General features: G+C 42.0%; 2 protein-coding genes across 2 annotated transcripts in view; both read right to left on the bottom strand.

The window, feature by feature from the left end:
* Positions 1-14,708: 14,708 nt before the first annotated feature.
* Positions 14,709-117,347, bottom strand: col6a1 (collagen, type VI, alpha 1). Its single transcript, XM_034182703.1, has 35 exons — positions 117,068-117,347; positions 116,537-116,666; positions 107,577-107,777; positions 107,329-107,488; positions 105,533-105,646; positions 105,422-105,442; positions 102,700-102,720; positions 102,493-102,537; positions 102,309-102,362; positions 102,163-102,207; positions 100,733-100,759; positions 100,572-100,598; positions 99,876-99,920; positions 99,725-99,778; positions 99,126-99,188; positions 85,163-85,225; positions 85,026-85,079; positions 84,891-84,926; positions 84,743-84,805; positions 78,340-78,402; positions 73,520-73,582; positions 72,996-73,058; positions 72,855-72,905; positions 67,786-67,821; positions 46,949-47,011; positions 35,211-35,276; positions 24,475-24,510; positions 24,162-24,198; positions 23,961-23,969; positions 23,731-23,864; positions 21,105-21,214; positions 18,410-18,596; positions 17,259-17,430; positions 17,145-17,174; positions 14,709-16,129 (listed from the first exon to the last, which is right to left on the bottom strand). Exons 1-35 carry the CDS (start codon positions 117,147-117,149, stop codon positions 15,525-15,527), a joined length of 3,030 nt encoding a protein of 1,009 aa, XP_034038594.1. The 5' UTR covers positions 117,150-117,347; the 3' UTR covers positions 14,709-15,524.
* A 10,503-nt stretch (positions 117,348-127,850) lies between these two features.
* LOC117521900 (zinc finger protein 345-like) overlaps positions 127,851-133,655 on the bottom strand; it is a 12,949-nt gene continuing 7,144 nt past the window's right edge. The window contains exons 5-7 of the mRNA XM_034183259.1: positions 132,454-132,564; positions 130,349-130,478; positions 127,851-130,272 (exon numbers count right to left, since the gene is read on the bottom strand). Coding sequence (XP_034039150.1) covers positions 128,399-130,272; positions 130,349-130,478; positions 132,454-132,564 — 2,115 coding nt within the window. The 3' untranslated portion in view covers positions 127,851-128,398. The remainder of the gene's footprint in view (positions 130,273-130,348; positions 130,479-132,453; positions 132,565-133,655) is intronic.

The raw sequence follows: 133,655 nt of genomic DNA, 5'->3' as shown, positions 1-133,655 counted from the left end.
AGGCTAAGTCTCTACCTCCGCATCGGGATTATGACTGTGCCATCGATCTTCTCCCCGGGCGACCCCTCCCCGGGGAAAATTGTTTTCTCTTTCAGCTCCAGAAAGAGCAGCTACGTCCAGGAATCAATGGATGCTGGGTTGATTAGTCCTCATCATCCCCCGCTGGAGCAGGGTTTTTCTTTGTTGAAAAGAAAGATAAGTCACTTCGTCCATGTATTGACTATTGGGGTTTAAATGACATCACAGTAAAAAATTGCTATCCTCTGCCACTGATTTCGTCAGCTTTTGAGCTGTTAGAGGGCGCTAAAGTGTTCACGAAATTGGATCTTTGTAATGCCTACCATTTGGTCAGAATTAGAGAAAGAGATGAGTGGAAGACTGATTTTAAAACTCCAACTGGGCACTATGAGTATCTGGTGATGCCTTTCGGGCTCAAAAATGCCCCATCAGTCTTCCAAAACTTAGTAAATGACGTGTTGCGCGAGTACCTGAATAAATTCGTTTTTGTTTACTTGGATGACATCCTGAGCTTCTCTCCCGACCTACACACTCACACCCAGCATGTCCGTTCTGTTTTGCAGACCCTATTACATAATGATTTCTTTGTCAAGGCAGAAAAATACGAATTCCACAGGGCCGCGATATCATTTCTGGGATTTGTCATCTCAGACGGAGAGATTCAAATGGACCCGAACAAGGTGGCGGCAGTGTGTCAGTGGGCAGTCCCCAACAATCGTAAGGATGTTCAAAGATTTCTAGGATTTGCTAACTTTTATCGCAAATTTATTAGGAATTTCAGTACCATTGCTGCTCCTCTCCATAACACCACCTCGTCTCTTTAGGCATTCAAATGGATGCCTGAGTGCGATGAGGCATTCAGGGTCCTAAAGCAACGCTTTACTGCTGCCCCTGTGCTGCACCTTCCTGACCCCACCCGGCAGTTCGTGGTTGAGGTAGATGCTTCTGATATCGGTGTGGGAGCTATTCTGTCACAAATAAGTCCCAATGACAAGAAATTGCATCCATGTGCCTTTCTGTTGCGTAAGTTGACTACAGCAGAGCGAAATTACTCCATCGGCGATCGTGAACTGCTGGCGGTTAAAGTGGCCTTGGAGGAGTGGCGTCACTGGCTCGAGGGGACACAGTTGCCTTTTTTAGTGTATACTGATCATAAAAACCTTTCTTATCTTCGCACTGCCAAGCGCTTAAATGCTCGTCAGGCCCGTTGGGCAATCTTTTACAGCCGCTTCAATTTTGTCATCTCATACCGGCCCGGTTCAAAAAATGGAAAGCCCGATACATTGTTCAGACAATATGATAAGCCCGATACTCCTTATGACCCCGGCAATATCCTGCCCTCGGGGGGTAATTGAGTGGGCCCACAATAGCCAGTTTTCTTGTCATCCAGGAATAAAAAACTGTTTATGTAGTTCAACAACGATTTTGGTGGCCACATATGGTTGCGGATGTTACGGAATATGTCAATGCCTGTCATATATGTGCTATGCATAAGTCCTAGTCACGCCCTCCTGTGGGCTCTTTACTGCCTCTTGCACTTCCCAAACAGCCATGGACTCATATTACTATGGACTTTGTCACTGGTCTTCCCCTCTCACGTGGCAACACTGTGATCTTAACTGTGGTGGACAGATTATCCAAAATTTGTCATTTTGTGCCTTTGCCCAAATTGCCTTCTGAGATTATGTTAACACATGCATTTCGTATGCATGGTTTTCCCAGGATATTGTCTCCGACCGGGTTTCCACATTTTGGAGGGAGTTCTGCCGCTTACTCGGGGCCACCTCCAGTCTCACTTCCAGCTATCATCCCCAAGCAAATGGTCAGACCGAACGATTTAATCACGAGTTATAAAAATGTCTTAGAATTCTGTGTTCTCAGCATCCTTCTACCTGGTCCACCCAACTGCCTTGGATTGAACTAGCCCACAACAGTCTGCCCTCTGCTTCTTCTGGTTTTTCCCCTTTTCATGTTGTGTTTGGTCACCCCCCCTCTCTATTTTCTTCCTCCACCCTTCGGTCCCCGGTCCCGTCTGCTCTTAGTCTGGTTGTCAGGCGCTAACGAACCTGGGAGCGGGCACATCGTGCCCTATGTCATCCCTCGGCTTCTGTCTACACACCTGGTCAAAAAGTCTGGCTCTCTACACGGCATTTGCCACTACGAGGTGTTTCTCGGAAACTGGCTCCCAGGTTCATTGGTCCCTTCCCCGTGTCCAAGATCATTAACCCTAATTCTGTCCATCTTTGTTTGCCTGGTTCCATGCATGTTCACCCCACCTTTCATGTCAGTCATGTCAAACCCTTTAAGTCCTGCCCTTTTAGGGCCTCCGGCCGTTCTCCCGCCGTCCGCCCGGTTCGTGGGGGGGTTGTCAGTCTTCTCTGTGCATCGGCTTCTGGCTTCGCGTCGGAGGGGCTGTGGTTTCCAGTATTTGGTGGATTGGGAGGGGTACGGCTCAGAAGAGCGGTCTTGGATTCCCTCCCTCTTTATCCTGGACCCCTCTCTCGTTCGGGATTTTCATGCCTCTCACCCTGCCGCTCCTGGGCCATCGGGAGCCGGCCTCATCACCTGGGTGTATTTAAGCTCCCCATTGTGGTTTACTCCCTCGCCAGATTGTAGCGCCTTGTGCCTCTTTCCAGCTCAGTATCTTGTATTTCCTTGCCTTGCTTCATTTGCCTCCTCGTGTTTTTTGACTACCTGCCTGTGTACTTCGACCAAACCTAAGCCTGATGTTTTTATTACTGTTGCTCTTTTTGGACTGCCTTTCTGTGTACTGACTCCAGCTTGTTAACCGAGTAAACGCCTTGACTCCACTGAGCTGTGTACCTCCATCCTGCATTTGTGTCCAGCCCATCTTGCCTGTCAAACCTGATACGGCGTGTATGAAGGACAGGACCAATTAAAGTTTCTAGTGCACACAATTAAATACATTCAAAAATACCAGTGCTAATATATATATATATTATATAAATAGCAGAGTATGTCATTGTACAATAGTTCAAAAATACGAGGTCTGTTAGAAAACTATCCGACCTTTTAATTTTTTTTTTAAAACTATATGGATTTGAATCATGTGCGCTTGCATCAGCCAAGCTTGAACGTTCCTGCGCATGCGTGAGTTTTTTCACACCTGTCGGTTGTGTCATTCGCCTGTGGGCAGGCTTTGAGTGAGCACTGGTCCACCCCCCTCGTCGGATTTTCATTGTCAGGGAAATGGCTGAGCGATTGGAGCAGCACTGAATCAAATTTTTCCAGAAAATGTGAGAGACAGCCAGGTGGAAACCATTCGGAAGATTCAGACGGCTTTCGGTGAGGATACTCTGGGCGTCACACAGATTAAGGAGCGTTACAACCGGATTAAAGACGGCCCACAGCGGCGGAGGGCACGCCGCGCTCCGAGTGGCCATCGACAGGCTGAAACAACCAGATCATTTCCAAAGTGAAGGCTGTGTTGATCTGGGACGTCATCTGACTACCAGAGAAATTGCAGAAGGGTTGGACATCAGCACTTTTGCGGCACATTCCACTGTTACAGAAGATTTTGCAATGAAAGACGTGCGAAGGAATTCGCACGTTGGGAGAGAGTCGCAATGGCGTGCAACAAAAAGCACGTCCATGTTGGAAGTCTCACAGGACAAGTTGTGACATGCCCAGCTGTTACACAATTTCTCGGATACTCACTCGACTGAAAAGCCACCGAAAGCCGTCGGAATCTTCCGAATGGTTTCCAACACAGACATGCTTTTTGTTCCGCCATTGCGGCTCCGTCCCGACATGCGAATTCCTCCGCACGTCGATGCAAGTGCACGATTCAAATCCATATAGTTTTTTAAATAAAAATAAAAAGGTCGGATAGTTTTCTAACAGACCTCGTACATACTCTATTCTAATAAATAATATAACATTTGTCATATCAAAACATTCATCTTAACTCCAGTCAATAATAAGAAATTAACATCCACAGATAAAGTGCCTTGCAGCTCCAATGATTAACTGAACCACAGATAATGTGCAATGGATGCATATCAAATCAATCCAACATGCAGTTAAAGTGCATTAGACAAAGGCAGTACGATAAATAAACACACTTCTCAAAAAATTTGTTTCATTAACAGGCATCATATTCAAGAAAACGTGCATACAAGATCATGCTAACCGCTCTATAACAAACAAAGGCAGCAGCTAGGCTAGGCTAAGCAATAGAAACCAGTGAGACGCTAAGCTAACGTTAGCATTAATTACCGATTCCATAGATTATCAACAATCTACACCCAGTTGTTTCAGATCGATGACACCGATAGAAGGCTCCTGCATTCCGAAAGTATACACTTTAGTTTCAGAGGTTTAGAATATTTAGAAAAAGCGCAAACGTTAAACATACCTGCAGTCTACCCACAATGCACGCGCCCCACACACTCCTAACGGAAGCAAGTCACTTCCGTATCTTTATGCCAACACAATTGGCTGCACTAGGTCACATGACCATGTGACGTAGTAACATAAGGGCAAGCATGTAAGGTAATATGGGAAAGACGCAAAATACACTCAACAAAAATATAAATGCAACACTTTTGGTTTTGCTCCCATTTTGTATGAGATGAACTCAAAGATCTAAAACTTTTTCCACATACACAATATCACCATTTCCCTCAAATATTGTTCACAAACCAGTCTAAATCTGTGATAGTGAGCACTTCTCCTTTGCTGAGATAATCCATCCCACCTCACAGGTGTGCCATACCAAGATGCTGATTAGACACCATGATTAGTGCACAGGTGTGCCTTAGACTGTCCACAATAAAAGGCCACTCTGAAAGGTGCAGTTTTGTTTTATTGGGGGGGGGATACCAGTCAGTATCTGGTGTGACCACCATTTGCCTCATGCAGTGCTACACATCTCCTTCGCATAGAGTTGATCAGGTTGTCAATTGTGGCCTGTGCAATGATCCTCTTCAATGGCTGTGCGAAGTTGCTGGATATTGGCAGGAACTGGTACACACTGTCATATACACCGGTCCAGAGCATCCCAAACATGCTCAATGGGTGACATGTCCGGTGAGTATGCCGGCCATGCAAGAACTGGGACATTTTCAGCTTCCAAGAATTGTGTACAGATCCTTGCAACATGGGGCCGTGCATTATCCTGCTGCAACATGAGGTGATGTTCTTGGATGTACAGTATGGCACAACAATGGGCCTCAGGATCTCGTCACGGTATCTCTGTGCATTCAAAATGCCATCAATAAAATGCACCTGTGTTGTTCGTCCATAACAGACGCCTGCCCATACCATAACTCCACCGCCACCATGGGCCACTCGATCCACAATATTGACATCAGAAAACCGCTCACCCACACGACGCCACACACGCTGTCTGCCATCTGCCCTGGACAGTGTGAACAGGGATTCATTTGTGAAGAGAACACCTCTCCAACGTGCCAAACGCCAGCGAATGTGAGCATTTGCCCACTCAAGTCGGATACGACGAACTGGAGTCAGGTTGAGACCCCGATGAGGACGACGAGCATGCAGATGAGCTTCCCTGAGATGGTTTCTGACAGTTTGTGCAGAAATTCTTTGGTTATGCAAACCGACTGTTTCAGCAGCTGTCCGAGTGGCTGGTCCCAGACGATCTTGGAGGTGAACATGCTGGATGTGGAGGTCCTGGGCTGGTGTGGTTACACGTGCTCTGCGGTTGTGAGACTGGTTGGATGTACTGCCAAATTCTCTGAAACACCTTTGGAGATGGCTTATGGTAGAGAAATGAACATTCAATACACGAGCAACAGCTCTGGTTGACATTCCTGCTGTCAGCATGCCAATTGCACGCTCCCTCAAATCTTGCGACATCTGTGGCATTGTGCTGTGTGATAAAACTGCACCTTTCAGAGTGGCCTTTTATTGTGGGCAGTCTAAGGCACACCTGTGCACTAATCATGGTGTCTAATCAGCATCTTGATATGGCACACCTGTGAGGTGGGATGGATTATCTCAGCAAAGGAGAAGTGCTCACTATCACAGATTTAGACTGGTTTGTAAACAATATTTGAGGGAAATGTTGTATATAAAATATTAAATATTGTGTATGTGGAAAAAGTTTTAGATCTTTGAGTTCATCTCATACAAAATGGGAGCAAAACCAAAAGTGTTGCGTTTATATTTTTGTTGAGTGTAAAAATGACAGGATTTGTGACCCAGGTTACAATTTGCTCATTTTGAAATGGATGCCCACAACACATTAAAAAAAAAGCTGGGACAGTGGTATGTTTACCACTGTGTTACAGCACCTTTCCTTCTAACAACACTCAATAAGCGTTTAGGAACTGAGGACACCAATTGTTGAAACTTTTTAGGTGGAATTCTGTCCCATTCTTGCTTGATGTATGACTTCAGTTGTTCAACAGTCCATGGTCTCTGTTGTCGTATTTTGCGCTTCATAATGCACCACACATTTTCAACAGGTCTGGACTGCAGGCAGACCAGTCTAGTACCTGCACTCTTTTACTATGAAGCCACACTGTTGTAACATGTGCAGAATGTGGCTTGGCATTGTGTTGCTGAAATAAGCAGGGACGTCCCTGAAAAAAAAACATTGCTTAGATGGCAGCATGTGTTGCTCCAAAACCTGGATGTACCTTTCAGCATTGATGGTACCATCACAGATGTGTAAGTTGGTCATGTCATGGGCACTAACACACATCCATACCATCACAGATGCTGGCTTTTGAACTTTGCACTGGTAACAATCTGGTCTTTTTCCTCTTTTGTCCAGAGGACACGACGTCCATGGTTTCCAAAAACAATCTGAAATGTGGACTCATCAGACCACAGCACACCTTTCCACTTTGTGTCTGTCCATTTCAAATGAGCTCAGGCCCAGAGAAGGCGGCGGTGTTTCTGGATGTTGTTGATGTATGGCTTTCGCTTTGCATGGTAGAGTTTTAACTTGCACTTGTAGATGTAGCGATGAACTGTGTTACCTGACAATGGTTTTCTGCAGTGTTCCTGAGCCCATGAGGTAAGATCCTTTACACAATGATGTTGGTTTTTAATGCAGTGCCACCTGAGGGATCGAAGGTCACAGGAATTCAATGTTGGTTTTCAGCCTTGCTTCTTACGTGTAGAAAGTTCTCCAGATTCTCTGAATCTTCTGATTATATTATGGACTGTAGATGATGGAATCCCTAAGTTCCTTGCAATTGAACGTTGAGAAACATTGTTCTTAAACTGTTGGACTATTTTTTTCACGCAGTTGTTCACAAAGTGGTGATCCTCGTGATTGTTGTTTTTGTGATTATTAACTATCAGATGACAAAGTAAAACCTCTTAAATCATTCTAAAGTCAGTTTTAAGCAGAAACGAGGCCATAATCTGTGAATCACTACTGATACTAAATGGTAAATGGACTGCATTTATATAGTGCTTTTCCATCTGCATCAGACGCTCAAAGCGCTTTACAATTATGCCTCACATTCACCCCCATGTTAGGGTGCTGCCATACAAGGCTCTCACTACACACCGGGAGCAATAGGGGATTAACCCCTTAACGCCTGAATTTATATAGCTGTATATAAAAAAATGTTTTGTGTGTGTTTTTGCTTTTAAGTAGATGGTAAATAATGTTGAGATTATTAATTTCACTTTTGCACAAAAACTAGATAGTAATATTGGGTATTCTGGTAATGACTTTATGTTATAATGTTATAATAATAATGATGGTATGTTGCAAATTTGCGACAACGGGCATACAGGTCAATCTGGTAAATTGCATATTTGAGTCAGAGATTGTAGCATATATGCGACGATCGGCGTTGAGGGGTTAAAGGCCTTGCCCAAGGGCCTTTAGTGATTTTCCAGTCAGGTGGGGATACGCCCGCTACGCCTGACTGTTATGCCTACGTCATGCTCTGAAATGACGTAGGTGTAGCAGCAACACATCTGAGTCAGATGTTCATGACTCAGATTTGCTGCTGTGGTGTTCTGATTGGTCCCCCGTCTTCTATTATGAAATCATGCTGATTTGAATGCCGAAGGCAGCAGCAGTTGTGGCGAGACTATGCCACAGAGTCTGGAACAACTCCAGCCTCACTGAGAAAACAAAACTGAGTGTCTACCAGTCCTGCGTGATGAGCACACTCCTCTACGGAGCGAGGCATGGACCGTCTATGCCAGACATGAGAAAAAGCTCAACAGCTACCATCTGAAGTGCCTTAGGTGAATTTTGCACATCGGATGGCAGGACAAGGTGCCCAACACAGAGGTCTTGGAATGTGCCAACATGAACAGCATGTTCACCATTCTTGGCAAAAGGTGCCTTAGTTGGCTTGGCCACGTCAGGAGAATGGATCCGCGCCACATTCCTAAAGATGTACTGTACGGTGAGCTGGCAGAGGGCACTCGCTTGGCTGGTCCACCACAGCTACACTTCAAGGATGTCTGCAAGAAGGACTTGAAAATGTGCAGTCTCAATGTCACCACAGGGGAGCAGTGTGCAGAGGACCGTGCAGCCTGGCGCCTTGCTGTCAGAACAGGTGCACAGAGGGCTGAGCAGGAGAGGAACCAAGGCCTTGCTGAGCAACGAACTAGGAGGAAGGAGTGACAGCGGCAGCCTCAGTAGGCATCACAGCACATGTGCAACAAATGCAGCAGAGATTGTCACTCGTGCATTGGACTGATAAGTCATTCGCGCAGGTGCAGCTAGAAACAAAAGACAAAAATTTCCTGTATATTTGTCTTATCAGCTGTGCCGTTAGCATGACCCAAGCAGAGGGTCAGCCCTTTGAGTCTGGTCTGCTTGAGGTTTCTTCCTCAAATCATCAGAGGGAGTTTTTCTTTGCCTCCGTCGCCTGTGTGCTTGCTCTAGGGGTTGGTAAAGTTAGACCTTAGTTATGTGAAGTGCCTTGAGGCAATTTTGTTGTGATTTGACACTATATAAATTAAATAAACTGAAAGTGAATTGGAAAAGTAAAAAAAAACAAACAAACAAAAAACAAATGAAAAAGCAAAACAAACAAAAAAAAAAACTGGACGCTACACCATTGTCTACTGCAGACGGACGGATGTCAGGACGAGGAATGCTGAATTCATGTGGAAATGATTGCTGTACAAAAGCTTCATATATCTGTCGCTGAGATAGATGATGACTGGAGTGCAGTTTTAAGCAGAAGCGAGGTGATCATTGACGAAATGCTGCTGACGCTCAGAAATGACATGAGTAGTGAAGGCAGGGTGGACCAATTTTTAGGGGGGACCGTTCAATCAGCGATACTCACTGGAGGCCGCCATATTGGCCAAATCCAAGATGGCTATCAGCTGATCTGCGATTATAACATAGCTTCATAACTGAAAGTCATAGAATTATGAATAAAGGCACTTTTTGTAGGCTTTTGACCTCAAGGATTCCAAATCTGATGTTTGGTTTGACATTCACGGTCAGGATAACCCTCCAAGGGCATATAGAGAGTACATTTTATAGCTTTAGGTGTCAAATCTGGGCATCTGCAACAACAATGTATTCACCTTATTCAGGAAGTCAAGGTGGGCGACTCCATTTTGTCAATCAACTTCCGGTTTGTCACTGCGTCGATGATTAACTACGTGGGAACACAGTACGCTAGAAGTGTACGAACATGAGCAGCATTAATTATTCAGTTTGTGGGTGCCACAACTGGAAGAAGAGGAAACTATCACTTTCAGAAAGATGTTTTTGAACATGGAGAGAGAACTGAGTGCTGTGGACCAGCATTTAACCTCCTCCATTGAAAGATGAGGATCTCCAGTGCTAGCTAAAGGCGATGAATTTGAAAAATCCACCCAGACGTCCTTATGTCTATTCTTTTCATTTTATGGAGAAAAAACTCACACCATTGGATCTTTACCCAGAGAAATGATTGGACTATAACACTCCATTGCAGAAGCCACGGCGGATGTTGTGAGACAAACGGGTAAGCTGTTTGTAGCGTTAGCTGCTATCTAATTTACTCATTTTCTGGCGTTTGATACAACCAAACACTGCATGAAATAACACCATACATATTATCAGTTATCAAGCTGTTCACCAATACACCCTTCAGAAAACCATACACCCAGGGTGTATGGTTTTCTGAAGGGTTTATAAAGCCATATTCATTGGTAAAACAACTTGATAACGATTTTATCATATACCTATAAATGATAAATGCACACAGAACACAATGCGTGTGCTCTCCCTTCTCTCACTGCCTCTGGGGGTACGGATGCGGGACCTGCAAAGAATCCAAGTCGTGGCCACGGAGCTCTGCGGCTGTGGTTACCAAGACCATGCAGCGGGCGCTGCGAATCAAAACAGCGAGCATAGTCTCTGGACCTGGTGCTGGAGTTGGATGCAGCTCTGCACAGCAGACAGGGGGCGGTGTGAGTGGCCCGCTGCGGCGCTTACCGAGCCCGCAGAGTCAGTAAGCGTATCGGAGGCAGTGAGAGCAATTGTGGTGATGCCGACGGGCCCGCCTGATAAGGACGCAGAACACAATGCAGTTTAAAAAAAAAAGCATGCAAAATTGCACTAAAAAAAATCCACGAAACTGCGAGGCTGCAAAAGGGAGTTACGTTCTTAAAATAACTCGCGATAGGCGAAATCCGCGAAGTAGTCAGCGTTATTTTTTACAATTATTATAGATGTTTTAAGGCTGTAAAACCCTTCACTACACAATTTATACATTTTTCTCAAACAGGCATTAACATTTTCTCACTTTTCTCTCCTGTGTAAACACTCAAAGTTCAAACCTTAATAGAAAAAAAATAGAATGTTTTCCTATAATAATTACGGTGGCTTTTATAACTAACAAATTTAATTTTAACGATCAACCTACGAGGTTGGACACGTAAGAAATTGTTAATAGTGACTCACCAGTATTTCACAGTTCCTCTGACCACGCCTCTTCGTCGTGGCGCTGCTCCGCTGTCCGGATTGGCTGATTACTCGGGTGGTATGAAAAATATTACCCGTCCGCGAAAGGGTCTATTATTATTTATTCTTTAGTGTTTTATCCAATCATATTGGCATATCATTTATAGGTATATGATAAATTAACATTATGTAATGTTGGCATTACGGTGGTACTACGTGTCAGGTAGTATTTTAACTTGATTGTGCTTTTATGAGCTTCAGCGGTGCCGTGCAGTGCAAAGCCAAACCGTCTGCGCCAAATGACAACACAAAGTAGTTAAAAATGATCGAGGGCCACTTTTTCATGTCATCTTCCCACTCTGTTATGACCCGTGGGTGAGCCAGAGTTGATCCCTTTGAGCTTTTCAAAAAGGTTTTTGTTTCTACCCATGTAATATCTTTGTTGTTCCATACTGAAAACACCGCTCACCGGAAGTCCCAAGACAAAACGGAAATGCCTCTGTTGTAAAAGTGGGCGGGGCTGAATAAGGTGAATACATGCTTGTTTTTCTGTGTTTTTCAGGTCTGAGAATTTGTAGTTGTAGTTGCACTGTTTGGATGGTTAAAGGTCTGTGAGCTCATAAAGGCCACAGACATAATTTATGCTTGTTTGACATAATTACGAAATCATTTTTATTTGTCTTTTCAGGGATGCAAGTATGGGTTCTGTAATTTTTAATCTGGTAATTTATATTTTCTTTTACCCTATGACCTGCACTGTTCATTTGATTGGGATAAAACTACCCTCAAATTAACGCTTCACGTTTGTACATTTAGCTCATTATTTGCTTCCAACTCAAACATACTGTGGCAAACATCTAACAAGATGAATTTACTGTACATGAGTACAAAAGTGAGTTGAGGCACTTTGGTGTAACAACCTTTATTGAAGGAGCTCTTACAACACCACTGAGGGGACATGTCCTCAGGTAAAAATATCTTCTTTAAAAACATGGGTAAAGGCTGATACACTGAGACTAATAGCACCACAGATAATGACGGTAAGTGACTCTGGAAGAGTGCTGACAACAAAACCAACAGCTGACTTTGAGGAGCTCTAAAAAAGGCATGTGTGCGAGTGCGAGCTTTTCTTCGAGTTCTTCAGCTTGGTTAATGTTAAACAGATGTTTGTCTCACCTCACTGATGAAGTCCTACGGTGTAAAGAATGTGTGTCTGGCAACGGCTGCTCCGGTGCCGACACAAAACAGGTTGGTGTCATCGTTTGAACCACTAACCCTGACTGTTTATAGAACAAATCCCGCCTAAGGCAGCACATAAAAAAACCTCTCATCCCTCAAACATATGAAAATGTGCACAAACAGCCACGATGAGCTGCTCACACATACACACGCACACACACACACACCAGAATGTCACGTTTGGTCCTGATTAGTACCAGCTTAAGTGTTGGTGTGTTTTGTTTCTGTCTACCTGATGTCACTTCCTGTTTTTTCCTCCCTGTTGTTTTTATTGATCTAACAGAACTTTCAAGTGATGTTGGGTTGTTTGTGCAGCACTGGGAACGTATTACAGTTTGGCCAACTGGTGTGTTCACATTCACATGATTTATGGCTGTGAAAGGAAGAAAAAAGTAAATTGGCCAATCGTCAAGCTTCAATAAGCAATCATCAGCTGTCACTTATTTGTTTAATTATTCCTGTATTGCGTAAAGCTTTCCCGTTATGCAGCCTTATGAAGCGTGTCCAACAGGTGTAGCATCTCAAAGATGGGGATGGGAATCAAGAACTAGTTCCAGCTGAGAAACTGTTTCAAATTTTTCGATCCATTGGAATCGTACACGTCAGACATCATCAGTTCAAGAACCCAAGCATCATGATGACAATCTCTACATACAGCAACAAGAAAAACAGCTACATTGATACATGTTTACACCTACATTTATCTACGCAGACAATTGATCAAGATTTGAAAAGGGAATTGGTCAAGAATGAGGCCGATAAGCAGACTTGATAATGACATCGATATTAAGAGAGAAGCCTTCAAAACTGTCCAATCACGCACTGTGGTGTTGCTTTTATATCAAAGATGATGCAAGTCCGAAATAGACCCTGAGGTCCATCTGTGCTGATGTTTGTCTCTGGATACCATCACATAAAGGGAATGAGACTCTACAACTGCACTTGAACAGGACACCAGGCCATCACAGGTTACTTTTCCTGCCAAGGCCAGTACCCATTTACAGCAGGGTGGGCCGAGACAATGCAGATGAAGTGTCACTTCCAAAGACACATATACGAGGGCTGTCCGTAAAGTATAGGTCCTTTTTATTTTTTTCAAAAACTATATGGATTTCATTCATATGTTTTTACGTCAGACATGCTTGAACCCTCGTGCGCATGCGTGTTTTTCCACGCCTGTCGGTGACGTCATTCGCCTGTGACCACTCCTTGTGGGAGGAGTCGTCCAGCCCCTCGTCGGAATTCCTTTGTCTGAGAAGTTGCTGAGAGACTGGCGCTTTGTTTGATCAAAAATTTTTTTAAGCCTGTGAGACACATCGAAGTGGACATGGTTCGAAAAATTAAGCTGGTTTTCAGTGAAAATTTTAACAGCTGATGAGAGATTTTGAGGTGATTCTGTCGCTTTAAGGACCCTTCACGGTGCGAGACGTCGTGCAGCGCTCTCAGGCAGTGTCATCAGCCTGTTTCAAGCTTAAAACCTCCACATTTCAGGCTCTATTGATCCAGGATGTCGTGAGAGAACAGAGACATTTCAGAAGAAGTCGGTTTCAGCATTTTATCCGGATATTCCACTGTTAAAGATTTTTTTAATGAAAGACGTGCGGACGGGTCCGCGCATCGGGACGCAGCCGACGTGGCGCGGCGGCACAGGAAAAACACCTCCGTGTTGATAACCATTTGTTAAAATCCAGTTGGCTTTTGATGGCTTTCAGTGGAGTGAGTATATGAGAAATTGTTTATCAGCTGGAGATGTTCCAACTTGTCCTCAAGGCTTCCAACAGAGGTGTTTTTCCTGTGACGGAGTGTCGCAGCGGCTGCGAGCCGACGCTGCAATCCGCCCGCACGTCTTTCATTAAAAAAATCTCCTTTAACAGTGGAATATCCGGATAAAATGCTGAAACCGACTTCTTCTGAAACTTCTCTGTTCTCTCACGACGTCCTGGATCAATAGAGCCTGAAATGTGGAGGTTTTAAGCTTGAAACAGGCTGATGACGCTGCCTGAGAGTGCTGCGTGACGTCTCGCACCGTGAAAAGTCCTTAAAGCAACAGAATCACCTCAAAATCTCTCATCAGCTGTTAAAATTTTCACTGAAGACCAGCTTAATTTTTCGAACCATGTCCACTTCGATGTGTCTCACAGGTTTAGAAAAAAATTTTGATCAAACAAAGCGCCAGTCTCTCAGCAACTTCTCAGACAAAGGAATTCCGACGAGGGGCTGGACGACTCCTCCCACAAGGAGTGCTCACAGGCGAATGACGTCACCGACAGGCGTGGAAAAACTCACGCATGCGCATGAGGGTTCAAGCAAGTCTGACGTAAAAACATATGAATGAAATCCATATAGTTTTTGAAAAAAATAAAAAGGACCTATACTTTACGGACAGACCTCGTACAGGTAGCATGATCAGGAATCAAATCCAGGTCTACATATTAGTATCCCAACTCCTTATCCCAATGACCTACCCACTCTACTTTGTATCAAAAGTAGAGCAAGAGCTTCCATAACAAATTCAGCCCCTATTCACCATTTCACCATAAAAGCAATACCACAGGATTGAAAACAAGGATTTTCTTTTTTTTTTTTTTTTTTTTTTTTTTTTTGGTGGTGGTGGTGGTGGTTGGGGGGGGGGGGGGGTAATGATGTTTTGTGCTTGAGTTATTTAAATCCTGGTGTTCCTACTTTGGCCGTCTGATGTAATACATTCAGAAGGCACTTTTTCATGGAAAATTCATCCAAACTGTAAATCCGACACCACTTGGAAGGTAAGAACAACAAAACTGAGCCAACAGTAGAACTTAAACACAATCCTTCAGACGGAGGGATGCCGGGTCCTGCAGAGCCAACATAGAGCAGCCTTATGTGCAATGTTCAACTCACACCTGTAAGCCAAAGGAAGCCAAAGTTAGTGTCCAAAGAAGGTGATGACAAATTCAGAATACCTGAGTAGAATTCAGCCCAATGAAGAAGCAAAGGAGAAATGAATTCAGCTCACTGAAGATTCTCCAGGACCACAGCATCCCGTTTTCACTTGAAGCTTTTTTATCCTGATGTCTGAGGGGGTGGGGTGGGTGGGGGCGGTACCACTGGCAAGGCTAAATTGCAATACATTTAAGTGAAGCTTTGGTGTGATAATCTTGGATGTTTTTTTTGTGATCCCAGGAAAGAAGACAGGATCAGTCTTGAAAACTACCTTATAAACATAACTCAGGACAAAAAAGTTCCACAGCCATTTTTGTTTGACAGCCACACAATCATTTGTCTTCTTGTGACACGTATTTTTTTAAAGCGTTTGAACACAGTGTGTGGTAAATGAGTGAGACTGAATATTCAAAATGAGACTAAAAATCTAAAGCGTGTTGGTCCGTTTGGAAGGGGCCTGCACTCAGGGCTGGGCCACCCTGCGGGAGACGGTTTGGTAGAAAACCCCTCGGAGCAGAGATGCGTAGTCTGGGACACGGAACAGATGGCGCTGAGCGTAGCTGACATCATCCAGTCGCCCCCTGCTCACCAGCGTGCGCAGGTTGACTTCATTAACCTGGCTGCCGACGGCGATGGCGAAGAGCTCCACCTCGGCGTCCGCCACTTCACGGACGCGCTTCTCTAACACAGCCTCGGTGACGGCCTGAGATCTGCCATCAGAAAACAGGATCAGCTTCTTCTTGTTTGGGCTGGAGTCCCCACGGCTTTCCAAATGCTTTATGGCAAAGCTCATGGCTTCAAGCACGTTGGTGCCGTCATTTTGGAAGGCGGCATCGTCAATGCGATGAGAGAGCAGAGTCAGATTGGAGGTCAGGTCCTGCTCCATGCGAGGTGTGCGGCTATACTGGCCAACTCCCACTTTGACAGAGACTCCAACGTTCTTCTCAGCTGTCAGGAAGCGGTCAGCCAGCCGATGCACAAACTTCTTGCTTATTTCAAAGTTCTTCTGGCCTACGCTGGCTGAGCTGTCCATCATTATAATGATGTCGGTGTTACTTCCAAAAGAGACTGCAAAGCACAAATGATACATCTGATCATCAGGATATACATGCTCGATTTCCCGCTCATTCATTCTTTTAGTTTTAATTGTGACTCATTATAATTATGTAATTGTGTTACACCACAGTTTCATTTATTGAAATCCAGTGGTGGGCACAGCTAACCGAAAAGTTAGCTTTTATAACTGCTAATCCACGAACTGAAAAGTTAAGTTTTATAACGCTAAACCAATAAACCGCTAAAAAATTTAGCAGAAGTTACCGCTAACCGCTACCTTTTAGTATTGACTCGGCACACTGTCGGCTACTGATAAGCCAGTTTCAAGTTTAAGCGCCGCAGGGGCTTCTGAATAAATTCAAAGGCGATCACAAACCCAAAACAAACAACAAGCCAAAGCTTTTGTCTTTATGCAGCCTGCCTACTGCCCGCTGCTGTAAAGAAATATCACTTACTTTTCACACACAACAACAACAGAGTGGCAGAGGAGATCAAACAGAAGGCACTTTTCACTCATGGTTTCATTTATAAAAAACCTAATTCCAGACAGCTTATCAACATTAACGTTAACTGTAATTTTTACAAAGTGTTCTATGCATTTTGAAGGGGGGGGGGGGGGGGTCAGATGAGACTCATTTCTCATAATGCCTCTTAGTGCATGTGTCGGTTAATGGTCAAACCTTCAGAATTAGCGCATTACTTTAAAAGATATGTGCAATATTTTCACTGTTATTATTATATGGTTATTTTCACATATTTTCACTACAGTACGTGCTTGCTCAGTGGTGTGGGTAAGTTTAGACTTCTGTGAAGTGCTTTGCTGGAACTTATGTTGTTATTTGACACTATATAAATAAACTGAATTGAAAATAAGAACTTTTAAAATGCATTTTTCATTAAACTATGATTTGAACTTCTTTAATGTGAGGCTTAGAGGTAGGCTTCATAATTTACAGATGTCAGAAATGATAAATCTGATCATTCAGATTAAAGACTGAGATGTGTATATATTATAAATCACACTTACTGGGACATTTGTAGTCTGGACATCTCTTATCTGGTGGTGAGAAAAGTATTAATTCATGTTAGTAGAGTTACAAGAATAATCAGCATCAAAGAATATGTGTGTTGTGTGTGTTACCTTGGCAGATTCTCGAGGTGAGGTTCTGTAGGAAGGTGTCTTCCAGCAGCTCGGCAAAGTTGTCCAGGACGATTGAAAATCCAGGTTTGGGGTCACTCTCACACACCACATCTCCAAGCTGTTCCTGGTTGGGGCGACGGCCTGAGTAATCCTTTACTCCCAAACCACCGACCTGGAAATAAGCAGTTAAGTGTTTAGTTTAGTATCTGTACATTTCAGTCTGATTTAAATTGATATACTGATGCAGGCTAAACAGGTGGTAGAAGGCAATCTGAACAGAGTCAGGTGACCAGCATTAATGACTCTGCTACTGATATTTGAATATGATAACTAATGCAGATCTTGACTGCTGGAGTTTATTGGCACATGTGGCCCATTCCATGGACTCCATGGACTGCTGAATTGCTCCATACATGGTTTCATAATGCAAATGTACAGTGTGTTATGATTCCATTCCGTTTATGCTTAACATAAACCCTAGGGCATAATCTGCAAAGTGTCTGAAGTCATATAACTTGTGTGTAAATATGACATAACCTATTAAGAATAAACTAATTTATTTTGACGGGTCCCGATTTGCTCAGGGTCACCACAGAGGAACCAGTATGCATCTACACTGATTTGTCACAGGTTTTTACATCGGATGTCCTTCAAAACACAATTCCAGATGGACATGGAAACTGGGCGCAGGTTGGTCTTGAACTGGGGACCTTCTGTTTGGGAGGAAAGTGTGATGGCCATGAGAATGGTTCCAAAATGTAGCCCATGTGACTACAGATGTGCCTGTGTAATACAGAAGATATGGAAAATGGTCCCCCAACAATTAAAGGTTGTTAAATTACTGTATTACAAGTAATTTAACATGCATTTACATTCTCCAGTGTATATGTGTAAATATAATCTAAAGTACTTTATATGGAAATTAATTTCACTGAGCTGGGACAAACTGAGGCCTCACAAGTACAGGATGCTGACATGGCCAGTTTAACAAGCATCCAACACTGTGATCCCAATGGATCTTACTCATGTTCAGAACTGGGTGCCACCAAAAAGACATAAAAGCTAAATGTGTGTAATAACTTTTCACATCAGTTTCACTTTTCCTCATTCAGGTGAATGTACAGTTTACTGTGCAGGTGCACTCTGCTCACCACGATGCCTTTTCCGCAGAGTACATTGAGAGGAACTTTGTCCCGAATAATGTCAGAACGTCCATCGGTGAGAACGAGAACAACTCGATTTGGGTGCTTCATGAGCATGATCATGTTGTTCAGAGAGTAATCAAGGGCCTCGCCTGTGTACGTGGCCTCAGCCAGCCATTTCAGCTCTCTGACTTTCCTGTGCACACACAGACATTTCACACAATAAACCAACACTGTCAGTAAAGAAATTAATGACAATTAATGCTGCAGTCATAATGTGACTTGTTTCTGTGACAAGCCAGTGACTAGCTTATAATGTGTATGGTGATAAAAACACTCACCCTCAGCATGAACACAGTGTCTGTCCAATAGGCTATCACAGAAAAGGTTTTTTTGTCTCTATTGTGATAGATTTTGTATGACATATTAGGGGACTGCAGACAGAAATGGCAAAAACAGGCCTCTCCTTCTGTGAAGGTGACATGTTTTTCTCTACCTGATTGGTTGCCTGAAAAATCACTGCAGTGTTTTACTCCACCTGATTGGTTGCCTGAAAAGGCACTGCATTGGTGATACAGCACCGTTCTAAAAAGTGTAGAGATTTTCAACTTAAAATGTTCAAGACTTTTGCTACTGTATGGCTAGCACACTGGCATAGTATGGTTCTATGCTTCCTATCCTTTTAATTTAATTTTATTAGCAACAGAACAGGTCTCGACCTCAACTTCATCTAAATTCTGGGTCTGTTAGTGAAGCTTAGGGCTAGCGGCCGGCAATCACCTTAGTATTTTTTCTGCTTTCCTGTCTATTTACTGCTGATGAATTATACCTTAGGTGTACTTTTTCCACTGTACAGATTCTGCTCTTTTTCTCTCTGTCCGAGGTACAGATAACATCACGCAAGATTGACAGCTGCAGATCACAAGATGCTGGACTCACAATGAGATGCCATGCCTGAAGCTAATACAGAACAACGCAGTCTGCATTTGGAATGGATGTTGCTGCAGTGACAGGCCCACTGACAGCATGAGGAATGAACACTGGCCCTGCACTCCATGGCGCTGGATGACCCCTGCCTCTGGCATAAATGCTTGCATGGTTATCTCAATAATTGCACCTTGTTTTTAAAGTCTTTTTTTAAATGTTGTTTTCTGTTAATTCACCTCTGTAAAACTTTGTAAAAACCTTATAAATGTTAGAATGGCCTAAGCAGAGGGTCACCCCTTTCAGTCTGGTCTGCTTGAGGTTTCTTCGTCATATCATCAGAGGGACTTTTTGCTTACCACTGTTGTCAGTCTGCTTGCTCTAGAGGTTGATAAGATTAGACCTTATTTGTGTGAAGCGCTTTAAGGCAGCTTTGTTGTGATTTGGCACTATATAAATGAAAATAAACTGAAACTGAAATGGCTGTGCATAAAAAGCAGAGTGCTCTGAAAAAAAAAAGTTTTTGTTTTTTTTTCCCCCTCAAAGCAGCTACATGTGGCCACATATGCTCTGTTCTCATTCATAGCAATTGTAATAAGATAGAATTACAGAAATACAGGCTATAACAGTATGTGGATACGGGTCCTTAAGAAGTTGACAAAGTTACCATTACTGTTAAGTGTACTACTACTACCACCAAGGAGTCTCATCAGGACAGTTTATCAGCTTTGTTGACAATTGTGATGATAAAGAAACTATGTCAATGAGCAAAGATAAATTACAGTAGCAAGGTAAATTCTGAGTGTTTTATGTGGTCTGTGCAGCTGCATGTTTAGAGATTAACAGGCTTGTTAGTGGCCTATCACATGTGCAGAATTTAGAAGAGATAGTTTCATCGATTATTAACAAATTCTTATTTTTGAGTTGCATCAATGCATGACTGCATGTGTCACAAAAAAACCTACATACATATGATTACATGACATTAGGTTAATTAATCACAAGTATCTTTATCAATTAGATTATTTTTAATTAAACGACAGCATTAATATTAAGAATAAATAAATACATAAATAAATGTGTGTGCGTGAGTGTAAATACTACATTTCAACATCTTAGTTTCATGTGTCTTACGTCTGCCATGGACATAATAAAATCATCTGTGTTTATTTGTCTGTCTGTCTGCCTGCTAGCAGGATTACGTCAAAACTACTGCACGGATTTTGACAACATTTTCACCACAGATAGATATTAGGCCATGGAAGAACCCATTAAATTTTGTGATCTGGATCTGGATTCTGGATCAAGTTTCACTTTATATATTCTTTGAAGGATTACGTCAAAACTACTTCTCACCAGATTTGCACCACAGATAGATATTAGGACATGGAAGACTCCACTGAATTTTGGAGGTGATCTGGATCCATATTGGCGGATGTCAGAAATCTCTGTTTGCTCTTGTTTAAAATTGTGATCAACCCGTTAATGCCCAGATTTTTTTCTTATAAGTGGAAAAAGTTGCATTAGTACCTTTGAGATCTTTTATTGTGAGTAGAAAATGACAGTGATACATTTTGGCAACAATTGTTGCCAGTGGGGCAAAACGGGTTAAAGGTGTGGGTGGGCTGCCGCTGATTTTTGGGTTTTCATGAGGACTGTGGCATTCTTAATCAGTTTGGGAATGGCTGCTTTAGGGAGTCTCCTGTACATCTGAACAGTCAAACAGGAGCTGAGAGGAAACTCGTCAGGCAGGAGTCTGCCAGTGTGCATGCAGACTCACTGTTTGAAGTCGGTGAGGGTTGTGGCATTGGGGTCACCGAGTCGGACAGCTTCTTGAGCTCTTTCTCCACTGTACTGGACTACACCCACCCTGGAGTCATTAAGTGAAAACTGGAAAGAGAAACATCGCATGGGCACACTGTGCTTTTTTATGTTACGTCTACAACTATGTGTTGTCTCCTGTAAACATTTTTGAGCTACACCCATCCTGACTAATTATACCCAAACTGGAAGAGGACACTCACTGCAGAGACTTAAAAGTGAGTTTTAAACCCAAAGAAAATATCTTACATTCACACATTTTATTTTGAGGTCTGTTGTCATAGTAGTGTTTTCTAATATCTTTTCAGTAAAACCTATGGTAATATGTGATAAAGTATTCAATCTAAATGTCAAGCAGTACTTCTTTCACAAATGTTTCACCAAGTTTAACAGGATCATAATGTCTCACATCAGTTTGAATCTACCTTTTACAGTTGCATATGGTTGGGCTTTCCTATTAAACACCCATGTGACTGTGCAGGTAGAAGGTCTTGTGCTATAAGGAAACATTTGGCCTGAAACAGCTACTTTTCTATTCTCAGCTTTTATCCATCTTATGTTTGTTCAGTGAGACATGTCCATTACATGCAAAGAAATACTTTATTTCTTATAGACCTTAAAACTCGTTACTTTATGGATACAATACCTTTGTGGCTACAAACTTAAAAAAACAAATCAGTAAAGGACAAGATCCTATTTTCACAAACCTTTTAAATCATTGTTTTCAATAGAGCATCTGAGTGCTTGTCTCGCCTTTGACAGTTGACAATGCACCAGCTACAGGTATGAGACTCCCAAGTTGGAGTAGCAATGCTGAACTATTCCAGAATTAGTCCTGGACCATACTGGAATTGTCCAAACAAAAGACTTCTGAAAATGCACGAAGTCACAGTCTGGAAGTGGAAGTATTGAGATGAGATGAGATGAGCTTTACTGTCATTGTCATTACACGAGTGCAACAACAATGAAATTACATTTACACTCCAATTACCTCATACAAAATACAGCAATTAATCCACAATTATTACTAGTTGAAAGTAATAATGGCACACATCAGAATTAAAGACAACACATATACATTTGGGATTGTTTATGTGCACTAAACTTGAAGCAGTCTGTCATCCGAATTGAGGCAAAGTGGGTGAAGGCCGCAGCAGGAGGGCCTGTGCCGCCCAGCTTGGGGAGTTGAAGGCTGCAGCAGTAAAAACTGCGCTGCCTCCAGGGTGGCAGGGAGGAGGACAGGGTGAGGGGAGAGGAGAGACACGGGGGGGGGGGAGTAATAGGGATGGAGGGAGGGAGACATGCGTCATGTGCAGATGAGTTAAGTTTGTGTCAGTTTCTGTCTGTGTGTGCGTAAAGTCTGAAATTGCTAGGCAGCAGCAGGCTGGGGAGGGGGTAGATAGATAAGAAGGGGGAGCCAAATTCCTTCACCAAGGCCATAGATCCTTCTGTATTGCTTAAATTTCAAAACCTTTGTTTCATTTCACAAAAGTTGAACCCTAAACCAAACCCTTATCCTAATTATATCCACATTCTGTGAATGGGAGTTTGAGCCCAGAGAAATGGTGCAATGCAGGTTACATTCATATTTTGTTGCTACAGTGCTTTGATTGTAAAGTGATATTTAAAACCGAGTGCAGCTGGCCTTGAATTTACCATAAACTAAAGACATTATCACAGTGCTTACATTTCCTATTATTAATATATTACTTCTACTCATGCATGCACACGTACATTAATATGTATACATATTTTATTTGTTGATTTGTTTATTTGTCTGGTTGATTGTAGGTGTTATAGAATAGTCGCTGCTCCATGTTGTGCATGACGGGCACAAGTTGAACTTCTCCATTACTTTTTCCTCATTCAGTATCTTCTTTTTTTTGTGTCTGACACAAACAGGTTGTATAAATAAATGACTGTTTGAGAAAGTGGGTCTACATCCATTTATGGCTAAAGATGGGAGCAGACAGCAGGCCTGTAACATATTCACACACCTCCATGATGATAAAGGAGAATTACACGTACACATGGTTTTATAAGTCTGGCAAAAAGAACACAAATGCACACTACTGTGTTTCTGTGTAGACACAGTTTCACTTGTGGCTGTGCAGGCTCATTTATGCTCAATGTTAAATATGGATACAGATATAACTTTCTGTCCACCCTCTGTGTTCATTTCTTTCATACTTCATTCCTTTTTCTGGAAGATTACGGATACAGATGAAATGTAGTACTGCCACTGGAAATGTTAGGGGGCAGTGTAACCAAACTTTAAAGGCAACACAATCCGAAGCAAAAAGACACAAAGAGGTCTGATAAAAATGGTGGAATATTTTGACAAGAGTTTTATCAACATAAAATATTGTTGTGAAGTATTCACACGGCATAGCAGACCACTCCCATCTACAGAATTGCCTACACTCATCTATTTTGCGGTTGAAACGTTATTACGACTTCTCTAACCGTTACCAAGTTTGATGTTATCAGAAACTTTTGATCAAGTGCAGTGCCCTCTAGTGGTTGTGGTGTGAAACATCGGTGACAAGAATGTCCCTTAGGAAGAGTTCAGTGAAATGTCGTACCTTCACTTGCTGGTCTTTGATCAGTCTGTCTATGATGGTGATGATAAAATCTTTAGCGAGAGCAAAGTTCGATGCGCCGATACTTTCTGAGCTGTCCACAATGAACGCCAGGTCCAGAGTTGCACACTTGCACTCTGAAGATACAAACACACGCATGAGCCAACATGATAAACATCACGTCGGCCATACAGGATGGGACATAATTAACTGATAACTCAGCAAAAACTCACCACAACAAGCTGTGATGGGATCAGAAGATGACGGGGAAGACAAGAAGCACAACAAAGCAAAACAAACTTAATCAACTGTGCTTAACAAAAACAAGCAAAAATAACCCGACTAACCTCTTTTCATACTTCAGGTTTCATTTTACATGGCTGTCTACTCAGTTTAAAATGGCAAAGTGTTTCACGTGCAAACTCAAAACTTACAGCAGAGCTTCATGATGATATCCAGGATTTCACATTCCTGAAGGAAGAAGCAGAATGCATGTCAGAGAACCGAAAGGCAACATTAATTTTCACAGCGATGCATATGTTAGATGCACTGCTCGCTCAGGGATGCTTGGTGAAAGGTTACAGTTTTCACATTCAGGAAACTGGACGTGTAGTTTGGACTGAACGCACACTATCAGGTTAGAACTCTACCACTCTGTACTATCACAGCTTTCAGGTAAAATTAAGTCGACAGCCCTAATCCAGACCTACTGCTGAAATCAAGGACAATTAAAATTTTTACACTCACATCAGTTCCTTGTGGTCCAGGAGGTCCAGGAGGCCCCTGAAGGCAGTGAGAGGAAGAGAAAGAGGGGGGAGAGAGAGTGGGTCGTTGCCCTGATGACTATGGATGTTTATCTAAGTTCAAATAGTATCCAGATAACTTGTTTATCAGCTCCCAACCATTGGCAAAGTGATGAGAGAGCAAATACTGGAAAAGTCTTTTCATTTTACAGTAGATTAAAATGTTTTGGCCTGTGAACTGAATCCCACAGTCACAGAACCCACATCCACACTCACACGTCGACTATGTTGCTGCAACAACGCGTGAATCTTCTGAAATGTCACTGCCGCAGCATTTTGTTTTTTTTGTTTTTTTTTTTTTCCCCTCGGTTGCAGAAAACCCATCTGCTTTGTTTTAAAGGGCGCTAAACTCAGTTTAAGAGCATTTTTTTCCCCCCTCTGACACACTAAGAAAGCATGCGCGTGCACACACAAATGCACAGACGGAGAGAATGCAAGACGGCTGTGAAGTGTAGATGATGGAAACTCCCAAAAATGCAAAAGCATTAAAAAAAAATGGAGAAGACACACGAACAGCAGGATGAGGATGGTGGAAGTGTACACGTAGAATCATTAACACTGTATTTCTTACTTACAATAACACAAAGTCACGGATTCAGTTGTTATGTCTTTGCAAGCAGTTTACATGAATGCAAATGTAAAATTAGCTTGTTTTTAAAAATCAGCTGATTGATGAACAGGAAGTTCCACCCCTGTTCCCACAGCGGCCAGAATCTAACACACCAACATTATTTACTACTCACACTACGAGCTTTTTGAATGGATTTTAGCTGCTGCAACCAGACGTAATTAATTATGGACTGATTTTACTGATGTTTTTTGGGCACAAAGAGGTACTTTATCATCAAGATGCGGACAGCAAGAACTCCAGTATTCTTTAGAGGATGATATGCAATGTGAAACTTACAAACGTGAGGACAGCATTTTGGTCACAGAGGAATTAAGTGAAAAACAACAATCCCTGTCATCATTAATTGATTGCACAGTACTGTGCTGTATAATCTATTATACAGTACTGTGCTGTACTGTGTGTTTGTAAATAAATTAAAATATAAAAATTCTACACACACACACAGTTTTATATATATATATGTATATATTATTTTTTCTGTGTGTGTATTTATGCATTTATGTATTTATATTTATGTAGAGGTTCCACCTCTATTTTCTTTCACTAAGGTACTTATATCATGTCTCCATATACATTTCAGCATGCTTTAACTTTCTCTCTTTTTTTTAGATTTTTATATTAATGATAAAAATGGAAGACGGGGGTACAATTAGTTTCAGCTAACAGCTAAAGTTAGCTTATCTAGCCGACTGTAGCATTGTTTATCATAGCTAAGACTATAGTCGGTTATGTTCTGTTTGGGAAGCTAACGTTAATACACACTTTTGTTTACATTTGTTTTTATATGTATTTGTTAATACCGTTATTTTAGGGTTAAACTAGGTACTTTATACACTAGTTACTGGCTTTTTTTTTTTACCTTGTTGGCTAGCAAGGTATGGTTGGCTTATTAACGGCTATTTTAACGGTAGCTCATCTAGCTATAGTTAGCTTATTTTCGTGATTTACAAATTTATTTTACATGGTGTACATTTTTAATATTCTTCAGTTTATGGGTTCTTTAATAGCAGTCTCACGTTTTTTTTTCGTGCTCCCCATAACCATCCCCCCCTCCGCTTCACTTTTAATTTCGTGCAGCCATCATGGAATGAATTAGAATGAATTTGTGCTGCCATGACAAAAATAAGGCGCTTTTCGTCACAATATCACAAACCAATAGATTAATGTATATTTCGTGCTGCTGATTCATGACTTGCCATGAGACCAGGCTGTTAATAGCTATCAATGTATAGTATCCTATTTTGGGGTTTCCATTAGCTAGCATATAGAATATGCATTTTGTCTTCCTATAGTAAGATAGTAGGGTGAACTTTAGATTCATAGCTTCTGTTTCTATAATAAATTTATCATATTTATAGCTTAGCCTACAAGCTATAATTTATTTTACTACTAGTCTACAGACTAGGTATACGTATAATACAATCTTCTCTTGTATGAATATTTAGGTTTTAGAAGCTAACTCCTATATATTATGTAGTACTATATTTCTTGTATATGTTGCTTATTACCCTTATTGTGTAAATATCACTTATATACATGATGTCAATTTTCCTGAGCTGCTTGGGTGGGTAGGGAGAGTTCCCATGGGATAAAAAAGCTTTTCAACCTACCATCCCTGGTTCTCAAGACCAGGCACCTAAGTGGCTCTACTCTACTCTATTCTTCTCTTTTATTCTACTCTTCTTTTTTAGACATTTAGATATACCTTAGTATACACTAGTAGAGTTCTACTTTAGAACTGGAATATATTATAGAAGACATACCTTAATGAATTTTCATGTAGAGATTAGATTAGAATAGATTAGATACAACTTTACTGATCCCATGGGAAGACTCCAAATTGAGGTTCCAGCAGCATTGTATAACAGCACACAGGGTAAGAAATAAATACACAAATATAAATACCAGACATATTGATCAATAATGGTTTACTGGCTACTATGATAGAATAGAATAGAAACTTCATTGTCATTGCACATATATACATTCAACAACACTTGTCCTCTGCATTTAACCCATCCTAATTACAGTTAGACACAATCTAACCACTAGGAGCAGTGGGCAGCCACAGTCCAGCCCCCAGGGGCCAACTCCAGATGTTGATGCTGCCTTGGTCAGGGGCAGAGAAGGAGCAGACCCTAAAAATGATGTACTGTATGTATTTAGTAGGGTTGATTGAAAGATTCTGCCTCCTAGTATATGATAATTTCAACAATAAGCAATATATTCACATGAATTACATATCTACTTGGAATGTTCTCTGTCAGGCAGTGTCATGATTTTTCCACATAGTCAACTTTGATTTCCGCACACTTACACCAACCCCAGATAAGTTTTGTTGTCCTGTAGTGAAGAAATTGGGTGTCTTCTCTTTGCACACAACTGTTTGCACCTCTGCAAAAATGAGCGTAACAGGGAGGGTATCTACAGGGGTTATTTCAGCTTGTGAAAAAAGGAAGTTAGAGAGTGTGAGATGCCGTCTGTACAGCGGGTGCAGTAAGATTTGTGCCACTGCAATGCATCCTGTGTTTGTCAACTCTTGTGTGGACGAATATAGTCATGCTGAAGAACTGCATCTTTTCCAGGGCAAAACTGTTTCAAGCATGCATGCAGCTTTTGAAAAGTGTCCATATATTGGTCAGAGTTGACAGTGTTGCCATGATCCCAAAATTCTAAGGACGGTCTGGTCACAGTGGTTTGCCCACTATGGGCCTGGTCATGCAGACTTGTCATGGTTAAATTTTCACCTTTCAAACTCGTTGCCCAACTCCTGACTGTACTGACATCCACACAGGTGTCGCCATAGACAACACTCATCTGTCTATAAATATCCACGGTTGCACAACTCTCCAGATAAGATAAGATAATTCTTTAATAGGCCCACGATGGGGAAATTTAAGAAAGCCATCAGTAGGAAGTTTACTGCAAACAGCAAAGGTATTCCACACAGCTATTTTTCCCTCAAAATGTGAGACGGCCCCTTCACACATAACACGAAAGATGCAGAAACTGGGAGAAAATCCGCAAACCAAACACAAAATGGGGAACCACAAAATATTCCACCTGCTGTTGTGAGGGACAACACGGTCGCACAGGCATGCACGACACACCGGCGACGGTTTCGTGCACACTCCTGCGTGTGTATGAAAACAGTGCGAGCAGCTGGAACGTGTTGCTCCACATCACGCTGCTGCTGTGGAGAAAAAAATAAATAAATAAAAACCACACACCATAAAAAAACTACACCATATGTTATTGAATCTTATCGAGTGGACAATAGAAGTATGAACCGTCTGTTCCTCTGTAGCTGACCCATGGTCATAGGCGTACAGTCATGACATGCCATGAATGAAGCAGTGCGCCCTCATCATGTCCACATCTGCTGGCCTGGCATGTCCAGCTGGCCCTGCGTGCATGTCCGGACCAACATGCGTGTCCTGTGGGCAGTGTGCCACAGGACAGACACCGCGTCATGTGGAACAGAGCTCACATGGGTGACGTGACATTCAGATCAGCTGCTGCGTGATCACATGACCTGACTGACCATTTCACCTGGGACAGCCTGTCAATGTGTGCGCCGTGCGCTTGCTCACTGCAGCCTATCACAACAGCGATATGTTTTTATGTATGTTCACATGAGGACAGCAAGCAGACACACGCGCGTCACAGTGGACAGTTGTAAGGCCATGTCCATCAAAATACGGTACGTGTTCCCAGCCGTGACGTCCAGAACCAGAGATCTCAACAGCTGCTGCTGTCAGCGGCCACACCCCCAGTTCATTCGACATACACACCAACGTGTCACTCTGTTTCTGTATGTGATCATTGTTTTTAGTTATTTGTTATGTAATTGGGTATACAGTTTGTGTAGTACTTATTAATATACCTGTCGTGGCTGTGGTCTCTGTGTTTTTAATGTGACAAATCATGTGCACTGAGCCATAGCTGTCAGTGAGTCTCTGGCTGGTGATCAGCTGGGAGGCGGATCGTGGTGCTATGTGCGCTCTGACGTGGCTGGCCGCTCCCCATCCGTACATACGTATCAGCAGCACTCCCACCTCCCTCCTCATGTTTGGGGTGGGGGGGAGCGCAACATACACACATACACATGCATGGCACATGTGTTGAGGGGGAAGCCTACATTCTGGCACACTACATGTATGTTGCTTTGCAACGCCACACTTGTGAGGGCACTTAGACAAATTTCACATCTAGTTCAAAAGTGATCGTCTGCTCTCTATTTTCATGCTGACAGAGCAAATGACCACACATTTCCTAAGTGCTGTGGGAGCGGTGTTGGATGTCCATGTGTGTCACCTGGAATTTCACCGACACCTGCTGCAAGAGGGACCGAATGGACTCTCACAGGACACTCTCTCTCTTTCCGCCGCTGGTGTGCGCCAGGTGTACGTGGCGTTAGAGGCAGCTCTGATTTTTCACAAAAGGCATGCAATTCCTTCTTCATGCGCTAGTCGGCTTCAATCGTGTTATGTGTGAAGGGGCCCTTAATTATGGACTGGTCCATCGCCATGCCAGTCTTGAGTTCTTGAATGGCCAATTACTGGATGTCTACTGAATTAGTGCAAGTGCACTCAAGGGTAGTTAAAAGTACAATAGTGAAGGCTTCAAAGAGATAAGCTCCAGCAGCGTTCATTAAGTGCCCACCTCTGCCACGGTCTGACAATCCAGTGCCTCCCCAGTTGTACAACATATCAGCTGTACAACACCTAACTGCAACACTTTTTCAGTTACTCGCTCCATCTCACAGTGTTAAAGAAAATCTCAGTCAGTGTCATCATCTAATTGTAATGGGTTCTTCTATATGAAACACATAAAAAAATGCATTATTTTTTATTTTTTAACCAACAATGCTGACAGACAAACATATAAACAGGCAGACGCACAGGCAAAGACAAAACTTCCTAGCAGAAAGTAATCAAGACAAATTCCTAACAAGTACCTCATTATCTAGATTTCTTGTTTCCGCTGTTATGGTTGTGCACCATCTGATATTTGATATAATCTCACTGTAAACTGGAATTGAGATTGCGTTTTTAAACAGCAGCCTGTAGTGTTGTTAGGGATGGTTAAAGTGCTGCTGTAGACCAACATTTTACAGGTTTTTATTCTAACCACCTCTGCAGTCATTCCGCTGAATACTTTCCATGTATTTAGTGGAGGATGAAACAGTTAACTGCTAAAGTGACGGGAATAAAAAGTAGACAAACTACTTCTAAACCCACAGGCATCCAATGGCTAAACTGTGCTAACATGACACTTAGCATGCCTTGAAACTACAACAAATCATCACAAAAATGTTGTTTGTATTTTAATATATATATATATATATATATATATATATATATATATCTTCAGGGGTGGTGGCCAAGTGGTTAATGCGCTTGGTTTCAGTTCAGAAGGTTCCGGGTTCAAATCCCACCCCTGCCACATTTCTCCATGTAATGTGGAGTTGCGTCAGGAAGGGCATCCGGCGTAAAACTTGTGCCAATTCAACATGCAGATCCACCTTGGATTTGCTGTGGCGACCCCAAGTGCAAACAAGGGAGCAGCCGAAGGGACTTACTTACTATATATATATATATATATATATATATATATATATATATATATATATATATATTATATATATGTTGTTGTTGTTGTTGTTGGCAGTTTCCTCGCTTGCAAGGATAGTGGGAAGACCTTTTTTTTTTATTATTATTATTATTTTTATTTTCTACAAGCCCTCTGGTGGCTGAAAAGTCTGATGCGGGATGCACAAGACCTGTTACACTTGGGGCAAATGAACACTTGAGTAGGCTGGGCTTGTGCTGCTGCCCGCTCTTTCTGTCTTTGACGCTTCTGGCGTGAGGCTTCACTTCTTTCTGCCTCAAACTTCAGGCTGGCGGATTTGATGCTGGAACGCCAGCTGAGTCTATCTGTAGCTAGATGCTGCCATGACTGATGCTGAATGCCTGCAAGGGAGAGCTGTTTCTTCAGCTGGTCCTTATAGCACTTTTTGGGGGCCCCTTGGTTTTGTCTCCCTTCCTTGAGCTCGCCAAAGAGAATTAATTTTGGCATGCGTGTATCATCCATCCTGGCTACGTGGCCTGCCCAACGAAGCTCTTGTTTGAGTATAATAGACTCCATGCTGGGCAATTTGGCTCTGGTAAGGATGTCCTCATTTGAGACGTAGTCCTGCCACTTGATCCCGAAGATGTTTCGGAGACAACGATGATGAAAGCGTTCCAGTAATCTGATCTGCTGGCGATACAGAACCCAGGTTTCAGCTCCATACAGGAGGGTAGGGACCACAATGGCTCTGTAGACCTGCACTTTTGTTGGAAAGGCACAGTGCATGATTTCTGCCAGACTTTCTTTGAGAGTCGACCAAAAGAACTGCTGGCCTTGGCAAGGCGACTGTCTAGGTCCTTGGCAACAGATGCGTCGTTTGAGATAACACTACCGAGATACGTGAAGGCTCTACTGCATTCACGCTGGTACCCTCGATGTTGATTTGGGATGGGTATATGCTGTATGGGGGACCGGTTGATATAGCACTTCTGTCTTTCTCAGGCTGATGGTGAGGCCGAAGGCTCTTGCTGCTTCAGCAAAACAGTTGACAATGTGCTGCAAGGCTTGCTCCGTATGGGCGACGAGGGCGCAGTCATCTGCGAAGAGCAGCTCCATGATTAGCTGTTTTGTGATCTTAGTGTGGGACAGAAGGCGCCGCAAGTTAAACAGACTTCAGTCGGTTCTGAAGCGGATATAGATGCCGTCTGTCAAGTCTTCTTTGGCCTCATGAAGCATCATGCTGAAGAAGATGGAGAACAGAATGGGCGTGAGGATGCAACCTTGTTTGACGCCATTTGAGATGGGGAAGCTGCCGGACAGAGTCCCGTTGTACTTCATTTGTCCCATCTGGCCTTCATGCAGCTGGCGGATGATGGTGAGGAGCTTTGGAGGGCAGCCAAAATGTGCAAGAATCTTCCACAAACCCTCACGACTGACCGTGTCAAAAGCCTTGGTTAGGTCTATGAAGGCTGCATAAAGGGCCATGTTCTGTTCTCTGCACTTCTCCTGGATCTGTCTCAGGACGAAGATCATGTCGGTGGTTCCCCTGTTGGCCCGAAATCCGCACTGACTCTCGGGAGTATTTTCATGCGCTATGGTAGGGGTAAGCCTGTTGAGCAGCACTCGAGCCAAAATCTTACCTGCTACTGAGAGGAGAGTGATGCCCCGGTAATTAGAACAGTCAGTCCTGTCGCCCTTGTTCTTGTACAGGGAGACAATGACCGCATCCCGAAGGTCATGTGGAACCATTTCCTTTTCCCAGCAACTGGAGAAGAGAATCTGAAGCTTGTCGAGGACTGCCGCACCTCCATTTTGGTACACTTCTGCTGGGATGCCATCTATGCCAGGAGACTTCCTTGGATTCAGCTGCGTGGTGGCCTTTCGGATCTCTTCAAGTGTTGGGGGTCATCAAGTTCCCATTTCACATCCACCTGGGGAAAATTCTCGATTGATGACTCTTGCACAGTGCGCTTGTCACTGAAGAGGTTTTCAAAGTGTTCTGACCAACGCTGCATAATGGTTTCCCTGTCCGTCAGAAGGGTGGAGCCGTCTGAGGAGCGCAGGGGTGCTTGCACTTGATGTGCTGGCCCATGGATGGTCTTAAGGGCTTCATAAAAGGAGCGCATGTCTCCGGCATTGGCATGTTTTTGTGTCTTCTCCGCAAAAGCTAGCCACCAGTTGTTCTGCAGTATGCGGAGCTTGCTTTGCAGTGTGGAGCAGGCATTTCTGTAAGCTGTCTTGGCAGAGTGGTCATCAGGTTTAGCTAAAAAAGTCTTGTGGCATGCACGTTTCTTTTCTAGTAGTTCCTGGATCTGTGCATCAGACTCATCAAACCAGTCTTTATTTTTCCTGGCTGAGAAGCCCACTACTTCTGCTGCCGTCTCCTGAAGGATGGTCTTTAATCTCATCCACTGTTGTTCAGGGTCGTCAGGCATGCCTTCTTCTCCACCCAGTCTCTCCTCTAGTTTGGCCTGGAACTCCATTTTTGTGTCTATGTCTTACAGCTTGTGGACTTGTAGCTTCTTAAACTGTGGGCCTTTCTTCTTAGGAGGGGGCTTGAAAGTGAAAGCAATCTTGGAACGGACCAAGTGATGATCCGTATAGCAATCCGCGCTAGGCATCACCCTGGTATGTAGTACGTCTCTTCTATCACGCTGTCGCGTCAGAACATGGTCCAGAAGGTGCCAGTGTTTGGAGCGTGGGTGTCTCCAGGTTGCTTTGAATCTCTCTTTCTGTTGGAACAGGCTGTTGGTGAACATCAAGTCATGTGCAGAGCAGAACTCCAGCAGCACGCGGCCATTGTCGTTACAGTTGCCTATGCCATGTTTCCCTAGCACGTCCTTCCATACATCAGAGTCGCGGCCCACTCTGGCGTTGAAATCTACCATGATGAGGAGCTTGTCCTGGGTGTCGACGCGCTGTAGAAGGTTATGCAGATCGCTATAGAAAGCCTCCTTAACTCCGATGTCGGCCTGCATGGTTGGGGCATACACACTAACAATAGTGGCAAAATCCTTGTGTTGATGGGGAACCGGGAGTAGGACATGAGTCGGTCAGAATGTCCAACTGGCAAACTGTGTAACCTATGTGCTATAGCGCTCTAATCATGAACCCGACCCCTGAGATTCGACGATCTTCTTTAGCCTTCCCTGACCAGAACAGTGTGTAGCCTGTACCTTCCTCGGTGAGTGACCCTTGGTATGCAAAGCGCACCTGGCTGAGTGCAGCAATGTTTATGTCAAGCCTTGCTAGCTCTTTGGCGACTAAGGCTGAGCGTCTTCGAGGACGATCGCTATTGTCTGAGTCCATCATTGTGCGTACATTCCAGCACGCAATTTTCAGGTTCTTTGTTTTTCTTTTCGCACAGCGTGTAGCGATGCCCGTTGGCAGCGGTGAGCCAACCGGGTCTAGTGAGACAAGCCATGTTTAGACCACCTTTTCTAGGTCTGTCTCCATGTGGAGCAAGCAGGGCTATCCCTAAACAGGGCTGCTTGGTCACCCAGGGCCCTGCCGGATGATGCTGTTGTCTCGGGTCAGCAATCAAACGACCATAGCTGCTGAGCCCCCTGCATGCAGGATCGAGACTGCAGATCCCAGTGCCATCATGCACCTGTTGTTTTCACCTCTTCCCATCGCTGCAGGGCTTTCCTTCCCACCTGCGCTCGTTGCTTAAAGTGGGGATCAGCTCGCGCACACCAATTCCACTCTTTAGCAAGGTGGCACTCACAGTGGCACAGACAAGCTGAGACGGCTGTGGCAACCACCAGGCTGTAGGTTTTACATCAGACTGACCTTCTCCTAGCCCCTTCCTCGGAGGCACGGGGGCAGTAACACAGGCTGGGGGTTTAACATCATGGTTTTCCTTCCCCTAGGTGGACCGCCTTAACAGGGCTAATGAGTCCCATCTCCCACTGCCTATAACCCAGTCAGCTGGGAGGCTCGTGATGGCGGGAGCGCCTAGATCCCGTATAGGTCATGGACCTACCACTGCCATACTTGTATAAACAATATCTGTGTTGTAAAACAAAAACAACAAAAACACAAAGCAACCTAATCAAAACCAAAGTGAGTGCAGCTCCAGGAAAACCTACCTGAAACAATCTAAAACTGCCTGAAAATAATCTGACTCAATCTAAACCGAAAACAATTCCTCTAGTGCAACGTAACTATAGCTTGTAAGCTAACAAAACGGAATATCAAATCAATCAAATCAAATTATTATTTAGTTATATAGCGCCAAGTCACAACAAACAGTCGCCCCAAGGCGCTTTAATATTGTAAGGCAAGAGCATACAACAATTACAGAAAAACAGAAAAACCCCAACGTCAAATGACCCCCCTGTCAACCCACAAGCTGAAGTACCTCTTGAAGTTTCAATGTATTGTCTAATTTTTTCCCCTCATATATGATTTAGCACATATGCACACATGCACACACAGACTCAGCTCATGCTCAGACATCATGGTATTCCTACCGGTTTGCCCTCAGGTCCTCTGTGACCTTTGGCTCCTTTAGGTCCTGGAAGTCCTGGATCGTTGTTCTGTGGAAAGAGAAAAAACATAGTGATAAGTCGACAAACCCATTGTGTCCATAATCTCTTGGCATCTTTTGCTTTTTTTGTAAATGTCATGAGCATTCTGGCATCCAGAACATACATGTTTCCATGACGTATTGAAGCACTTTGCTGTACATACAAATGACATGTCATGCACTACATATGTCCATGCTGAATGTACTGTTGTAAACATCAATCAGTTCAACATAGAAATATTGGACAGCACTTTTGTAATCTGATGATGTATTTTACAAACTAGAAAGCATTCCTGATGATGTGAGAGGACAATACTGGGACAGACGCAAAAGATCCTCTGTGATCTGTACCCACCTGAAAATAAAGGCTGAGCTCTGTCAAATAAAATAGAACCAAAAAAGCTGCTTCATAAGGACAACAATATATAGTTTGATCAGGAGGAAAAGGGACAAACCGGAAATGTCTTGGATTAGCTGGACATTCTGTATGAGCATAGGCAGTGAGGAAATGTAATGGTTTTAGTACAAAACCTTGTGGTATCCCAAAAGAAAGAATGTAAAAATTATGTTGTATTTTTTATAGGTGATGGCATTATCCCAAGTGGAAAACAAATAAAAGTGGATGTCATAGGAATGGACAAATCAGAGACTGTATTCATAACTGAAGGTGTATGCTCATTAGGATGAGTGATGTGGTTAAAATCTATTATGCTACATACTCAACAAAAATATAATGCAACACTTTTGGTTTGCTCCCATTTTGTATGAGATGAACTCAAAGATCTAAAACTTTTTCCACATACACAATATCACCATTTCCCTCAAATATTGTTCACAAACAAGTCTAAATCTGTGATAGTGAGCACTTCTCCTTTGCTGAGATAATCCATCCCACCTCACAGGTGTGCCATATCAAGATGCTGATTAGACACCATGATTAGTGCACAGGTGTGCCTTAGACTGCCCACAATAAAAGGCCACTCTGAAAGGTGCAGTTTTATCACACAGCACAATGCCACAGATGTCGCAAGATTTGAGGGAGCGTGCAATTGGCATGCTGACAGCAGGAATGTCAACCAGAGCTGTTGCTCATGTATTGAATGTTCATTTCTCTACCATAAGCCATCTCCAAAGGCATTTCAGAGAATTTGGCAGTACATCCAACCAGCCTCACAACCGCAGACCACGTGTAACCACACCAGCCCAGGACCTCCACATCCAGCATGTTCACCTCCAAGATCGTCTGAGACCAGCCACTCGGACAGCTGCTGAAACAATCGGTTTGCATAACCAAAGAATTTCTGCACAAACTGTCAGAAACCGTCTCAGGGAAGCTCATCTGCATGCTCGTCGTCCTCATCGGGGTCTCGACCTGACTCCAGTTCGTCGTCGTAACCAACTTGAGTGGGCAAATGCTCACATTCGCTGGCATTTGGCACGTTGGAGAGGTGTTCTCTTCACGGATGAATCCCGATTCACACTGTTCAGGGCAGATGGCAGACAGCGTGTGTGGCGTCGTGTGGGTGAGCGGTTTTCTGATGTCAATGTTGTGGATTGAGTGACCCTGGTGGCGGTGGGGTTATGGTATGGGCAGGCGTCTATTATGGACAAAGAACAGAGGTGCATTTTATTGATGGCATTTTGAATGCACAGAGATACCGTGACGAGATCCTGAGGCCCATTGTTGTGCCATACATCTTGCAGCAGGATAATGCACGGCCCCATGTTGCAAGGATCTGTACACAATTCTTGGAAGCTGAAAATGTCCCAGTTCTTGCATGGCCGGCATACTCACCGGACATGTCACCCATTAAGCATGTTTGGGATGCTCTGGACCGGCGTATACGACAGCGTGCACCAGTTCCTGCCAATATCCAGCAACTTCGCACAGCCACTGAAGAGGAGTGGACCAACATTCCACAGGCCACAATTGACAACCTGATCAACTCTATGTGAAGGAGATGTGTTGTACTGCATGAGGCAAATGGTGGTCACACCAGATACTGACTGGTATCCCCCCCCCCCCCCCCCCCCCCCCCCACAAAACAAAACTGCACCTTTCAGAGTGGCCTTTTATTGTGGGCAGTCTAAGGCACACCTGTGCACTAATCATGGTGTCTAATCAGCATCTTGATATGGCACACCTGTGAGGTGGGATGGATTATCTCAGCAAAGGAGAAGTGCTCACTATCACAGATTTAGACTGGTTTGTGAACAATATTTGAGGGAAATGGTGATATTGTGTATGTGGAAAAAGTTTTAGATCTTTGAGTTCATCTCATACAAAATGGGAGCAAACCAAAAGTGTTGCGTTTATATTTTTGTTGAGTGTAAATATATGTTATTAAATGAATAATAAGCTGGAAATGCTTTGGAGAATATCTTTATCATTCAAGAACAAGGTTGAAACATCAGTGAACGTCTTCACAATATAGGAGACCACAGTCTTTTTTGGGGGCGGGCGCTAAAGGGGTAAAATATAACGTAATTTCTCTACTTCCGGGGGACCAACCATGCATTTTCAATGGGTTTTGGGGCAAATTACATACAAAGTGAAAATGCAAAGAAAAAGTGACGATGCAGTGGCAAAGTGGACGTGTTGCGGTTTGTTATGATCCGGAGCTCAAACGTGTCGAGGTGGTTTTGCAGGTGAGAGAACAGCACTACTCTGGTTAGCTGTGTAGGCTAACACTTACCGACACAATGTCTCCCACTCGCTTTGTCTTTTCTTCTCCACTGGGAACGAGGAAAAAAATACTTTTCGCGAATTCTTCGGTGATTGCAGCAGAAAACAAAACAGTGCTCATTTATCCATGTGAAGTTATGCTGTGTATATATTAAATGGAGGTCCCCGTAAGTGGTCAAATCCTGCGATATCACGGAGGGTTCAAACAAGACTGTGGTCTCCTATTACTGCGTAAAGTGCTTCTAGAACTCAACACCAGTAACCACATGAAATTAATGCTCTTTATTCACCATACTGAAAAAGCAACACCACTATCTTTTGGTTGTCCTTCAAAGCCCAAATTCATTGAAAATGAAATGAAAATTGGAAAAAACAAATTCTTTAAGATATCATTAAATACAAAAGAATCGCGTTTCAGAGTCCCCCATTGCAGACTGAATAGATATAGGAACTCTTTTGTTCCTATATCAATCATAGCCCTTAACAAATATCATAATAAACACCGCTAACAATCAGGCACATTAGGAGGTTTTAGTATTTGTATGTTTTTTTATTTATTTTTATTCTTTATTTATGTATTTATTTATTTATTGTTATGAACTGTTTATGTCTTGTTCTGTATCTTTGTATGGGTCATGATTTTTGAGAAGTCCAAGACAAATTTCCCCATGGGGACATTAAACGTATATATCTATCTATCTATCTAATCAGTACTGATTTTGCTTTGATACACAGAAATTGCTACATTTGCTTCAAGGAAATAAGACTATATAAGATTCAGATGCAAAACCCAGTATCTCCAAAACCACAAATTTTTAGTTGAGGCCAACATGTATTTGGCTGTCAAGTGGACCATCAGTGTGCAAAATATGAAAGAATTTGAACAAACTGTTTTCATTTTATTCATGAAAGTCTGTGCATTTCCGAATATGGTTTCCTTTAAATCTCCATTTTCAACTGCATTTTTCTCCATTTAAAAAAGAAATACTTACTGGGTTTCGCATCTGAACTCTTCATATGTTGATGTTTAGTTTGAAGGAATATAACCACACATTCAACAGCAAATACTCAGAAGTGTGACAGTGTATATTCATGAGCCATAATTATTATACAGAAACTACAACATATGTTCCTCTGTAGACAAATATAAATTGACTGTTTCTCAATAGCGCTTTTCGATTGGTTGCAGATCCTCAAGTCCTCTACAATGATGCCTTACATTCAAAAAAGCTGTCAGGCAACTGCACACTAGGAGCAATTTAGGGATCTGCCCAGTGGACCTTAGTGATTTTCCTGCCTGATGGGGAATCAAACTGAGGATTCTCAGGTGTTGAGACCATCACTTCCCCAGCTCATTATAATTAGTAGTAGTTTCAAGTTTTTTATTAGCCAATAACAATATTAGAACCCAATAAGCATTTTTAAATGTAAAATGTTTAATATGACCTTCGTGCCATTATGCCAAAAGCAACTTATCAACTGCACACTCTCAGACACAGGATGGCCACTCACTAAAAGTTAAATAAGAATATACAACTAATTTTGGTATTGATGGAAAACACGTTCAGGACAGTCTTACACAAGCAATAAATCAATTTCAAATCCTAAGTGAAAACAATGTGTATCTCTGCACAACTGTGCAGCAGAACAGTCCAGCTGCCGGGAGAGTGCACAGCCAGAATCTCTACAGCAGCTGCACCCAGACCCTCAGATGCTCACTGGGAAACTCCAGACATGAATGCAGAAACATCAAGGGTAAGTGCTTAATCCTGTTCGTGAAAATGATCACTTGAAAATGATCCCTTATTCAAGATTCATGTTCCACAGATACAGCTACAGACTTTAAAGGAGTGCCAGAATTTAGGTTTGAAAAAAAAAAGCCATTGGAAGCTGCAGGGATTTTCAAAGTCGTCCACAAACTCCAACCTGACAGCGGCTACCGCAGTTTAATGATGTTGTGTTCTGGAAACCATTTCCATAACTGCCTGCAAATGAACATGCACTGCAGGGACAAGGCTAGTGGGTGTTTACAGAAAAAAAAAATGCAATTAAATGTAAATGTAAAAATGCATAAATCAAAGAAACAAACAACAACAAAAACTTGATTGTGAAAGCAGCTTCTGTGTTAGTTCAGACTGCTGAAGGCCAAGTTTGCTGGATAATCTGCAGTACATCACGGGGCTGATTTACTAAAGGTTGGTGCGTGTAAAAAATGTGCACATTGTACTCACAAATACACCTTCATGACAATTTATTAACAGTGCACCATCACACCTGTCAAATGCACAAAACAGCACATATTGTCAATTCTCCCTACCGCATATAAGAAAAATCGACCCAGACGACTGAGTCATCAACATCTGGTTTCACTTTGTTTGTTTTGATTTTTTTTTTTTAGCCGTTCAATGCACTTCCAGTAGCATACAGTATCGATGATTGCTTTCACTTGCAATCAGCCTAGTCCCAGATCCTCAAAGATTTGGTCCTCAATGCCTGAAATTGCGTCACCCCTTCTACCGCCAATCAGCAACTCTCCATAGCTGCAACTATGAAATGATAGAGGCCTGGAACGAAGAGTGGGCTCAAAACCAACACCCTGCCCAGCTAACGGTAGCCTCTAACACTACCGCACCCTCAGGTTCTGACCTCTCCCGTAGTCTGTGGGTTACCTTAAATCGTCTCAGAGCCGAAGTGGGTCGTTTTGGTGCAGATATGTATCGATGGTGGTTGAAACCATCAGCTTCATGCGAGTGTGGAGCAGAGGCCCAGACCGCTGCTCACATTCGCCCCCACCCATCAGGACCTTACAACCATAGATGACGCAGCCCAGTCTCACATTTTTTTTCGTGCTCCCATCACGAAATGAGTCAAATTTTCGTGACGGGGGTTTTGTTAACTCACTATTACTAACCCTACTCCTTCCCCCAACCCTAACCATAACCACCCCCCCCCCCCGCTTCACTTTTAATTTCGTGCTGCCATCACGGAATGAATTAGAATGAATACATGCTGCTGTGATGAAAATGAGGCGCTTTTCGTCACAATATCACAAAACAATAGATTAACGTATATTTCGTGCTGCTGAATCACGGCTTGCCGTGAGACCAGGTTGGATAACAATATGGAGAGATGGCTTCAACATCTGGCCAACATTTTTGGATGAGCTTTACAGCACTCATACGCAAGAAGAAGAAGAAGAAGAAGAAGATCGTATCGATTTTTGCTTGGCAGTGCCTGGGTAATGTGCTTTATTTTGTAATTATTTTAGTCTTTGTTCATTGTTACTTTTCATGTGATATCTTCAAGTCTGTCACCATGAAGCTTGAACATTTCAGAAATATGACAGTCCCATAGGTTAAAAAAAAAAAAAACTTTCCCACTGTCAGGGTGTTCCTTGCAGTGGAAAACTATGGAACCTGCTTCTTGTCTGTGGATGGACAAATGAAAGTCTCAAGCAACGCAAATGTGACGATGGCTGGTTCCGGGCCGTCATGCGGAAGTATCAAAGGGGGCAATGACTTTGATTACTGGAGCAGCATCAGACAGCAGAATTATATTCTACGTAGTAGAAAAGTTTTGGTCCTGACCCAGAAAAAGTACAGTGTGGTTCTCCATCTTTTGCATTTTGAGAAACCAACATTTGTCTTGAGAATGACTCACCGAGTGTAATGTTGCAGACAAAGTATTTCAGTGTAGGTAGTAGGGGTGTGTCAGATTGGCAAACTAGACAAAGCTCGTGGGCGTGCTGTGATTCAGTATCTCACAAAAAAGGGACTGTCTCCAAAGGAGCTCCATGAGGACATGGTACTGACATTACGTGAGGATTCCCCTTCTTATACTACAGTTAAACACTGGTCAGCAGAATTTATCATGTTCAAATACATTTTAAATGTGAAAATGTCAGGGCCAAATGTCCAGGATATGGATATGAAGCTGGACATCATCAAGGTAAAAATTGAACATTTCAAGTGACCGACTGAAACAGAAGATCCACATCTCTGCTGAACAACCGTTAACAGACAGCTGAACTTGAGAGCACAGAGGTCATGCTAACCACCTGGCTGTCAAGGTCGCTGTCGGTCATGATCCACGTACACTCCAGCACCGCTCAAACCTCTGCACTTTCTCAGGGCTCCATATATGAGGGGGTGAACATGTATATTATTAAAAGTGTGTTAGTTAATGAGTTGAAAACATTAAACGTCTGTCCCATTTTTACCTTCTCTACCACGCATGGTTGACCCCCCACCCACCCCGTTCACTCTGGCCACAACAATTAGACATGCCTGTACAATGTAAAACCATTTAAACTGTTTAAGGGATTCATATTACACCCTTTTTCAACAAGCTAACAGAGGTCACATCCCAACAGTCACTGGACGAGAGGAGGGCCCACCCTGGACAGGCCGCCAGTCTGTCTCACAATGCTGACGCACATAGATGTATAAACACATTCACACTCTCACTCCTACCTACGGTCAATTTAGAGTCACCAGTTCATCTAAACTGCATGTTTTTGGAACTGGGAGGAAAAGACACGGAACCCACGCAAACACGGCGAGACCATGCAAACTCCACGCAGAAAGGACTAGGTCAGAAGCAAACCTGGGACTTTCTCACTGTGAGAGAACAGTGCTAACCACTAAGCCACCAGGTATATTAAAAACATTAAAGGTTGTCATAAAATATTACGAACAGAAACTGAAAGGATGAATACTTGCAAAAAAGGAAGGGGTAAATGTACAGAAAGTGTTAAATGGAGGTAACAGAAACTGTTGTTGAAACAAAAAACAAGAACTTAAAAAATTTTCAACCTCTTAAGACAAGCTCCCATTGCAGGTTTTTGGCCCCAATTCCATCCTGATTCCAAAAATGAGGAAATCAAGTCCAATTTATTGAAATCAGACAAAATTTGAATTTCCTACTTTTATTGTTGATTACCCTCATGTACAGATGAGTCCCATGACACAAGTGCTTGTGGGCGTATGCCACATAATGCTACTCAATACACTCGGTGTACTGTCGCGCTTATTATCACAATTTTACACAAATCTCCCACACTTATTACTGCACTTTTCCAAAAAGCTAAAATATATCTGCTAACATCTCAAAGCTTTCTTCTGCTGAAGAGCGAGATATACTTTTCATGGGATTTATGCTATGGATTTATACTGCAGAGGAGAATCCCTAGAGCTTTCTGCTCACAGAACGGTAGGTCAGAATCATAGCATGTTGTACTCGGTTGTTCACCATCATCTACTTTGCCAAATAGATATCATACACATGTATATATGTTTTTGCCTGAGCGAAGTGGAGCAGATTGCTCACAGAGCTGTATGCCTCCTTCCGCTCCCCTGTGCAGACCACTGTTCTCAAAATCGCTCACTGCTTGCTCCAAAAGAGAAAACAATCCACACTGTATTTTATTTTTATCTTAAACTGTAAACTGGCATCAAAATAACTGAGCAGCCAAATCCACATTTAAGCTGAAACAGTTCATTTTAAGATGCACTAATGAAATAACAAACAATGCCATCTATAAAATTAAAGTAAAATATGCACACTGCTCCCTCATTACTTTCTCATGTGAATCACAATGTGTTCTTATATTACAACATTTTTAAGCATGCTTAAAACTTTCCTGATTGCTCACAATGTTTGGCAATGCTACTCTTACCACACTGTAACAAATGACCACTTTAATTTACAGTCCCATACTGGGAGCTAGAGTTGCTTTTAGGGTATTGTTATTCTACAGGGTTACTGTACTGCTGTTCCACAGTGTACCTACTGTAACATACAAGAGCTTATTACTGTAAAAAGATTACAGTACTGTCTCACTGTTAAATTACAGTAAACAGTTGCCAGACTAATTCTGCAACAAACAAACAAAAAATGCAAAAAACAAAAAAGAAAGATGGTTGTGGGATCGCTACCGACCTGCACCTTTCTGTCTGGAGTTTGCATGTTCCTTCTGGGTGCTCCAGCTTCCTCTCACTTCCAAAAATATGCAGGTTAAGTGAACTGGTCACTCTAAACTGACCATAGCGGTGCACGCAAGTGTGACTGTTTGTCTCTCTATATGGTGCATCTGGAAACTATTCACAGTGCTTCACTTTTTCCACATTTTGTTATGTTACAGCCTTAAGTAATAAGTATAAGTAATAAGTGCATAAGTATTCACATCATTTGCTAAACACTTTGTTGACACACCTTTGGCAGCAACTGCAGACATATTCTTCTTGAATATGATGCCACAAGCTTGGTGCACTTATAATTGGACAGTTTTGCCCATCCTCTTTGCAGCACCTCTCAAACTCGATCAGGTTGGATGTGGAGCGTCGGTGCACAGCCATTTTCAGATTTCTCCAGAGATGTTCAATCAGATTCAGATCTGGGCTCTGGCTGGGCCACTCAAGGACATTCACAGAGTTGTCAGGTGTGTGACTTTCCAAATCATGTCCAGTCAATTGAATTTACAACAGGTGGACTCAAATCAAGCTGCAAAAACATCTCAAGGATGATCAGTGGAAACAGGATGCACCTGAGCTCAATTTTCAGCTTCATAGCAACAGCTGTGAATACTTGATTTCTTAGGGTTTTTAATACATTTGCAAAAATCCCCCCCTCCCCCCCCCCCCCAAAAAAAAAACTTTTTCACATTGTCATTATGGGGTATTGTGTGTGTAGCGTTTCGATGAAAAAAAAAATTAATTTCATCAATTCTGGAATAAGGTTACAACATAAAAAAAAATGTGGAAAAAGTGAAGTGCTGTGAATACTTTCCAGGTACACTGTACGTGGCTCTGCGACAGACTGACATCTTGTCCAGGATGTACCCTGCCTCACGCCCTGTGACAGCCAGGATATGTTAGAGATGTGATAACAATATACCACAGTTGTTGGCTTGCCCTTGTAATAATGATCTTCCGCTATGAACGTTGTCTTTGTTTTTGAGTTGTCTTTGAGTTTATTCACTGAAGACTTTATGTAGTCCACTAAAAACACTGGGCCCATAAGATATTATTGAAGCTGCCATGTCAACTTCAATAATTACTTAGATGGACTCTTCAAAGCAGTTTCTGATACGGTGACAGATTGTGATGCCTGGTAAAATCTGGCATGTTGCAATCAGACTGAGCTTTAGGAGTTGATTCTCTCATGGTCCATCTGCACAGCTGCAGAATCAATTATCACATTACAAGATGCTTCCTGCACTCACAACAGAATGAAAAGCAGGAATGATTAAACGGGTAATGACTGAAATGTTATTTGAATTAATCCTGGCAGGAAGATCTTGTGCTCCATCTTATTCCATGGCAAAACATTGATGGGTTCCAAAGTGATTTAACAGCGCAATCTTACAGTTAGTGTAAGCCCTTTCACACGATGTCGCAGACCAATCAGTCCCCCCCCACTAAAAATCAGTCTGCCTTGTTTCATTGTTCATGCGTCATTTCGGACCACAGCAGCACATCTGAGACAGAGTCTCTTCACCCAAAGCGATTAAATGGATTAATGGGATTATTAACCATCAGATGACAAGGTAAAATCTCTTAAATCATTCTAAAGTCAGTTTTAAGCAGAAATGAGTTGATATTCTGTGATGCTTTGAATGTGCAGAGAATGCATCAGCTAGCAGCTGGTTTCGCCGCGGCACGCTGATCGCTTCATCCGTCTTTTATGATGAAATAATGCTGCATTTAATGGAAATTATTGTGGTGCAAAAGCTTCAGATATCTGTTGCTGAGATTGATGATGACTGGAGTGCAGTTTTAAGCAGAAACAAGGTGATAATCCATGAACTATGGCTAATGGCGCATGCGCAGTGAAGGTAGGGCGGACCAATTTTTAGGGGGGACGTTTGGTCTGTATTGTGATAGAGTTGCATTGTGCTGTGTATCTAGTACACAGGAATGGCTGCGTATATTACGCGCAGGGGGGAAACTTGGCCCGCCTTTTCTTCTTCTGCAGTTTTGAAACTTCACTGCCAGTAAAGTTCAGCAGAGTCCAGCGGGATGAATAAAATCTAGCAATGCAGCTATGAACTGATACAAAACCTAAAAGGATTTTTCGTCAGACCGCGTAGTAGGGTAGCGTACAATTGTGTAAGCATGGCGTACAGTAGCGCAGTGTTACAGAGACTTGCACACAGTAACGGAGTGTTGCGTAGACTTGCGTAGGGCACTGCGTCCAGTGCACTATGCTGAATGTCTGCGAAAAAATAAACATGTTTAATTTTTGAAGAAAATGTTTAATTTTTTGCGTCCATTTCTCAGACCCCTTTGCGTCCATCAGCGTATTACCACGGAGGGCTGGATAAGCTCGGCGTAGTCAGTACAGCGCATTACGCAACTCGGTCCCGGTGTGAAAGGGGCTTAAGTTTGAAAATGAGAGAGGTTGGAGCAGACTGATACCAGGATGAAAGAAAAGTGCAAAAATCCGCTGAAATGTTTATGTCAAGATACAGAAACCTTTGAAATGTGATAAATCCAGTATAACCCTATCTGAGGTCAAAGTGTTAAATTCTCACAGTTTGTAGACATGGACGATTACGCACGCATAAAAAACACTGACACACACAATAAAATACTAATGCGGTCCCTTCATAGCCTCCACTCATTTCCTGTAGTCTTGACAACAACATATACACAGCTGCATTAGCTCAAAGCCCTTTTCCCCAAATCACACAAAAAATGCCTTCAGTTCTGCTGTATGAAACATTTCCAGCTGCACAACAGAAGTGAGAGAAAAGTGGACTGACTGCAACAGATAAAAGCATTTCCAGTGAAGAAAAAGCCACAAAGTGAAAAACAGATTACTGTATTTTATATCAAAAGAGGCAGATGTTTGTTTTTAAGAGAGATGTGTGAATAAGATATGTGACTCACATCCTGTCACTGTGAGTGCTGCCAAGAAGGGACTGAAGAAAGAAAAAAAAAAAAAAAAAACAGGTGAGGAAAGGGACACCTCCATTAAAACAGAGGCACACTCACATCAGGGCCTGGATCACCGGGCTCTCCATCATCTCCTTTAGGTCCAGGTGTTCCCTTACTACCCTAGAGGTCACAGAGCAAATGTTAAAGGTCGGCAGGTCTCGTAACAAATGATTTTGCATTGTTGGGATCGAATATGATAGTGTTCTAATAATGTAAAACACAATTCAGTAAGCTCATTTAATTTTTAAAAGTCAACTCATCTTCACAGTTGAAGGCTTCCCATAAAAAAAAAAAAACAAGTTAACAGTTTAACAATAGAGGTGGGTGGATCGATCCTAATATTGATACCAACGCTGGTATTGATACTGAACAATCCTCATGTAAAAAGATCGATACTCAAGCTTTTTTTCTCTCCCGCACACACTGACTGCTGCGCACGCAGATTCATCAAAGTCTACTCTCTGTCTGTAAGAGCAGCACTGCGCTGTGTCACACAACACGGAGCAGCGCACCGTTGTATTGTGGTTTGTCAGCCCTCTACCTCAGGAGATTTTGTTTTAAGTTGTGTTGAGTGATATTTTTTAAACAAAAATGTTGATTGTGATAATAAAGTATTTTGTTGTCACGTACAGTGTTTGGCGAAATTCTATCCTAGGCCTTTTGGATCCTTTGGATCTATGAAGCTTAAATATGAAAAAGTATCAGTATCAATATCGGCGATACTGGGCCTGTATTTACTTGTATCGGATCAATACCAAAATTCCCGGTATCGTCCACCTCACCTATCGTCCAATTGTGACATATACACTGTATTCTCCAGAATAAAGTCATATTGGAGTGTAATACACACAGGTAAAAAAAAGTCATATTATGCGAAAAAACACATAAGTTGCACCGGAGTATAAGTTTTGTTTTATCTGTATGTGGAACTCAGCTTTTAACAGCATTACAATGGCAGTAAGTTTAACAATAGACAGGAACTAAGTAGCACATGGGGACACCACGTGTGTGCTGTTACTTAAAATAAGGACTTTTAAATGCAAAAAATGGGGCAGCACGGTGCATTAGTGGTTAGCACAGTTGCCTACAGCGAGAAGGTTGTGGCTTCAATTCCTGTGGCCTTTCTGTGTGGAGTTTGTATGTTCTCCCCGTGTTTGCGTGGGTTTCCTCTGGGTGCTCCGCTTTCCTCCCACATCCAAAGACATGTGGGTTAGGTGGACTGGAATCTTTAAAATTGTCCGTAGGTGTGTGTGTGGGTGTGTCTGTGTTTGTTTGTCTATTGTGGCCCTGCGACAGACTGGCGTCCTGTCCTGGGTGTACCCTGCCTCGCACTCTATGACTGCTGGGATAGGCTCCAGCCCCCTGCAACCCTTAATTGGACTAAGCGGTAGAAGATGAATGAATGAATGAAATGCGAAAAATAAGAAGAATGGACAAATAAATGTGTTGGACAACATATTGGATGTAGTTTGGACACGGATGGAAACTTGAACATTGGGTTTTTGCAGGAAGCCCTTACTCTGTGGTGTGTATCTAAAGCACTTTTGAATTCTAAACGGAAGCAAGATGGACATGTATGGATGATATTTGATTCAGATGATTTGATTCATGGATTGATAGTTAACAGCAATGCAAACACTACAATAAAAACTTGAGTATATTTGATTATTGTTTAGCATGTTAATTTGGATTTTTTTGTGCACTGTAGTAGTGAAGACTCCTGGGTAAGTCCTATAATAATAACAACCAACTGTGATTTTTTTGGTATATAAGTTGCACCGAAGTAAGTCGCAGGACCTCGCAATCTAGTAAAAAATACCAAAACTGCAACCTATACCCTGCAGACCTACAATGTATCAAAAATGAACATTTTGTGATTCATGATAATGAATCAGTGTTTGTGGAATATATCACGGTAAAATGTAAATTTGATAGGTAACTTACCGGCTCACCGGGGTCTCCACGGGGCCAGGGTAACCCTAAAACAGATGTTCATGGTCAGAACACACATATTGTATCAAACAAATAATTTTGTAATCCAGAAATTGTGTCAATTGCTGCTGGTGCTTCACATTTTCACATATTTCTACATATTTCTTCATGCCCGAGGGATCCAGATGAGGCGATGCATCCAGTCACACCCCCAACAATGGCCAGCAGAGGCTGGCAGAGGGGAATGGCGTGGTGATGGTGGACTGGCAGAGGTTACACAGCAGTATCAAAGCTCAACTCTTGCCTGTGTTTTAGAGTGAATGTTGAAGATTTTAAGCATGTTGAAAATTTTTCTGGGACCAGGACGAACATCAGCATTGCTTGAATGATGCTGAGTTAGCGCCTACGGAGTCTGGAGGGTCTTGGCACTGGTCATCTGTAAGCAACTTTTCACTCTCCATTGGCAAACACCAGCCTAATTGTCAGAGTGTGAATGTGGCACAAAGTATGAGAACATCAAAGCATATTTTGTTCGATGAGTTTCATTAGGGATGGGCAGTCAACACCTAAAAATATATACCATAATATTTCATGGTATTTTTTGGCAATAATGACAAATAATGAGAAAATAGTCAAATGGACTGCATTTCTATAAGAAGCGCTTTACAATAATGCCTGACATTCACCCCGATGTGAACGTGCTGCTATACAAGGTACTCAGTACACACTGGGAGCAACTAGGGGACCTTGCCAAAGGGCCCTTAGTGATTTTCCGGTCAGGCTAGGATTTGAACCGAGGATCCTCTGGTCTCAAGCCCAACGCTTAACCACTAGACCATCACCTCCCCCAATAGTACCATTATATAAAATAGTAAATAACTATAAAATAAAAATAATTATATTAAATAGTACCATTCATCACATTCACACATGGGCAAAGGTCTCCACATTTCCATAAAGTATTTGTGTGAAGTGGAGATGGATGTTTCTGTTCAAAATCCTCAATGGGAACAGCCAAAAAATAAAGAAGAAAAAAAAAGCTGTGCACCTTTAAAGGACCTGACTTCCAACATGTGAACTTGAATGTGTCCACAGCACAACAACAGAGCACCCACAGAAAGGACCATGAAGAGTTAAAAATACAAAGAAAAATAGGGCTTGAGGTGGTTCGTGTGCACACAACATATAATCTGTTCCAACGGCTTGATTTTCTTTAATTTAATTTGTGCACACAAGTTAAATAATTAACTCAACTCTACTCAATTTATATTGCACTGTCACAAAGTGCTGTACATGACACATAAAATACTAAGAAATAAAAAATAATAACGATGAGACAATAAAACAAGTTTTAAAAAAACAGTAACCAGTAAATAAATGTAATTAAGAAAAAAATAAGAATAGAGTCTCATGCTTGATTAAATGCCAGGGAGTAGAAATTAGTTTTAAACTGAGTTTTAATAGTGAATAGTGGGGGGGGCTTCTCTGATGTGGAGCAGAAGCTCATTCCAACAAGGGGGGCAGCTTCCACTTTGACCTCTGCACCTCCAGCAGCAGCTGATCAGCTGACCTGAGGCACCGAGCAGGAGCGTAAAGGTGGAGTAGTTCAGAGAGGTGAGGCAGGGCGAGACCATTCAGAGTTTTAAATGCAAATAAAAGACTCAAATAAATTAAGAATTAAATACATTTTTGGCAAATATGGCCAAAACATTCATTTCTCTGCATAGATGCATTTCTCTGAGCAAACAAAATATAGTCTGTACTCAATCAATGTATTTTTTTGTTATTATTCAGATTATTCCACCGGTCAACACGATTTTTCTTGCATGGAGTTTTTCAGTGGATTTTAGGTAATTTGGGGGAGCTGAATCTGGTCTTTGTTTTTCGAAATCACATCATATTTTTAGTCAATTTGAGTGAAGCTTAGGGCTAGTGGCCAACAATCACCTTAGTATTTCTTCTGTTTTTCTTGTTGCTGACAAATTACACTGTATTTGTTGTCTTTCTGATGCTTGATTCTGCTTTTTTCTTTTCTCTCTGTCTGAGGTGCAGCTTCATCCAGAGATGGGTGTGGTATCTGTTCCAGAAACCATCCTGTGCACCTGCAACATTTCCTGTATGTTCGTTTTGTGAACTGTTTTGTAATTTGTGTCTGTAGCATGGCCCAAGCAGAGGGTCATCCCTTTGAGTCTGGTCTGCTTGAGGTTTCTTCCTCAGAGGGAGTTTTTCCTTACCACTCTTGCTCTGGGAGTTAGTAAGGTTAGACCTTACTTGTGTGAAGCGCCTTGAGGCAACCTTGTTATGATTTGGCGCTAAATAAATAAATGAAAAATGAAAATGAAATGTTTTTGAGATATGAAAACATATTTCTTGTATGAAGCATCGAAGTAAAAGCTGCAGTGTCTCACACCTCTTCAGTGCCATAAACAATATCAGAATCGAATTATTGCCAAATAAGTTCTCACATACGAGAAATTTGATCTGGTGCCATTGGTGCATAATAATAAAAAGAAAATGATTCTGTAAGAAGTAAAGGAGTCAAATAGACAAATGGGCAAAACTAGGTATATATATATATATATATATCTTCAGGGGTGGTGGCCAAGTGGTTAATGCGCTTGGTTTCAGTTCAGAAGGTTCCGGGTTCAAATCCACCCCTGCCACATTTCTCCATGTAATGTGGAGTTGCGTCAGGAAGGGCATCCGGCGTAAAACTTGTGCCAATTCAAATGCAGATCCACCTTGGATTTGCTGTGGCGACCCCAAGTGCAAACAAGGGAGCAGCCGAAGGGACTTACTTACTATATATAGATATATATATATATATATATATTATATATATGTTGTTGTTGGCAGTTTCCTCGCTTGCAAGGATAGTGGGAAGACCTTTTTTTTTATTATTATTATTATTTTTATTTTCTACAAGCCCTCTGGTGGCTGAAAAGTCTGATGCGGGATGCACAAGACCTGTTACACTTGGGGCAAATGAACACTTGAGTAGGCTGGGCTTGTGCTGCTGCCCGCTCTTTCTGTCTTTGACGCTTCTGGCGTGAGGCTTCACTTCTTTCTGCCTCAAACTTCAGGCTGGCGGATTTGATGCTGGAACGCCAGCTGAGTCTATCTGTAGCTAGATGCTGCCATGACTGATGCTGAATGCCTGCAAGGGAGAGCTGTTTCTTCAGCTGGTCCTTATAGCACTTTTTGGGGGCCCCTTGGTTTTGTCTCCCTTCCTTGAGCTCGCCAAAGAGAATTAATTTTGGCATGCGTGTATCATCCATCCTGGCTACGTGGCCTGCCCAACGAAGCTCTTGTTGAGTATAATAGACTCCATGCTGGGCAATTTGGCTCTGGTAAGGATGTCCTCATTTGAGACGTAGTCCTGCCACTTGATCCCGAAGATTTTCGGAGACAACGATGATGAAAGCGTTCCAGTATCTGATCTGCTGGCGATACAGAACCCAGGTTTCAGCTCCATACAGGAGGGTAGGGACCACAATGGCTCTGTAGACCTGCACTTTTGTGGAAAGGCACAGTGCATGATCTGCCAGACTTTCTTTGAGAGTCGACCAAAAGAACTGCTGGCCTTGGCAAGGGCGACTGTCTAGGTCCTTGGCAACAGATGCGTCGTTTGAGATAACACTACCGAGATACGTGAAGTGCTCTACTGCATTCACGCTGGTACCCTCGATGTTGATTTGGGATGGGTATATGCTGTATGGGGGACCGGTTGATATAGCACTTCTGTCTTTCTCAGGCTGATGGTGAGGCCGAAGGCTCTTGCGCTTCAGCAAAACAGTTGACAATGTGCTGCAAGGCTTGCTCCGTATGGGCGACGAGGGCGCAGTCATCTGCGAAGAGCAGCTCCATGATTAGCTGTTCTGTGATCTTAGTGTGGGACAGAAGGCGCCGCAAGTTAAACAGACTCAGTCGGTTCTGAAGCGGATATAGATGCCGTCTGTCAAGTTCTTTGGCCTCATGAAGCATCATGCTGAAGAAGATGGAGAACAGAATGGGCGTGAGGATGCAACCTTGTTTGACGCCATTTGAGATGGGGAAGCTGCCGGACAGAGTCCCGTGTACTTCATTGTCCCATCTGGCCTTCATGCAGCTGGCGGATGATGGTGAGGAGCTTTGGAGGGCAGCCAAAATGTGCAAGAATCTTCCACAAACCCTCACGACTGACCGTGTCAAAAGCCTTGGTTAGGTCTATGAAGGCTGCATAAAGGGCCATGTTCTGTCTCTGCACTTCTCTGGATCTGTCTCAGGACGAAGATCATGTCGGTGGTTCCCCTGTTGGCCCGAAATCGCACTGACTCGGGAGTATTTTCATGCGCTATGGTAGGGGTAAGCCTGTTGAGCAGCACTCGAGCCAAATCTTACCTGCTACGGAGAGGAGAGTGATGCCCGGTAATTAGAACAGTCAGTCCTGTCGCCCTTGTTCTTGTACAGGGAGACAATGACCGCATCCCGAAGGTCATGTGGAACCATTTCCTTTTCCCAGCAACTGGAGAAGAGAATCTGAAGCTTGTCGAGGACTGCCGCACCTCCATTTTGGTACACTTCTGCTGGGATGCCATCTATGCCAGGAGACTCCTTGGATTCAGCTGCGTGGTGGCCTTTCGGATCTCTTCAAGTGTTGGGGGTCATCAAGTTCCCATTTCACATCCACCTGGGGAAAATTCTCGATTGATGACTCTTGCACAGTGCGCTTGTCACTGAAGAGGTTTTCAAAGTGTTCTGACCAACGCTGCATAATGGTTTCCCTGTCCGTCAGAAGGGTGGAGCCGTCTGAGGAGCGCAGGGGTGCTTGCACTTGATGTGCTGGCCCATGGATGGTCTAAGGGCTTCATAAAAGGAGCGCATGTCTCCGGCATTGGCATGTTTTTGTGTCTTCTCCGCAAAAGCTAGCCACCAGTTGTTCTGCAGTATGCGGAGCTTGCTTTGCAGTGTGGAGCAGGCATTTCTGTAAGCTGTCTTGGCAGAGTGGTCATCAGGTTTAGCTAAAAAAGTCTTGTGGCATGCACGTTCTTTTCTAGTAGTTCCTGGATCTGTGCATCAGACTCATCAAACCAGTCTTTATTTTCCTGGCTGAGAAGCCCACTACTTCTGCTGCCGTCTCTGAAGGATGGTCTTTAATCTCATCCACTGTTGTTCAGGGTCGTTCAGGCATGCCTTCTTCTCCACCCAGTCTCTCCTCTAGTTTGGCCTGGAACTCCATTTTTGTCTATGTCTTACAGCTTGTGGACTTGTAGCTTCTTAAACTGTGGGCCTTTCTTCTTAGGAGGGGGCTTGAAAGTGAAAGCAATCTTGGAACGGACCAAGTGATGATCCGTATAGCAATCCGCGCTAGGCATCCCCTGGTATGTAGTACGTCTCTTCTATCACGCTGTCGCGTCAGAACATGGTCCAGAAGGTGCCAGTGTTTGGAGCGTGGGTGTCTCCAGGTTGCTTTGAATCTCTCTTTCTGTTGGACAGGCTTGGTGAACATCAAGTCAGTGCAGAGCAGAACTCCAGCAGCACGCGGCCATTGTCGTTACAGTTGCCTATGCCATGTTTCCCTAGCACGTCCTTCCATACATCAGAGTCGCGGCCCACTCTGGCGTTGAAATCTACCATGATGAGGAGCTTGTCCTGGGTGTCGACGCGCTGTAGAAGGTTATGCAGATCGCTATAGAAGCCTCCTTAACTCGATGTCGGCCTGCATGGTTGGGGCATACACACTAAAATAGTGGCAAAATCCTTGTGTTGATGGGGAACCGAGTGACATGAGTGGTCAGAATGTCCAATGGCAAACTGTGTAACCTATGTGCTATAGCGCTCTTAATCATGAACCCGACCCCTGAGATTCGACGATCTTCTTTAGCCTTCCCTGACCAGAACAGTGTGTAGCCTGTACCTTCCTCGGTGAGTGACCCTTGGTATGCAAAGCGCACCTGGCTGAGTGCAGCAATGTTTATGTCAAGCCTTGCTAGCTCTTTGGCGACTAAGGCTGAGCGTCTTCGAGGACGATCGCTATTGTCTGAGTCCATCATTGTGCGTACATTCCAGCACGCAATTTTCAGGTTCTTTGTTTTCTTTTCGCACAGCGTGTAGCGATGCCGTTGGCAGCGGTGAGCCAACCGGGTCTAGTGAGACAAGCCATGTTTAGACCACCTTTTCTAGGTCTGTCTCCATGTGGAGCAAGCAGGGCTATCCCTAAACAGGGCTGCTTGGTCACCCAGGGCCCTGCCGGATGATGCTGTTGTCTCGGGTCAGCAATCAAACGACCATAGCTGCTGAGCCCCCTGCATGCAGGATCGAGACTGCAGATCCCAGTGCCATCATGCACCTGTTGTTTTCACCTCTTCCCATCGCTGCAGGGCTTTCCTTCCCACCTGCGCTCGTTGCTTAAAGTGGGGATCAGCTCGCGCACACCAATTCCACTCTTTAGGCAAGGTGGCACTCCACAGTGGCACAGACAAGCTGAGACGGCTGTGGCAACCACCAGGCTGTAGGTTTTACATCAGAACTGACCTTCTCCTAGCCTTCCTCGGAGGCACGGGGGCAGTAACACAGGCTGGGGGTTTAACATCATGGTTTCCTTCCCCTAGGTGGACCGCCTTAACAGGGCTAATGAGTCCCATCTACCCATGCTATAACCCAGTCAGCTGGGAGGCTCGTGATGGGGGAGCGCCTAGATCCCGTATAGGTCATGGACCTACCACTGCCATACTTGTATAAACAAATATCTGTGTTGTAAAACAAAAACAACAAAAACACAAAGCCAACCTAATCAAAACCAAAGTGAGTGCAGCTCCAGGAAAACCTACCTGAAACAATCTAAAACTGACTGAAAATAAATCTGACTCAATCTAAACCGAAAACAATTCATCTAGTGCAACGTAACTATAGCTTGTAAGCTAACAAACGGAATATCAAATCAATCAAATCAAATTTATTTATTTAGTTATATAGCGCCAAGTCACAACAAACAGTCGCCCCAAGGCGCTTTATATTGTAAGGCAAGAGCCATACAACAATTACAGAAAACAGAAAAAACCCCAACGGTCAAAATGACCCCCCTGTCAACCCACAAGCTGAAGTACCTCTTTGAAGTTTCAATGTATTGTCTAATTTTTTTCCCCCTCATATATTGATTTATACACATATGCACAACATGCACACACAGACTCAGCTCATGCTCAGAACATCATGGTATTCCTACCGGTTTGCCCTCAGGTCCTCTGTGACCTTTGGCTCCTTTAGGTCCTGGAAGTCCTGGATCGTTGTTCTGTGGAAAGAGAAAAAACATAGTGATAAGTCGACAAACCCATTGTGTCCATAATCTCTTGGCATCTTTTGCTTTTTTTTGTAAATGTCATGAGCATTCTGGCATCCAGAACATCATGTTTCCATGACGTATGAAGCACTTTGCTGTACATACAAATGACATGTCATGCACTACATATGTCCATGCTGAATGTACTGTTGTAACATCAATCAGTTCAACATAGAAATATTGGACAGCACTTTTGTAATCTGATGATGTATTTTACAAACTAGAAAGCATTCCTGATGATGTGAGAGGGACAATACTGGGACAGACGCAAAAGATCCTCTGTGATCTGTACCCACCTGAAAATAAAGGCTGAGCTCTGTCAAATAAATAGAACCAAAAAAGCTGCTTCATAAGGACAACAATATATAGTTTGATCAGGAGGAAAAGGGACAAACCGGAAATGTCTTGGATAGCTGGACATTCTGTATGAGCATAGGCAGTGAGGAAATGTAATGGTTTTAGTACAAAACCTTGTGGTATCCCAAAAGAAAGAATGTAAAAATTATGTTGTATTTTTTATAGGTGATGGCATTATCCAAGTGGAAAACAAATAAAAGTGGATGTCATAGGAATGGACAAATCAGAGACTGTATTCATAACTGAAGGTGTATGCTCATTAGGATGAGTGATGTGGTTAAAATCTATTATGCTACATACTCAACAAAATATAAATGCAACACTTTTGGTTTTGCTCCCATTTTGTATGAGGATGAACTCAAGATCTAAAACTTTTTCCACATACACAATATCACCATTTCCCTCAAATATTGTTCACAAACAAGTCTAAATCTGTGATAGTGAGCACTTCTCGTTTGCTGAGATAATCCATCCCACCTCACAGGTGTGCCATATCATGATGCTGATTAGACACCATGATTAGTGCACAGGTGTGCCTTAGACTGCCCACAATAAAAGGCCACTCTGAAGGTGCAGTTTTATCACACAGCACAATGCCACAGATGTCGCAAGATTTGAGGGAGCGTGCAATTGGCATGCTGACAGCAGGAATGTCAACCAGAGCTGTTGCTCATGTATTGAATGTTCATTTCTCTACCATAAGCCATCTCCAAAGGCATTTCAGAGAATTTGGCAGTACATCCAACCAGCCTCACAACCGCAGACCACGTGTAACCACACCAGCCCAGGACCTCCACATCCAGCATGTTCACCTCCAAGATCGTCTGAGACCAGCCACTCGGACAGCTGCTGAAACAATCGGTTTGCATAACCAAAGAATTTCTGCACAAACTGTCAGAAACCGTCTCAGGGAAGCTCATCTGCATGCTCGTCGTCCTCATCGGGGTCTCGACCTGACTCCAGTTCGTCGTCGTAACCAACTTGAGTGGGCAAATGCTCACATTCGCTGGCATTTGGCACGTTGGAGAGGTGTTCTCTTCACGGATGAATCCCGATTCACACTGTTCAGGGCAGATGGCAGACAGCGTGTGTGGCGTCGTGTGGGTGAGCGGTTTTCTGATGTCAATGTTGTGGATTGAGTGACCCATGGTGGCGGTGGGGTTATGGTATGGGCAGGCGTCTATTATGGACAAAGAACAGAGGTGCATTTTATTGATGGCATTTTGAATGCACAGAGATACCGTGACGAGATCCTGAGGCCCATTGTTGTGCCATACATCTTGCAGCAGGATAATGCACGGCCCCATGTTGCAAGGATCTGTACACAATTCTTGGAAGCTGAAAATGTCCCAGTTCTTGCATGGCCGGCATACTCACCGGACATGTCACCCATTAAGCATGTTTGGGATGCTCTGGACCGGCGTATACGACAGCGTGCACCAGTTCCTGCAATATCCAGCAACTTCGCACAGCCACTGAAGAGGAGTGGACCAACATTCACAGGCCACAATTGACAACCTGATCAACTCTATGTGAAGGAGATGTGTTGTACTGCATGAGGCAAATGGTGGTCACACCAGATACTGACTGGTATCCCCCCCCCCCCCCCCCCCATAAAACAAAACTGCACCTTTCAGAGTGGCCTTTTATTGTGGGCAGTCTAAGGCACACCTGTGCACTAATCATGGTGTCTAATCAGCATCTTGATATGGCACACCTGTGAGGTGGGATGGATTATCTCAGCAAGGAGAAGTGCTCACTATCACAGATTTAGACTGGTTTGTGAACAATATTTGAGGGAAATGGTGATATTGTGTATGTGGAAAAAGTTTTAGATCTTTGAGTTCATCTCATACAAAATGGGAGCAAAACCAAAAGTGTTGCGTTTATATTTTTGTTGAGTGTAAATATATGTTATTAAATGAATAATAATCTGGAAATGCTTTGGAGAATATCTTTATCATTCAAGAACAAGGTTGAAACATCAGTGAACGTCTTCACAATATAGGAGACCACAGTCTTTTTTGGGGGCGGGCGCTAAAGGGGTAAAATATAACGTAATTTCTCTACTTCCGGGGGACCAACCATGGCATTTTCAATGGGTTTTGGGGCAAATTACATACAAAGTGAAAATGCAAAGAAAAAGTGACGATGCAGTGGCAAAGTGGACGTGTTGCGGTTTGTTTATGATCCGGAGCTCAAACGTGTCGAGGTGGTTTTGCAGGTGAGAGAACAGCACTACTCTGGTTAGCTGTGTAGGCTAACACTTACCGACACAATGTCTCCCACTCGCTTTGTCTTTTCTTCTCCACTGGGAACCGAGAAAAAAATACTTTTCGCGAATTCTTCGGTGATTGCAGCAGAAAACAAAACAGTGCTCATTTATCCATGTGAAGTTATGCTGTGTATATATTAAATGGAGGTCCCCGTAAGTGGTCAAATCCTGCGATATCACGGAGGGTTCAAACAAGACTGTGGTCTCCTATTACTGCGTAAAGTGCTTCTAGAACTCAACACCAGTAACCACATGAAATTAATGCTCTTTATTCACCATACTGAAAAAGCAACACCACTATCTTTTGGTTGTCCTTCAAAAGCCCAAATTCATTGAAAATGAAATGAAAATTGGAAAAAACAAATTCTTTAAGATATCATAAATACAAAAGAATCGCGTTCGAGTCCCCATTGCAGGACTGAATAGATATAGGAACTCTTTTGTTCCTATATCAATCATAGCCCTTAACAAATATCATAATAAACACCGCTAACAATCAGGCACATTAGGAGGTTTTAGTATTTGTATGTTTTTTATTTATTTTTATTCTTATTTATGTATTTATTTATTATGTTATGAACTGTTTATGTCTTGTCTGTATCTTTGTATGGGTCATGATTTTGAGAAGTCCAAGACAAATTTCCCCATGGGGACATTAAACGTATATATCTATCTATCTATCTAATCAGTACTGATTTTGCTTTGATACACAGAAATTGCTACATTTGCTTCAAGGAAATAAGACTATATAAGAATTCAGATGCAAAACCCAGTATCTCCAAAACCACAAATTTTTAGTTGAGGCCAACATGTATTTGGCTGTCAAGTGGACCATCAGTGTGCAAAATATGAAAGAATTTGAACAAACTGTTTTCATTTTATTCATGAAAGTCTGTGCATTTCCGAATATGGTTTCCTTTAAATCTCCATTTTCAACTGCATTTTTCTCCATTTAAAAAAGAAATACTTACTGGGTTTCGCATCTGAACTCTTCATATGTTGATGTTTAGTTTGAAGGAATATAACCACACATTCAACAGCAAATACTCAGAAGTGTGACAGTGTATATTCATGAGCCATAATTATTATACAGAAACTACAACATATGTTCCTCTGTAGACAAATATAAATTGACTGTTTCTCAATAGCGCTTTTCGATTGGTTGCAGATCCTCAAGTCCTCTACAATGATGCCTTACATTCAAAAAAGCTGTCAGGCAACTGCACACTAGGAGCAATTTAGGGATCTTGCCCAGTGGACCTTAGTGATTTTCCTGCCTGATGGGGAATCAAACTGAGGATTCTCAGGTGTTGAGACCATCACTTCCCCAGCTCATTATAATTAGTAGTAGTTTCAAGTTTTTTATTAGCCAATAACAATATTAGAACCCAATAAGCATTTTTAAATGTAAAATGTTTAATATGACCTTCGTGCCATTATGCCAAAAAGCAACTTATCAACTGCACACTCTAGACACAAGGATGGCCACTCACTAAAAGTTAAATAAAGAATATACAACTAATTTTGGTATTGATGGAAAACACGTTCAGACAGTCTTACACAAGCAATAAATCAATTTCAAATCCTAAGTGAAAACAATGTGTATCTCTGTCACAAACTGTGCAGCAGAACAGTCCAGCTGCAGGGAGAGTGCACAGCCAGAATCTCTACAGCAGCTGCACCCAGACCCTCAGATGCTCACTGGGAAACTCCAGACATGAATGCAGAAACATCAAGGGTAAAGTGCTTAATCCTGTTCGTGAAAATGATCACTTGAAAATGATCCCTTATTCAAGATTCATGTTCCCACAGATACAGCTACAGACTTTAAAGGAGTGCCAGAATTTAGGTTTGAAAAAAAAAAGCCATTGGAAGCTGCAGGGATTTTCAAAGTCGTCCACAAACTCCAACCTGACAGCGGCTACCGCAGTTTAATGATGTTGTGTTCTGGAAACCATTTCCATAACTGCCTGCAAATGAACATGCACTGCAGGGACAAGGCTAGTGGGTGTTTACAGAAAAAAAAAATGCAATTAAATGTAAATGTAAAAATGCATAAATCAAAGAAACAAACAACAACAAAAACTTGATTGTGAAAGCAGCTTCTGTGTTAGTTCAGACTGCTGAAGGCCAAGTTTGCTGGATAATCTGCAGTACATCACGGGGCTGATTTACTAAAGGTTGGTGCGTGTAAAAAATGTGCACATTGTACTCACAAATACACCTTCATGACAATTTATTAACAGTGCACCATCACACCTGTCAAATGCACAAAACAGCACATATTGTCAATTCTCCCTACCGCATATAAGAAAAATCGACCCAGACGGCACTGAGTCATCAACATCTGGTTTCACTTTGTTTGTTTTGATTTTTTTTTTTTAGCCGTTCAATGCACTTCCAGTAGCATACAGTATCGATGATTGCTTTCACTTGCAATCAGCCTAGTCCCAGATCCTCAAAGATTTGGTCCTCAATGCCTGAAATTGCGTCACCCCTTCTACCGCCAATCAGCAACTCTCCATAGCTGCAACTATGAAATGATAGAGGCCTGGAACGAAGAGTGGGCTCAAAACCAACACCCTGCCCAGCTAACGGTAGCCTCTAACACTACCGCACCCTCAGGTTCTGACCTCTCCCGTAGTCTGTGGGTTACCTTAAATCGTCTCAGAGCCGAAGTGGGTCGTTTTGGTGCAGATATGTATCGATGGTGGTTGAAACCATCAGCTTCATGCGAGTGTGGAGCAGAGGCCCAGACCGCTGCTCACATTCGCCCCCACCCATCAGGACCTTACAACCATAGATGACGCAGCCCAGTCTCACATTTTTTTTCGTGCTCCCATCACGAAATGAGTCAAATTTTCGTGACGGGGGTTTTTGTTAACTCACTATTACTAACCCTACTCCTTCCCCCAACCCTAACCATAACACCCCCCCCCCCCCGCTTCACTTTTAATTTCGTGCTGCCATCACGGAATGAATTAGAATGAATACATGCTGCTGTGATGAAAATGAGGCGCTTTTCGTCACAATATCACAAAACAATAGATTACGTATATTTCGTGCTGCTGAATCACGGCTTGCCGTGAGACCAGGTTGGATAACAATATGGAGAGATGGCTTCAACATCTGGCCAACATTTTTGGATGAGCTTACAGCACCTCATACGCAAGAAGAAGAAGAAGAAGAAGAAGATCGTATCGATTTTTGCTTGGCAGTGCCTGGGTAATGTGCTTATTTTGTAATTATTTTAGTCTTTGTTCATTGTTACTTTTTCATGTGATATCTTCAAGTCTGTCACCATGAAGCTTGAACATTTCAGAATATGACAGTCCCATAGGTTAAAAAAAAAAAAACTTTCCCACTGTCAGGGTGTTCCTTGCAGTGGAAAACTATGGAACCTGCTTCTTGTCTGTGGATGGACAAATGAAAGTCTCAAGCAACGCAAATGTGACGATGGCTGGTTCCGGGCCGTCATGCGGAAGTATCAAAGGGGGCAATGACTTTGATTACTGGAGCAGCATCAGACAGCAGAATTATATTCTACGTAGTAGAAAAGTTTTGGTCCTGACCCAGAAAAAGTACAGTGTGGTTCTCCATCTTTTGCATTTTGAGAAACCAACATTTGTCTTGAGAATGACTCACCGAGTGTAATGTTGCAGACAAAGTATTTCAGTGTAGGTAGTAGGGGTGTGTCAGATTGGCAAACTAGACAAAGCTCGTGGGCGTGCTGTGATTCAGTATCTCACAAAAAAGGGACTGTCTCCAAAGGAGCTCCATGAGGACATGGTACTGACATTACGTGAGGATTCCCCTTCTTATACTACAGTTAAACACTGGTCAGCAGAATTTATCATGTTCAAATACATTTTAATGTGAAATGTCAGGGCCAAATGTCCAGGATATGGATATGAAGCTGGACATCATCAAGGTAAAATTGAACATTTCAAGTGACCGACTGAAACAGAAGATCCACATCTCTGCTGAACAACCGTTAACAGACAGCTGAACTTGAGAGCACAGAGGTCATGCTAACCACCTGGCTGTCAAGGTCGCTGTCGGTCATGATCCACGTACACTCCAGCACCGCTCAAACCTCTGCACTTTCTCAGGGCTCCATATATGAGGGGGTGAACATGTATATTATTAAAAGTGTGTTAGTTAATGAGTTGAAAACATTAAACAGTCTGTCTCCATTTTTACCTTCTCTACCACGCATGGTTGACCCCCCACCCACCCCGTTCACTCTGGCCACAACAATTAGACATGCCTGTACAATGTAAAACCATTTAAACTGTTTAAGGGATTCATATTACACCCTTTTTCCAACAAGCTAACAGAGGTCACATCCAACAGTCACTGGACGAGAGGAGGGCCCACCCTGGACAGGCCGCCAGTCTGTCTCACAATGCTGACGCACATAGATGTATAAACACATTCACACTCTCACTCCTACCTACGGTCAATTTAGAGTCACCAGTTCATCTAAACTGCATGTTTTTGGAACTGGGAGGAAAAGACACGGAACCCACGCAAACACGGCGAGACCATGCAAACTCCACGCAGAAAGGACTAGGTCAGAAGCAAACCTGGGACTTTCTCACTGTGAGAGAACAGTGCTAACCACTAAGCCACCAGGTATATTAAAAACATTAAAGGTTGTCATAAAATATTACGAACAGAAACTGAAAGGATGAATACTTGCAAAAAAGGAAGGGGTAAATGTACAGAAGTGTTAAATGGAGGTAACAGAAACTGTTGTTGAAACAAAAAACAAGAACTTAAAAAATTTTCAACCTCTTAAGACAAGCTCCCATTGCAGGTTTTTGGCCCCAATTCCATCCTGATTCCAAAAATGAGGAAATCAAGTCCAATTTATTGAAATCAGACAAAATTTGAATTTCCTACTTTTATTGTTGATTACCCTCATGTACAGATGAGTCCCATGACACAAGTGCTTGTGGGCGTATGCCACATAATGCTACTCAATACACTCGGTGTACTGTCGCGCTTATTATCACAATTTTACACAAATCTCCCACACTTATTACTGCACTTTTCCAAAAAGCTAAAATATATCTGCTAACATCTCAAAGCTTTCTTCTGCTGAAGAGCGAGATATACTTTTCATGGGATTTATGCTATGGATTTATACTGCAGAGGAGAATCCCTAGAGCTTTCTGCTCACAGAACGGTAGGTCAGAATCATAGCATGTTGTACTCGGTTGTTCACCATCATCTACTTTGCCAAATAGATATCATACACATGTATAATATATATGTTTTTGCCTGAGCGAAGTGGAGCAGATTGCTCACAGAGCTGTATGCCTCCTTCCGCTCCCCTGTGCAGACCACTGTTCTCAAAATCGCTCACTGCTTGCTCCAAAAGAGAAAACAATCCACACTGTATTTTATTTTTTATCTTAAACTGTAACCTGGCATCAAAATAACTGAGCAGCCAAATCCACATTTAAGCTGAAACAGTTCATTTTAAGATGCACTAATGAAATAACAAACAATGCCATCTATAAAATTAAAGTAAAATATGCACACTGCTCCCTCATTACTTTCTCATGTGAATCACAATGTGTTCTTATATTACAACATTTTTAAGCATGCTTAAAACTTTCCTGATTGCTCACAATGTTTGGCAATGCTACTCTTACCACACTGTAACAAATGACCACTTTAATTTACAGTCCCATACTGGGAGCTAGAGTTGCTTTTAGGGTATTGTTATTCTACAGGGTTACTGTACTGCTGTTCCACAGTGTACCTACTGTAACATACAAGAGCTTATTACTGTAAAAAGATTACAGTACTGTCTCACTGTTAAATTACAGTAAACAGTTGCCAGACTAATTCTGCAACAAACAAACAAAAAATGCAAAAAACAAAAAGAAAGATGGTTGTGGATCGCTACCGACCTGCACCTTTCTGTCTGGAGTTTGCATGTTCCTTCTGGGTGCTCCAGCTTCCTCTCACTTCCAAAAATATGCAGGTTAAGTGAACTGGTCACTCTAAACTGACCATAGCGGTGCACGCAAGTGTGACTGTTTGTCTCTCTATATGGTGCATCTGGAAACTATTCACAGTGCTTCACTTTTTCCACATTTTGTTATGTTACAGCCTTAAGTAATAAGTATAAGTAATAAGTGCATAAGTATTCACATCATTTGCTAAACACTTTGTTGACACACCTTTGGCAGCAACTGCAGACATATTCTTCTGAATATGATGCCACAAGCTTGGTGCACTTATAATTGGACAGTTTTGCCCATTCCTCTTTGCAGCACCTCTCAAACTCGATCAGGTTGGATGTGGAGCGTCGGTGCACAGCCATTTTCAGATTTCTCCAGAGATGTTCAATCAGATTCAGATCTGGGCTCTGGCTGGGCCACTCAAGGACATTCACAGAGTTGTCAGGTGTGTGACTTTCCAAATCATGTCCAGTCAATTGAATTTACAACAGGTGGACTCAAATCAAGCTGCAAAAACATCTCAAGGATGATCAGTGGAAACAGGATGCACCTGAGCTCAATTTTCAGCTTCATAGCAACAGCTGTGAATACTTGATTTCTTAGGGTTTTTAATACATTTGCAAAAATCCCCCCTCCCCCCCCCCCCCCCCCCCCCAAAAAAAAAACTTTTTTCACATTGTCATTATGGGGTATTGTGTGTGTAGCGTTTCGATGAAAAAAAAAATTAATTTCATCAATTCTGGAATAAGGTTACAACATAAAAAAAAATGTGGAAAAAGTGAAGTGCTGTGAATACTTTCCAGGTACACTGTACGTGGCTCTGCGACAGACTGACATCTTGTCCAGGATGTACCCTGCCTCACGCCCTGTGACAGCCAGGATATGTTAGAGATGTGATAACAATATACCACAGTTGTTGGCTTGCCCTTGTAATAATGATCTTCCGCTATGAACGTTGTCTTTGTTTTTGAGTGTCTTTGAGTTTATTCACTGAAGACTTATGTAGTCCACTAAAAACACTGGGCCCATAAGATATTATTGAAGCTGCCATGTCAACTTCAATAATTACTTAGATGGACTCTTCAAAGCAGTTTCTGATACGGTGACAGATTGTGATGCCTGGTAAAATCTGGCATGTTGCAATCAGACTGAGCTTTAGGAGTTGATTCTCTCATGGTCCATCTGCACAGCTGCAGAATCAATTATCACATTACAAGATGCTTCCTGCACTCACAACAGAATGAAAAGCAGGAATGATTAAACGGGTAATGACTGAAATGTTATTTGAATTAATCCTGGCAGGAAGATCTTGTGCTCCATCTTATTCCATGGCAAAACATTGATGGGTTCCAAAGTGATTTAACAGCGCAATCTTACAGTTAGTGTAAGCCCCTTTCACACCGATGTCGCAGACCAATCAGTCCCCCCCCCACTAAAAATCAGTCTGCCTTGTTTCATTGTTCATGCGTCATTTCGGACCACAGCAGCACATCTGAGACAGAGTCTCTTCACCCAAAGCGATTAAATGGATTAATGGGATTATTAACCATCAGATGACAAGGTAAAATCTCTTAAATCATTCTAAAGTCAGTTTTAAGCAGAAATGAGTTGATATTCTGTGATGCTTTGAATGTGCAGAGAATGCATCAGCTAGCAGCTGGTTTCGCCGCGGCACGCTGATCGCTCATCCGTTCTTTTATGATGAAATAATGCTGCATTTAATGGAAATTATTGTGGTGCAAAAGCTTCAGATATCTGTTGCTGAGATTGATGATGACTGGAGTGCAGTTTTAAGCAGAAACAAGGTGATAATCCATGAACTATGGCTAATGGCGCATGCGCAGTGAAGGTAGGGCGGACCAATTTTTTAGGGGGGACCGTTTGGTCTGTATTGTGATAGAGTTGCATTGTGCTGTGTATCTAGTACACAGGAATGGCTGCGTATATTACGCGCAGGGGGGAAACTTGGCCCGCCTTTTCTTCTTCTGCAGTTTTGAAACTTCACTGCCAGTAAAGTTCAGCAGAGTCCAGCGGGATGAATAAAATCTAGCAATGCAGCTATGAACTGATACAAAACCTAAAAGGATTTTTCGTCAGACCCGCGTAGGGTAGCGTACAATTGTGTAAGCATGGCGTACAGTAGCGCAGTGTTACAGAGACTTGCACACAGTAACGGAGTGTTGCGTAGACTTGCGTAGGGCACTGCGTCCAGTGCACTATGCTGAATGTCTGCGAAAAAATTAAACATGTTTAATTTTTTGAAGAAAATGTTTAATTTTTTGCGTCCATTTCTCAGACCCCTTTGCGTCCATCAGCGTATTACCACGGAGGGCTGGATAAGCTCGGCGTAGTCAGTACAGCGCATTACGCAACTCGGTCCCGGTGTGAAAGGGGCTCTTAAGTTTGAAAATGAGAGAGGTTGGAGCAGACTGATACCAGGATGAAAGAAAAGTGCAAAAATCCGCTGAAATGTTTATGTCAAGATACAGAAACCTTTGAAATGTGATAAATCCAGTATAACCCTATCTGAGGTCAAAGTGTTAAATTCTCACAGTTTGTAGACATGGACGATTACGCACGCATAAAAAACACTGACACACACAATAAAATACTAATGCGGTCCCTTCATAGCCTCCACTCATTTCCTGTAGTCTTGACAACAACATATACACAGCTGCATTAGCTCAAAGCCCTTTTCCCCAAATCACACAAAAAATGCCTTCAGTTCTGCTGTATGAAACATTTCCAGCTGCACAACAGAAGTGAGAGAAAGTGGACTGACTGCAACAGATAAAAGCATTTCCAGTGAAGAAAAGCCACAAAGTGAAAAACAGATTACTGTATTTTATATCAAAAGAGGCAGATGTTTGTTTTTAAGAGAGATGTGTGAATAAGATATGTGACTCACATCCTGTCACTGTGAGTGCTGCCAAGAAGGGACTGAAGAAAGATAAAAAAAAAAAAAAAAACAGGTGAGGAAAGGGACACCTCCATTAAAACAGAGGCACACTCACATCAGGGCCTGGATCACGGGCTCTCCATCATCTCCTTTAGGTCCAGGTGTTCCCTTACTACCCTAGAGGTCACAGAGCAAATGTTAAAGGTCGGCAGGTCTCGTAACAAATGATTTTGCATTGTTGGGATCGAAATGATAGTGTTCTCATAATGTAAAACACAATTCAGTAAGCTCATTTAATTTTTAAAAGTCAACTCATCTTCACAGTTGAAGGCTTCCCATAAAAAAAAAAAACAAGTTAACAGTTTAACAATAGAGGTGGGTGGATCGATCCTAATATTGATACCAACGCTGGTATTGATACTGAACAATCCTCATGTAAAAAGATCGATACTCAAGCTTTTTTTCTCTCCCGCACACACTGACTGCTGCCGCACGCAGATTCATCAAAGTCTACTCTCTGTCTGTAAGAGCAGCACTGCGCTGTGTCACACAACACGGAGCAGCGCACCGTTGTATTGTGGTTTGTCAGCCCTCTACCTCAGGAGATTTTGTTTTAAGTTGTGTTGAGTGATATTTTTTAAACAAAAATGTTGATTGTGATAATAAAGTATTTTGTTGTCACGTACAGTGTTGGCGAAATTCTATCCTAGGCCTTTTGGATCCTTTGGATCTATGAGCTTAAATATGAAAAAGTATCAGTATCAATATCGGCGATACTGGGCCTGTATTTACTTGTATCGGATCAATACAAAATTCCCGGTATCGTCCACCTCACCTATCGTCCAATTGTGACATATACACTGTATTCTCCAGAATATAAGTCATATTGGAGTGTAATACACACAGGTAAAAAAAAAGTCATATTATGCGAAAAAACACATAAGTTGCACCGGAGTATAAGTTTTTGTTTTATCTGTATGTGGAACTCAGCTTTTAACAGCATTACAATGGCAGTAAGTTTAACAATAGACAGGAACTAAGTAGCACATGGGGACACCACAGTGTGTGCTGTTACTTAAAATAAGGACTTTTAAATGCAAAAATGGGGCAGCACGGTGCATTAGTGGTTAGCACAGTTGCCTCACAGCGAGAAGGTTGTGGCTTCAATTCCTGTGGCCTTTCTGTGTGAGTTTGTAGTTCTCCCGTGTTTGCGTGGGTTTCCTCTGGGTGCTCCGCTTTCCTCCCACATCCAAAGACATGTGGGTTAGGTGGACTGGAATCTTTAAAATTGTCCGTAGGTGTGTGTGTGGGTGTGTCTGTGTTTGTTTGTCTATTTGTGGCCCTGCGACAGACTGGCGTCCTGTCCTGGGTGTACCCTGCCTCGCACTCTATGACTGCTGGGATAGGCTCCAGCCCCCTGCAACCCTTAATTGGACTAAGCGGTAGAAGATGAATGAAATGAATGAAATGCGAAAAAATAAGAAGAATGGACAAATAAATGTGTTGGACAACATATGGATGTAGTTTGGACACGGATGGAAACTTGAACATTGGGTTTTTGCAGGAAGCCCTTACTCTGTGTGTGTATCTAAAGCACTTTTGAATTCTAAACGGAAGCAAGATGGACATGTATGGATGATATTTGATTCAGATGATTTGATTCATGGATTGATATGTTAACAGCAATGCAACACTACAATAAAAACTTGAGTATATTTGATTATTGTTTAGCATGTTAATTTGGATTTTTTTGTTGCACTGTAGTAGTGAAGACTCCTGGGTAAGTCCCTATAATAATAACAACCAACTGTGATTTTTTTGGTATATAAGTTGCACCGAAGTAGTCGCAGGACCTCGCAATCTAGTTAAAAAATACCAAAACTGCAACTATACCCTGCAGACCTACAATGTATCAAAAATGAACATTTTGTGATTCATGATAATGAATCAGTGTTTGTGGAATATATCACGGTAAAATGTTAAATTTGATAGGTAACTTACCGGGCTCACGGGGTCTCCACGGGGCCAGGGTAACCCTAAAACAGATGTTCATGGTCAGAACACACATATTGTATCAAACAAATAATTTTGTAATCCAGAAATTGTGTCAATTGCTGATGGTGCTTCACATTTTCAATTATTTCTACTATTTCTTCATGCCCGAGGGATCCAGATGAGGCGATGCATCCAGTCACACCCCCCAACAATGGCCAGCAGAGGCTGGCAGAGGGAATGGCGTGGTGATGGTGGACTGGCAGAGGTTACACAGCAGTATCAAAGCTCAACTCTTGCCTGTGTTTTAGAGTGAATGTTGAAGATTTTAAGCATGTTGAAAATTTTTCTGGGACCAGGACGAACATCAGCATTGCTTGAATGATGCTGAGTTAGCGCCTACGGAGTCTGGAGGGTCTTGGCAACTGGTCATCTGTAAGCAACTTTTCACTCTCCATTGGCAAACACCAGCCTAATTGTCAGAGTGTGAATGTGGCACAAAGTATGAGAACATCAAAGCATATTTTGTCGATGAGTTTCATTAGGGATGGGCAGTCAACACCTAAAATATATACCATAATATTTCATGGTATTTTTTGGCAATAATGACATAAATAATGAGAAAATAGTCAAATGGACTGCATTTCTATAAGAAGCGCTTTACAATAATGCCTGACATTCACCCCGATGTGAACGTGCTGCTATACAAGGTACTCAGTACACACTGGGAGCAACTAGGGGACCTTGCCAAAGGGCCCTTAGTGATTTTCCGGTCAGGCTAGGATTTGAACCGAGGATCCTCTGGTCTCAAGCCCAACGCTTAACCACTAGACCATCACCTCCCCCAATAGTACCATTATATAAAATAGTAAATAACTATAAAATAAAAATAATTATATTAAATAGTACCATTCATCACATTCACACATGGGCAAAGGTCTCCACATTTCCATAAAGTATTTGTGTGAAGTGGAGATGGATGTTTCTGTTCAAAATCCTCAATGGGAACAGCCAAAAAAATAAAGAAGAAAAAAAAGCTGTGCACCTTTAAAGGACCTGACTTCCAACATGTGAACTTGAATGTGTCCACAGCACAACAACAGAGCACCCACAGAAAGGACCATGAAGAGTTAAAAATACAAAGAAAAATAGGGCTTGAGGTGGTTCGTGTGCACACAACATATAATCTGTTCCAACGGCTTGATTTTCTTTAATTTAATTTGTGCACACAAGTTAAATAATTAACTCAACTCTACTCAATTTATATTGCACTGTCACAAAGTGCTGTACATGACACATAAAATACTAAGAAATAAAAAATAATAACGATGAGACAATAAAACAAGTTTTAAAAAAACAGTAACCAGTAAATAAATGTAATTAAGAAAAAAATAAGAATAGAGTCTCATGCTTGATTAAATGCCAGGGAGTAGAAATTAGTTTTAAACTGAGTTTTAATAGTGAATAGTGGGGGGGGGCTTCTCTGATGTGGAGCAGAAGCTCATTCCAACAAGCGGGGGGCAGCTTCCACTTTGACCTCTGCACCTCCAGCAGCAGCTGATCAGCTGACCTGAGGCACCGAGCAGGAGCGTAAAGGTGGAGTAGTTCAGAGAGGTGAGGCAGGGCGAGACCATTCAGAGTTTTAAATGCAAATAAAAGACTCAAATAAATTAAGAATTAAATACATTTTTGGCAAATATGGCCAAAACATTCATTTCTCTGCATAGATGCATTTCTCTGAGCAAACAAAATATAGTCTGTACTCAATCAATGTATTTTTTTGTTATTATTCAGATTATTCCACCGGTCAACACGATTTTTCTTGCATGGAGTTTTTCAGTGGATTTTAGGTAATTTGGGGAGCTGAATCTGGTCTTTGTTTTTTCGAAATCACATCATATTTTTAGTCAATTTGAGTGAAGCTTAGGGCTAGTGGCCAACAATCACCTTAGTATTTCTTCTGTTTTTCTTGTTGCTGACAAATTACACTGTATTTGTTGTCTTTCTGATGCTTGATTCTGCTTTTTTCTTTTCTCTCTGTCTGAGGTGCAGCTTCATCCAGAGATGGGTGTGGTATCTGTTCCAGAAACCATCCTGTGCACCTGCAACATTTCCTGTATGTTCGTTTTGTGAACTGTTTTGTAATTTGTGTCTGTAGCATGGCCCAAGCAGAGGGTCATCCCTTTGAGTCTGGTCTGCTTGAGGTTTCTTCCTCAGAGGGAGTTTTTCCTTACCACTCTTGCTCTGGGAGTTAGTAAGGTTAGACCTTACTTGTGTGAAGCGCCTTGAGGCAACCTTGTTATGATTTGGCGCTAAATAAATAAATGAAAAATGAAAATGAAATGTTTTTGAGATATGAAAACAATATTTCTTGTATGAAGCATCGAAGTAAAAGCTGCAGTGTCTCACACCTCTTCAGTGCCATAAACAATATCAGAATCGAATTTATTGCCAAATAAGTTCTCACATACGAGAAATTTGATCTGGTGCCATTGGTGCATAAATAATAAAAGAAAATGATTCTGTAAGAAGTAAAGGAGTCAAATAGACAAATGGGCAAAACTAGGTTTACTTTCAGATATAGTGGAATGGTGGAATGGGGCTGTGCAGGCCTGCAGACAACAGTGCAGGGGTGATCAGTCTGTACTACCTGCGGACGGAAATACGGGTTTTGTTCACATTTCACAAACCTGGTTTAAAAACTATGCGCTTGAAGCTGCTTTTGTGCATGATTAGTGGCATCAAACTCATGAGTGAATGAGGAGCTTTTGCATAATCCATCAATACAGAACATGCAGATTGCAAACAAACATGATGTGATAAAGGAAATCTAAGCTCAGATTCAGATTCAGAGGAGGATTCTGAGAGGAGTGGGCACCAACACATTATGAAGTGGTTCTGCAACACCCTTCTTCCTTATGTTGACGTGTTTATGACACGGCAGTACAATCATGTACCGCCTTCTTTCTGCATGAGTTGCCCACATCCAGTGCATATGAAAACATGTCTTCAACTATAACGTTTGTATTGCGGCTCTCAAATTCCAACCGTGGAGAGAATGTCTACCTGTACATCGATAATGATACAATATGGCCCATCCTTATGCGTCATATTCACATATTCTTCATTTAAATCTATTTCTTTTAGGTTTATTTTCTGTCATCCATTTTCACATCAGGTGACGCCCTGTTGGCTGGGAAACGACGTACCTGGAAACCGGGACATCCTGCTGTTCCATTTCCCTGAACACCGTCTTCTCCCTGAAATAAAGAAAGAAGGCCTGACGTGCACTTACAGTACTGTATGCAAACATTGCAACACATGATTAATGGTGCACATCTGTTTCTCACCCTTGGCCCCATCTGGCCTCTGTCTCCTGAAGCGCCTCTGGTTCCTTTTTGTCCTTTGGGTCCCTATGAGAGGAAAGCAGAGATGAGAAACATAGGAAATCTGGCATGAAGTTGTTTGTGGAAACACAACATGCTCTCATGTTCTCAGGTGTGTGATCATACATTACATAAGAGTGTGTAAAAGTAAAATCTCGAAATAGTCATGCATGCATACATAGCCAAATGGCTTCTATTTGTTCAAATATCTGCAGTTTCTTGCAGTTTGATGATGCAAATAGTGTGCTAACAGGTGCACAAATGTTTCAAAGTTCTCACAATAAGGACTGATAGTTCTGACAGACAGTTTTACGACTGCAGTTTCATAGGCGAAGTTGCAGAGTTTTAAGTCTTTTTTGGAGGTAAGTCAGTGGAATTTTACTGCCACGTTCACTGTGCCTATTTTTTTTTAAGGCATTGAAATGTTGTTGGCTATTCAAGAATTTGGGGGCAAGTGTGTGCGCATGTGTGCCTTCCATTGGACTCACCTCAGGTCCAGAGGGTCCTTCATCTCCTCTGTAGCCAGCAGGGCCGGGTTTGCCAGGCTCACCCTGTAGAACAATAGAAGCATTAAAACCTCTAATGAGACACTGTTAAAAGACCTACAACAAAACTGTTCAGTATAAAGTGTGAGTACTCTGTTTTATTTAAACAGTGCTAATCCTACAAAACTAATAAATGGGTGTCTCACACAGTGCTACAATGCATCCGGAAAGTATTCACAGCGCTTCACTTTTTCCACATTTTGTTACGTTACAGCCTTATTCCAAAATGGATGAAATTCACTTTTCTCCTCAAACTTCTACACACAATACCCCATAATGACAATGTGAAAAAAGTTTTTTTTTTTTTTTTAGATTTTTGCAAATATATTAATAATAATAAAAATAAAAATAACTAAACTAGGAAATCACATGTACATAAGTATTCACAGCCTTTGCCATTAAGCACAAAATTTAGCTCAGGTGCATCCTGTTTCCACTGGTCATCCTTGAGATGTTTCTACAGCTTAACTGGAGTCCACCTGGGGTAAATCCAACTGATTGGACATGATCTGGAAAGACATATAGGGTCCTACAGTTGACAATGCATGTCAGAGCACAAACCAAGCATGAAGTCAAAGGAATTGTCTGTAGACCTCAGAGACAGGATTATCTTAAGGCACAAATCTGGAGAAGGGTACAGAAACATTTCTGCTGCTTTGAATGAGCACAGTGGCCTCCAACATCTGGAAATGGCTGCCCGTCTAAACTGAGCGATTGGGGGAGAAGGGCCTTAAGTCAGGAACCAAGAACCCAATGGTCACTCTGTCAGAGCTCCAGCATTCCTCTGTGGATAGAGGAGAACCTTCCAGAAGGGCAAACATTTCTGCAGCAATCCACCAATCAGGCCTGTATGGTAGAGTGGCCAGACGGACGTCACTCCTTAATAAAAGGCACATGGTAGCCCACCTGGGGTTTGGCAAAAGGCACCTGAAGGACTCTCAGACCATGAAAAAGCAAATTCTCTAGTCTATGAGACAAAGATTGAACTTTTTGGCGTGAATGCCAGGTGTCATGTTTGAAGGAAACCAGGCACCATCCCTACAGTGAAGCATGGCGGTGGCAGCATCATGCTGTGGGGATGTTTTTCAGCAGGAACTGGAAGACTAGTCAGGATTGAGAGAAAGATGAATGCAGCAATGTACAGAGACACCCTGGATGAAAACTTGCTCCAGAGTGCTCTTGACCTCAGACTGGGGCGAAGGTTCATCTTTCAGCAGAACACTGACCCTAAGCACACAGCCAAGATTTCAAAGGAGTGGCTTCAGGACAACTCTGTGAATGTCCTTGAGTGACCCAGCCAGAGCCCAGAGATGAATCTAATTGAACATCTCTGGAGAGATCTGAAAATGTCTGTGCACCGACGCTCCCCATCCAACCTGATGGAGTTTGAGAGGTGCTGCAAAGAGGAATGGGCAAAACTGCCCAAAGATAGGTCCACCAACCTTGTGGCATCATATTGAAGAAGACTTGAGGCTGTAGTTGGTGCCAAAGGTGCATCAGCAAAGTACTGAGCAAAGGCTATGATACTTATTATGTACATGTGATTTCTTAGGTTTTTTATTTTGATAAATTTGCAAATAAATAAATATATATATATATATATATATATATATATATATATATATATAAGTTTAAGTTTTTTTTTTTTTTTTTAATAAGGTTGCTACAGTAGATCCAGTACAGATCAGCATCACAATTTATCACAGGTTTTACACCAGATGCCCATCCTGATGGAACTCCAGTTCTCCCCGGAGAAACACACACAACCCCTGGTCTTCTGAAGTGGTCTTCCAGCCAAGTACTAATCAGGACCTGTTCTACGTGGCTTCAGAGATTTGACGAAATCAGGCATACACAAAGCAGATGAGCTACAAAATATCTCTGTGTACACAAATGTAAAACAGCATATGCTTATTAGGATTAAACTGTATTTTATGAAGTACTGGTGTGGGATAACAGCCAGTCTGATCTGAGTAAGCCTGATCCCATCAGATCTCAGAAGCTGAGTAGAGTGGGTCCTGGTTAGTGCTTGAATGGGAGATGTTTTTGGCGCTTCTCCACTTAAAATTGCAGTTGCGTCAGGAAGGGCATCTGGCGTAAAGCTTATGCGAAATCCCACTGCGGACCTGTGCTTGATAACAGCTGTGTGTGCAGAATGTCCACTGCACCTCAAAAGCTGTGCCCTTGAAGTGTATTTGCTGGCTTTTAACAAAGTTTAAACAGAGAGATAATGGACTCAGGAGGTCCAAACCACCGCCACAGTCATAAGGACAATAACCTGAAGTGATAAAGGGACCAAATGTGGAGGATCCAGTCCAAAGTTTTAAAGCCTCTTCTACTGAGCACCATATGTCACATTTCTGATCTTTTCATGTCTTAAACCCGGAGGAATTCACATGTCAAAAACCTAACTTGACCTGAAGCTATCCTGAAAAAGAGAACAATAAAATCCAAACGTGGCCAAACTGACCAGATCTAAAAATGATCATAGTGAGATAACCTGCATCATACAACACAACAAACAAAACTGAAATACATCAGAGGGACACACACATAACAAGTGTTATGAGAGCATATTTTATTCCATGCTATTAGAAATAATTTTCTGACTGATATAAGCTTTACATGTGCAGATATCCCGAGAATGTGTTATTTTGGACCTTATTTTTGATAACTTTGATCTAACATTTAATCATCGGGATACACTCAACCAAGAAATATTCCTTGCAAGACTGGTGTAATTCAGATCACAGCCTGTGATTCTCACATGTTAACATAAAACAAATGCAATAACAACATCTATAAATGCAGAGAATATATTCATGAGAGTTTTAGGCACAATATAAAAATAGTTTTATGTTGCGATGTTAATGGTGTTGTCTGTGTGCAGTGGTTAAAGTGCAGCGTGATCAGAGCGTCTCAATGCAGTTCTCAATGTTACTGAGATCTTGCAGCACGGCGACCTCTCCGAGGTTTTGCGGGATTTGAAACCTGAAAAGCCTTAATTTCCAATTTCAGGGACCCATAAGTCCTTGTGCGCATGGCAAAGTTCTGTTCTCAGCCTGCTTTCACTTAGCTGTGGACAGATTCATGAAAATCGGTCATCACAAAACTGTTCAAAGCTTGTGATGAAACTGCTTTGTTTACAGTAGAATGTGCAAGTTGGACTTAATTTCAAAAGAGGAATTTCGGAGGAAGATTTTTACATTCCAATGATTATTTCAGTTACCTGCACCTGTTGAAATTTCCAACCCTGTCTCATGGCAGTTCATGGGACTAGGTTACGAAAAGTACTTTAATTTATGTGTTTGTGATGGGTGTACAAAAATGGGGCATTTTTCGTAACGGGGGCACAAATTCATTTTGTGACGGGGCACAAAATGTGGGGTGAAGGGGGGGCTGTGGGGGTCATGGTTAATGTTTGGGAACGGTACACACTCACGCTATGGTTATGGTTAGAGTTAGGAGAGGGGGAAGATTATAAATTGCAAAATAAAAAAAAAAGGACATGAAAAGCACACAAAAAGCAAACAAACAAAAAAGTGAGACCGGGCTGGAAATTTAACATATTTTCAAGCAAACTGTCTGTGCCAGTCCATCATATATAACAAGGGATGCAACAGACACAACTTGCAATGTGCATGGTCTCCAATCATAGTCACAGAAGCCTATAATTTATTCAGAATAGTCTGGTTGCCTCACTCATGTCCTTTTTGGCTACTTCAGACAGATTTACCATAAAGTACCATGCTTATTGATTAATATAAACAAAGTTCATGGCCTGTTCAGTTATGTAGACATGTTCCTCTATCTGTCTCCTGACTTGTCTGATGAACACTGTAATAGTGATGATATTTATGAATCATAATCCTTAAATTTAGTTTGTCCAATGACTTATGGGGTCTGAAAATGGAGGGACTATGTACCATTATGGTGTTAATTCCTAAATGGTACATGGTACTCCTTGAATGAAAGCTAAAAGTGTACAATACAAGAACATTTTGATTATTTGATTTAAACTCCACTGTTTATGTGCACAGAAGCCAAACTAGTAAACTGTCCAAATACCTGTGGCCCTAAATGTAATAGAATGTGAACCTAAAGTTCTACCTCTGATGTGTGTGATGTTGGCTTAATGTGTCAGTTATTCCAGGATTTTTCTAATGTTCAGTTTCTTACTGTTCATTCAGTTCAGATGAGGGAAAAGAGGTGCAGCACAAAAGAGCCACTGAGAGTTCTGACATCACGGAAGTTACCACAACTAACGCATGCAAGCCATTATTATTATTACTGCACTGCCCAGTGCCTTATTAAGAAAGCCATACTGAGGCTTTGGCTCAAGCAGACGGAGAGAAGAACTGAGTCAGAGGGGAAAGAGTGAGTGTGGATGTTCTCAGGAGAAGCAAGAACTGAAAGAGGAATGGGGGAGCAGGGGAGGGGACGGCTGCTGGAGGAGTGGGTAGCAATCTAGGACAAGAGCCAACCTCGCCTCTGTTTGAAACGCCGTCCATTTTACGCCCCCTCAATATGAAATACGATGCACATGCACACGTGCTTCTTGCTTGCATGAACGTGCACACAACTGCACAAGTTACAACTCCAACTGGAAAAAAAGGGATGCTGCCAGGGAGAAAAGCAGGCGGTTAATACTTGAGGGAGGAGGGCATCGTGCCATCTCCTGAAACACTCAAAAACTGGAGAAAGTACAGTGTGTGTGTGTGTGTGTGTGTGTGTGTGTGTGTGTGTGTATATATATCTCTCACTGGGTCTCCACTCAGCCCATCTGGGCCCTCCCTCCCGGCCTCTCCACGGGGTCCTGGGTCTCCCTGAATAGGAAAATTACAAATAAATACAATACCTACACTGTAAAAACTGATATCTAAGAAAGTTAAAAAAAAAGACTTGTTCAAAGAAAATTTGACTGAAATGTTGTCTAAACAGAAAAATAATCTTGTCAAGCATTTTTTTTACAAGAAAAAATGTCTTATTTTGGGAAAATATATCTCACACAAGTTTTTCCAGCTAATATCAAGCTGTTTTTAACAGTAACAAGGAAAAACAATGGAGTTCAAAGATTCAGAAGAGGCCGGCATGAGGACTTTATGCGGACATTCCACTGTTTAAGGACATTTTGTAATGAAAGACGTGCGCGCAAATTCAGATTTGCCGAGTCGTTTCTGTGACGACTCGGCAAATCTGTGTGCGCCGCGACAGGAAAAACACCACCGTGTTGAAAACCATTTGTAAAATTCAGGCGGCTTTTGATGGCTTTCAACAAGTGAGTAACTGAGAAATTGTTTAACAGTTGGGCATGTTCCAACTTGTCCGTTAAGGTTTCCAACGGAGGTGTTTTTCCTGTCGCGACCCCCCGCGGTCGGGTCCGGCCCAACATGCGACTCTGCCGCACGTTCTTTCATTACAAAATGTCCGTTAACAATGGAATGTCCGAATAAACTCCTCATGTCGACTTCTTTTGAAAGTTCTCTGTTCTCTGACGACTTCCTGGGTCAACAGAGCCTGAAATGTGGAGGTTTTCAACTTGAAACGGTGAGACGTTGCCACCTTGAAGCGCAGATTGCCATCAGGCGCCGTGGGCTGTCCTTACGGCGACACTACCAGACCAAAATCTCTCATCGGCCGTTAAAATTTTTACCGAAAACCAGCTGAATTTATCGAATGGTGTCCACTCAGTTGTGCCTTACAGTTTTGAAAAAAATTTGATCAAACAAAGCAGCAGTCTCTGAGCCATTCCTAAACAATGAAAAAATCGACGAGAGGGTGGGCGACTCCTCACTCAAAGACTGCCCACAGACGAATGACGTAACCGACAGGCCTGAAAAAACTCTTGCATGCCCACGAGGGTTCAAGCATGTCTGATGTAATCACACATGATTCAAATCCATATGGTTTTTGAAAAAAATAATAAGGTCGGATACTTTTCTAATAGACCTCGTATTTTGGATTATTTTGCTTATTTTGAGAATTATTATTTTGAGAATACAATCTAAAATGCATTCTGCACAATAACAATAGACAAGAGAGGCTCTCAGAGCCCATCTAAAAAAAAAACATGTCAGAACAGAGTGCTGGAAAAAATCAGTGCAGCTATAATAAAAAAAAAACAAAAAAAACAGAAAAAAGAAGCCTTTTGAAAGAAGGGTGTTGATTTAGGACAAACCCTTGTCCTTGCATGTGTAATGTACAATCAGAGAAATTTCAACAATATTACTACGGTTGTTTTAACTTCATATTGGGCACGAACGCAAACATTGAAGATTAGTTTGTAGGGTGTTTTAGCTTTATCTGAGGGTATTTACAGCTACATCAGATCAAAGCTGTAGGAAATGTGGCTTTTTTTTCCTCTTGCTTTGTATGCAGACCACACAACCTTCTTAAAGCAGCAAATTTGCCATTTTTAATGCTTGGTTTAATGCTTCGTTGCAAATGTTTTTCAGTGACTAACTGTCTGAAGTCTGGAAACCAGATGCTTGGCCTTTCTTCTCTGATAATGCTCTCCATGGCTTCCTCTGCAACGATTTCCTGTTCTCACTTTGCTTTCAGGGCATTTTGCTTCCAGGTTAGTGCACCCGTTTTTCAAGTCGCATTTGCACAATGTTCCACTTATTCACCTTTAAATACTTCAGATTGCCGCCAGCTCATCTTCATTTAGTCCAAAATGAGCTGATAATAGAGTTGAAAGCTCCTTCCTACTAACATGTATTAACACTATGTACTGAAAAGTGTTTCTGTCTTACCTCAAAATACAAAGTGTGGCATCACAAAAGAGATCCTATTTGATTTCTGGCTCGATCCCTACGCAGAAGCACAACGGGCCAATCAGAGACCGGCTCCATCACTACACTGAAGTAGAACGGGCCAATCAGAGACCGGCTCCATCAACACTGAAGTAGAACGGGCCAATCAGAGACCGGCTCCATTGCAACACTGAAGTAGAACGGGCCAATCAGACACCAGCTCCATCGCAACACTGAAGTATAATGGGCCAATCAGAGACCGGCTCCATCGCTACACTGAAGTAGAACGGGCCAATCAGAGACCGGCTCCATCGCTACACTGAAGTAGAACGGGCCAATCAGAGACAGGCTCCATCACTACAATCAGAAACCAGTCAGGACACCAAATGACTGCCTCAATAACCATAGCTCAAACCTCTTTCCTTTTATTCATAACTGATTCTTTGCATAATAAGCTAATAAGCAAGACTTCAACTGAGATTCCTTATTATTTTATGAATACACAGCCTGGACCTGTGTCTGCTTATGAATGGATGATCCATGACCAGCACAAACACCTTGTTCGAGCACAAGGCTGTTCATAAGTGCACCTGGTATGACAGAACCAGGTCAAACCTCGATGATCAATTTTGTAGTCATGTCATCAGACCTACGATGATGTGTCTTGGACTCTCAGCTGAAGAGGGACCTGTGAACTGATCACCACCTTGTGATAAGTAGGTACGTGTGGCAGGGTAAGCTACCAAAGTGATCTGGAAGGCTTAGATGAGTTTGTAAGGGTTATCTGGGAAAGTTTAGTGCAGAACCTGTCCAGGTGGCCAAACATTTCCTCCATCCCAAAGGGGCCCGGGGACATGGAATCAGTGTGGCCCATGTTTAAGACCTTCATTATTGAGGCAGCAGCTCTGACTTGTGGCCAGATTGTTGTCAATGTTTTGTTGCAGTGGCAATCCTAGAACCCGTTGGTTGACAGCTGCAGATGTTGTCAGGGTGAAGAAGGAAGCCTTTCATGTATGATTAGCACAGAGGTATCCGAAATCAGTGGACAGGTACCGGCAGGCCAGAAGAACTGCAGCCTCAGTGGTTGCTGAGGCTAAACCTCAGCCATGATAAGAGTTTAGAGAAACTATGGATAAATACATATCAAAGAGGTACTGGCAAAGTGTAAGACGACTCAGAAAACGTAGGCAGTTCTTAGCCCAAGCCTTTTTCAGCAAGGGTGGAGAGCTGCTTACTTGAACTGGGGATATCTTTGGGCAGTGGTAGGAACACTTTGAGGAGACCCTCTTTCGAAAATATGCTTTTGTTGACTGCCCACGTTAAATAAAGACCTCTCTTCTCTTCTTCTCAACCCTACTGACATGCCCTGTCAAACTGGGCTGCAGCATCTTGCAAACAGCAATTGCAAGGGAATTCATTTAATTTCACATGGCGTTGAGTGTTGCAATTCGCTCGTTTGAGTTGCAGAACGTCGCATGCATTGCATCTGGATTTTGAACATTTCAAAGTTGCTGTGACAACAAGGGTCATTGCCACACAGTCCCACACATGCCCAGAGCCATCGCAAGTGTCGGGAAGCCCTCTGAATGTAATCCCCACAACTCATAATATGGGGGAATTGTGAGGGAACTTTGTGAGAGGTTGAAAAGAGATGAAACTACATTGTGTGTGACTGGAGACAAAACTGAGGATTTGGCATTTCCCCATGGGATGATCAGAGAGACACAGCATGTCTGTAAGTGGCAGAGTGAGTCCAGCAGCCAACCTGTGTGTGTGTGTGTGTGTGTGTGTGTGTGTGTGTGTGTGTGTGTGTGTGTGTGTGTGTGTGTGTGCGTGCGTGCATCGTCAGGGGGCTGGACACACCTGTCTGTTCCAGCTGGGATTATCTTTAATTTTCATGTAGAGGACCACAGCATGAGCCCACGTACAGAGGTGGGATTCAGCACAGCCAGGAGCTCTTCCCATTGGACATTACATATTTCATCCTGTGGCTGGCAATCGCATACGATCCTTGCATGGCAGTGACAGCCAGGATCTCTCCAATGGGGTGGGCTGCTGGACATTACAAATTTAGTCTTGCTGGAAATCATTCTACAAGTGGTACAGGTGAGTACCCTGTTCATAGTTGTCTTCCTATTGTATATATCTTTTTCTCCTCTGTGCAGCCATGCTAGACTTTGTTATTATAGTTGAATTTATTTTATTTCATTACTGGGTACAGTCAGGGGAATTCCCACAGCATCTATTCACATAATCGCAGGATAGTAACAGGTTAACATGTCATCAGTTCAGCTGCAAGTGGCGTTAGACATCTGTGAGAGTGCCGCATGATATTCACATGCAAATCAGCAGATCCTTGCATCTGTGAAGGCTGCGCTCACCACTTGGGAGAGTGCCACACGGCATTCGAGCAGCACTCACATGATAATTATGCAGGCATCTTCGCCGTGAGTCCTTGTGATATTCGACTGACATTCTGAGGCATGAGCTAATGTGTTGTTAGCACCAATGCAGTGAGATGCCAACTGCGATATGTCAATCATTCACATGAATGGTCGCAAATTCGCATCTCCAAGTACTCTATAACAGTCACAGCCCAGTGAGATAGTACCTTTAGATGAGGCAGGGATGGAAGGCTAAGCTGGAACTGGTGCTATCCCCCTCAAAGAAAATACAGAGGTATTCAAAAAAACTCCTCAGTGGAAAGTTGCAGGGAGTGGACGAGAGTTGCACTGAGATACTAAAGTCTCTCAATATTGTTAGGCTGCCATGGTTGACACATTTATACAGTGCTGGATGGAGGTCTCTGGGACAGTACCTCTGAATGAGTGAACTGGGGTGGTGGGTCTCATCTTGAAAAAAGGGGCCCAAGAGTGCATTCACTTATAATCACACTTCTCAAGCTTATGCCAAGGTACTAGATAGAAGAATAAAGTCAGGCTCCTATTGTAGATTTTTGGCAATTTCCATCCCAATTCCAAAAATGAGGAAAGTGGGCCAGAGTCATTAAAATAGCAGGCAAAATTTGTTTCTTACTATAATTACCAATTAAACCCTAGGACTGATGAATCCCATGTCTTGAGTGCTTGTGCTCTCAGATTCAGGAAGTGCAATGAGAGTTCTGTCCTGGTCATGGAATGGTGGACCAGCTCTTTACTCTTGAGCGGATATTTGAGGGGGCTTAGGAGAATGCCCAACCAGTCTACGTGTGTTTTCTGGCCTTGGAAAAGGTATACAACCAGGTGCCCTGAGATGTCCTTTGAAGGGTGCTGCAGGAGTATTGGGTAATAGGTTTGCTGCAACATGCAATCCGTCCTCTACGTGATTGAAGGAGTAGCTGTTTCCACATTCTCAGCATCACATCAGACGTATTCTCAGTGGGTGTTGGACTCCGCAGGGGCTGCACCTTTTGGAGGGTGTTTAGTTTGGTGAACTCAGAATTACATCTCTGCTTTTTGTGGATGATGTGGTTCTGCTGGCTTCCTCAGACAGTGACCCCCAAAGTGCATTGGGCAGGTTTGAGGCTGAGGATGAAGCAAATGGAATGTGGAGCAGCACCTCCAAAGCTGAGACCATGGTCATCTGTCAGAAAAGGGTTCACTGTCCCCTCTGGATCGGAGGGGGCTATAGGCCTAAGTGCAGTTATTCATGTATCTTGTGGTCTTGTTCAGGAGTGTGGGTAAGACAGAGCGTAAGATTGACAGATGGATGAGTGCTACATCTGAGGTTCTGTGAACACTGCAACAGACCGTCGTAGTGAAGAAGGAGCTAAACCAGAAGGCTCGCGATTTACCAGTCAATATACGCTCCTATACTCACCTGCAATCATGAGCTTTTTGTACTGACAGAACAAACAAGGTTTTGGATACAAGTGGCAGAAATGAGGCTCTTCTGTAGGGTATCTGGGCTTACAATCAGGGAGAAGATGAGAAGCTCAAATATCCAGGAAGGACTCTGAGCCACTGCTCCTTCGTATGGACAGGAGCCAGCTGAGGTGAACTGGGAATCTGGTGAGGAGGTTCCCTGTGACACTCTTCCAGGCAAATCCAACTGGGAGAAGATCTGGGATAGACCCAGGATATGTTGGAAGGATTGTATCCCCCAGAAGGCTTAGGAAAACCTCAGAAACCACTAGGAAGAGCTAGAGGACTAGGAGGGGGATAGGTGAAGTCTGGGATGAGCTGCTTATCTGCAGTCACCACAACCCCGGCCCAGATATGTGGCAGAAAATGAATGAAAACAAAATTGAGCTTATATTCACAAGTTGATTTCCACTCCAATATGATGTGATACTCAGATAAATTTACAGTAACTTTGTCAATGTCAAAATATGTAGAGATTTGACTGTAGATCTGCTCTTCTTTTTGCCTTTTCAACTCTTCCCACATCTTATCTTGTTCTCATCACTCACCGGTTCTCCTCTAGGCCCTCTGATTCCACGAGAACCTTGTTCTCCCGCCGCTCCAGGAACTCCCTAAAAAGGAGGCAAGAAAGATGTCAACACATGCACCGGCAACTTGCGCACACAAACATATTTGACTAGTTCTATTATTACTTACCCTCTGGCCGGGTGACCCGGGAGGTCCTGGCAAACCCTGAAACACACAATGATGACGGGTCAGCCATTTAAGGTCAGTCATTTTTTATTTCACTCCATTTTGTTTTGGTCAGAGTGCTTCTAAATAAACACTTACATCATCACCACGCTCTCCTTTGTCTCCATTGGCTCCACGATGGCCTGGCTCACCCTATCACAGTACAGAGAGTCAAACATGTATTCTTTCACACACATCTCTAAGCTTTGTCTGCATATTTCTTATCTTCGAGTCACCTGCCCTCCTTGCGAGCCGTAGTTTCCAGGCCTTCCCGGTTCACCGTCTCTTCCAGGATCTCCCTACAATAGACACAGAGTATTAACACAGAGCACAATAAACATTACTTAACAGTCTGATTTTTTTAAGTTGGCAGAGATTTCCTGCAGCGCATGATTTGCTACAACTCGCCACCCCAAGCAGATTTTTGGACCGGCTGCACAGTGTTGATTTTAAGATGAAATGATTCATTTCTAGAAAAACTGAAAGCACTCAGTGATTATCTACATTTTGTCAAGTTTTTCCTCAAATGGAATGCGTTTTCTGACCTTCTGATTAGCTGCAGGAATTTTCCTTTTTTTCAGAACAAATGTCAAAAGAGGCATTTCTGGTGATTTTAAAGAAAAATCTTCAATTGTATCAAGAAGAAATTATGGGTCCATAAGCAACTAAGGCTCAAAATCTGCTTTGGAGCCACAGAGGCAATTGAGATACAGCATGAGCGTGTCATCGTGGTCAAAGGTCAAAATAGACATGTCAAGTAATTTTCTGAAAAAGTGTTCAAACGGACAAAATACAAACTTAGGGTCTCCGAGTAGTTTAAATCTAAACGTTCTCTGCAGCTTTTGTGGTTCATACATCCCCATATCAGAAAATGTTGGTTGGAAAATGGAAATTAAAACAAACAAACAAAAACAAGAGTTCTCTGAAAGCACAATATCCCCTGCTGGCAAATTCTGGTAAGTGCTTGGTACATTCTGATGATATTTCAAGGTGTGTGATAGTAGAGTTCAGAATGCAGATAACAACTCGTGAACCTACCGTGTCTAGGTTTGTTAATCAAAGGTCATAACTCTTCCAAAATGTGTCAGTCTTTTACAGTATGATAATATGCGTATTATCAATCTAGAACAAGGAATTATACAGTTTCTCAAGATTCCTGCTAAAAATGTTAGAGGAGTTGATTTCAGAATGCAGGCACCCACTCCTGAAAGTGATGGAGTCTAAATTTGTTAATCAAGGGCCATAAATCTGGTAAAATGGGCCCAACTTGAACAATATGATAATATGCGTATTACCAATCTATAACAAGGACTTGTACCAAGTCTCACAAAATTACTCCCTAAAATGTGATAAGATTTGATTTAAGAATGCCTATACCCATTTTGGGAGAGACAGACAGACAGACAGACAGAAATCACCACGACATAATCCCCCAGCGAGGGATTAAAAACTACAGTGATTCCTTAATTTACTTTGGCTACTATTTCATTGCAGACCGAAGATATTTCAAGTTTTGTGTGGTCAACATTAATTTGTTAATAAACATCCATTCCTGAATTTAACTCCCTATCACCCGCCTCATTTTGGCTTGTCAGTATCTCACAAATAAAAAGTGAAATTTCCCATCGATGGGATATACAAGGGCTGTCAATAAAGTTACGGTCCTTTTTATTTTTTTCAAAAACTATATGGATTTCATTCATATGTTTTTACGTCAGACATGCTTGAACCCTCGTGCGCATGCGTGAGTTTTTCCACGCCTGTCGGTGACGTCATTCGCCTGTGAGCACTCCTTGTGGGAGGAGTCGTCCAGCCCCTCGTCGGAATTCCTTTGTCTGAGAAGTTGCTGAGAGACTGGCGCGTTGTTTGATCAAAATTTTTTCTAAACCTGTGAGACACATCGAAGTGGACACGGTTCGAAAAATTAAGCTGGTTTTCAGTGAAAATTTTAACGGCTGATGAGAGATTTTGAGGTGATTCTGTCGCTTTAAGGACTTTTCACGGTGCAAGACGTCGCGCAGCGCTCTCAGGCGGCGTCATCAGCCTGTTCAAGCTGAAAACCTCCACATTTCAGGCTCTATTGATCCAGGACGTCGTGAGAGAACAGAGAAGTTTCAGAAGAAGTCGGTTTCAGCATTTTATCCGGATATTCCATTGTTAAAGGAGATTTTTTTAATGAAAGACGTGCGGACGCGTCCGCGCGTCGGGACGCAGCCGCCGCGACGCTCCGCCACAGGAAAAACACCTCTGTTGAAAGCCTTAAGGACAAGTTGGAACATGTCCTGCCTGTTAAACAATTTCTCATATACTCACTCCACTGAAAGCCATCAAAAGCCGCCTGGATTTTACAAATGGTTATCAACACGGAGGTGTTTTTCCTGTGCCGCCGCACCGCGTCGGCTGTGTCCCGACGCGCGGATCCGTCCGCACGTCTTTCATTAAAAAAAAATCTCCTTTAACAGTGGAATATCCGGATAAAATGCTGAAACCGACTTCTTCTGAAACTTCTCTGTTCTCTCACGACGTCCTGGATCAATAGAGCCTGAAATGTGGAGGTTTTCAGCTTGAACAGGCTGATGACGCTGCCTGAGAGCGCTGCACGACGTCTCGCACCGTGAAAAGTCCTTAAAGCGACAGAATCACCTCAAAATCTCTCATCAGCTGTTAAAATTTTCACTGAAAACCAGCTTAATTTTTCGAACCGTGTCCACTTCGATGTGTCTCACAGGTTTAGAAAAAATTTTGATCAAAGAACGCGCCAGTCTCTCAGCAACTTCTCAGACAAAGGAATTCCGACGAGGGGCTGGACGACTCCTCCCACAAGGAGTGCTCACAGGCGAATGACGTCACCGACAGGCGTGGAAAAACTCTCGCATGCGCACGAGGGTTCAAGCATGTCTGACGTAAAAACATATGAATGAAATCCATATAGTTTTTGAAAAAAATAAAAAGGACCGTTACTTTATTGACAGCCCTCGTACAGTCTTAGAAGGTGTTAAAGCCTGCAACACAACATATTCCGCCTGTGGTCATCAATCAATCAATCAATCAATTTTTTATATAGCGCCAAATCACAATAAACAGTTGCCCCAAGGCGCTTTATATTATAAGGCAAGGCCATACAATAATTATGTAAAACCCCAACGGTCAAAACGACCCCCTGTGAGCAAGCACTTGGCTACAGTGGGAAGGAAAAACTCCCTTTTAACAGGAAGAAACCTCCAGCAGAACCAGGCTCACTGAGGGGCAGTCTTCTGCTAGGACTGGTTGGGGCTGAGGGAGAGAACCAGGAAAAAGACATGCTGTGGAGGGGAGCAGAGATCGATCACTAATGATTAAATGCAGAGTGGTGCATACAGAGCAAAAAGAGAAAGAAACAGTGCATCATGGGAACACCCCAGCAGTCTACGTCTATAGCAGCATAACTAAAGGATGGTTCAGGGTCACCTGATCCAGCCCTAACTATAAGCTTTAGCAAAAAGGAAAGTTTTAAGCTTAATCTTAAAAGTAGAGAGGGTGTCTGTCTCCCTGATCTGAATTGGGAGCTGGTTCCACAGGAGAGGAGCCTGAAAGCTGAAGGCTCTGCCTCCCATTCTACTCTTACAAACCCTAGGAACTACAAGTAAGCCTGCAGTCTGAGAGCGAAGCGCTCTATTGGGGTGATATGGTACTACGAGGTCCCTAAGATAAGATGGGACCTGATTATTCAAAACCTTATAAGTAAGAAGAAGAATTTTAAATTATATTCTAGAATTAACAGGAAGCCAATGAAGAGAGGCCAATATGGGTGAGATATGCTCTCTCCTTCTAGTCCCCGTTAGTACTCTAGCTGCAGCATTTTGAATTAAATGAAGGCTTTTTAGGGAACTTTTAGGACAACCTGATAATAATGAATTACAATAGTCCAGCCTAGAGGAAATAAATGCATGAATTAGTTTTTCAGCATCACTCTGAGACAAGACCTTTCTGATTTTAGAGATATTGCGTAAATGCAAAAAAGCAGTCCTACATATTTGTTTAATATGTGCTTTGAATGACATATCCTGATCGAAAATGACTCCAAGATTTCTCACAGTATTACTAGAGGTCAGGGTAATGCCATCCAGAGTAAGGATCTGGTTAGACACCATGTTTCTAAGATTTGTGGGGCCAAGTACAATAACTTCAGTTTTATCTGAGTTTAAAAGCAGGAAATTAGAGGTCATCCATGTCTTTATGTCTGTAAGACAATCCTGCAGTTTAGCTAATTGGTGTGTGTCCTCTGGCTTCATGGATAGATAAAGCTGGGTATCATCTGCGTAACAATGAAAATTTAAGCAATACCGTCTAATAATACTGCCTAAGGGAAGCATGTATAAAGTGAATAAAATTGGTCCTAGCACAGAACCTTGTGGAATTCCATAATTAACTTTAGTCTGTGAAGAAGATTCCCCATTTACATGAACAAATTGTAATCTATTAGACAAATATGATTCAAACCACTGCAGCGCAGTGCCTTTAATACCTATGGGTCATGGGGAATGTAAGGTCTCTCTGCAACAAGACCGAGGAGCTAGCAGCGCTAACCCGTTTCCAGAGGCTGTATAAGGGCTGCAGTCTCATGTGCTTCATGGAAACGTGGTTGGATGAACATGTACTGGACTCTTTAATCAACATGGACGGCTTCACACTTATCCGCGCGGACAGGACGCTGGCAGAGAGCAGAAAAAAGAGAGGGGGGGGTACGCTGTTTATGTGAGTGAGAGATGGTGCAGCGGGACTCATATTCACGTGAAAGATCAGATCTTCTCCTTGGACGTGGAGCGACTCACGGTGAGCATGAGGCTATTATCTCCCACGGGAGTTTGGAAGTGTGATTATGCTCTGCGCGTATATTCCTCCCTCTGCGGATGCCGCCGCTGCCTGTGAGCGGATTCACAGCACAGTCACGCAGCCGCAACACCCACGCGCACTCTTTCTCATCACCAGAGACTTTAATCACGCCTCCCTCTCCGCCACCCTCCCCACATTCACCCAGTACGTCACGTGTAAAACCAGGGACAACAGAATACTGGACCTTTTTTATGCTAATGTGGAGGACGCTTACACCTTCACCCCCTCCCCCCACTGGGACGCTCTGATCACAACCTCATCTATGTGCTCCCCCAATACACACCCAGGGTGAGAAGAGAGCCAGTGCAGTAAAGGTCGGTGAAATTCTGGACTGAAGAGGCCACTGAGAGGCTGAGGAAAAACTCTTATGGTTTCCCCTCCCCTCCCAGGGTACTGATGAGGTGTTTAGCAGGCTGACATCGTTAAATAGGTGGCTGGCACAGTTTTGTAGACAGCAAGGCTTTAGCTTTATTGATAACTGGCCTTCGTTCTGGGGCCGCCGTGGCTTGCTGATGCCGGACGGCCTCCACCCTACTGGGGAAGGCGCCGCCTTCTTGTCTGCGAACATAGATAGAGCTCTACAGGGAAGGTAACATTAGAAATCTACAGCAGGCCACACAGCAGGTGATTAGAGACCCTGCAAGGGCTTATGACAAATGTGGGTGTGGAATCCATTAGCTTAGCAGGGAATTTAGTGCAGAAAATCCACTAAGGTGATAGTGCAGTTTATTTGCCAGGGAGGGAATTTCAACAAGTTGAGACTGTGGCCTACTTCCGTAGTTGTGTCCATAAAAATCATAGAGGGATTTGCTTTCCAAACTTAATACCCATAACTATATTGAGAGAAATTGAGGATGGCCCAGTGGTTGTTCAGGCAATAGCAAAGATTTCATGTCTGCTACCTACAATGCGCGTGGAATGTCTTAAACCTCAACCTACTTCTAGGCATCTTATATATGCTACTCTGGAACCACCCCTAAACCCAAACAGTTCAACTGTCAACCCCACTGAAGTCCTTAGACTGGGTCTCATTAACATAAGATCACTGTCCTCAAAATCATTGTTGATCAATGATCTAATTATTGATCATCACTTAGATATGATTGGGCTATGTGAAACCTGGCTTAAACCTACAGCTGTCCTCCCCTTAAATGAGGCCTGCCCACCAGCTTATACATTTAGTCACGTCCCTCGTGATGCGAAGCAAGGCGGGGGTGTTGCTCTTATTTATAAAGCTAGGTTTAGCTTATTAGCTGTTGGGGGTTACAAATATCACTCATTTGAGCATCTGATTCTCCGCTCTGCTCAGGATATTACACATTGCCAAGGTCAGAGGAATAAAAATCAGTCGTATTACGTTGTCACTGTATATAGGCCTCCTGGCACATATTCTGAATTCTTAGATGAATCTGGTGAGTTCATCTCTAACTTGTCAACTAGTGTAGATAACATTCTGATCATTGGTGACTTTAACATTTATATAAATAAGCCTTCTGATCCCCTCTGCAAGTCATTTATGGAAATTGTGGCTGCATTAGGATTTCGGCAATGTATTTTGGATTCGACGCACATTAGTGGAAATAACCTGGATCTGGTTCTCGCACGTGGTATTGCTGTCACGAATATTGACATCATGCCTCTTATATCAGTGGTGTCTGATCACGCACTTATTAAGTTTACAGTTTCGCTGCCGTGTTTAGTGGAACAACAACCTTATATATCATTACGGCATTGCATCAACTCCTCAACTAAGACTGAACTTGAAGCTAAACTGCCTGATGTCTTAGCTTCACATTTGACAAATACCCAGTCAGTAGACAGACTTGTGGATAGTTTAAACTCAGTGCTCAAAACTACACTTGACATGATTGCACCACCTGTGTTAAAACCGCACTCCCCCAAATCACAGGCACCTTGGTTCAATGATTATCTGCGTGACCTCAAGCATAAAGCAAGAGGTCTAGAACGGAAATGGCGTCGTTCAAAATTAGAAGTATTTCACCTTGCGTGGCGTGATGCTATCTTAGACTATAAGCATGCATTACTGGATACAAAGCGGACTTACTACTCAGATTTGATCAACAAAAACAAGCATAACTCAAAGTTCTTGTTCGACACGGTGGCAACACTTATGCATGGACAACCACCTGTAGTTCGCTCTCCTTTTACAGCACAAGATTTCCTGGATTACTTTGGGAAGAAAATAGAAGACATCAGGTTAAACATATCCCGGCATGCCTTAACCGAGCCACTACACCCTGCTATTGAGGTGGGCGCCACTACTGAGGTATTACCTAGATTTACAGAATTTGATAGTATCTCACTAGGCATGCTGACAAAACTCGTAATGTCAACAAAAAGCACAACCTGTTTATTTGATCCTATACCAACAAAACTGTTTAAGGACCTGTGGCCCACTCTTGGGCCGACTGTTCTGGAAATGATTAATCTTTCTTTAACTTCTGGATCTGTTCCTAAATGTTTCAAATCTGCAGTGATTAAACCATTACTTAAGAAACCTAATCTTGACCCTAGTGTATTGACAAACTATCGGCCGATATCAAATCTATCATTTTTCTCTAAAATTCTGGAAAAAGTGGTGTCACGGCAGCTCGTAGACTAGCTTACTGAGAATAATCTCTTTGAGCCACTGCAGTCTGCTTTTAGAAAATATTATTCCACAGAGACGGCTCTCACTAAACTGGTGAATGATCTTCTGCTTACAATGGATTCGGACACCACTACGGTTCTGTTGCTGTTAGATCTCAGTGCTACATTTGATACCGTGGATCATCATATTGTACTTGATAGGCTGGAAAATCATTTTGGGATTACTGGGAGTGCCCTTGCGTAGCTGACGTCATACTTGACCAGTCGTCCTCACTGTGTTTTGTACAGTAACACTACCTCTAACCTTAGTGACATGAAATTTGGGGTTCCACAGGGGTCTGTCTTAGGCCCCCTGCTTTTCTCCCTTTATATAGCACCCCTTGGGCACATATTGCGGCGTTTTGGGATTACCTTTCACTGCTATGCAGATGATACTCAGTTACATATGCCGATAACTGCTGGCAATCTCGTTCACATAAAATCCTTAGAAGATTGCCTTGCATCAGTGAGAAGTTGGATGTCTAGAAACTTCCTACTTTTAATCTCTGATAAGACTAAAATGATGGTTTTTGGTCCAGTGAAACATCGGCATCAATCTGACCAGCTAACGCTTAGCCTAGGCTCGCGTGTCATATATCACACTGACAAAGTGAGGAACCTTGGGGTAATTTTTCCGTGTTGATAACCATTTGTAAAATCCAGGTGGCTTTTGATGGCTTTCAGTGGAGTGAGTATATGAGAAATTGTTTAACAGCTGAACATGTTCCAACTTGTCCTTAAGGCTTCCCACGGAGGTGTTTTTCCTGTGGCGGAGCGTCGCGGCGGCTGCGAGCCGACGCTGCAATCCACCCGCACGTCTTTCATTAAAAAAGTCTCCTTTAACAGTGGAATATCCGGATAAAATGCTGAAACCGACTTCTTCTGAAACTTCTCTGTTCTCTCACGACATCCTGGATCAATAGAGCCTGAAATGTGGAGGTTTTAAGCTTGAAACAGGCTGACGACGGCGCCTGAGAGCGTTGCACGACGTCTCGCTCCGTGGGAAGTCCTTAAAGCGACAGTATCACCTCAAAATCTCTCATCAGCTGTTAAAATTTTTACCGAAAACCAGCTTAATTTTTCGAACCATGTCCACTTCGATGTGTCTCACAGGTTTAGAAAAAAATTTTGATCAAACAAAGCGCCAGTCTCTCAGCAACTTCTCAGACAAAGGAATTCCGACGAGGGGCTGGACGACTCCTCCCACAAGGAGTGCTCACAGGTGAATGACGTCACTGACAGGCGTGGAAAAACTCACGCATGCGCACGAGGGTTCAAGCATGTCTGACATAAAAACATATGAATGAAATCCATATAGTTTTTGAAAAAAATAAAAAGGACCTATACTTTATGGACAGCCCTCGTATTACTAGGACTGCTTTCTTCCACCTGCGAAATATAGCGAAGATTCGTCCCATCCTGTCTACGGCTGATGCTGAGACCCTGATTCATGCATTTATCTCTTCTAGATTGGACTACTACAATGTTCTATTTTCTGGTTTACTGCAGTCTAGCATTACGGGTCTCCAATTGGTTCAAAATGCTGCAGCCAGACTTTTGACACGAAGCAGAAAGTTCGACCGCATTACACCCATTTTGGCATCCCTTCACTGGCTTCCTGTCCCAGTGAAATCAGATTTTAAGATTCTGCTACTAAGCTATAAAATTATTCATGGACTGGCACCTCCCTACCTAGCTGACCTAATTAAACCTTACGTACCGGCCCGGGCTTTACGTTCTCAGGGTGCAGGACTACTTTGTGTCCCTAAGGTGAATAAGAAGTCTGCGGGTCACAGAGCTTTCTCTTATCGTGCCCCTGTTCTGTGGAATGATCTCCCTGCATCAATAAAACAGTCAGATTCTGTGGAGATTTTCAAGTCCAGACTTAAGACACACTTATTTTCCCTTTCATATGGCTAGCATACTGGTACAGTTTTGTTTTACGCTTTTTACTCTTTTAATTCATTTATCAGTAACTGGAGCGGGCTGCAGCCTCAACTTTACCTAAATTCTGAGTCTTTTAGTAAAGTTTAGGGCTAGTGGCCGGTGATCACCTTAGTATTTCTCTGTTTTTCTTGTTGTTTAATGCTGGCAAATTATACAGTATTTTTTTTGTCTTTCTGATGCCTGATTCTGTTTTTTCTCTCTGTTTAAGGTGCAGCTCCATCCAGAGATGGGAGTTGTATTCGTGTTGGCGATCCTCCTGTCCTGTGCCCCAATAGCATTTCTTGTATATTTGTCCGTGAATTGTTCTGTAATTTATGTTTGTAGCATGGCCCAAGCAGAAGGTCACCCCTTTGAGTCTGGTCTGCTTGAGGTTTCTTCCTCAGAGGGAGTTTTTCCTTACCACTGTTGCTCTGGGGGTTGGTAAGGTTAGACCTTACCTGTGTGAAGCGCTTTGAGGCAACTCTGTTGTGATCTGGCGCTATATAAATGAAAATAAATTGAAATAAAATACTGAAAAAGACATCAACGGCCTGACCCAGTGTGTCACTGACTACATGACTGATGGGATCTCCCCAAGGCTGCTGAGGACCTGTGCAGATGAGCTCTGTGAGGTCCTCAGCCACATCTTCAACATGAGCCTCAGCCTGGGGGTGGTCCCCACCCTGTGGAAGACCTCCTGTGTGGTCCCAGTTCCCAAAACACCGCACGCCAAGGAACCGGCCCAATACAGACCAGTTGCCCTGACCTCCCACTTCATGAAGACCATGGAACGGCTCGTCCTGTCTCACCTCCGCACCATGGTGAGCGACACCTGGGACCCACTGCAGTTCGCCTACAGGCCCAACATCGGGGTAGATGACGCTGTCATCTACCTACTGCAACAAGTGCTCACCCACCTGGAGACTGGCGGGAGCACAGTGAGAGTCATGTTCTTTGATTTCTCTAGCACTTTCAACACTATCAGACTGGCACTGCTGGGGGGGGGAAACTGGAGGACGCAGGTGTGGATGGACATCTCGCCGCCTGGACCATCGACTACCTCAATGACCGCCTGCAGTACGTGCGGGCGCGGCGGTCAGTCTGAGGTGGTAAGGTGCAGCACCGGGGCCCCCCAGGGCACTGTCCTCTCGCCTTTCCTCTTCACCCTCTACACCTCGGACTTCACCTACAACACAGATAGATGCCACCTCCAGAAGTTCTCTGATGACTCTGTCATTGTGGGTCGCATGTCTGAGGGGAACGAGCTGGAGTACCGGTCCAGTCATACTCGGTCGGTCATCACAGACTTCGTGGACTGGTGTGAGCGCAAACACTTGTGTCTCAACACCAGTAAGACGAAGGAGATGATGATCGACTTCAGGAGGAAACCACCACCTCACCCACCGGTGAACATCCATGGGAAGGACATAGAGACTGTGGACAGTTTCAAATACCTGGGTGTTCACCTCAACAACAAACTGGACTGGACTCGCAACACCGACGCCCTGTACAAAAAAGGTCAGAGTTGCCTCCACCTCCTGAGGAGACAGAGATCCTTTGGAGTGAGCAGGCCTCTGCTTAAGACCTTCTACGACTCTGTTGTAGCCTCAACTCTCCTCTATGCTGTCGTCTGTTGGGCCCCAGGCAGCACAGAGAGGGAGAGAAAGAGACTGAACAAGCTGGTCAGGAAGTCCAGCTCTGGTCTGGGCTGTCCTCTGGACTCTCTGGAGGAGGTGGCTGAGAGGAGGGTGTTAACCAAGCTCAAATCCGTCATGAACAACTCCTCTCACCCTCTGCACCGGACTGTAGTGGAGCTGACCAGCTCGTTCAGTGACAGACTGAGGCACCCTCAGTGCAAGAAGGAACGATACCGCTGCTGTGAGACTGTACGATAACACTGTGAAATAACCACATGCAATAATATGTCCACAAATCACGTGCAATATTATTAATATGTCCACATATCATATGCAATAACTCGTTTACAAATCCCAGCACTAACGTCACCTTACCACACGTAAACTCCATTTCACATGTTTATATATATGCATATGTATATGTGTATGTGTATAGGTATGTGTGTGCATATATATATATATATATATATATATATATATATATATATATATATATATATATATATACACACACACACACACACATACATACATATTCTATTTCTACCTCATTTCTTATGTCTTGTACTGTTACAAGTATTATTATCATTGCTTATCCTTGCACACGCTGTTTGATGAACATTTTCCTCTACTTGCACCCATCTTGTGTGTTTTCTTAAGAGCTGACATAACATGTGAATTTCTCCTCTGTGAGATCAATAAAGTTTATGTTATCTTCACACATTCCAAAAAAGTTGGCACACTAATCATTTACTGCTTTGTAATGTTGCCATTCCTTCTCATAACATGTAAAAGACATCTTGGCATTGAGGATACCAAGAGATGAAGCAATTCAGGTGCTATTTTGTTTCATTCTTCCTGCAAACACATCTAGGTGTGCAGTAGTTAAGGGTCATCGTTGCATTTTTTTATTTCAAAATTCTCCACACATTCTCTATTGGGGACAGGTCAGGATTGCAGGCAGGCCAGTCCAGTATCCATAGCCTTGTCTTTCACAGCCATGCCTTTGTAATATGTGCAGAATGTGGTTTTGCATTGTCTTGTTGAAAACTGCATGGACTTCTTAGGACAAGATATCATCTTGAAGGCAACATATATTGCTCCAAAATCTCAATTTACTTTTTCTATTAATGCAGTCATCACATAAGTGTAAATTATCTTTCCCAAGGGCACTGACACGACCCCATACCATGACAGACCCTGGTTTAAGGACTTGTTGCTGATAACATTCTGGATGGCCCTTGTCAGCTTTGGTCCACAGCACATGGTGTCTATTTTTTCCAAAAAAGATCTGGAGTACTGATTTGTCTGACCACATTACATGTTTCCACTGTGTGATTGTCCAACTCAGTTGCCTCTGAGCCCAAAGAAGTTGTCACTGCTTGTGGACAAGGTTAACATAAGGCTTCTTTCTTTTATTTCACAGTCACGTTTTAAATGCCATTTGTGAATATAAGTCTGTATTGTAGCACTTGACAAAGCTTTACCAAAGTAAATCCTTGCCCATGTGGTTATATCAGCTATTGATGAATGACAGCTTTTGATGCAGTGCCATCTGAGGAATCTGAGATCGTGGGTGTTCAGCTTAGGCTTTGTACCGTTGATTCCTTGATCACTTAATGATATTATGCAGAGAAAGAAATATGCAAATCCCTTCCAAACTTTCTTTGAGGAATGCTGTTTTTTTAATATTTCAATCATTTTCTCCCACATTTGTTGGCAAACTGGAGATCCTCCATCCATCTTTGCGCCACAGAGAGTCAGCATTTCATGGATACTGCTTTTGTGCCAAATCATGACTGCAATCACCTGTTAACATCAGCTGTATGACATAGCATCATTTTATTTTTCTATCTCATTACTAGCCCCAAACTGCCCCTGTCCCAACTTATTTTGGAATCTGTTGCATTCCTAAAATGGAGGAATGGATGTATATTAGCAAATGAAATGAAACTGACCACACAAAACATGAAATAGCTTGTGTGTATACTGTCTGCAATGAAACAGAGGTCAAAGTAAATGTAAGAATCACTGCTGGTTTTTTTAAATTTGCATTTTCTAAACCATCCCAACTTTTTCTTATTTGGAGTTGTAAAATCTGAGTAAAGGATGAATGTTTCTGTCTTTGGCTGTGATCATAGCAATGCTGTAGTTTCTGATGATGGGTTCCTTTAGAGTCTGTCAAAATTTGTATATTTGGATATACTTTAACACCAAAATTAAAACTGTATGACAAACACTTCCTGTGAAATAACACTGGGGAAGCTACTTACCTACTTAACAACAGAAGAAGTTGAACTATAGCAAGTCTAGTACAATTAACTAGAATTGCTTTGAAAAGTAGCATTAACTCCTTTGCAAGAAATGATCAAATATACAAAAAGTCGCCTGCCAGCAATAAATTCCACTCATTTGAGATTATTACAAAAAATTATGTCATAATTTTAGACAGTCTTCAACTTGCTCCATTTAGACCATATAAAAACTTGAACACTGGCTAAACAACAGGCCTTTATTTTGACTCTTCAGAGCAGAGACACATCAGCCTTCTTTCAAAGTTCTTATCTAACAAGAGGCTCTGTTGGACACTGAAACTGTCCATGCCGATGCTGAAAAGCTGTCTGGGACTTTATTCAGATTTTCCACAAAGATGAGAATACAATTAATATGGGGGGACTTCAGAAATGCTTTGACCTTCTCTAGTGTGTCATCTCTCTTCTTTTCAAAGAATGAAGTCAAAGTACAGAAGCAATGATGAAATAAAAAAATAAGGAAAACAAAGCATTCCTTTCCTTTTATGGATCAAAATACTTTGTAGTTTCAGTAGCGAATTAAAAAACAGAAAAAAATATCTACTTGAATAAATATGCACATAAGAATGTTGGTGAACTGCCAACAAGCTACTAAAAATGTGGTTAAATTACTATTTTATTTACATGTACTGTAGCTCACTACTCCCAGACACTTGCAGAATCACACACACATACAACATATACAGGCAGGCCAAACATAAAGCACTGTTATTTCAATTTTTATTTTATATTCATCAGTTTTGTGAATGAGTCGGGGTGATTTAGTCATGTTAGTATATTCTGCAAGTTGTGCAACATCTTACTTTTTCTCCTTTCTGTCCATAAGGACCAGGATCTCCTTTTGGACCAGGTTCTCCCTGCAAGCCCTGAAGCACAAAACATAGAGACATTTCAAAGACGTGATCATAAGCCGCAGAACTCGACCACTGAGTCTTGTCCACACGTATGCACATGTATATGTACATGTTTATTTGCAGTATGACTGTACAGCATCAATTAAACAATTTGACAGCACAGAATGTAAACAGAACAGTGAGTGAAGATTCGAGGGCTTCCTGCCCACTGGGCTCCAGACGCGAGATGCTGGTCAGCGTTGCTACTAAACACACAACTGTAGCTAATAGTCAGTGTGTAAACAATGTGCAGTTGAGCCCCACACAGATATGTGGATATTAAATGTGTAAAAGGGAACAGTGAAATTACAACTGAGAGCAAGTGTGTGAACTCTCCGTCTGATCGTGTGCTTGTGATGAAACGTGATGACTGAGCCGATGAGCACCTATCAGAGGATTTCTCATCTGAATGTGATTGTGAGAGCTTATGGTGTGAGAGACATTCCCATGAGAGGAGTAGGAGTCTGTAACACCAGTGGAATTATTTGGAATTCAAAGATACGACTTACATCTGATCCAGGAGAACCTTTACAGCCGGGAAGACCAGGGAATCCGGCTTCACCCTGATGAAAAAAACAAAAAAATATGAATCTCAACAACTTCATCCCACCGACAACAAGCACAGCCAGACACCAACGGGACGTCTGGGACTTAACCCACCTTCTGACCATCAATTCCGTCTTTTCCTCTGTGACCTTTGTCACCCTGAGAAACACAGACACATAGAGAAGAGAGAAAAACAACGCCAGTGAAATGATCCCTGTTGTTTGTTTCACACCTTCTTTTTTTCTCTTATTGCACATTTTATTCTACTTGCACATTTCATTTCCTCATTTTTTTTTTTTACTGTGAATTATTCAGTGGTTAGTGTATATTTACACATGCCATACAGAGAGCGCGCAAACCAAAGTCAAATTCCCTGTATTCTGTGGATACTTTGCGAACAAAAGTGATTCTGATTGTGAGACTTCAAGAAAAGCAACAAAAAACAAGACCAATCTGAGATTTCTGACATCTGCCAATCCAGATCTGGATCACCTCCAAAATTCAGTGGAGTCTTCGATGCCCTATCTATCTGTGCTGCAACTTTGGTGAGAATCCGTGAAGGAGTTTTCACATAACCCTTCAAAGCCTATATAAACTGAAATCCGGATCACCTCCAAAATGTAATGGAGTCTTCCATAGTCTAATATCTATCTGTGGTGAAACTTTGGTCAAAATCTGTGCAGTAGTTTTGATGTAATCCCGCTAACAGGCAGACAAATAAATAAATAAATAAACACCAATGATTTTATTCCGTCCTTGGCAGACGTAAAAGGAACATCCTGATTAATGTGGAATTAAACGTCAGCTCACCTTGTAGCCTTTGTGTCCTCTTTCACCCTATAGAAAACATATAGATTTGTCAGGCACAGTCATGAATAATACTGCACTTCCAAATATGATATTTAATTAAAAAAATTACATAATGAATCTTAATAAAAGCTATTTCTTGTATTTATACATTCAACATGTACCTTTTCTCCTCTGGGTCCGCGATCTCCCTGGAAACAAAGTACACACAGATTAGAAGCAGAGCAAACTTTAATTTACTGTCATCATAATGCCAAGAAACATAAAACATCAGACATAGTTTTTGCTTAAACAGAACATCCTGCCACAAGGTGCTTCACACAAGTAAAGTCTAACCTTACCAACCCATAGAGCAAGCACACAGGCGACAGTGGTGAGGAAAAACTCCCTCTGGTGATATTGAGGAAGAAACCTCAAGCAGACCAGACTCAAAGGGGTGACCCACTGCTTAGGCCATCCTAACAATTTTAAGGTTTTGCAAAGTTTTACAAAGCTGAAGAATCTTGTATTTACATTAGTAGTTTTGAACGACACGGACAAAAATTGCGATAAGACAATGTGCACACTGACACTCAGGTTGTCATTCGAGGGTCGAAGGGTACTGCTCACTACATATGCTAATGTTAGCTTCACAGAGCTAAAGAAATACTGTAGAATGTTGATTGTGACAATATAAAATAAAATCATAAAGGCAGTGACACAACTCATAAACATAGGCCACCAGAGATCCCACTGCAAACAATTCAGGATAAAATTTGTTTAAATTTCACACAAATGTTTGCTGTATATCTGAGTGACAGGTCAGGTAACGTCAGATAGGTCATTTGCTAAAGATAACATGAGTTACATTTACAATGTTTTTAATGGTTTTGTCAAAATGAGTAAGTGGGGAGGCTAACATTTTCTAAGTGGTTATCATGGCTTGTGTCCCAGTAATCTGGGTGAGTCAGTGAGTGTATCTACATTCTTTCAGACACAATAACTCCAAAACTAAGACTACCAGAGTCTTGTTATTTACTGTATCACATGTTGGTATGTAACTGATGTGATTAACACTTCATCAATATACATTTTGGGTTACATATTCAAATATTGTTCTGCTAACTACATATTCTGATATTACCTAACCACCCAGAATTAGAAAAACACAGCCAGTAGGTCTGTACGTTACTTGTTATCATAGCTTTATTAAAAATGTTTTATCTTGGTGTTACACAGAAATTCAGAGCTCCCAATTTACATTGATTGCAACGTGACCTTCAAACCTTATGCGCACACTTCGTCCTTCATGTCATTTGCAACATGTCATGGATATGAAATCTCTATATTTGGCATGGAATCGCCACAAAATAAGCAATTTACTAGCAAAAAAGTTTGATGTATTTTTGTGATATACCACAAAAATAAAAGGTACTCTCTTGTAACTACACATCAACAAAAAGTAAATGTCAATTTTATGAATCATCAAAAAGCTATTCCTCACGTGTTGTCTTTACAGAACTATGCTTGGTTAATTTACCTTTCAGTACTTCTCTGATTTTACGCTACACAATGCATGACTTTAAAACCATCATATCTCATGAAAACACTATACCTTCATCCCACTGTAACCAACAGGACCAGGATCACCAGGGCTGCCCTGTAACACAGTTAAAGAAATAATTGTTAGTGGACTCCAATTCAAGCATTCAATTCAAGGAGATGTAATGACTACTGTGTGCCAAGGTTTAAAGCACTTACCACGTCACCGATATCACCTTTTTCTCCTGGCATCCCTGGTCTGCCTGTTTCTCCCTGTAGAGAAGAAATAAAACAACATTCAGAAGTTTAATAATGCTGCAGAGTTCCTGAAAGACATTCCACAGCGTTATTTAAGAAATTAAAAATCTGTAACTTTGTCACATTGATTGTCTTCATATTATACCTTAGAGCCAGGATCTCCATCTGGTCCTTTGGGGCCTCCCTGAGCCTACATACAAGACAACAAAACAGAACCAGTGATATATGTGTAAAGTAATAATCATAATAACAATAATACTAATAATAATAATAACAACAACAATAATTAATAAATAAGATTAGAAATACATTTCAATTAGCAGCAACAAAAAAGAGAAAAACTGATACTTACATGGCAGTCATACGTACAACACTGAAAAGAAAAGAAAAAAGTACAATCAGCAACAGGTTACAAAAGAAAAGTACTGTCAGTACACAGGGCTAAGAAGCAAATTAACAGAAGAACTGTTTTTAACAAGGAGACGTAGTTTGGCAACAAAGGAACCCACCTGATATCTACAAAGTAAATGGGCCCAGTCTATATAATCTATATAATCTGATTGATGGACTGTTTAACATGTGAATATTTTAGGTGCTTTTATAGTGAAGGTGAATATCACAGTTAACATAATGTCAGTGGCAGTTTTTGTTTCCCTTCTTTGTCCCCTGTTGATTTTCAGCAGTTACAGTCAGGTCCACACTGGGCCACTGTGATTTTGCTTCTGTACACAATCAAGATGTGTTTATATTGTACACTTTTAACTTTAATTCAAGGGTATTAACAAAAATACCGCATTGCCTAGTACATTTGATGATTTGACACTGGAACTACGCTAAAATCTCACAGATTTTGCGGGAATGCACTTCAAAATCCGTGAGTCCGAGAGGACCCGTGAGATTCGCCAAAGTATACTATACTTTTTGCGTTCTTCAAACAAAGAAAAGAATCATAATTTAATTCAATTTAACTACTCCAAGAAGAAGAACAAGAAGAAGACAATAATTTGTTCTGTTGCAGTGTTTTACATATTTATTTTAGTGTATCATAGAGAAATTTTAATTCTGGTTTCCTGAACTGCCAAATCATATGTGATTGGATTAAAACTGTGACTAGTGAATTAGACAGAAAATATTTTGAATGTCAGAAAAAGATGCCACATAAGACTGCGCTAACACTATGACATTTAAATGCTTAGCCAATATAGGGAAATTATGTATTTTCTCTTTAGCCACAATTCGTTTTCTTGAGCTACGCAGTGTATATGTAAATCATACCAATGAACACATGAACTATGTATGACTATAACATTTTTCTGACCCATTGTGGCTAAAAGTAGCTCTTAGCTATGTGGCTACATATTTGACTATGTATTTGGCTACATGGCTAACCCGTAATGCTAGCCCAGGGACTGAATCATTCTGCGCTGTTCTCATTTAGAATGAAAGCTAACATAATTTATATCACAATTATTTTTGTATTTTGTATTACATTAAATATTTAAACTAGTTTGTTATTTCAGTGGAGTGGGTATATTTTTGTCCCCATCTGTTTCTTGGTGTAAAGCATAAAAATGCACTGGAACAGATACGGATAAATCTGGGGTGGAGCCAGTAGAAATTAAACATAGCATATAAAGATAATTGTTTACAAATATTGCTTTTTTTTGTTTGTTTGATATAGCTTTAACAACAACAACAACAACAACAAAACAGTTCATTAAACTGTTAAGCTGTTGGTTAATGTATGGACAATTAAGTTATTAATTTTGTAATATGATGAGGAATTTGAGTTTATTGATTATTTTAAGATGTCTGTGTTTGCTGTTCTGGTCACTTTGTTTTGTTTTGGTTTTGTTGTGATAAGTAAAAGTTGCTGAGGTAAAAGGGGTAGGTGTATATAAGCCTTGCTTCTACCTACAGTTTTGTTTTGTTTTATTTTGTTGCAAAGTTCTGATTAAACTTAATAAACTAAAAAAAACTGCTGAGAAGGGACTACATGTGCATCCCCCATCAAGCCACGCTCACAGACACTGATTGGTTTGTACATTTTGTTATGTATCAATCAAGCATGTGTACAAAGAAACCTGCTCCCTTCAGGATAGGATTTTAATAAAAGTACCACAGTGAGAAACTCGACATAGTTCACAGTGTATAGCCATAAAATAAAAAAATAAATAAAATAAAAAGTCAGTAGAATGAATGACTATTTTATTTTATTGTTGATATAGCAATTTCTATCCATCTTCTATACGTGCTTACTCCAATTAAGGTTCACAGTCATACCATCAGTCATAGGGCATGAGGCGGGGTACACCCTGGACAGGGCGCCAGTCTATCGCAGGGCCACATATAGACAGACAAACGCATTCACACCTACAGTCAATTTAAAGTATTTTCAATCCACCGAACCTGCAAGTCTTTGGAAGTAGGAGGAAGCCAGAGCACCTGGAGGGAACCCACGCAAACACAGGGAGAACATGCAAACTCCACACAGAAAGGCCTCAGGTGGGAATCAAACCCACGACCTTCTTGCTGTGAGGAAACAGTGCTAACCACTAATCCACTGTGCTGCCCAATATAGCAGTTTATTGTTACTGAAATTACACTGAGTGATAATTAGGCCCTCCTTAAATAGGAGCCGGGAATTTCTAAAATGTTTGTTAAATATTATGAGACGAAGTGCGGAACTTGGTAATGGTGTGTACTGTAATAAGTGCACTCATTTATAGCTGCTGAATAATTTGGTTCTGAAAATTTCATGCCCTGTATCATGTAGCCAGCATGGAACGGTTTTGAATTATTTAAATTTTATATAGTTCTGACACAAAATTGTTAAAAATATTTAATATTTAAAATGTGTGTAGTTATGTATATGCACTTATTCTGGGAATTTTTTTAAATGTAAATTACATTTCTATGTTGTAATATGTATGTTTCCCTGACATTTTTCCTTTCAATAATCAGCACCATACAAACAAACAAACAAACAAACAAACAAACTAACAAACTAACAAACAAACACAAACAAAAGAACTTAAATTATTTTCATTCAAGGTAACTTAAAAAAGACATACCACATCCATGGTCTCATTTGTCTGCAAAGAAGAGGAGGAAACAAAAATATATAGTTTAATTTCACATTTTGTTCTGTTTTGACTGATGTAAAAAGAGACGAGGATACATACAATCATGTCAATAATGGTTCGAATGGTTTCCATCTGGGTGGATCTGGCTGAGTCTGCAGCAGTGAAGTTTTGTCTGTAGTCCTTGTTTGTGGCGATGATTTGCAGACGGGTGTCCTGGTGAGACAAAAACACAAACATCAACACCGGCATATATGACTAACTGACAATGCCGAGATCTTAAAGCATATTTCGTTGACGTTACTTACGACCTTCAAAGGGATTAAAGCACGTTTTGCATTGATCTGCATGTATTCACTAAAAGCCAGTCAGCAGAATTGTCTGATGCTCGTTGTATATCAGTGCACATACGGAGCCAGATGAACAGTTTCTAAACACTTTCACTTACTAACATAACAAATTTGGAACATTGGCAAAAGTGTGCACTGTCTGAGTGTGTTCTTATTCTGTATTGTTTACATCATTTCTGCCAAAGCCGTCTAGTCTTCTTTATGTTAGACTTCACAGACACATTCCAGACTTCTATGAAGCTTAAACTTCATTATGAACACACTCCATGGAGTTTCTACATGACAGTGGTTCCCAAACTGAGGGGAAGGCCCTTACTGCGGGCCACACAGCCAGTGAACAGGAAGATACAAACCACTGGCGGCAAAGCTTGGACAGGTAACGCGTCCTAACGCGGACAAGTTCCTCCTCTGTACATATTGCATTTTATTTAACAATATATGTGTTCAGTCAGAAAAAACATCTGTTTTATTTACATATCACTCTAGAAAAAAAAATGGAATATTAAATTTACTTGTGGTACATCAAGTGGTCCCGCAAAACATGGGTTGTTTAGATGGGAAACATAATACACAATTAATTATCACAGTTTGTTTTAACTTGGTTTCACATTTAAACAACCAGGTTTTGTGGGGCTGGTTGACATAACTAGATTAAGTAAATACAGAGTGACCAAAAAAAAAACAACAAAAAACACACAGAACCCATAAAATTGTAATAAATCCTACAAAGGTTCAGCAAATTTCATCTTCCCCAACATGTCCCAACATATCTTGTTAGATATTTTACCTAGAGGTCTATTTCAATAACAAATCATACCATTTGGAGCACAATTTTGAAAGAACATGACTTTTATGCGAAGCAAACAAATTAATTGGAACCTTGGGGAATGATCGCACACAGACTGCGGTTTAAGTCCAGCAAATTTCAAGGCATTTCAAGAAATTTGCTGGACCTTTGTAGGGTTTATTACAATTTTTATGGGTTCTGGGTTTTTTTTGGGGGGGGGGGGGGGGGGGGGGGGGTCACTCTGTATAACATTTTATGTTCTGTTAAGTATAAATTAATTAAAAACTAACAGTTGCAGTTAATTTAATTGTTAAAAATATATTTAAATGCATAAAGCAGAAAGCGCTATACAAATAAAGTTTGTTGTGTTATTGTTTTTATTATTAATTCTACAAGACATTGATTTCTTCTTTTTATCCACTATGTTTTGGGGTGTTTTTTGTGACGGGGCACAAAATGTGGGGTGAATGGGGGGGTCGGGGTCATGGTTAACATTTAGGGAAGGTACACACTTATGCTACGGTTAGGGTTAGAGTTAGGAGAAGGGGAAGATTAAAAATACGAAAAGCGGGCACTTTTCATGCCGGGGCAAAAAAAAAAAAAGACTTGGCTGTATTGTTGATAACTGAATCTTTAGTTGGTACACATTTTGTAATTGGAAGTACAATTATTTTGACATATACACATGTAATGGACATAAACAAGATGCAAAATATGAGGTTTTATGTCATGTTGTTAAAAAAAAAAAAAAAGTGTGATACCTCCTGGTCAGGTTTAATAGCAACAGCAAACACTTTGACCCGGTGTAGTGCTGCTTCATGTGCAGCCTCCTGCAAGCCCCCACATGGCTCCTTATAACCAGTAATTGGATGACCATCAGTCACTACCACTATGTACTTGTTATCGTGGTAATGGGAGCCCCTGCATACAAGGACAAACACATCTGTGAGCAACTGAGCCTTTGTTTTTCCATGTGTGTGTAATAAATATGGTTGTGTGTGTTGGTCACCCTGTGAGCAGCTCAGCCAGGCCCCTCTTAATGGCACAGTCCGTGTAAGTGCCTTTGCCAATAAAACTGATGGTATCGATGTCGTTCTTCAGAGCTTGCCGACTGGTGCTTATATCACTCAGCTCTCGCACAAGGATGATTTCGTCACTGTAGTGCAGCGCTCCTGAGTTCCACGTCAGGTAGCGATCACAACGGTGGCGCCTAGGCAAATAAACATTAAAAATATTGCAGAAAAAGAATTCCTCTTAGCCAAACCACAAGGGCAGCAAGTAACACACAGACACAGATATATATATATATATATATATATATATATATATATATATATATATATATATATATATATATATATATATATATATACACACACACACACACACACAACCCCAAATCCAATGAAGTTGGGACGTTGTGTAAAATGTAAATAAAAACAGAATATAATGATTTGCAAATCCTCTTCAACCTATAGTCATTTGAATACACCACAAAGACAAGATATTTAATGTTCAAACTGATAAACTTTATTGTTTTTGTGCAAATATTTGCTCATTTTGAAATGGATGCCTGCAACATGTTTCAAAAAAGCTGGGACAGTGGTATGCTTACCACTGTTTTACATCACCTTTCCTTCTAACAACACTCAATAAGCATTTGCGAAATGAGGACACTAATTGTTGAAGCTTTGTAGGTGGAATTCTTTCCAATTCTTGCTTGATGTACGACTTCAGTTGTTCGGGGCCTCCATTGTCGTATTTGGCGCTTCATAATGTGCCACACATTTTCAATGGGCGACAGGTCTGGACTGCAGGCAGGCCAGTCTAGTACCTGCACTCTTTTACTACAAAGCCATGCTGTTGTAACACGTGCAGAATGTGGCTTGGCATTGTCTTGCTGAAATAAGCAGGGACGTTCCTGAAAATTACATTGCTTGGATGGCAGCATGTGTTGCTCCAAAACCTGGATGTAACTTTCGGCATTGATGGTGCCATCACAGATGTGTAAGTTGTCCATGCCATGGGCACTATAACACACCCCCATACTATCACAGACGCTGGCTTTTGAACTTTGTGCTGGTAACAATCTGGATGGTCTTTTCCCTCTTTAGTCCAGAGGACACGACGTCCATGATTTCCAAAAACAATTTGAAATGTGGACTCATCAGACCACAACACACTTTTCCACTTTGCATCTGTCCATTTCAAATGAGCTCTGGCCCAGAGAAGGGGGCGGCGTTTCTGGATGTTGTTGATGTATGGCTTTTGCTTTGCATGGTAGAGTTTTAACTTGCACTTGTAGATGTAGCGACGAACTGTGTTAACTGACAATGGTTTTCTGAAGTGTTCCTGAGCCCACGTGGCAAGATCCTTTACACAATGATGTTGGTTTTTTATGCAGTGGCGCATGAGGGATCGAAGGCTATGGGCATTCAATGTTGGTTTTCGGCGTTGCCATTTACGTGTTTTTAATGAAAGACGTGCGGATGGGTCCGCGTGTCGGGACGCAGCCGGCGCGGTGCGGCGGCACAGGAAAAACACCTCCGTGTTGATAACGATTTGTAAAATCCAGGCGGCTTTTGATGGCTTTCAGTGGAGTGAGTATATGAGAAATTGTTTAACAGCTGGATATGTTCCAACTTGTCCTTAAGGCTTCCAACAGAGGTGTTTTTCCTGTGGCGGAGCGTCGCGGCGGCTGCAAGCCGACGCGCGGATCCGTCCGCACGTCTTTCATTTAAAAAATCTCCTTTAACAGTGGAATATCTGGATAAAATGCTGAAGCCGACTTCTTCTGAAAGTTCTCTGTTCTCTCACGACGTCCTGGATCAATAGAGCCTGAAATGTGGAGGTTTTCAGCTTGAAACAGGCTGATGACGCCGCCTGAGAGCGCTGTGCGACGTCTCACACTGTGGGAAGTCCTTAAAGCGACAGTGTCACCTCAAAATCTCTCATCAGCTGTTAAAATTTTCACTGAAAACCATCTTAATTTTTCGAACCATGTCCACTTCGATGTGTCTCACAGGTTTAGAAAAAATTTTGATCAAACAAAACGCCAGTCTCTCAGCAACTTCTCAGACAAAGGAATTCCGACGAGGGGCTGGACGACTCCTCCCACAAGGAGTGCTCACAGGCGAATGACGTCACCGACAGGCGTGGAAAAACTCACGCATGCGCACGAGGGTTCAAGCATGTCTGACGTAAAAACATATGAATGAAATCCATATAGTTTTTGAAAAAAATAAAAAGGACCTATACTTTATGGACAGACCTCGTATATATATATATATATACACACACTCAACAAAAATATAAACGCAACACTTTTGGTTTTGCTCCCATTCTGTATGAGATGAACTCAAAGATCTAAAATTTTTTCCACATACACAATATCATCATTTCCCTCAAATACTGTTCACAAACCAGTCTAAATCTGTGATAGTGAGCACTTCTCCTTTGCTGAGATAATCCATCCCACCTCACAGGTGTGCCATATCAAGATGCTGATTAGACACCATGATTAGTGCACAGGTGTGCCTTAGACTGCCCACAATAAAAGGCCACTCTGAAAGGTGCAGTTTTATCACACAGCACAATGCCACAGATGTCGCAAGATTTGAGGGAGCGTGCAATTGGCATGCTGACAGCAGGAATGTCAACCAGAGCTGTTGCTCGTGTATTGAATGTTCATGTCTCTACCATAAGCCATCTCCAAAGGCGTTTCAGAGAATTTGGCAGTACATCCAACCAGCCTCACAACCGCAGACCACGTGTAACCACACAAGCCCAGGACCTCCACATCCAGCATGTTCACCTCCAAGATCGTCTGAGACCAGCCACTCGGACAGCTGCTGAAACAATCGGTTTGCATAACCAAAGAATTTCTGCACAAACTGTCAGAAACCGTCTCAGGGAAGCTCATCTGCATGCAAGTTTTAGATCTTTGAGTTCATCTCATACAAAATGGGAGCAAAACCAAAAGTGTTGCGTTTATATTTTTGTTGAGTGTATATAATCTTCATCACGTTTTAAAATCCACATATTCATTTGGATAACTAACTGCAAACACAATCAATTAACCAATTATTATTTGACAATTAAATTAATCGACCCCTATTTTGACGACACTCATTTTTAGTATATTAATATCCAGAATTTCTGATTTCAGCTTCTTAAATGTGAATACTTTCTGGTTTATTTTACAAGTTTATTTACTCCTATCTAGTAGTAAACTGAGTATCTCTGTGTTATGGACAAAATAAGATATTTGAAGGCATCATCTTGTACTGTGGAAAACATTGATTGATATTTGTTACCACTTAGGACATCTTATGGACCTAACAGCTAATTGATTTGATGAATCTGTTTTTATTGAATGATTGATCATGAAAAGAATTGTTTGTTGCAGCCTTGGATATTGACAATCCATCCAAATAAGCCATCAATCCATTATCTGATATTTGCACAGTTAACTTATCTTAAAAAATAAAAATAAAAAAGACACTGCCAATGCTGTTTAATCCAGACTGATATTGATTCAGGGCTGTTTAAAATCAGTCCAAAACAGCTAGCTAATATCTGGTTTCACACATTTCAATTCCTCTTTAAAACAGCTTTAAACAAACCCACCACTTTAAACCAGTCTATATTTGATGAAAAAGCATTTAAAACCAGGTTATTATTAATTTATCCAAAACGTATGTCATGATACACATTTTAATAGATTGCACTTTGAAAATTTTGTATAAATAAAAAATTAATTTTCAGCTCGTTTTCGCACTGGATTTCCTTCATATGTGGGCTGATGTTAGTGCGTGTACCTGACATATGACCATTCTAAAAGTTGGTACACTCCCCATTCATGGCCATAAATCATTCAAAATTCATAATCCTGATGTGGACATTTACCACCCCCCTACAAGTTGGACAAAGATAACTACATTTAGCAACCCTTAGTGGTTGTTTGAGCTGCCCAGTGTATATAAATCAGATCATGTTGTTTCCTGATAAATTATTTTAATTTTATCAAATAAATGGCAAATTATAATTGACAGTTTAAAGTTTTATCTCTAAAAATCAGTACAATATGATGAACTTAACCACCTCTGCCCAAGGTTTATCATATTATCATATACCTATAAATGATACGCCAATATGATTGGATAAAACACTAAAGAATAAATAGCAATACACCCTTTTCGCGGACGCGTAATATTTTTCATACCACCTGAGTAATCAGCTAATCAGGTGTCACATACAATTCTTTCCGCCTCGCTTAGAAAACAGCGCTTGGAACTTGAGGTGGATATTTGATGAAAGAAGCAAAACATCTTCGCAATTTATGTCGATATTTTGATTAATTTCTTCCTTTACAGCAGCTTCATTAAACAAATGTACTCGAATGATTATCAGCACGACGGTGAGCTTACAGGCTAACCTCCGCTAACACTAGAAGACAGTTGCTAGTTATGGCTTCTGAAACAAGGGAGAAAAAAAAAAATGAAAGCACAGTTCAGCTGAAGCATTAGTGGACGAAAAATATTCTGTCTGTTAAGAGCTTCACCTCTTGTTCCACGTGTGTATTTCCCACCGGTGTCATGTACGTTTACTAATGCTTCAGCTGAACTGTGCTGTTTTTTTCTCTCCCTTGTTTCAGAAGCCATAACTGGCAACTGTCTTCTAGTGTTAGCGAAGGTTAGCCTGTAAGCTCGCCGTCGTGCTGATAATCATTCGAGTACATTTGTTTAATGAAGCTGCTGTAAATGAAGAAATCAACACAAATTCATCAAAATATCAACGTAAATTGCGAAGGTGTTTTGCTTCTTTCATCATCCATCAACCTCAAGTTCCAAGCGCTGTTTCCTAAGCGAGGCGGAAAGAATTGTACGTGACACCGGTCAGCATCACCACAATTGCTCTCACTTTTTCCGATGCGCGAGCTCGGTAAGCGCCGCAGCGGGCCACTCACACCGGCCCCCCGTCTGCTGTGCCGAGCTGCATGCAGCATTCAGGTCCAGAGAATACGCTCGCTGTTTTGATGCGCAGCGCCTGCTGCATGGTCTTGGTAATGCAGCCGCAGAGCTCTGTGGCCATGACTTCGATTCTTTGCGGGTCCCGCATCCGTACCCCCAGAGGCAGTGAGCGAAGGGAGAGCACGCCCATTGTGTTCTGCGTGCATTTATCATTTATATGTAGGTATATGATAAAATCGTTATCAAGTTGTTTTACCAATGAATATGGCTTTATACACAAAGGGTGTATGGTTTTCTGAATTGTGTATAAAGCCATATTCATTGGTAAAACAACTTGATAACTGATAATACCAAGTGATATTGAGGCAATGACTGGATGCCTTTGGTACTCGGTCTCTTTGTTGAATCCTTGGGTACCACTGCAATGACTTTGTGTCATCTGAGTAGGTGAGAACCAGAGTCTACTATCCCACAGATTTCAAGTTTTTAGAAAAGCGGGTTCAAAGTTCCTATCTTCTGTATATTCAGGTGTTTCCCAGATATTTTTTATATTTATGCCTAAAATGAGTTGACAATGCATTTGGAAAGTATTCACACTTTTTCCACATTTTGTTATGTTACAGGCTTAATAAATAAATGGACCATATAAATTTTTCCCCTCAAAATTCTACCCACAACACCCCATAATGACAACATGGAAAATGTTTTTTTTTTGTTGTTGTTTTTGCAAATTTATTTTAAAAAAAAATCACATGTACATAATAAGTATCATAGCCTTTGCTCAATACTTTGCTGATGCACCTTTGGCACCAATTACAGCCTCACATCTTCTTGAATATAATGCCACAAGTTTGGTTCACCTATCTTTGGGTAGTTTTGCCCATTCCTCTTTGCAGCACCTCTCAAGCTCCATCAGGTTGGATGGGAAGCTCTCCAGAGATGTTCAATCAAATTCAGGTCTGGGTTCTGGCTGGGCCACTCAAGGACATTCACACAGTTGCCATTAAGCCATTCCTTTGATATCTTGGCCTTGTGCTTCGAGTCATTGTCCTGCTGAAAGATGAACCGTAGCCCTAGTCTGAGGTCAAAAGCGCTCTGGAGCAGGTTTTCATCCAGGATGTCTCTGTAGATTGCTGCATTCACCTTTCCCTCAATCCCGACTCGTCTCCCAGTTCCTGCCTCTGAAAAATGTCCCCACAGCATGATGCTGCCACCACCATGCATCACTGTATGGATGGTGCCTGGTTTCCTCCACACAATTCCTGGCATTCACTCCAAAGAGTTCAATCTTTGTCTCATCAGACCAGAAAATTTTGTTTCTCATGGTCTGAGAGGCCTTTAGGTGCCTTTTGGGAAACTCAAGGCAGGCTGCCATGTGCCTTTTACTAAGGAGTGGCTTCTATCTGGCCACTCTACCATACAGGCCTGATTAGTGGATTGCTGCAGAGATGCTTGTTCTTCTGGAAGGTTCTCCTCTCTCCACAAAGGAATACTGGAGCTCTGACAGAGTGACTATCGGGTTCTTGGTCACCTCCCTGACTAAGGCCCTTCTTCCCTGTTCACTCAGTTTAGACAGGCAGCCAGCTCTAGGAAGAGTCCTGGTGAATCTGAGCATCCTCCATTTATGTATGATGGAGGCCACTGTGCTCATTGGAACCTTCAAAGCAGCAGAAATGTTTCTGTACCCTTCTCCAGATTTGTGTCTCAACACAATCCTGTTTCTGAGATCTACAGACAATTCCTTTGACTGCATGCTTGGTTTGTGCTCTGTCATGTACTGTCAACTGTGGGGCTTTATATGTAGACAGGTGTGTGACTTTCCAAATCATGTTCAAGCAACTGAATTTACCCCAGGTGAACTCCAATTAAGCTGTAGAAACATCTCAAGGATGTCCAGTGGAAACAGGATGTACCTGAGCTAAAATTTGTTCTTAATGGCAAAGGCTGTGAATACTTATATACGTGTGACTTCCTAGTTTAGTTTTTATTTTATTATTATTAATATACTTGCAAAAATCTAAAAAAGATCAACTTTTTTCACATTGTCATTATGGGGTATTGTGTGTAGAACATCTCCAGAATGATTAGTGGAAACAGGATGCACCTGAGCTCAATTTTGAGCTTAATGGCAAAGGCTGTAAATACCTATGTACATGTGATTTCTTAGTTTTTTTTATTTTTAATGTATTTGCAACCCCCCCCCCCCAAAAAAAAAAAAATCATATTAACATTATGGGGTATTGTGTGTACAATTTTGAGGGAAAAAAAATGAATTTCATCCATTTAGGAATAAGGCTGCAACATAAAATATGGAAAAAGTGTAGCACTGTGAATACTCTCCAGATGCACTGTGTATTAACATTAAATATATATGTTAAAAGCATAGAAAAATATTTACTGAGAAGAGAGACTTGATAAATTTATAGTAGGTAGTAGGTTCAAGTACTAACAAATCCGGAAAGTCCTGACCTGTTGTTGACAGATTGGAACACAGCTGCATGCTTGGAACCATTCTTTCAAGCAGCTGACCACTCCTGCCTGCCTATAGATCTGCCAAGCCTTTATAATGAATTGAATCAGTGAACAATTTTTATGAGAAGTCTTAATTCAAAACCATGTTATATTAGGGTGAAAAAAAACAAAACTTTTTGCACCATCCAATCTTGTGCATTGTGTTAAAAGCAATCTCTGTCACATATGAAATTCAAACAGAATAAATCTTTGGAATTTAGAGCATATAAAAATCAAACAGGTAAGTCAGCAACTTCTACCCAACATGTAGTTAGTAGGGGCTGCTTCCTTCTGTTCCTAGTTCCACATGGAAAACAAAGTGAATTCCTGCCACCTATTTTCAAGAAACGCTCAATTTTCAAGAAACAACTCAATTTTCAAGAAACGCTAGACAGTAGCCTCTGGTTCTCAGCTATACTTGATTGACTTAAAGCAGCGTTTCCTAGTCCTAGTCCTTGGGACCCAAATCACTGAACATTTTCTATTTGTCCCTGAACTGATCAGAGCAGATCAGCTCAGTCAGCTGCTGATTATCTGAACACACCTGACTGAGCTGATCTGCTCTGATTAGGACCAGGATTGGATTGGGAATTGGATTGATTAGGATCAGGATTGGGAAACAATGACTTAGACTAAGATAAGAAGTATCATTTGCATTGTGAGGGAGCATCAGCTATGACATTCTGGCTATGTGACACGTTTCTCTGAACATGATCCAACGTGTAGTTGTGTCAGTGTTAAAGATCCCCAAGAGCTAAAGAAGGCCAAGGGAATGCTCACATTTAGCCTGACTGCAGTAGACAGGTGCTTCTCTGGAGAGGTGGTAGTTGCCTGCCTGGGTGGTTGCCGTCTAGGATCCCAAGCCATGATATTGTATGGTGGATGCAGTAAAGTCCACCACCAAGGCATGACCTGACTTTTATGTTGGCCAACATTCCACATCCAACATGGCAGCAGATTCTAAGTTTCATGAAGCAGTATTGAACAAATATGATACTTTGATGAGACTAGCAACCATGCATGTGCCTCCCCATCAGGGAATCACTGCCTCTGAAGGATTTTGCTTTGGTGTGAGTTGTTGCCATGTTTTCTTCGGTTTCATTCCCCATCAAATCATGTGACCACTCAGTGTTTTCTGATTAACACATGGATACTGACAAATATAAGAAGCAGATCAGCGGTGCTGAGAGAGCAAAGGGTCACCACGCACATGCTTCAAAATATCAGACATGTAGAAAAAAGCTTTACAGGCTTTTCAACAATCAAGACAAAATATCTAAGCTTATTTAAATAAAATCAGACATTTTTCTATGTATGAGCTTGGGGCCAGAAATCTGACCTTGACCTCTGACCTTGAGCACTGACTACTGACACTATACTTCTGTGGCCGATGGAAAGACCCCTGGGAAACAGCTGGTATACTTAAATATCACAGACCCCGCCCACCCTCTCAGTGTGTGTGTGTGTGTGTGTGTATCTGTCTTACGTGTCTTTCAGTTCATCTATGAATGTCTTAGTGAAATTTTTGATCTGGTCGATATAGTAGCCGGGAGGTTTTCGTCTGAGGGCGACACTCTCAGATGTATCCAGAACAAAGAAAAGGTCCACAGGACATTCTGCTCACGAAAAAAACAAAGAAACAAAGTCAGTGACAGCCATCTGTGAAGAATCCATCCATCCATCCATCTATCCATCCATCCAGTCTACAGCACAGTGGGCCCCCACAGGTCACCAGGGGCCCTCTACAAAGACCCAAATCAAGCCAGTTCAAACAGGTACAGACCTGTGACCTGTCAGTCCCTGACTGCAGGTCTCAGGTGTTCACATGATTCACAGCACTGAGAGGTCTGAGACCAACACTGCTCTCACACTTACTGCTCTGATTTCATCTGGACGCGCCTTTACGCACATCTGCACTATCAAACTCTGCCCTGTGACTCGATTGAACATACAAACATGCCATTAATACAACATACTACAAAACTGTAGCATCTTTTCAAACAGCACAGGAACTTACCCGCAAATTTGGGTCTCTGGAGCTGCGTCTGCGCTCCGACCAAGGCGCACAAGAGCGCAAGGAGACACCTCAGAGTCCCCATGATGATACGGCTAAAAACCTAAACTGAAAACACAAAGAAAACACAAGTCCCCGCTCCCCTGAAAATAAAAACCCGCCACAGAGAACCTTTCCAGACCCTAACCCGGTATCTCGAAACAGATTCGGTGTACTTTAGGTGATCCAGCGGCTCCGCCGCAGCTTGACCAAGACGAGACCGGGAGCGCGCGGAGGAGCACCAGAGCGCGCGGCGAGGGAGAAGGAGGAGGAAGAAAATTAGGAGGAGGAGTTCGCGCACTTTCTTTGGCAGACCAGCACGCGCACAGCCCCCCCCTCCAAAAAAGTTGATATGATCTGCGCGATTCCTTAAAAGGAGCACTTCCATCCACGCCAGAGAATAAACAGCCTGAGGAGGATGCAGGGTGAAAGATGCAGAGTGCTGCCCGACACATCAAAGCTTATATTTCTGATTTTTATTTTATTTATTTATTGAAAAAAGTGTCAGCAGAAAACTGGGGGCGAAAGTGATTTTGCGAACATGTGCAATATTACAAGGACTCATTTTCACACGCAGAAACCCAAAACTGAGTGGACGCACATTCAGTGCTTGTGCTTAATGAAAAACAGACGTACATCTTGCAAACATTTTGTATTCTCTTTCTTGAAATGTTCCCCTGTTCTGTGGAAGAATAGTGTGGGTGGAGCTTCAGTACATCTGGTTTGGTGCGCAGACACGACCTGAACATAAAAGCAAGGCAGAGGAGGGGATCGGGAATTCTTTCCTTTTTCATGGGAACCCCCCCCCCCCCTTTTTTCATGGGAACCCCCCCCCCCCCATTTTTTCCTTCTTACAGTAAGAAAGGAGGAGACAGAGCGCCACCAAGTGCTCCAGATGGAGTGGTTTGAGAGAGGAGGGGTGTTGGTTTGGCAGGGTGTGGATGTGGGTAGATGTTGCACGGTTGCTATGTACGTACATGTGTGTTCTTCAACTGTGGGCCTACAGAGAGGATCTGGCCCACACTCACATTTTCCACTGAGCTCACTGTTTAAGGGAGAAAAACTTTCTCAGAGTGGAGAAGCAGGGGGGTGGGCGTAAGAGTGGGGTGGGGGGGGGAGGTTGGAAAGGAGAGAAGGGGAGGGTGACATCTGGTAATGATCTGTGTTTATTAGCTCGCTTTCCTTGTAAATCTAGTGGATTTTTGGCAGCTTTGGAGGCACAAATAAATCAAGAAAGTTGCACCAACACAAACTGGAACTAGCGCTTTGAGGCTACAGTATCTCAGTATCAACTACCATCAGGATTACATTACCCAACTAACAGGGCACTCAGAGGGCACATGCCTCTGCCAAGGTAGAACAATCCTGGAATTATGCATCAGGATGTTTGCAGTGGGGCAGCACAGTGGCTTAGTGGTTAGCACTGTTGCCTCACAGCAAGAAGGTCATGGGATTGATTCCCATCTGTGGCCTTTCTGTGTGAAGTTTGCATGTTCTCATGTTTGTGTGGGTTCCCTCCATGTGCTGAGAGCACAATATCCCCCGCTGGCAAATGCTGCTTTGGTACAAGGGCTTTCTACATTCTGATAACATTTCAAGGACTTGTACCAAGTTTAATGAAATTCATCCTAAATATGTGAGGAGTCGATTTCAGAATGCAAGCAGCAAGTCACGAAATAGACCCAACTTGAGTGATATGATAATATGCATAATACAAACCTAAAGCAAGGACTTGTACCAAGTTTCACAAATTCCTCCTAAAAATGTAAGAGGATTTGATTTCAGATTGCAGGCACCAAATGATAAAACTGACAGAGACTAGATTTGTTAATCAAGGGCCATAACTCTGGGAAAATGGGCCCAACTCAAGCAATATGATAATATGCATATTACCCACCTATAACAAGGACTTGTACCAAGTTTAAAGAAATTCCTCCTAAAAGACTATGGCTGCCCACTGCTCCAAGTGGTTAGATTGGGTCTAACTGTAACTAATTAGGAAGAATTAAATGTACCGCACAAACTGTATACATTGTGTATGTATCCATGTATACTCAACAAAAATATAAACGCAACACTTTTGGTTTTGCTCCCATTTTGTATGAGATGAACTCAAAGATCTAAAACTTTTTCCACATACACAATATCACCATTTCCCTCAAATATTGTTCACAAACCAGTCTAAATCTGTGATAGTGAGCACTTCTCCTTTGCTGAGATAATCCATCCCACCTCACAGGTGTGCCATATCAAGATGCTGATTAGACACCATGATTAGTGCACAGGTGTGCCTTAGACTGCCCACAATAAAAGGCCACTCTGAAAGGTGCAGTTTTGTTTTATTGGGGGGGGGGATACCAGTCAGTATCTGGTGTGACCACCATTTGCCTCATGCAGTGCAACACATCTCCTTCGCATCATCCATGAAGAGAACACCTCTCCAACGTGCCAAATGCCAGCGAATGTGAGCATTTGCCAACTCAGGTCGGTTACGACGAAGAACTGGAGTCAGGTCAAGACCCCGATGACGACGACGAGCATGCAGATGAGCTTCCCTGAGATGGTTTCTGACAGTTTGTGCAGAAATTCTTTGGTTATGCAAACCGATTGTTTCAGCAGCTGTCTGAGTGGCTGGTCTCAGACGATCTTGGAGGTGAACATGCTGGATGTGGAGGTCCTGGGCTGGTGTGGTTACACGTGGTCTGCGGTTGTGAGGCTGGTTGGATGTACCGCCAAATTCTCTGAAACGCCTTTGGAGACAGCTTATGGTAGAGAAATGAACATTCAATACACGAGCAACAGCTCTGGTTGACATTCCTGCTGTCAGCATGCCAATTGCACGCTCCCTCAAATCTTGCGACATCTGTGGCATTGTGCTGTGTGATAAAACTGCACCTTTCAGAGTGGCCTTTTATTGTGGGCAGTCTAAGGCACACGTGCACTAATCATGGTGTCTAATCAGCATCTTGATATGGCACACCTGTGAGGTGGGATGGATTATCTCAGCAAAGGAGAAGTGCTCACTATCACAGATTTCGACTGGTTTGTGAACAATATTTGAGGGAAATGGTGATATTGTGTATGTGGAAAAAGTTTTAGATCTTTGAGTTCATCTCATACAAAATGGGAGCAAAACCAAAAGTGTTGCATTTATATTTTTGTTGAGTATGTACAACAAAAAAGTTCCTTCGATAGTCATAAAATGCACCATCACATTGTAAAAACAAAAGAAAAACAATGATCCAGAATCTACATCTGGAAACTGATAAACATGAAAAGAACATAATGAAGTCTTTCTCATGGTAAATTTAGCTATTCCCTCAAATCTCATTCCTCTCAGCTGGAAAACATTTGAGAAATTCTGCAGAAGTGAGAGAATACAGTCTTTGGATGTGGTGATAAAGATTCTTCAGGCTTTCGTAAGTGAGTGAAACAGCTGGAATTGTTTTTATTGAATGGTTCCACTATTGATGATCAGTATTTACCCCTTTGAGCAAACCTTATTTGACATAAAAAAAAAAAAAAAAAAAAAAAATGTTGCATTGGTAAATAAACAAATATTCCCAAATCACAGAATATCCCAGAGAGTTTTGTTATGTCAGCCATCAAATAATGGGAAAAGTGTAGCAAAGTATGGTTAAATGAGATGAGGGAAGCCACCAAGACTATTACAGTATGGCAACTTTGATGGTGCTTTGGTGGCTGTGATTGGTGGGACTGTCCATACAACAACTTCAGCTTTATCGGTCACAGCTTGCTGATAGAGTGGTACAGAGAAAACATTGGAAATGCATTTGTCAGTTTGCCAGGTTTGGGGAATTTCATTAATCTTTTTAAACAAAGTGTTTGTGCCACAAGTGCTGATTTAGTCATATGATATTAAAGTGGGTGTTTTATATTTGTGTTTAATTTTGACCATGTATAGACTTCTGTTCACAAAGAATAACATTGGAATTTGATGGAAGTAGTCAGGTCCATAAATATTTGGACAGTGACACAATATTGTGATTTTTCTACATAATGGCAATGCAGTTGAAGCATCTAATTGTGTCACGTTGTGCTTGTCATGTGGGCTTTCAGATTTAATTTTCAGAGTCCATCAGTAATAAGATAAATTAATATGATCATCATTATTAACACAATTAATACACATCAGTGATAGTCAGTTTTCTTGAGATAAATAACAGAACGGATACCTGAACATTTCCAAGTCGCTGAATACAGTAGTGTTCAGATAATAGTAGTGCTATGTGACTAAAAAGATTAATCCGGGTTTTGAATATATTTCTTATTGTTACATGGGAAACAAGGTGCCAGTGGATTCAGTAGATTCTCACAAATCCAACAAGACCAAGCATTCATGATATATGCACACTCTTAAGGCTATGAAATTGGGCTATTAGTGAAAAAAGTAGAAAAGGGGGTGTTCACAATAACAGTAGCATCTGCTGTTGATGCTACAAACTCAAAACTATTATGTTCAAACTGCTTTTTTAGCAATCCTGTGAATCACTAAACTGGTATTTAGTTGTATAACCACAGTTTTTCACGTTTTCTCCACATCTGCGAGGCATTAATTTTGTTGGTTTGGAACCAAGATTTTGCTCATTTACTAGTGTGCTTGGGGTCATTGTCTTGTTGAAACACCCATTTCAAGGGCATGTCCTCTTCAGCATAAGGCAACATGACCTCTTCAAGTATTTTGACATATCCAAGCTGATCCATGATACCTGGTATGCGATATATAGGCCCAACATCATAGTAGGAGAAACATGCCCATATCATGATGCTTGCACCACCATGCTTCACTGTCTTCACTGTGAACTGTGGCTTGAATTCAGAGTTTGAGGGTCGTCTCACAAACTGTCTGTGGCCCTTGGACCCAAAAAGAACAATTTTACTCTCATCAGTCCACAAAATATTCCTCCATTTCTCTTTAGGCCAGTTGATGTGTTCTTTAGCAAATTGTAACCTCTTCTGCATGTCTTTTATTTAACAGAGGGACTTTGCAGGGGATTCTTGCAAATAAATTAGCTTCACACAGGCGTCTTCTAACTGTCACAGCACTTACAAGTAACTCCAGACTGTCTTTGATCATCCTGGAGCTGATCAATGGGTGAGCCTTTGCCATTCTGGTTATTCTTCTATCCATTTTGATGGTTGTTTTCCATTTTCTTCCATGCGTCTCTAGTTTATTTGTCCATTTTAAAGCATTGGCGATCATTGTAGATGAACAGCCTATAATTTTTTTCACCTGTGTATAAGATTTCCCCTCTCCAATCAACTTTTTAATCAAACTACGCTGTTCTTCTGAACAATGTCTTGAACGTCCCATTTTCCTCAGGCTTTCAAAGAGAAAAACATGTTCAACAGGTGCTGGCTTCATCCTTACATAGGGGACACCTGATTCACACCCGTTTATTCCACAAAATTGACAAACTCACTGACTGAATGCCACACTACTATTATTGTGAACACCCGCTTTTCTACTTTTTTTTTTTTTTTTTACTAAGAGCCCAATTTCATAGCCTTAAGAGTGTGCATATCATGAATGCTTGGTCTTGTTGGATTTGTGAGAATCTACTGGTACCTTGTTTCCCATGTAACAATAAGAAATATACTCAAAACCTGGATTAATCTTTTTAGTCACATAGCACTACTATTATTCTGAACATTACTGTATGTCTTGGACCTTATTTACATCAATAATTAAAGCTAGTGTGTGGGACTTAGAGGTGTTTGTTCAGAGAAATGAAATATGGCATTAAAAACCGCATGGTTATTAGTGTATAATTACCTTCAACAAAGAATGGATGCATTTGCACAAGCTTGAAATGAGCCCTTCATACTTACATGGGAGTGAACCACTTCACTGATGCCACCATGTTGATACAGGAGCCCAAAACATACTTATTCCGCCTTTTGCAATTTCCTGTGTGGCTAGAAGACTGAAGAAAAAATAAAAGTAATCAGTGGTTTCTTCCCTATACAGTGTCTACTGGTTGCTAGTGCAGACTAACAAGTTTGAGAACCCTCGTCCTTGTGAAATGGAGCATCAAACATATTGCTCATCACATTCAAACGTGAGGGAGCATGAATCCCTGTGACCAAAGAAGCAAAAACATGAAGGGAAAACAAAATCATCATTAGCAACAACATAATGCAAGCTGCAATTTCACAAGGTGGCACTAAATTCTACATACTATAGCTTTAAGAAATACAAACAGTATGAGATTGCATAGTAAATCTGTCTGAAGCAGGCAGTTCTCAAAACCAAGCGGCTGTGCTGGAAGGAGACTTGTGAGGAGAGCCACCAAGACACCTGGGAGTTATAGGCTTTTGTGACTATTGTGTAAAAGGGCAACTTCTATCTGCTGCATCACTAGTCACAACTTCATGGTGGATTGAAACACAGGCAAAAATGTTTGTACAAGAAAACACATCAAATTCAGGCCCAAGCCTCCCATGTGCCTTCTGGCAAACTGTCTGAAATTTCACATCTTTAAAATTCTCCTCTGTGCTACTCCACCATAAAACCACTTTAACTGGTGACACAAGAGACAAATGTTTCATGATACATAGGTTTTCTAATCACAGCCACAGTAACCACAGAACTGTCTGGTTGGCTTCCCTCACTAGTGTCCTTCTTGCCTGATCACATTTTTTAAGAGCTGCCTTCTCCAGATATTTACCATACTGTTTGTATTTCTTAATGATTGGTTTAAGTGATGTCCAAGACACATTCAGTGACTTGAAAATGTCCATATATCCATCCTGATTTGTGCAACAAACAATCAAAAAACAGGCTGTCAAAGTGATGATTTGTATCAATAGTCCTCATGTTTAGTCTGTCCACTTACTTATGGTCTCTAAAATGGAGAGACCGTGCACACAAGCGGTTGTACTTCCTAAATGGTTAATGTGATGTTTTTGTTAAATCCCTTGAATTAAAGCTTGTCTACACTATGAGCACATCTCAACGGTTTCACTTTAACTTTGTTGTGGTGCTGTACCAAAGCAAAAACACAAAAATCGTTTCACTGTCCAAATACTTATCGACCAGAGTGTACATCTGCCATTACTGAACCTTCTCATTCCATTGCTTTCCACCCTGCGGAAACGGGAAAGTATGTAAATCTGTGATAAAGGTCTGTTCCACACAGACACACTTCCTAAAGCAGAGGTTCTGCACAGTGTCTCCGGCAGTTTACACAGGATCCTGATGTTTGGTCAAGAAAGATTAGCAGCACTTGTGAATCAGCCTGAAGATAGCAAACTTTAGTAGTGGGAGTTCCAACATCTTGCAACATTTTGATGTTGGGTTGCATTCCCTGTGAATTACAGTAATGAGTTTTTCATCTTCTGCTTTCTTTTTGTGGTAATTTATTATTTAAGCTTGTGGAAAAGCAACTATGAATGAGACAAACCCAATCGAGGAATGAGGTAAGTGAGGGGTGAAAGAACAGAGCTTCTCTTTTCCACTGAAAACACAGTCATCACACATGGAAGAGATTATTCTAAAGTTCCAGTATGACTCAGGTCGATGTGCTGCGGTCCAAACTAACATAATGGATCAAATGAACAGAAGTCCAAACCAAACTTCACTCATCATCCTACTGGAGCATAGTGACACCGTTGACCCCAAACCACTGGAGGTGGTCTTTCTTATGTTTGACTCCACTTGCTGAGATACCGCTTGGCGCCAGTCAAAACACCAGGAAATTGCCAGCTAATCAAGATTCCAAACCACACCAAACAAATAATTAACAGGAAAACTTGGGCAGATAAACGTCCGCTGCATTAAGTCCCTCGTCAACTTGGAACACTCACTGGATAATTTGCCCCCCTTTTGTCTCAAACCAGACAAACTTTGCAAAAAACAAAGCAGATCCTTAATGAGCAATGTAAGAAATGTGTCTGTACAGATAAAGAACAGATGACACACTACACTGGAAGGCACGAATCACAAATGGGTGATTCTACGGTAACGGAATTACAATCTGAGCTAATCTGTCTTGGTTAGATGCCATATGTCCAGATTTTGCTGCAGTTGTAATTCCATTACCATAGAATTGCCCAAATATATGCTGAGACGGTCATAAAATGAAAACCAGAGAACCAGACAGTAGTTAATGGTCACCTACTGCCATCTAGTGAGGCAGTCTAGTATTCTGCAAGGAAACATCTAAGTCAAAAAGAAATTAAACACTAGTAGGGTACGTGAAACTTAAAACATTCAAGCTCACTAACAATAACTTACATACGCTCATGTCCATAAATTAGGTCAGGTCTGGGAGAACGCACTGCTGCCGTATCCATCACACCACTGAACCACTGTGGGTCTACTGTGGCAAAAACTCAGGCAGACAACCGGTCCACATCCATCTCTTGAAAGTATCCTTCTATCTGTATTAGTGTCCAGTCTCACAACTATACAGTTGACAGGAAGGACCAGGACCCTAAAGCAGTTCTGCTAAAATATCAGCATCACCAAACACCTGTCTGGTGACCTCATGACTCCATAACCTCTCCCTAAGCTTCTCCATGCTGATGATCCAGAGACATGAACGTTACTTTCGAGATAAGTGAATGCCCCTATGAGTCTAACACTTTATATATTTAATCCTGTTGGCCAAGTCCAGAAAAGTCACAGAAAACCTGGACTGTACTCTTGATCTGGGACAATGGCAGACCCAAAAACACTCAGATCTCAAGCGCTACAATGAGGGTATCCATCAATTATTTCACAAAGACCACAGCATCCTGTGCAAATCCAAGGCCAATAAACCTTTCTGCACCACCAAAGGCACCTAATCAGCTGATTTACACAACCTTTCCCAACACTCAGTCCGACAAGCATTTGAACAGTTCAGGAGCAACACGCTCCAGACAGCATTCACAGTATGTCCAACTTCTTGGTAATCCCACAAATTATCAAGATGTTGAATCAAACGTTTTGTGAAAACTAAGGTCAGCTGCAAATGAGCACTAGCAACATTAGCTCTGGATTTCAAGAAGCACACCAGAAAAATAAAATTACGCTTCTTCCTATATAGGGTATATTAGCATGAGGCTTAAAATGTAACCTTGATTGCTAACAGATCCTATTCACATTGGATTTACCAACTTGTACCAATGTCAACCAGCAGACGATTCCACAAACTGGAGTACAGTGAGCAGGGGACACATGGTGGCTTCATGCTCAACACATACAGTAGTGTTCAGAATAATAGTAGTGCTATGTGACTAAAAAGATTAATCCAGGTTTTGAGTATATTTCTTATTGTTACATGGGAAACAAGGTACCAGCAGATTCAGTAGATTCTCACAAATCCAACAAGACCAAGCATTCATGATATGCAAGGGTATGAAATTGGGCTATTAGTAAAAAAAAAAAAAAAAACAAAGTAGAAAAGGGGGCGTTCACAATTAGAGTAGTGTGGCATTCAGTCAGTGAGTTTGTCAATTTTGTGGAACAAACAGGTGTGAATCAGATGTCCCCTATGTAAGGATGAAGCCAGCACCTGTTGAACATGCTTTTCTCTTTGAAAGCCTGAGGAAAATGGGACGTTCAAGACATTGTTCAGAAGAACAGCGTAGTTTGATTAAAAAGTTGATTGGAGAGGGGAAAACCTATACGCAGGTGAAAAAAATTATAGGCTGTTCATCTACAATGATCTCCAATGCTTTAAAATGGACAAATAAACCAGAGACGCGTGGAAGAAAATGGAAAACAACCATCAAAATGGATAGAAGAATAACCAGAATGGCAAAGGCTCACCCATTGATCAGCTCCAGGATGATCAAAGACAGTCTGGAGTTACCTGTAAGTGCTGTTACAGTTAGAAGACGCCTGTGTGAAGCTAATTTATTTGCAAGAATCCCCTGCAAAGTCCCTCTGTTAAATAAAAGACATGTGTAGAACAGGTTACAATTTGCCAAAGAACACATCAACTGGCCTAAAGAGAAATGGAGGAATATTTTGTGGACTGATGAGAGTAAAATTTTTCTTTTTGGGTCCAAGGGCCACACGACCCCCCAAACTCTGAATTCAAGCCACAGTTCACAGTGAAGACAGTGAAGCATGGTGGTGCAAGCATCATGATATGGGCATGTTTCTCCTACTATGGTGTTGGGCCTATATATCACATACCAGGTATCACGGATCAATTTGGATATGTCAAAATACTTGAAGAGGTCATGTTGCCTTATGCTGAAGAGGACATGCCCTTGAAAATGGGTGTTTCAACAAGACAATGACCCCAAGCACACTAGTAACTGAGCAAAATCTTGGTTCCAAACCAACAAAATGCCTTGCAGATGTGAAGAAATCATGAAAAACTGTGGTTATACAACTAAATACTAGTTTAGTGATTCACAGGATTGCTAAAAAAGCAGTTTGAACATAATAGTTTTGAGTTTGTAGCGTCAACAGCAGATGCTACTATTATTGTGAACACCCCCTTTTCTACTTTTTTTTTTTTTTTTACTAATAGCCCAATTAGCCTTAACAGTGTGAATATCATGAATGCTTTGTCTTGTTGGATTTGTGAGAATCTACTGGTACTTTGTTTCCCATGTAACAATAAGAAATATACTCAAAACCTGGATTAATCTTTTTAGTCACATAGCACTACTATTATTCTGAACACTACTGTACATACGTTTTGCATTCCGATTAATATTACTGATAAATATTAAAATGACACCGATTTCAATTCAATGACGTCAAACACAATACACAAGCCATAATGAGGAAATTTTAATTTAAAACTCAAGAGTGGAACAAGTGGCCTAACATGGTCAAAGTTATGTTGAACAGAATGCTTCAGGACTTCAAACCTCCATTCTCATATTTGTCTTTCAAGATATTTACAGAAAACCCAACTGGCAAGATTTCACCTATAACGTTGATGCCTTTCCAAAAATATAGTTTTAGCACTTCTTGTGCAATGTTGTTGAAATAATATCCACAATACCATCCAAACCTGTTTGAACAGAAGGAAGTGATGCACTTTGAATAAAGTAACTGAGTGCAGCGTGATTGGAGAATAAGAACGGGCAAACTGTGGAGACTTGAAAAGGTACAAAGAAACGTAATGAAATACCTGCAGTGAAAACATGAACTTTATGAGGAGGTGATTTTCACCTCAGCTGTAACAGTAACATACATAACCCCCCTGCTTCATTGTATCTTTCTGACTGGTCTGCTGTAATGTCAGCATCCGCTCATCAGACGCGCTGCTGAACAGAAAGCTTCAGTGTTTCTGATTCTGGTCTGTTTTCAGATCGGATTCAGTTCATGCTCGTGTGGCTCTTCAGGTGCCGCCTGAGGTGGTTCAGACAAGTGTAAGTCTTGGGGCAGATCTGGCAGTGGTACGGTCTCACCCCAGAGTGGTTCAGCATGTGCTGCTTCAGCACGCTTCCGTCAGAGAAGGCTTTGCCACACTGCGAGCACACGTACGGTCGCTCTCCTGTGTGAACGCGCATGTGCACTGTCACTTTGTGTGCCATTGTGAAGCCTTTGCCGCACACCGTGCACTTGAACGGCCGCTCTCCTGTGTGGGTGAGCCTGTGGGTGCGCATCGCGCCCATCTGCGAGAATGCTTTACCGCAATCTGGGCAAACGTGCGGCTTCTCGCCCGTGTGCACCCTGGTGTGACTCCTCAACCCTCCCGCTGTCGAGAAGCACTGGGAACAGTGCGTGCACTGGTAAGGCCGCTCTCCTGTGTGAGTGCGCATGTGCTGCTTCAAGTCGTAGCGGTTTCTGAAGCCTCGGCCGCAGATCGGGCAGCTTTCGGGTCTGTCGTTGTTGTGGCGCTGCTCGTGATTGGACAGGCATTTTTCAGACAGGAAACACTTGCCGCATTCCTGGCACTGATAGGGTTTCTCGTGGTCGACTCTCTGGTGGTACTTCAGCTCGCTGATCCCTGGGAAGGTCTCGTCACAGTATCGACACCTGAAGCGATGGTTTGGGCTGTACGGGAGCTGATGTTCACTCATCTGGTGGTTCCTCAGCAGGTGAGCCATCTTGAAGGTTTTCCCACAATGAGAACACTCGTATTTTGTCAGCAGTTGCACACACTGGTGTCTGACCCGCTCGTGCAGCGACCTGAACTGACAGCCGCACTTAGTGCAAATATGAGCAGCATTTTTGCACTTTCTTTTCCTGTGGCCGGACAGGTGCGCCTCTGTTCGGAAGGCCTTGCCGCACTGAGAGCATTTGTAAGGCTTCACGGCAGTGTGAAACCGCTGGTGTTCAAGAAATTCAAAACGATACTTGAAGCTCCTCCCACACAGCGGACAGTTATGTGTGACTCGTCCACGCAGGTAGACACCTTTGAGGTTTACTCTCCTGGAAGACAGAGATGACGACGGACTCCGATAAGCATTTCCACTTTTTCGATGTTTACTTCTGCTCATTAATTTGGTAGTGTCCATTTCTCTGCCATCTTCGTGTCGCTGTTGATGCTTGGCCAAACATTTAGAGGTGATAAAGCTCTTTCCACACTGCTTACACAAATAGGGCTTATCGTGATCAACCTGCTGGTGGTATTTCAGTTCTCCAATTCCTGGAAAACCTTCTCCGCAGTGGCTACACTTGAAAAGTCGACTTTGGACGTGCGTTAGCAGGTGCTCCTTCAGAGTACTGGACTTTTGAAAAGTCTTTCCGCAGTGTGCACAGTCATAGTTGCGGCCCCGCTTAGGACAGTGGTGTCTAAATTTGTCCAGTGATGTTGGAAAACTGTTCCCACATTTAATGCACAGATATGCAGCATTTTTGCATTTTCGCAGCCTGTGACCGGCCAGCAGAGTGGCTGTTCGGAATGCTCTGCCGCACTCGGAGCAGTTGTAAGGCTGCAGCCCGCTGTGAACTCTCTGATGTTCAATGAGGACAGAATGATGTTTGAAACATTTGCCACACTCGGGGCATTTATGCAACGTTAGCTGTTGTCTCGGGAGTGGACAGGAGACATCGTCTTCTTTAGGAGATTCGGGAAAGTCAGCCGAAGTGGAAGGGTTTGTTGACAGTTCTTCATCAAACATAACAATCTGAGGAACGTCACCATTTTCATCATCACAAGCGCTTGGGTGAGAAGCAATAGCCACTTCCAGCGAGGGAGGAAGAGACAGTGAGGGAATGAGGAGATCGTCTGACTGAAATGGAGCTGTGACAGAAAAAGAGATAATGATGAGCAGAGCAGTCACCAACATTTACATTTGATAACAGAAATGTACACGTACCAACTCCACTCTTAACTAGCTTTCCATGGCACTGTTTGCTCTGGAGAAGAAATTTCAGATCTTCTCCATTTGAAACACACTGCATGTACTCTTCCAAGACAGAAGGGGCAGCACTGATCCAGGATGCAGTCTGTACAAGAGAAGCAACGAGAAAGGAACAGGGTTTTTCCTGCTTAGAGAAATGTGAGGCAGCTGCCTCAGTCTTGGCTGGCATCAACACTGGGCTTTTTGCCCCAAGTAAAGGTTCATGCAAAAAATGTTTTAATATCACTGTCCAGTCCTGGACATACAAAATCAACATTAAAGAGGACACAGATTTTACATACCTATAGTGTCATGGGACATGGAATCTCTCTGGTCATATATCGTCACCTTCCTAAAATAATGGCCTAAGTCATTTTTTTCCAAAAGTGAATTTTTTGTCTAAATCATCTCCCTATGATGCTGGCCACCTGTAGTAAATTCGCTTAAATCTTCAGTTGAGGAGATCATGCAATTCCACCCCAGTTGTATAATGGCCTATGTCAAGACTGTGACTTAGGTCATATTATTTTGCCTCAGTCAAAAGACTATGTGACTTAGGCAATTTTAGAAGTTTTTCAAAATGGCAACTGCTTCAGGAAAATGAAACTCTACTCAGCCACTGAAGCTCTTGTGTTTTCTCAAAAACATGAAAACATGACTTTAGGCCATTATTTTAGGAAGGTGACGATATGCAAGTTATCAACAAAGTCAATACACAGGTTCTTACACAAATACAGTTTTATTTTCTTCAAACAACCAAAATCTCTATAATGTCTGAAGCTTGCATGCAGTGAGCTCACTGTGTCATGAAGCAGAGCTTCGTATTCCTATCAACTCACAAGTACACCTACTGTGAGGAAGAGCTAGCCACGATGCAATGTCATCATTGGTAATAAAAATGAAACCGGTCCAAAGGGGGAAAAGTCACAGAGAGGAGTTGGGTATGACGAGATTAATCTGTGCTTCATTTCAGTGTTTTCTGGAGTTAAAACAAAGCTGAAAGCTTTGATACTTTTGTCACACTAATGCCTTTGTCTTCTGGCCACCCAGTTACATCACCACATCGTCATACTGACAGTTACATATATGTATATAATAATAGCCAATTGGCCTCTGCATGTGTGAGTGCGAGCGCACATGTGAATGGCTTCGATCACAGAGAAACTGGGGAGAGCTGACATTTGCCGTTTGGAATGCTTATGTATTTTAGGTCAAGGATGAATGCTGCCAATATGGACCATTGATAGGACTTATATTTTTGCAAAAGCTACAGATATTAGCTAACAACACTGAACAACGGACACTGATATTTACATTCTGGACTCACATACCATTCCAGCAGGGGGCGGTAAATCATCTTTATATTAAAAATGTGAGTGAGTGCGAGATTTTATTTAGTAACCTCAATGTAAGACATAACAGAACTGTAAATACATTAAAAATACATGAATGCACAAGAAAGTGAAAATACTTATTTCTATTGTGGTCCATTTAAAAAAAAAAACACACAAATGACAAAATAGAATTAATAATAAAATAATAATAATAATGATGATGATTAGACAGACAGACAGACAGACAGACAGACAGACAGACAGACAGACAGACAGACAGACAGATAGATAGATAGATAGATAGATAGATAGATAGATAGATAGATAGATAGATAGATAGATAGAATACTGTCTGACAATTTCTCAATTGATTTCTTCTTTAAGTAATCTGCAGAACTAAGGCTGTAAATGTGTAAGTACATGTGCCATAAACAAGACAAGTGGTGGGCAACCTCTCCCTTCCTCGGGACCAGTTGTGAGCTACCAACTCAGTCTCACTTTGATACAGGAAAAAACCCTGAGAAAGATGAGTGTTGTCCTCTGGTTGCCCCATTCATTCCCTTATGGATGAACATCAGACACACTTTCATTACAATTCAACCAACAGGCAGGAGGAGAGAAACTGCTCAAAAGATGAGGTGATCTTCAGGGGTGAAAATGTTCAGGCTGTGGGTGGCTCATGTGCATACTTGCACATCTCTGATTTACTCAGTTTGCTTGTCTTGAAGTGATGCCGCCTGTGTGTACCTGTTTGAAATCTGGTATTGGCAGCAGCTCCTCGAGTCTGGTGAAGAATTCACAAACTAGAGTCTCCAATGCCGTGTCAAAATCAGGGCCATACTCCACAGGAAACACATTCTGGAGGTGAAAAATGTTCATAATAAGACATTTTACCAAAGGAAAACCCTACATACAGTCACCTCCAAAGGTATTGGAACGACAAGGCCAATTCATTTGTTTCTATTGTATGTTCAAGGCGCTCAGGTTTGTGATAAAATATAACAAAAAAGCAATAGGCATACTTGTGTTCACCACCTGTGTAAAGTGTTAATACAGTGGTTCCCAATGTGTGGGCAGCAGCCTCATGGTGGGCTGCAAATGTACTGCAGAGTGGGTCATAAAGGTACTGTGGGTGAGGTCATTCAAAATAAATAAAAGCCTTTATTTTCAATTAATTCCATTATGTTTTAATACTCATTTAATTTATCAATTGAATTATATATTTAAAAATATTATCAGAAGTAATAAAACAACGCCATGGCATTTACATTATGTACTGTTCTTAATTCAGCTGACCTAGTTTAAGATGAGATATATATATATATATATATATATATATATATATATATATATATATATACATACACTAGGGATGTGAATCGTACAACAACTCACGATTCAATTCGATTCCGATTCTTGGGGTGACGATTCGATTCAGAATCGATTTTTGATTCAAAGAGCTCTGAGAAATAGTTATATTACTTAAAAATGTTTATGTTTAAGAAAATATAGCTTTACAAGGTTAATCAAGTGATTCTAGATGTAAATTTACTTATCTGCTTTGCTCGTTCAGAGTTGGCTGGCAGTTTAGTGACGCGCTGGTCAGTAGTCGGCAGAGACTGCTGCTCCGCTCTTTTAGCTCCGGGTGATAGCGTAGCATGTGGGATTGCGGATTTGAAGTGTTTCCGAAGTACTTGACTTTCATTTTGCAGATTTTGCACACTGCATAAGTCATGTCAAGCTCCTTCTTACGCAGTAAATAATAAAATCCAAAATGCGCCCAAACATTTGCCTTCAGCAAAGACGGTGCTGGTTGACTTAGCTCTTCTTCCACCATGCTAAGCTACAGCCACTGAACTCTGCAACTCACGAGTGTTTGAAGCACGGCGGACCACCCCCCTCGTGGGGACGCTGTAGTTCGGAAGCCGTTGCCTGACAAAGAGTACACG

Source organism: Thalassophryne amazonica, chromosome 12 (assembly GCF_902500255.1).
Source record: "Thalassophryne amazonica chromosome 12, fThaAma1.1, whole genome shotgun sequence".
Lineage (NCBI taxonomy): Eukaryota > Metazoa > Chordata > Actinopteri > Batrachoidiformes > Batrachoididae > Thalassophryne > Thalassophryne amazonica.
This window is presented reverse-complemented; position numbering and strand designations above follow the sequence as displayed.

Excerpts from the sequence above, each read along its gene's own strand:
- col6a1 (XM_034182703.1), bottom strand. The coding sequence starts at position 117,149 with ATGGGGACTCTGAGGTGTCTCCTTGCGCTCTTGTGCGCCTTGGTCGGA. Across the intron at positions 78,403-84,742 it reads GAGGGCCTAGAGGAGAACCG|GGAGACCCAGGACCCCGTGG; the intron begins GTGAGTGATGAG and ends TTTCCTATTCAG. Across the intron at positions 73,583-78,339 it reads ATGGGCTGAGTGGAGACCCA|GGTGAGCCTGGCAAACCCGG; the intron begins GTGAGAGATATA and ends ATTGTTCTACAG.